The sequence below is a fragment of the Poecile atricapillus genome, chromosome 6, assembly GCF_030490865.1.
Source record: "Poecile atricapillus isolate bPoeAtr1 chromosome 6, bPoeAtr1.hap1, whole genome shotgun sequence".
In the NCBI taxonomy this organism is placed as follows: domain Eukaryota; kingdom Metazoa; phylum Chordata; class Aves; order Passeriformes; family Paridae; genus Poecile; species Poecile atricapillus.
In genome coordinates, this window is record NC_081254.1 from 21,328,951 (window position 1) to 21,470,101 (window position 141,151).

General features: G+C 42.1%; 8 protein-coding genes across 16 annotated transcripts in view; 6 read left to right on the forward strand and 2 right to left on the reverse strand.

The window, feature by feature from the left end:
• Positions 1–8,002: 8,002 nt before the first annotated feature.
• TMEM72 (transmembrane protein 72) lies at positions 8,003–16,876 on the forward strand. Of its 3 annotated transcripts, none has more exons than XM_058842031.1 (6): positions 8,003–8,490; positions 10,089–10,250; positions 12,360–12,426; positions 12,837–12,908; positions 13,598–13,737; positions 13,920–16,876. In XM_058842031.1, exons 2-6 carry the CDS (start codon positions 10,208–10,210, stop codon positions 14,378–14,380), a joined length of 783 nt encoding a protein of 260 aa, XP_058698014.1. In that variant the 5' UTR covers positions 8,003–8,490; positions 10,089–10,207; the 3' UTR covers positions 14,381–16,876. The 3 variants fall into 3 exon arrangements, with proteins under 3 accessions (XP_058698014.1, XP_058698015.1, XP_058698013.1); XM_058842032.1 differs by having other exon boundaries at positions 10,158–10,250; XM_058842030.1 differs by lacking the exon at positions 10,089–10,250 and having other exon boundaries at positions 8,006–8,490.
• Positions 16,877–30,694: 13,818 nt separating this feature from the next.
• On the forward strand, positions 30,695–41,246 carry LOC131580396 (lipase member M-like). The gene is made up of 10 exons (XM_058841555.1): positions 30,695–30,931; positions 32,353–32,464; positions 33,591–33,708; positions 34,389–34,587; positions 35,093–35,202; positions 35,941–36,077; positions 36,584–36,730; positions 37,746–37,817; positions 39,331–39,402; positions 40,510–41,246. The coding sequence occupies exons 1-10, from the start codon at positions 30,804–30,806 to the stop codon at positions 40,741–40,743; spliced, it is 1,329 nt and encodes a 442-aa protein (XP_058697538.1). The 5' UTR covers positions 30,695–30,803; the 3' UTR covers positions 40,744–41,246.
• Positions 41,247–41,380: 134 nt separating this feature from the next.
• LOC131580397 (lysosomal acid lipase/cholesteryl ester hydrolase-like) lies at positions 41,381–58,544 on the forward strand. Of its 2 annotated transcripts, XM_058841556.1 has the most exons (10): positions 41,381–43,803; positions 47,519–47,657; positions 48,951–49,065; positions 50,081–50,279; positions 50,902–51,011; positions 52,518–52,654; positions 53,252–53,392; positions 54,522–54,593; positions 55,508–55,576; positions 56,563–58,520. In XM_058841556.1, the coding sequence occupies exons 2-10, from the start codon at positions 47,526–47,528 to the stop codon at positions 56,791–56,793; spliced, it is 1,206 nt and encodes a 401-aa protein (XP_058697539.1). In that variant the 5' UTR covers positions 41,381–43,803; positions 47,519–47,525; the 3' UTR covers positions 56,794–58,520. The 2 variants fall into 2 exon arrangements, with proteins under 2 accessions (XP_058697539.1, XP_058697540.1); XM_058841557.1 differs by lacking the exons at positions 41,381–43,803; positions 48,951–49,065 and having other exon boundaries at positions 47,520–47,657; positions 56,563–58,544.
• Positions 58,545–58,646: 102 nt separating this feature from the next.
• Positions 58,647–69,069, reverse strand: ANKRD22 (ankyrin repeat domain 22). Of its 2 annotated transcripts, XM_058841560.1 has the most exons (6): positions 68,994–69,069; positions 62,203–62,394; positions 61,341–61,448; positions 60,953–61,030; positions 60,045–60,143; positions 58,651–59,290 (listed from the first exon to the last, which is right to left on the reverse strand). In XM_058841560.1, exons 1-6 carry the CDS (start codon positions 69,012–69,014, stop codon positions 59,213–59,215), a joined length of 576 nt encoding a protein of 191 aa, XP_058697543.1. In that variant the 5' UTR covers positions 69,015–69,069; the 3' UTR covers positions 58,651–59,212. The 2 variants fall into 2 exon arrangements, with proteins under 2 accessions (XP_058697542.1, XP_058697543.1); XM_058841559.1 differs by lacking the exon at positions 68,994–69,069 and having other exon boundaries at positions 58,647–59,290; positions 62,203–62,418.
• A 5,761-nt stretch (positions 69,070–74,830) lies between these two features.
• On the forward strand, positions 74,831–85,057 carry LOC131580294 (lysosomal acid lipase/cholesteryl ester hydrolase-like). The gene is made up of 9 exons (XM_058841347.1): positions 74,831–74,968; positions 76,868–76,982; positions 77,234–77,432; positions 78,218–78,327; positions 79,162–79,298; positions 80,269–80,409; positions 81,169–81,240; positions 82,515–82,583; positions 83,767–85,057. Exons 1-9 carry the CDS (start codon positions 74,837–74,839, stop codon positions 83,998–84,000), a joined length of 1,209 nt encoding a protein of 402 aa, XP_058697330.1. The 5' UTR covers positions 74,831–74,836; the 3' UTR covers positions 84,001–85,057.
• A 2,245-nt stretch (positions 85,058–87,302) lies between these two features.
• On the forward strand, positions 87,303–108,736 carry STAMBPL1 (STAM binding protein like 1). Of its 5 annotated transcripts, none has more exons than XM_058841343.1 (12): positions 87,303–87,620; positions 95,730–95,868; positions 98,089–98,283; positions 99,210–99,427; positions 100,827–100,902; positions 102,335–102,430; positions 103,052–103,406; positions 103,977–104,101; positions 104,967–105,104; positions 105,754–105,866; positions 107,397–107,496; positions 108,434–108,736. In XM_058841343.1, the coding sequence occupies exons 3-12, from the start codon at positions 98,200–98,202 to the stop codon at positions 108,488–108,490; spliced, it is 1,362 nt and encodes a 453-aa protein (XP_058697326.1). In that variant the 5' UTR covers positions 87,303–87,620; positions 95,730–95,868; positions 98,089–98,199; the 3' UTR covers positions 108,491–108,736. The 5 variants fall into 5 exon arrangements, with proteins under 5 accessions (XP_058697326.1, XP_058697327.1, XP_058697324.1 ...); XM_058841344.1 differs by having other exon boundaries at positions 98,122–98,283; XM_058841341.1 differs by lacking the exon at positions 95,730–95,868.
• A 1,585-nt stretch (positions 108,737–110,321) lies between these two features.
• Positions 110,322–119,754, reverse strand: ACTA2 (actin alpha 2, smooth muscle). Its single transcript, XM_058841138.1, has 9 exons — positions 119,692–119,754; positions 116,983–117,154; positions 115,161–115,289; positions 113,753–113,863; positions 113,190–113,274; positions 112,944–113,105; positions 112,505–112,696; positions 111,416–111,597; positions 110,322–110,641 (listed from the first exon to the last, which is right to left on the reverse strand). Exons 2-9 carry the CDS (start codon positions 117,109–117,111, stop codon positions 110,498–110,500), a joined length of 1,134 nt encoding a protein of 377 aa, XP_058697121.1. The 5' UTR covers positions 117,112–117,154; positions 119,692–119,754; the 3' UTR covers positions 110,322–110,497.
• A 14,560-nt stretch (positions 119,755–134,314) lies between these two features.
• The window catches only part of FAS (Fas cell surface death receptor), a 12,962-nt gene continuing 6,125 nt past the window's right edge, over positions 134,315–141,151 (forward strand). Inside the window, exons 1-2 of the mRNA XM_058841137.1 lie at positions 134,315–134,488; positions 140,626–140,773. Of these exons, the coding sequence (XP_058697120.1) occupies positions 134,330–134,488; positions 140,626–140,773 (307 nt within the window). The 5' untranslated portion in view covers positions 134,315–134,329. The remainder of the gene's footprint in view (positions 134,489–140,625; positions 140,774–141,151) is intronic.

A 141,151-nucleotide genomic window follows, 5' to 3' on the forward strand; every position in this document is an offset into this window, starting at 1 on the left:
TTTGCTCCCATGCAGGGAGAAGTTACCAGTCCCCTTTGACAGAAAAGAGGGCAAAGAGTCAAATGGTTTTGATGGATGGATGAACGTCTGTGGGATAAAGCTCATGCAGAGAGCTTGTTTATACTGAGTTACTCCCTCCTCCTACTTACTACTAAAACACTGCTCCACCAGCCTTCCTTATGAAATATATTCCAGACCAAGAGCCTGCACATGAATATTTGATCTCTTTGTGAGCTCCTTTTACACTACTGCATTTCCTCCCATGGTGGCAATTTCTTCTTTACAGGAATAAGTAAAACAACAAATTTTGTGGTGTTAAGGTGGTATTTTTGTCTTGTTACAGACCTGCTCCACACAGAGGTGGATCTCACCCTTCATTTTGGGAGCACAACTTTTTGTTCAGGGAATGAATCATGGGTTTAGGTTAGAGCTTAGCTAAGTAAGTTCCTCAACTGAGAGCTAGCACTGTATTACACAAGGGAAGTGAAGGCTTACAGACAGGTAGGCAAGATTCATCATCCTTTAGTAAGCTATGCTGCTGACAATGCAGTGTGATGCTATCTGGATCGAGGCATCATCCCACCTCAGTTTCCCCATTCAAAATAAAAATTAATCAGTGCAATAGAGCAACTGAGAATATTTACTTTATGTTGACACAGCACTCCTGCTGGCCTCATTGTTGGGTCTCAGTGATGAGAGCCTGCACATATAGAACACTGTAACATGTCACACTGCTCCAGGGAAAGCAGGCCCTTGTGAACACCCTCTGACACCTGCCTGTGGCTCCTGCACTGCTGCTGCAAGTTTCTGTCTCCCAGGGTGATGGCAGATGACAGAAGTTTTTTTGTGGGGTGGAAGTTGAAGGGATGGAGAAGTCAGAAGAGGGGAGATGGAACCTTAGAGCAGCTTGGCCAGCAGTTCAAACACCTACTGTGACAGCCCAACACATCCACTGCCAGCTATTGAGGAAGGAATTGGCTGGCTTTGGGAGCAAGCTACAGTCTTTATTCAGGGGTCCCAGCAGCTGAATGGCAAATTCTGACAGAAGATGTGTGATTGATTTCATATCTTCTTCAGCTCTGTGCAAATCAACTGAGGCTACTCAGGACGATCTCATGTGTCATTTTTCTGCCTCTGCACTTCTGCTGTGTTGTTACCTTTGGTGCCCCCTGGACTCTGGTTTTTTGTGACCTGTGGTGTGGGGCTGGACTTCTTTTACTATGGTCCACTGCCACAAACAACACATTGTTATTTTTAAAGGTGGGGATGGTCTTTCAATCATCATTTACCTCCCTGTTTGATTACTCCAGTCCTATGAGACTTATTTTGGGGTGAAGAATTTTTCAGTGTCAGTGGGAAAAGTAGATGTGTGCTTACTGGATCCAAGTGAGGTGAAACCCATGGCCTTTACTTCCAGATCCCAAGCCATGACCATATTGCAGTAAGTGATCCTAAGCACAGCCTTTTCCATCTGCTCTGTCTGCCTGTGTGTGCCTTATTGATGACTTCTAGCAGCCTCTTAGATAATGCCAACCAACATACCCACCTGCTAAAGGATTTCCATCAAACTAAGGCTCTGGGAATTATTTAGACTTCAGCTCAGACATGGAAAAAGGAGATGGATCTATTTTTAGTGTGATAGTCCATAGAGAGGCACTAATGCCAATTTCAGCATGATGAGTCTCTCCCAAGTTCTGCAGCTGACTGGTTCATGGTAGGGGGTTCCTGTATGTGTGGGCAATATGATCTTTGTGACATGTCATCTTTGAACACGTCTGGAGTTCCCACGGTTACTGCATGGGAGCACTTCACAGCAAGTGAGTCTGATGAAGCCTGTAAGACAGAATGAGAACTGAGGGGCAGCAGGCATAGAGGACATGCAGGGACTTGTGCAGGGTGTAGCTGTGCCTTAAGATCACATAAGTAACTCCATGTTTCCCTTCCCTGTTTACATGCAAGTTGAGATCTCCATTCATCCACCTGAGAGCTAAGATCAGTCTCACAAAGACCAGAGATTCCTAAGGAAGAGGGACAAAGCCCCAAAGTCCCCACTGCCAAGGCCAGTACTGAGCTGTGCTCTTTGCCCTGGGTATACCAGAGCAACCCCATCAGACTGAGGGTTCCCCTCACCCACTCCCTGTCACAGGAGCTGACATCCAGCTCTGTGGCTGTGTTGCTTCACGGCACAGTGGAGACAGTCCCACTGGAGAGGGCTTACCCGCAGCACAGAGCAGCCCCCTGTGCAGCAGGCACATCCTGAGGAGCTCCCTGGCAGCTCCCTGGACAGAAGGCTCATACATCTCGCTGGCTGGCATCCCCTGCCCCTTGTTAATTTAGGGGAGCACCCCAATCCAGGTCAGGCCTCTGCTGCCTTCATGGTATTTTGCAGCTCCCAGCCCCACTCCTGCCTCGGTCCTCACACTGCTGTCAGCAAAGGAACTTCACAGGCAGCTGAGAAGTGCTGAGATCGAAGGTATTTCTTGCCTTGGGGCTTAGATTTGGAATTACTGCCTTGACCTTAATCTCAGCTCTCCTGATGTCCCCTCTCCTTAGTTCCACCGTGACATTCCTAGTTTAGCTTTACTGTAATCCCCCAAAGATCACACATTCAATCATACAATTAGAAATAATGCTATTAATAATAGGAAACAAAGATTTAACTTGGGAGCTTTCTTTCCTCTGGATTTTGAGTCTGTTTCTGCAGTTTTTCTCTGCAGTTTTCTGAGCTAGAAATGTGTTTTCATGGAGAGTCTTGTATAATCACATGGTTCTGGGAGCCGGACACCAATCTCTCGGAGCCCCGCTGTGGAACTAGAGATCAAATGCATAATAAATAAATGTAATTTTGATAGTTTTTGTTATTACAGCTTAGTCTAAGAAAAACACACGGGTTTTCAACACATACACACATACACTTGCCTATGTATGCACACATCCTCATTGCATCTTTCTGCCAAATACTATGTAAAATGTCACAAGCTCAGCACACATCTCTCAGCCCACCCTCTTGGAGAGCAGAGCAGCACTGGGATGGGGACTGATCCCAGCCATACAGAGCTGTACCCCACTCCTGGGAGATGGCCAGCCAGGAGCCACTCACACATGTTGCCACAGGGAACTGGTATTAGTCCACATTTTGGAAAGCCTCTAATGTTAGTGTCAAACAGGTGACCAAATAAGAGAAAGGAAGTTCATGCTGACATGCTGGGAGGTAGCTTTCCTGAGTGAGGGGCTGGGGTGAGGAGGCTTGCAGGTTTCACAGGGAATGCAGAAATCACCAGCAAGTCAGAGTGATAGAGGTGTTGTAGAGGTTGTGAGATCCTCACAAGTGCATCCGATCTGTTGCTACATTCATTTTCTGCTTCAGATTGCCACGGAGGTATCAACCTCAGCCCGTTCCCCAGTCTCATGACCACATGATCCCACACCACCGTGTGTTGTGAGTTTTACTAACGCTGGATGCCTGGATGAGACCTCAGCCCCCAGCCATTGCACAGACACACTGGGCAGACATCAGGCCCGGCCCCGGGATAAATGCAGTGTCTTTCCAAGTATGCCGGCAGCGAGGGGGGTCTCCAGGAGGGGCCGGGAGTCCCAAGGCTCTTCACCAGCCCCTCCAGCTCACCCTCTGCTGGTTCAGCCTGCAGCACTGGAGCTGCACACCAGAGCCGCCTGGGGCCGGCTGCTCGGATGTGGGACCGTCGGGGCACTGTGCTGCTGAGCCTTGGCATTTCTGCTGGGGTGAGAGATCCCTGGAGGAGCAGACAAGCGCTCGGCAGCGTGTTGATCCCTTTGATCGCAGAGCATAAAGCACAACAGGCCAGCTGGTGATTTGTGTTCACTGTGGCTCTGGGCTCTCCCCGGTCCCCTTCAGATCCGTGTTGTGGCTGTCATGCTTTTCTTGTTCAAACAGTAAAACTTAACGATGCCTTTTCATCCCCGCCTTGCAGGGGGCTGGCTGCAGCCTGCCTTGCCCAGGGAGGGCTGTCTGTGCAGTGGTGGGGTCCTGCTGTCCCCTGCCGGGCATCCCCAGCACGGCCTGCGGTGCTGCCCCGCCTTTGGAGACTGCAGAGGGCATAATTTCCTCTTGTAGCAAAGGAAGAGGCGGCACACTTAGGATTTTCTCTTCAGCTCTGCTGGTTATGTGACTTCAGGCAGCCCTCTGCCATGTTTTCCCCTGGCTCAGGAGCAGAGGGAGGTTTGCCAAGCTCACCTCAGGATGCTGTCAGTACATTCAGACTGGTCTGGAAAGCAGTGGACCTCTGGGGATACAAGGCAGAGTGAAACTCTTGCTGACTGCAAGGAGATATTCGTAGCCAGTGAACCCACGGCTGCAGTTCATTGGTGCTTCCAATGGACTGGGTGCATCTGCCATCAGCCTGCTGTTGTGACAGTCCATTGCCTCTCCATGGCAGTGACCTGGTGGATGGAGGGCACAGGGAGGTGGCACTTGGCACCACTGCAAAGGCTCTGGGCAGCTGGCTCCCTGTCCTCTGGCGGACAAGGGAGAGCACTGGTGTCAGGCTGGACACTCTGGTGGGGGCACCTCAGCTGCTGCTGCTTAGAGAGGGGACCAAGGCTACTAGGCAAGGCTACCTGACATAGTGGTTATAGCTGAGGGACGAAGAGAGGAGAGGAGATTAAATATCAGAAACAGATTTCCGGAACATTGTCCAAGGCTGTTTGGGATCTATTTTTGTACCTTGAGCAAGCTAAGTTTAGCATGTTCCCATAGGTTTCTTCCGGAGCATGGTTTGTAGTACCCTATGCCCCAGGATAGGATCTCCACTATCTGCAGCACTCTTGCAGCACCACCATTTTTGCAGAGACAAACATGAGGGGATCCTCATGTGTGCTGCTCCCCTACATCCTTACTGGGGCAGCCAATCCAGATGCTGCCCTGTGGCCTTGGTCACAGAAGAATGGGGTGGTCGTGCTGCAGCAAAACTGACTTGAGCAAAGTGTGAGTAGGGAGAGATGAAGACAGAGACTAACACGACCATGAAGCCATAAGCCTGAGATAAAATCCTCTCAAATCAACCCATACATCATGGGAAGCAGACTGTAAATGTGAATCCTGGCTGGCAGCCAAAGTGCAAATGGTAAGCCTCTGTGCAGGAGGAGTGCTTTAATGTGCTGTGGGGACCACTGTTGTTACGGGTCCCACACCAGCTTGTGCTGGTGCATAGGTTTTGCAATGTTGGTTACAGGCTATTAAACCCCTCTAAGCTCAGCTGTCAGTCCTCTTCTGACTGCATAAACTCATTGCTATAAACCTCACCAAAACACACCTTCATTAAGGGTATCATGTCCCCACTTGAACAGAGACAGAAGGAGAAGGGACTCTTCTACCAAGAAAAATCAAGTTCTTGTGAGGTTGCTTTGTAAGTGCACAAGCCAAAAAAAGTCCTAAATGGAAGGAGCTGCTAAATGGGTATTGATACAAATGAAGTCTGAGGATACCAGCTCACTCCATGCTACCCTGCTGGGCACTGGTGAGAGAAACACTGAGTGAGAGAAATACCTAGTGCACCAGGAAGAGTGAATGAAGGTGTTATGCTGCCCCAGGCTAATGTTCTCCCCACATGGAGGACAAGAACCCTCAGGAAGGCTAATATAGGCCCACTCAGAGGATGGAGGCTGGGTAGTAGCCAAAGGAACATGGGGAGGAGATGGAAAGTTTAAATTGTTAATGTATTAATCTGCCTTTTCCAAATAGATTCTGTTCCTCCATGACCACCATCACTGGCACCCATACATTTACATTTATTTAATACCCTAGGGCACGTTGCTTTCCAAAAGGGAAACATTGCTGTGAAGGGCACTTAGAAAAAGTTATTTACTTTCTGTGTGAGAGCTCAGTAAAGTTTAAGAAGAGTGCCAGAGTAAGAGTCCAGTATGCTCTACTGCCCGTGTTGGCTAAGGGGACCCCCACCTCGGGAGGAGGCAGCAGCTTGCTGCCTTGAGCACTGCTGGGTGCAGCTGAAGGATGGGTGATCATAGCTCAGGGCTGCACTGTTTTCTGCATCTCTTCAAGCCTAAGCTCATGGCTCTAAGTGATTCTCAAAGACTCTTATATCTTCCTTTCCTCTATTTGCTTTTAAAGTACTTTCCTACTTTCCACATTTGTAAAGAGACACCTTCAATTCGATACATCAATGTTAAAAAAAGAACATGACAGCAAGGACAAAAAAAATCCAGACTCTTTTTGCACAACCTGAAAGAACCCGCACAACCTGTACAGCCTGGGAATCCCTGAGATTTACTCAATTGGTTAGAACATGGTGCTAATAACACCAAGATTGTGGGCTCAATCCACATATGGGCCATTTACTTAAGAGTTGGACCCAAAGACCCTTGTGGATCCCTTCCAGCTCAGAATATTCTGTGAATTTGTATTCCGTAACCTCCTGGGCCTTTAGGAAGTTTTGGTGATTACTGGAAGCAGAGGGTGCTCCTGGAGCCTGCAGCAAAGCACCATTAGAGGGTATGGGGATCACCCAGACAATGCCTAGCCATAGCAGGCAGTACAGCAGGTACCCCAGTAGGGTTTTTACTCAGCCTTTGTGTGACCTTCCCTGTTGGCTGCCTCTGATTCCACTCTCTTGAAAAGGAAGGCTCACCACTGAGTCACCAGTTGTGGAAAAACGGGTAGTTCCATCAAACACCTGAGGTGGTGCAGGAGGACAAGAGGAAATGGGAACACCCACCGTGTGACAGTGCCACAAAGCAAAGACACGAGTTGGGTTTGCACCATTCAGCATTGCCCCTCAGGATGCTCTGAAAACCCTTCTCCTTTGGGCCTCTCCATTTTTCACATGGAAAATGTGCACTGTGCTCTAACCTTGTCAGGATTGCCTGCTGCAAAATCTCTGCCACTCACAACTTTTTGAATGTCCAAAAATCCAGTATCAGCAGTTATTTACAGGAATCATGAACCCATTTCATAAGCTCAGGCATTTGGCTGCCCTGGGAAAATACTGGTTTAAAACACAGACCAAGAACCCACAGAGGAGAAGCTGTCACTCTGTCCTTGGTACAAATCATCTCTACCCCCAGGACAAGTCAGTACAGCACATACTGGCCAGTCTCAGCTTTGTGGTGTCAGGCAGGTGAGAAGGGATCACGGGGGGACAGGTTCAGCTGGTTGCTCCCTCCCTGCTAGGCTGGCTCTGAGTTGAGCATGAGTCACACAGTCCCTTGCCCACAGCAGCTTCCCAGCCAGCACAACAAGGGGCAGGGGCTGCAGCGGCTCTCCAGACTCCGGCTGCAGCACAAGGTGAGCTCACTGACCTGTGAACCCAGCGCCCTGCAGGCACCTCACATCTGTGCTGCCCACTGGGACTGTGCTGTGCTCACATGACCCTCCTGCCAGGACTGCCACACTGCTGCCCACACCACCTCTTCCCTGAGTGGCAGCAGATGGGGATTGATAGTGACCTCCAGTGAGATGTACCCTGTTCAAGCACAAAGGACTGTGGGGCTGAGGTCCAGAACAGCGGGTGTTTTTTTGTCTTGTCCTTCAGATATATGTAGGGCTGCCCCTCTCCTGAGGCAGTGTGTCCTGCAGGGACAAGCCAAGGACCCCCAAATCCAAAGCAAAGAGGTCAGAGTACCTGTGCAGCTCATTCCGTATGTTATGACACTTGTGAGACCCTGATGCTGTTCAAATAGCTCTGGTAGCTAGAAAAACAAAAATTTATTTCATTGGGGTTCCCAAAAAGAGAAAATCACATGTCTCTTGCTATGGCTGTCCCAGGTTTGTGGGACCCCTCTTGCTCCTGTGATTGCACATCAGCACAGACACTTCTCAGGCTGTACTAGTTGGAACCTGGATGGTGAGCAGCAGCCATGGCTGGGGACTCAGCTGCAGGAGGCAGTGGGTCTGGGGTGCCCCTCGTGACTTGCCAGAAACGTGCTGCTCTCTTGCCAAGAGCAAACGTCGTCATCCTCACAAATGGTTAACCTGCCGGGAGCTGCACAGCACTAATGACTTCACATTCATTTAATCAGCTTGGGCTTCCAGAGCCTCCACCTCAGGAGCAGGGAAGGCCGTGCACCCAGGCACTTGGGGTACAAATGCTCCCAAAGCTGCACCCCTGCATTACCAATCATTAATCACCCCAGGAGAAGGAGCAAGCGGCAAGCAGGAAAAGGCCGGGTGTCCACAGTCCCCACGGGAGCAGCAGGAAGCAGCGCTGACCGGTTCCCTGGGGTGGCAGCTCATTCTCTGACCACCCTCCCCTGGGAGGCCCTGTGGAGGCAGCCAGTCCTGCACACTGCCCTTTCCTTCAGGAAGGTCACTCAGTCCAGGGAACAAGAGGCTCTGCCTGTTTCTGGGAGCCGCTGGGCTACGTGTGAGGTGAGGGTTTTGAAGAGGAGTTTCTGTCTGGCTGTACCGCAGTCTTCATCTCTTCGCCATGCAGCACAAGGCATTTTGGAGCGCCCTGGAGTATACCTGCCGATTGCTGGGCATCTCCACTGCAGCAGGTAAGAGCAAATTCTCTTTGTCTTTGGCACTAAAAGGCACTGAGTGGGTGCTGGGACCTTCAGGCTGCCTCCCTGCCTTTGGCCAGCTGCAGCCACAGCCCTATCCTATGTGGGGGGCAAGGGAACTTGCTCACTTCTGCTTTGGGACCCAGGATGGGAGAGTGTTGGGTGCCTGGCCAGGCTCTTTCCAAATGCTGTGGGAGGCACAGTGAGACATCAGAAAGGAAGAGCCAACATTTGGAGGGCAAGCTAAAATGTACACAAAAAACAAAAACAAATCAAGAAAACTAAACTGTATTCTTTTAAAGCAGACATAGGCATAGGCAACATGTGAATGCAACTGAAAAGCAAAATACTCATGGCTGTGGAAAACTGCCGGGCTACACTGTGGGATGTGAAGATGAAGGAGGAGCTCCTTGTAGTGTGCACCGTGAGATGTCCTGTGCCAGGCAGGATGGAGAGATTCTGTCCCAGCCATCATGGCATAGTCACCATAAAAGCACTGCTCTGCCTCTCTAGCAGCCTGTCAGGGAGCAGCTCAGAGCAGTCCAGGTTATAGCTGCAGTACAAACACCATAAACTCACCTATCTGGTACCTGGTGAGTTGCATCCTCTCACCCGCTGCCAGGTTGAGCAGACACACCCAAGTGCTTGGTTTCAGATGAAATGCAGGTGTTTTGAGCCAGGTGTCAGATAGTGACTCACTTGGGAGGATGGAACGCCAGCTCACATGGAGCACCTCCAGATGGGACTTGGGGAATGAGCTAAAGCAGAGGGCTCAGGGGTTGCCTCTGGCACTGCTGCTGACTAGCTATTATGAGACAGGACAGGCAGCACTCTCTGCCTCAGTTTCCCCATCAGTAAGCAGAGATCAAAGGGTCTGATTTGTCTAAAAGCTGGAGGGGTGAACCAGAGGTTCCTGGTGAGAGGTGACTTGAGCTGGTGCCTGTGGTTCCTGTTTCAGAACCCCAGGGATTTCAGAGTCAGACACTGCAGAGTAAGTCACAGCAGGCCCTCCTAACTTTGTATTTCCTTTATCAGCTGCAGACAGTCATGAAGAGACACTTTGCTCAAACCAGGGACAAAGTAGAAAGCACACAGGTCAGCTGAAGTGTGCACAGGTTCCCAAGGACACAGCTGGGGTGATGGAGGCTCTGGAATGTGCTTTAAAGGACTGATACTGATAACAAGCAGAGATGTGAGTCTCTGAGTTTATACAAACTCACAGTAGATAAGTGCATGTCATGATGATACTGCAACAGTGGGAGATGGGACACAGCTTTAATCAGAAAATGCAGATCTCTTCATTTCTTCATCCCCATCCCTTTGGGCCCCATGAGCCTCACACTGGTCATATTCTCACTTAAAACTCCAAGGAAACACATGGAGACGTTCCTGGGAGAAAATGTGAGCTTGTTGTCGAGAAAAAAAATAAAACAACAAAATTGAAAGTAGTTTACAATGTAGAAATGTATTAGTGGAATATCATCTTTCTCTCCTGCATGTTTTTTTTGTTGGTTTTTTTTTTTCATCATTTTGCAGCATCTACACATCTTAATTTTTTATTTTATTTTTTTTTTTTTTTAAACTGAGCAGAGCAGTTATCAGTCAGATTAACATCACAGAGCATAGAGAGCTGCCCTACAAGTTGCTGTGCTTTTCCATAGCTCTGGTGCATTCTCAGTATCACCTGACTTTCCCAAAAGGCTTGTGAAGAATGGGATGTGCCTGTGTTTTATTCCTCTGTGTGTTTCAATGGGGTAAGAAATCAGCTTGATGCAGTGTTTAGTGCCTGATGAGGTGTGTGAGGCTTTTGAATGAAATGGAAACCATGCTGAAGAAATTCCCATGGGTTTTGTTTGGAAAAAAATCTATGAAATGGAGAGTGCATCAGCCTCACTAATTGATTCTGAGAAGGCCTGGCCAGTTCCTTAGGCTGCTAGTAAATACAAGTTACCCACATAATATAAACCTCCCCTTCCCCCAAGATCTTGGAGTGTAATGGCTCTCTGCAATGGTGCGGCTACAGGGCTTACTTTGTATCAGAAAATGGCTAGCTTGTCCTATGGCAAGTTAGCAAAGAGTCGTCAAACAGCCCAGTGATTTGCTGCAGTGTTTGCAGCATCTCTAGTTCAGTGAGTCTAGGCCTGTGATTTTTGCATCTAGGATAGAGTTCCTACTTATTTCTTAATTCTCATGCTTTCAACCATTTAATTCCTAATCATGTGCCTTTAGCCACATGGTTTGGACAAGATCCAAATCAAGGCAGTGACTAGTCCAAACAAACACCTCGAAACAGCTCTTTTCTTCTTGCAGATTCTTCATCCAAAGAGCTTTGTGGATAAAGCAGAAGCTGTGCAAAAGGAGGAAATCTCCCCATCCAGAGCAGAGGCTTGAGCTAACAGCCAAGTTGTAGAATTGTGCATTCATCCACAGGGATGAATGAATGAATGAGAATGAATTAATTCCACATTTGTAGGGAAGATTTATACAAAATGGTCTTCAGTCACAAGACAGAAAAAGACAGTACTTTGCACATAGGATTGCACAGCTCTTGCAGCTTCACAGCCTTCTGATGAGACTGATTTTCCTGTGTTCTGCTCAGGGCTGGAAAGGCAGTGTAGAAGAGTGACACTTGGGCCCCATGTTTTCCCTTGGCTGACCAGGACCAGCAGCTGCAGGAAACACAGGGAAAACATAGATATTTTTCTGCCCAGATGGGAAAGCTGACCCTTGGCATTGGCCTACACTGCAGTTGCAATGGACACTAATCCATGTTTTTGTTTGGGAGCCTGGTACCCTTCTCCAGATGGGGAAAACCACAGCTCAGAGAAATGGATCCAGCCTGCACCTCAAACCTTGGCCAGTGTATGTGGGACAGGACCAGTGGTGAACTTCCTGAGCACCAATGGATGGGTGGGGACTGCTCGGTGAGGGGTGGAGACATCAGGTGCAGACAGGAGATTTCCCACGGCAATGCTCTGGCTATGAAACCTGGGCTTCATTCAGCCCCACACTACTGACACTTGTGCCCTATGAATTGGCATGTACTCACCAACTTGCAGCAGCTGGTGTGAGGCATTACATTTCTGCTCCATTTTAGAAATAATCTTGAAGGGAATTGAAGGATGTTGAAGGAAATTTTCTGTCCCCTGAAGCTATTGGCCAATCCATCAAAGATTTTAGCCTTGCTAATACTCTTAATCCCCCTAAAACTGACTCCCTGGTGCTCTGTACTGGCTGAGGCACTGAGAGAATGTTCATTCCCTGTTTATAATCTCCCTGCTCCCATTATATGTTTTTTTGTTTGGCTAGCAAAGGATCCTGATGCTATGGCTACAGCCGTTTTTGAAGGCAGCTGGCACAGTTCCCCTGCTTTGCAGCCACGTGTTGTGGGCAGCAGGCCTGGACAAGCAGGGAGGCCAAGGCAGAGGGGCTGGCAAGCATGGGGAGACCCTGGCAGAGAAGGATGAGGCAGTGGGCCCTGTGGCAGCTGAGATGTGGCACTATGGCAGAGGGTGGAGTGGTCACAGGACGCTGCTGCTCACCGCCCCCAGCAGTCCAAGGCCAGCTGGTATTCCCAGAGCAGCTTTCCCCAGCCCACGCAGTGGCAAGGCTGCCATAACAGGGGTGCAGCAGGGATGGATTTCAGGGCTGTATGTCAAAGGCAGCACTCAGCTCTGACTCTTCTGGGCTGGTGTGTCAGCATGAATCACTGGTGCTGGCAGTCCTAACATGCTGCTCTGCATGGGCAAAGCTGCCTTGCAAGCCCCTGGGGAAATGGGGACATCTATCCTGGGAGCTGGGAACTAACCCAGGGGAATTGAGAATGATCCCTGCAGTCAGCATCGTTCCTTTTCTCTTTCTAGTGCTGATCGGTGTGGGTGTAGAAACTCTGCAGCGAGGACAGTTCAAAAGCCTGGCTTTCTACCTGCTGTGAGTATTTTTGCCCTTGAAATCAGAGCTGGCAGGGGTGACAAGGTCAACCCCTCCACCATATGTAACACCAGACTAGACTGCAACAACAGCAGGGAACAGTGTCCAAGGCTTTGGGTATTTCAGTTCTCCATATTGAGGTTTCAGAAAAATCAGCTATTTCTCTTAGAAAAAGAGATGCTACTGCAGACTTAGGCAGACCAGAGGTGACACTGGCTGCAAGCTGACTCCCCAGGGGCAGAAGGGCTGTGAGTTTTCCTCCACAAACCAGATGAGCAGAGGGTGTTCAGACCCCAGCACACAGACTGTGGTGAGAACTGGATAGTAAATTCTGGCCCTCTGTGTCTTTTCTGCCCACCTGGAGAACATATCAAATACAGCCCTGCTCCCCTGACAGCTCCACCTTTCAGTTTTTCAGGGGTTGCAGTTACTGTCTGTGAAGGCTTCTTCTTTATCAGTTTGTTCCTGGAGATGTGCTTCACGTGAGTAGACCCTGTCCACTACTCTCCAGCCACTGTGGGACCTCCCAAAGGCACCTTGCCCCTTACAGGCATCACCAGATCTGGGGGAGCTGCAAGTGCCAGACCAAAGGTCCTGCCCCTAATGCCAAGGCAAGTGCACTCAGACGGGGGGAGGTAAATGGGTCCATGTACACAGCCATTTAAACCTGTGTTTTAACCCAGGCTTGTGCCTGAATTTCCCGAGCATCAGCACAACAAACCCTGGTCTTCAGCATCTGCTTAACACAGCGGGTAGGCACAAGGCACCAGGGTTGAAGGAAGAGCCAGATCCCCAGGGTGAGGCTCAGCTTCCTCCAGCGACAGCATAGAAGTTAAAGTTAAAATGTAGACAATCTTTATGCCCTTTTCAGCAGCTGAGCACTGCTGCTGTCTTCTAGCATAAACTCAAAAATCCTCACAGCTTTGAGGCAACACTTTACTCCAAGTAATAGGCAATTGATTAGTGAGATGCTGAGATGCTGGTCTCTGGCAAATGTGCTTCTCCCAACAGGAGATGTTCAGGCTCTGCTTACCTTCCGTGAAAAACACACCCATCTCCTGACAAACCAGAGTGAGGATCTGCACATTCTAGACAGGTCATGGTTAGGACCAGATCTTCTTGGCATATGGTTGGTGCCTCATCCCACAAGGACCTGTCTTTCTCTCCCCAGTCACAAGCCTGAATCCCTGGCACAGGCCTGCTGGAAGCGAGCTAGATGCCCAGGGAGCTTCCAGAAATTCCTGGGGTACACGCTGCTCTCAGTGGCTTGCTTCCTGCATCCCGTCCTCGTCTGGCATGTCACCATCCCTGGTGAGAAGCTTGGGTGGGCAGTAATGCAGATGGAAGAGGAGCACAGTCTCTCAAGGGGTGGAGGTGGGGATGTGGAGGGAGCTGGGCTGGTGGCCAATGGCACTGGGCTAGCCAGACCAAGCGCTGCTTGGCAGGATCTTCACACTTGCCAGAACCCTCAGCCAACACAGTCTTGTCCCCAGGCTCCATGCTGGTGCTCACTGCCCTGGCCTACTTCCTGCTGAGCAAGAGGAGTAAGAGCCCAGGGCACAAAGAGACACATCCCCAGGGAGGCCAGTACGTGGACCCTTCAGCAACTGAGGCAGCCCCAACCATCATTGGTGACACTGAGCAGACCTACACCTTCCACGGAGCCCAGAGGGAGCAGCACCGCTCGCTTCTGGGCCATATGAAGAGCATCCTGAAGGGCAGCAAGGACAGGAGCTCAGCCCCAGAAACTCCTGTCCAGCCAGCGGCCGTGCCAGTCCCTCGCAAGCAAGTGCACTTTCAGGAGAAGGTGGTGCAGATCATCCCCTCTGTCAGCGAGAGCTTGGAGGATGTGGAGAGTGAGGCTGAGGAGACCACATCGGACACAACACCCATCCTCACCCCACCTGATGCCCCCATCATCATCGCCCCTCTCAGCTCTGCTGGCCTCTTTTGAGCCCGCAGCAGGAATGAGGACAGGACAGACCTGCCGCCCTGGAACAGATGCTCCAGCAGCCACAGGGCCCCAGGAGGTGGCCCTTTTTGCCTTCCGTACTTTCGGGGTGACTCTCCAAGGGGCTGCCTGCACTCCCTGCTCCCACGCACTGTGGCAGGCCCAGGGGACAGGCGGTGGTTCAGCCAGGGCAGCGCCAGCACAGCGAGCTTTCTGCTGCCACTGCCTCACACGTGTGTCACCCCTGCTGAGCACTGCACACCACTGCGGTGCTCCTGCCCGACTCCACAGCTCTGCTGTGCCCCTCTTCTGGCAGCAACAGGCGGGAGGAGGGGAGACCTCGGTGCCCCGGAGCAGCCTCTGCTGGGGCCCCGTGTGCCTCTGGCCCTCAGAACACATTGCAGGGCTCAGGGCTGGGCCGCATCCAGCGCAGGGCGCTGCAGCCCGCAGCTTCCCTCACAGCGCCGGCACCCGCTGCAGCAGCTTGAGACGTGCAAAACCTGTTTCCGAGCTGGGCTGAGACCAAGCATACCCCTGGCATTAGCACCTATTAGTACCTTAGTACCTCCCCAGGCACTCTCTGAGCCCGGCAGGGAAATCATCTCCGGCCTTGGAGACACCTAATCCGGAGCAGAGGCCTTCCAGGTGTCCCCTGCTTGGACAGCCCTCTTGAATTAGAACTTTGGGATGATATGGCAGCCCGGGACCTGAGGTTCAGCAGCACGCTGGCACAGCAGACTGTGTGTGACTCCAATGTGTGTAATTATGGCCCCCAGAGGGCAAAGGCAATAATAAAATTACCAGACTGTCCCACCGGTTTCTTCCACGCCAGCTCTTCCCTGAACAACTCTGGCTTAATCCTGGCATAATTTCTGCCTTTCAAGGACCATTCAGTCATAATCAAGCATTTTCCTCCTATTCAGCTCCCATCTGAGTACATGTGGGAAGAGCTCAGGTGGCTGGGTTCCCTTGGACATGGGACAAGAAGCCACACTGTCACTGCTGTTGGGATGAAATGCTCAGAGCATTTCCCCTAAATGCTCTGAGCCCAGACACAGAGCACTGGGGGGAAATGATGGTAATTAGAAAAGGTTCCTGGGACCTGCTAGACTATATATAAGGTAGAAGCCAATCAGCTGGGTGTTTTTCCTGTAAATACATTATTTCTTCTATTTAAGATCTCATCTCTTCAAGAGACAATCACCATGTTCATTTAGGAAAGCAGGTCAAAGTGTAATCAGAAGGCAATTGAGATAAGAAACCAGTGCTACTTTCTAATAAGTTCTTTTTAAGTGACTTCTAATTTGTGATATGGATCAGGAAGAAGATGAAAGATATTGACTCACAATGTTTGACTGCCTGTGTTTCATAATGAAACTGTTGACAGGGACAGTTTATGAAGGGTCACACACACTTGTCAGTCCTACTATGAGACAGACAAAAAGTTTTTTTGTTGTATCACCAACATAAAAAGTAGCTGGTATCAATCTGCTCTAAGCGTGATACATGGATTAGAGACCTCCTGTTTCTAGCTACAGAAATTAACCTTCCACCCTGTCATGGAGTGCTGGGGAAGAGTCATGTACACATGTGCCTTTAGGGTGGATTTGCACCTGTAAAAATATCTTCAGAAAATTGCACCCCATTAACACTGCACAACCAATAGCAGCAGGCCCAAGATCCAACCACAGCTTCACCCTCAGCCTGGTGTATTCGTCACATTAGGAGATAAAAAAATAAAACTATTTTCCTCTAAAGCTGGTGACAATCATACCTGCACCAATCAAGGTCCCAACCAGTCATGCTAACAGGATAACCACCCTGGCGTCCTCTGCCCAAAAAGGTAGAGCTGGCTCCCCAGCTTGACCACACATCTGCTTTGCAATTAGACCCACTTTCATTAGCAAAGCCCACTTTGTGCATCATCCAAGGCTCTTCTTTGAACATTGCATAATTAATTGCACACAGGGAAATAAACTTACTTGAAAAGGCACTGCTCCCAATATATTGATCAATCTGCTTACAAGAGAAAGACTGTATTGCTGTAGACTCTTTTCTAGCCCTCAGCAAAGCTCCTGGGCAGTCTAGGTGGGAACAGATGCTCTGTCACAAATTTCATTCTTCAGCCCTTACTTGATCTGCCAGACCCATGATTTGTACCTATGGGACATCAGGGCCAGCTGGCAAGGGGCAAAGCAATGTGGTGACAGCACCTTTGGTACTTTGAAGTGTGTAGGGAGCAAATTTCATTTCTGTGAAGTGCTTAAAATGCATTTGCAGTTGTTAGAATCTGCACAATTTGGTTTCCATTTTTAGGCTCATCTTTTAAAAGTTAGTTGTAGGTTTCCCTTCAGAACCAAGAGTGGAAGAAGCTACAGGTAAGGTGTTCTTTCAGGCTTCGTGGAGCCAGCATTGGACCTGGTTGCTTTTCTGGCATTCTCCCTTCTGTTGGCCTGGTCCTTCTCCAACCCCACAGCTAGCTGGCTCAGGAAATAAAGGCTGGGGAAAAAAACCCAACACTTCTTGTCTTTTCTGTGGTATTAAATTCTGTTTACTGTTCAGTAAAGGTGCATGGCTGACTCACCCTGGAGTCTGCTAAGAGCCTGCATCCATGCTGGGAAAGTGGGTGTTCCTTCAGAGGCAGACAAGCTGCACCTCAGGCAGCACCTGAGCTGCTTCCTGGGTTCTCCCTGCTGAGGAGTCCATTTGTACATCCCCCTCTCTGCTCCTCACCACCCCTCCCATCCCTGGTGCCACCTTTCAGCTCCATCAGCATACAGACCTGTTAGCCCAGAAGAACAATAATTAGGAAAAAGAAAGCAGGTGGCTATCTTCTTGGGTAATGAGCCAAATAAGTTCAGGGAGGGCCAGCCACAAATGAAGGGGATGGGGGATAAAAGAACCTCTTTCAAAGTCAGCAGGCTGTTAGAGCAGCTCAGCTGCTTAAAGAAACAAAGCCTCAGGCTTTCTTTAAAACCCAGTGCAGAGGAAATGTTCAGCCTCAGGGGGTGTCAGATGACTTTACAGAGGCCTCAGAGATTATTCACTCGAGTGTGCACTTCTCTGTTGGCCCCACTCCCTACATCTAGCTGTGAGAGCAATCCTAGGGGCTACTGAAAGCACCAGAGATGCTATAGAGGGTTGAGTGGGGTCTGTATGAGAAAAGCTCTCATATATGCATGGTAATTGCAGAGAAAGAAAAAGAGGGAGAACTTGATGCTATTAACTTTGCAGTGTGCTGTATCTGAATATGAGCTGCCTGAATTTTAAGTCCACACACTACTACATGAACTCTGCTATGTAATTTTTGCCTGCATTGCAAAAATTCATTACTCAGCTGGTCCATTGAGATTAATCCACTGAGTTAGAGTGCATAAAGCTATAAACTCCTGTGGATTCACATACTGAAAGGAAATGAGATGAATCATCCAAAAGAAATACATGTGTAAGGTAAAACTCTGTGAGGTAATCCTGGCAGAAATTGTTTCCTTCAAAATTTCCACCAGATTCCTCTGCATCAGGAAAAATTTTCCTGCTTAACATGTGAAGTGGAAACACTCTATAATGCTACTTGACAGCCCCCATTAAAATGTAGGGAACTGGTACATTGCAAGCAGTATTTCATTTAAGTTTTATATGCAGGAAAACCAGATTTTGGTGCAAGCTTCACTTACAATTCCTTTCTTCTTCCAACGCACAAGTAGTTATTGCAGAGCCCTGGAGACAGGCACACTACCTGTCCCACCACAGTGCTCCCACCTCACACCAGGGACTTGGATAGTCACCCTCCTAACTTGCTAAATCCCCACAGGTACTCTGGTCCAAGTTTCTCTGGGTGCTGCTCCATATTTGAAACATGGAAATGAATGTTTTATTCAAACAACAGCAGTGTTAGGAAAATAAGGCACACTTGGAGAGAAAAGGGTTCCATTTCTGCAGTGTCAGTAATTAAAATCAAACATGCCCTGCTTGAGCCTGTAACTGCAACACTCACATCAGCAAACAGCACTATCAGCATCAGCGGCATTGGTGGCTTCTAATTCAGTATTGAGTCATATCCACATGCAGGAGAGGACCTGTCTCCACTTGATTCCAAGTGCTGAATGCCAACACACCTGCAACCCTACCACTGTTCAGCCCTGCACCTTCTCCTATCCCAGCCAGGAGATTCTCCCATCTGCTGGGACAGAAATGCAGCTTCTGTTTTGGCTGGCCTCCTGCATTTTGTGCTGTGAGGGAAGTTACAGAAACCGAAACTAGATCCCAAACCTGCCTGGGATTGCTTGGAGATGTCAGCTCCCTTGTCTGCTTGCCATGATGCAAAAGCAGGAATATGACTTCCAGCCACCACAGATAAACTGACATAACACTGCTGAAATGGCTGCATAGGTTATATCCTAAAGAATGTTTGAGGTACCACTTGGATTCTAATTCTAGGCAATTATTCACTCAGCATGTGGCTTTATTGAGTTTTGTTTTGAGGATCTAGGAAAACACCAGGAACCAACCCAGATCTTTGGGTCACAGACTAAAGAGGGAATCCATATGTCAGACAGGAAAAAAAAAAGTAAATAAAAAGGAAGTAAAAGGGAAGAGTAATGTTTATTGGCAGCTCCTCCTCATCACATCCTGGACTTCCTGCAGCTCAGGAGGAAGTTGTGAACAGCATCTTAATGCTAATCCCTATTCCACTCTCATCTCTTCCTTCTGCCCAGTCACTTTTTCACTCCAAACTTTTCCCCCTCCAGAGCACTATTTTAAAGGAAATACTGTCCGGATCAAGTAATGCTAAACAAAATTACATGCACTGTGACATAATTTCAGAATTCCTTCCTGTACCTCCCTCTCCAAAACTCCTCTGTTAGAGTAGCTGTGTTTGGTACTCACCCAGATGCCCAACCTTGCCGGTATGCCCCCATCCCCCTGCTGGCACCCAGCTCCCCACTGCCCCCACACTCCCTGCAGAGACACACTTGCAGCTGCAGCTTTGGTGAGGCTTTCAACACTGCAGAGGGGGCTCACATCTTCCAAATTGTGCCTAGAAGGAAAGAAGGAAGAAGACATGGGAATGTGCCCAGAAAAGAGAGACTATATGGCAGCCCTAGCTAATTTGTTATGTTTTCCCAGGGTTTTTTTGGCAAACCTCACCTTCCAGTTCCTGATGCCTGCTGATGCAGTATGTAAAAAAAAAAAATAAATAAACACATTAAAAAAACCCCACACTTTTGTTCTGCTAAAAAGAGCATTTTGGTTTTTCTTAGTAATGTTTTTGCTAGACTGCATTACTTCCTTCAAAAGCATGAGAAAGCAGAAGAACACAAAAACATTCTATTGTGCATAAAACTGAGGGGAGGAAACTCTTCTACACAAGCTACTCTAAGCCACACTCAAGTAAAATTCTCTGGGGGAATTTGGTATAATGATACGACTTTTGAGTAGCACTCCATTTCTCCCTTTCAAGGTGGGGAGACTGGCCCTGGGTTCTTTATTACTTCTTTTACTTTTCTGCCTCTTGAGGAAACAGTCCCCAGCCCTTTTCTGTATATATAACTTCGCAGCAGCATGGCAAGGAAGCTTGATCTGAGAAGTTCTGGGGGGATTGGACTTGAAAAGGAAATTGCACACTTTAGCAGCACCTTTCCCTCAAAAACCCAGGCCCAGGCAGGAAAGTGAACTCTATCTTATTCATCTCTAATTAATGATTATTCCATCTCAGCATCTGTTTCTCATGCAAGCATCTGCAAGCTCAGAAGAAATTATCAGCTGCAGAAATGGATATTCAGTGTCTTCTTCAGCATAGATATGTTATGTGTTTCACATTGGGACTACATGTTGTGACAGTGTAAAAAATATGACAGTCTTACTGTCAACATCTCTCATGGAAGTGCCCTAAGAAGGAAATTGCAAACAAATTCTTGCTGACTGGTTTGGAAATGGAGAAGGCTCTGCTTTTGTCATTACTTTTCCTGGCTCTTATCCAGTACTAAAATACTGAATTTCTATTATAATCATTTTATCAAGCTTATTGTTTCGTGTTTTCTTCACTTCCAACTAGTTATCACAGACACAAACATTTCCTTATTCAAGCTGATTCCTTCTAAATCAAAATTTGACGTCTTTTTGTTTTCTACTTACATAGCACTTTCAACCATAGAAAAACTGGCACAAAATGGCAAAATATTTTTGGCTTTATGTTCCACAGCTATATTTAAGTATGCCCCAAACCAATTCATTTCAGTGCTGCTCATCCTGAAACTGTGGCACAGGTATGAATGACTTCATCAATACTGTGTATCTAGACAAGGTACCATGACAGGTCATGTCAGACAAGCTACCAGAAAAGGCAAAGTAAAAAATACCACATGGAATTATATTGCCATGGAAATTCTATTGCAGCCGCTGTGCTGGCTCTGCTCCAAAGCAATGTCCTGTGTGCCATTCTGAACAGACTCTCTTCTTTCTTGTCACCTGCTTATAGCTGTGAAAATCCTTGTGTGACCTGTGAAATGCTCATGCAGCCACTCTGCACTCTGCACTGCACGGAGCTGCCATGCGTAAGCTGAACTTTGTTACTCAATACCTTTATTGAAAAAGTAATTATTCAAATAACTGCCCTACAACCATCTAAGTCTGTAAAAGAATTGAAAACAAAAGTGAAAGAAAAATCAAGTTGAGCAATGTCTTAAACCTTTTTTGTAGGACTGCAACCCACATGTTACTGGCATTTGGATCAGCCATTCCAATGGGTGTTTTTTCTTATTAAAAATATTTACATCTCAGGCAAGCACAGTCAAAATTATGAGTTGAATGGAATTCAGTCAAAGCTAATTTCAAGTAGAAAATCAGCAATGATAATTGTTAATCAAGTTTTACAGAGCTTTCCCTTAACAGCAATTAGAAATTACAAGTTAAATCATATTTCTGAAAACACTAATCTCTTTTACAATGATTTTAATGCTGTTGTTGCTAAGATGAAAGATAATTTTAGCAGTAGAATTTTGCCCTTGTTCTATCCTTTTAAGGAAAAGTTGGCCATCTATGAAAAGCTTTCTTGTGAAGCTGAGTAGGTGTGTACATGACTCAATACCTGTGCAGAACAGCTGCTAAGAAGAACTGAAGCCAAGTAGAATTTCTGTTTTACTATACTGTGGTTTATATTTCATTTGATCTATTTAATCATGTTTTAAATCTGATTTACTCAAAGTAGTAATGAGAAACTTTAACAGACCTCTGAGCTTACAAGTCTATAAACTCACTCTGCCCTGGATGAATCATTCATAAATGGATGTGCATGAAAAGCAGGAGAGGGCAAATGGAGATTGCTTTTTTCTTCTCCCTGAGCAGAAGTATGGCAACATATAGTTGAATTAAGAACTGAAATTGCCACATATATTAGGAGTGTCTCTTTCCCCTTCAAAGACCAGGAGGCAGACTCAAAAAGCACAAATATATAACAAACATAGGCAAACATGGATACATGATGATTCATTGCCCTGTATAACTTTTCCATCAGCTTTTTAATTCTGAGATGGCTCGAACACTGTGCAATACTCTGCTGTTGCATCATCGCTGTGTTGTTTTGTGGCAGGAGCAGCAGGACAGTGTGCATCACTCCTCGTGCAGAGGGAGGTCAGTGCATGGGACAGTGAGCATGGCACGCCAGGGTGTGTGTGGGAATGGCTTGTCCTTGTAGCACCATGAAAGGAGCTAACCAGCTTCTCCTCAGCTCTTCCAGGAGATACCACACCTTCCCATGCTCTGATTGTATTGAGCAAACCAGGTTCATCTTATATGACCACCCCTATCTATTACTAATAAACAAGACAGTGTGCATTGCATAATAAGAGCCTGGTATTTAATTTTGTTTCACTTTGGTAAATCCACGTTGCTTTGACGGGAAATATGAGGGAGATTGTCTCCAATTAGGTGCAGTGACACTAGTTCTGACTGTGATTTTTCAGACAGAACTGCATGTGTGCCTGCTGGCTAGCTGATGCATCATGCATTTGATGTTTCAAAGGCAGCAAACCCTCTGGGTTCACATGCTAACAGAGCTAACCTCTGCATCGTGATTATACACACACACTGTGTTGGACAGATCTCTGCAGTCAAAGTCTGTTACATGTAAGAAAATATGCCATGGCTAGAAAAGTCATAATGGTGTGAAGTACCCTCACCAACAGACTAAATACTGAAAATAAATATATCAGTAACAGGAAAAGCAAACAAAAAAACAAGCAAACAAACCAAAGCCCTCTAATTGGCACAACATCAAAGAACTGGATAAAAAAATTTGATATTTTCTATCAAGTATTGTGAAGTCCAAGGATAATATCAAACCAGATACAATCATGCTAATAATTCCCAGGCTTGTCACAGCTATGAAAAAACACAAATTAAATTATAATGATGTTATAATTAATGAATTTACTAAGATTTTATTGGAAGGTTGGTTGGCATTTACATAAAGATTGCTACTCCTGGAGTCATGTGAGGATATCAGACACTGAGCTCCTATTCAAAGGGATGCCTCTGTCACAGAGAAAAATCCTGAAAACTGGGAGCACCTGCTGATCCTGGAGAGTTTGTTTGTGGCTTTCAACACACAGAACTGACTAGTCTACATCACCTGGGAAAGGGAAAATGTTTAGAATTCCTCTCATAAATGACCACTTCTTTCATACTTTTTATTCCCTATAATGTTCAGCTACATACAGTGTAAATTTTGCGGACCACTGATATTCAGGATTTTAAACAACTTATGCCCATCAGTCATCACAAATGGAAAGTTTCTTCTACCCCTGAAAATCTGGCTGGTGCTTTGCATAAACCAAGTGAAGTTTACCTGAAAACACAGTCTTCATTATTTACTTACAGTAAATAAAGCAATCTTTAGCAGATTTAGATAAAACACAGTCCAGACATGATCAAGCAAGAAACTGGTTCAGCCAAAATGACTGCATACAAAGTCTGAGTCAAATCCCAGAGGCAGGCAAGGTTCTCAAGAGCATCTGAAATGGCACTAAAGCACATTGGTTACTTCTCGCTGATGGATCCAGGATCTGATTACTGGTGTATTGAGTAACCCTTTATTTTGCTATTCTCCACTCTTTGTCCAGTGCCCCACAGGTAACAGTGACCAAGGACTAAAGAAAAAGGGAAAAAGCAGAGAGGTTAGTGCCTGAAATTCTGTGATTCTGCAAAAAACATTTTCTCCAAAATCCCCTCTGAGGTGAAGTGCCCTGTGAGGGAAAAAGCAGCCATTGTGAGCAGAGGATTGAAAGAGCACACCCTGTGTGCATATACACCCTGTATTTATGATTTTACCCACTGGAAGCTGATGGCTGGTGTACCACGTAGAGAAGTCAGTTTGCCTTAAGCAGTTATCTAGCCCTGGCTTTGATTTAATTTTCTAATAAATAAAGTCCAAGGCTGTAATTCTCTGCAGTCCCAAGTGAAAATTACAGACCAGTGGTCACAGAAGCCATCTCAGAGCTGACCTGCCCCTCATGCTCTCTCCCTCCCCGGCGCCAGTGGCAGCATCATGTGTGGGGAAGGCATCGCTTGTGGGGGAGGCATCATGTGGAAGATCTGCTGATTTTAGCAATCCTGCAGTGGGGAAGGAAAGGCTGTCTCCTTCCACAGATCATCCCAATGGCCCTCCTCAATGTCCTGTGCTAGAACTTGGTGTGGACATGGGGTTACTTCTGCACAATCTGGAACAACCTCCCAGGTGCTGAACATGCCAGGTGAGAATTCAAAGTACCCAAAATGGTAATAATTCTTTCCACATACATGCCAACATCCTTGGAGACTGAGAACTCCCATCCATTTTTGGGTGGATCCCACTTTCTCTGAACTGGTCTAATTTCAAACTCAAAAGTGAACTCAAAAGTTCAAAAAGTTCAAAGTGAACCATGCACAGCCATGAAGAAAACAGTGGCACTAATTTCAGGGTGCCTCCTAATCCAGTGCCTTCTGTGGAAACAAATGATTTCTTATGAAAGTAAAGGCAGATATCCAATACATGCATTACATACAGATCTGGCACTATACATTGCCTGTAAGTTTAAGAGTGAGTCTGATTGAAGAGGGTCCATAATATCAGAATAACTCCTTTATTGAAAGTACTTGTGCATGTCTTCATTATTTGAAAATTATACTAGTCTAAAAAAATAATTCTGTTTTGCAGTGGCACAATTCATTTTCAAAACATGAAGATGAACAATCCAGCAGGACTATAGAAGCATACAGACATTTTATTCAAAGGTTTAAGTGAGGACAGTTCAGCTGCCTTCCTAAGGGAACAAAGTTCAGGAGATTATGCTGCCTGTGTGTTCATCTGCATGTTCCCTGGTTTTCAACATAGTCCTCCACAAAATAATTAAGGCTTTGTTGTTCGATAACAAAAAGTTGAGGAACAAGAAGAGAAAGATTACAAGTGTCCTGACCAGTAAAGACTGCAGCATGATTAGGAAATTAGAAGAGGAAGAAGAATAGCAAGAGAGATACCCTAAATATTTGACTGGAGCCTGCAATCAGCTGTAAGGTACAAACTGACAGGAAACCAGGGTGGCTTCATCTAGTGCTCAGGGAAAAATTTGTTAAACATAAAAGAATTCTGATTGGATCAAATTAAATTTTTTACAGCATTATTAACTGCAAGAATTTATCTGCCTATTAAAATTCTCTTTAAATGTTTCTTTCAAATATTTTCTTTTTCTCAAGGCAAAAAAAGGTGACATTTTTATCTCCAATAATCCATTCTCTAAAATCTCTTTCAGTACAATTTGTAATTAGGGCATGATTTATGATTTATATGAAAAAAAACAATCTGACATCCCTTAGGGAAAAAAGGGAAGGATTTCAGCCACAGTTTGCATATACTTATTTGAATATTCATTCAGGTTAACAAGATTGCAGTTTAGAAGTTGTTCAGACAAGTAGCAGGGGCAGTTTGTGCACAAAATCCTCCAAATTGGTGGTGCCAACTGAAGCACAGGAAGGAAATAAAAGCCCTGGAGATCAGAACTACTTGAGAAGATTAAATAACAGCGATGAGAGGCTCAATGTCCCAGTTGTTAGACATGGACAGCAGACATTTATTTCAAGATGTCAGGATGACCTGAGCAAGACTGTGGATGGAACCAGTGCTGACTGATTTGGCTGGGCAGTGCTGCAGCAGGGAGATGTCAGCCCAGCCGTGCCAGCTGAGGGACAGAGTGCAGTGCAAGGTGTACAGACCCTAAAAGTGATGCTGCCAGGGCCAGCTCTTAGCTGACACCCCCCTGTGCTGCCCTGTAGGGCTGCTGCCAGCTCAGACCAGAACCAGTCTGAGGATCATCACACCACAACTTTTTGGACAGTGAAGACCTGACTAGCTGTCCTGTTGGTTTTCAAAAGGAAAATACAAATTACCAGCTTTTCAGACCTGTTCTCCTCTAATACTGGAGCCTCTCCCCTGCAGATTGACAGTCCCACTAGCCTAGAGGGACACAGTGACCTCTTACACGGACCTTGGGATCTGACTACTTTTCAGATGATCACTACTATCTGCTCCAGGGGAGCAAAACAGCCACGAGACCCCTCTGCAAAGGGATCTTCCTGCCTGAGGACCCTTCACAAATTGCTTCCAAAGCAAAGAGGTCATCCTGATTATCAAAAAGACATGCATTTATTTTGGGATGGTAAGAATTATGCCCTTGCCTGATATTGTTTGCCTTAATGAAAGAATACTCCTTTGTTTAATGAAAACTTCTAGTCTCTAGGGCAACATTCAGTGGATCAGAGCTTGAAATAGGTCCATAAGTTCCATTTATCCTCTGTGCAAGGTTGTGGAACTATGTGTTGGCACTAACATTTTAGAAGTTAACTTCCTTCACGTAACAAGGGTATGAAACATTTTGTTGACATAAGTAAAATAGAACATGTAGGTTCTTCATTTGGTTTGGAAAGTATCACTTTGGGGTCAGCAGGCAAATTTTGTCTTTATAAGGGAAAGCTTCCATTGAAAACAGACTATATTTGATAAGCAGCTTTGCTATTTAAAGTGCATTTCTATAGCTAAGGTTAAAATACTTTGATCATGTTCCTTTTCCCTTATAAAAGATCAAAACAATATTCTAAGCCCTAAGTACAAAGTAATCATGTTAATTTTATAATTAATGTATAATGTAATGTATTTTTCATTGTTTACAGTAGATTATTTCATGTGAGAAAATTCATGTTGATGCCCAGAGCAAACCATTAGTTTTTACTGTTGGCTTCACTTTTTAATGAAAAGGGATCAGATCTTTGAGTCAGCAAAACCTTTGCTGTTTCAAAAGAAATCCCTATTATATATGTAAAGGTACAAGTGAAAAAATAAGTGCTTTACAATTTATAAAGACAGGTCTATGACTATCTAATCTACTGCCATAGCAGAAGTTAGGGGGAAGTTGGTTTTAATGCATGAAAAGAATGAAAAAACCATTATGGAGATGATTAGTAATGGAATTAATATTTGATAAGAATTTTCTAGCAGAAAGAAGGCAAGGAAAAAGGTGTTCATGAGAAGAGGGACAGGGGTCCCAGCCCACTCTGGGGTGCTCAAATGTCTCAGATGTCCCAGCCCCCACTCAACCCAGTTACAGTTATGCAAAAACCCCAGTTAGAATGGAGGACAGAGGTTTTGTGATGCTGTCTCTAACCTCCCCAGCACCCTCTTTCTTTCCCAGGGCAAACTCCTTACTTTAATTCTTAGGATTAAGAAAAACCCAAGCCCCTCTGCCCACAGTCCCTCTGACCCCTAAAAATAGCTGGGGAGGTGCTGCTAATGGCAGCACGAAGCTGACCGGAGAGCTCTTCATCTGCGCTTACAAGTGCTGAATGGCCCATGCTCTCCAGGAGACTGCTGCACACTGAGTGCAAGGTCTGCACAGTGCTTGTACTGGCCCCAGTTCTTCTGCCAGAGGATTTCAATTCGCATTCCCAAGACTTTTATTTAGCAACAAGACAAATAAAGCATATTTCTACACATGTAGGCAGATGTGTAAATTCCTTTCTTCTCTAATGATAGTCAATATTATTGATATCTTGTCACCACGGATGTGAAGAGATACTGTTCTATACATTACTACAAAATTAGCAGAAGGATAAAAAATAATTGTCTGCAGATTGTGAGACCAAACAATTTGAACAATGCAAAGCTCATAAATTGCAACACAGACTTCATCTGCATCCACCCTCAGAGGTGAAGAAATCCTGGCTTGCATACATTTCACAAGCTTCAGCATCAGCCAGAAAGTATGGTGGAAATAATTGTTCTTTTCTCACATTGCATTTCCCTTGGATAAGTTAACAGATAGGTGCTGAGTTTTTCATGTGCAAGCTGCCCCTTCTATGGATGACTGGCACTTGAGCAGCAACGTGCCTGGGACATTTCCAGACAAGGCATCAGCAGTGTGAGCAGCACAGCCAGGCATGCAGCCCTCTCCTTTCGACGCTTCTTACTTTACCTTTGTCACATGAAAGATTCATAATTATCTAAGTGTCAATGCAGAGCTACCCTACTCATAACTTACAAATACTGTTCCACTCAGCCCAGTTGCTGGTAACCCCCAGGCAAGCCCATTGACCTTGATGATGACCACCACAAATATTTTTGCAGGCCTGACAGAGCTGAGAAGAATCTCTCACCCAAGCAGCGCCTGTCCTCGCTAGTGCTTTATGTTTCTGCACTTCTGTCTGTGCATATGGATTCCACTGAGAGCAGTTCCTTTGCTGTTTGGGGGTGTAGGGCCCATTGCTGAATAGGGAGGGTCTGCCTTCACCCCCAAAACGTGCCTGTGCTGGGAGCCAACAGCACTCCAGCCGAGGCAACAGCATGGGGTTGGTGGCTGGAGGCAGTGGTTGCACGCTGCTGGGAGCCAGGTATTATCCCAGGGATTCAGTGCAGAGCACACTAATAGACCCTGGGCTTAGTTCTCAGTGTTTTTCTCACTCTCAGGAAGCAACTGTTTACACCATTATGACACAAAATGTTTTTAAAGCCATATGAGTGCACAAGGGGATCCTTCTGTTTTTGCTGCTATGTGTTCCCTTGGAGACTCCTGGATGGCAACTTCCAGAAAAACAAGTCTGTCTCTCAATAAAGCATACCTCTCCTTAAAGTCCCTCCTTAACATACTTAAAATAGCCAAACATTTCTGATAACAACATTCACTAGCTGCATGAAGAAGCCAAAAGGACATATTTGATCCATGATGAACTGCTATATTGAGCTTTATAAAAATATCTTCCATTCCTAAGTCATTTTCAGAGCCAGGTCCAATTCCTGGAGCAGGAGGGAATGGGGAGAGAAAGAGTTTACAGAAATCATGAAAATGCTAGGAATTATATTCTGTACATTGATGGGGTTTTATCCATAAAAAGCACTGGAAAGAACTGAAGCTTCATAAACTGAGCATGTTGAACAATTTCTATAAAGGCACTTATTTATATAAGGGCACCTAGACTAACCAGTTCAAAGCTCATTTGCATATGACCACACTCGTGAAGATGCAGCCACAACTCTGACAGCAACATCTCAACCTTTAAGCATTTCCACTGAATTCCATACCTAACTATAGTGTGAGTAACTTCCACTGAAACCCAACAACTTACAACAGAGTGTGCATGTCTGGATTTTAAAAAAAATCAGCCCAACCCTCACCCTAGCTCACCTGCTTTGCCCATCTCAAACACTCACTTCAAACATATACTGCCTGCAATGACTTTATCCAGTCATTTGCTCTTTATGGTATTATGCCATCCTTATGCAATGTTTTACTGAGGTTTTTTTGTTATTGGAGCATTGTTTTGCACTAAACAATGAAGCAAGCTTTGCTCACAGTGAGTTAATGGCACATCTTAATCACTTAGAATAGCATGAGATACTCAAAGGCAAGTAACATTTAAACAGTTCACTCATAAAATTCTTGTCAAGCTTCCAAAGACACTGAGACTTTAAAAAGGCAGAAAACTGCTTTTTGTACAGGAAAGATGAAAGGACTTGGAGTATATAAAGGAAATAATGAGAAGATTCAGAAAAATATCCCATATGTGTGTAGAATCAATATTTGAAAACACTCCATGTTCTAAACCATATCTTTGAAAGTCATTTCCTCTCCTAATTTGCTGCCAGAAACTGAACTCAGATGTTTCTGTTTCTCTTTGAAGGCCTGATAACAAGTCTTGTAGGAACAGGTCTTCTGAGATTTTCTTTTGCATTTCTTTCTGATCTGTAAATATTAAAGAAAATAATTTCTGAGGATATATTGGATATTTCTGATCCTAACCACAGGCAGTACTGAAAGAAGAAAGCATGCAAGCTATAGTATAAGTAGAAATATGAAATCCTGATCAAAACCTTGGTCAATGTTCATTTCATTGTTTAAGCTGATCTGTTCTATGTGGATGAACAGTATTTCTGAGATGAAAAGAATATTTGGAGAAGTAAAAATTGGGAACTGAACAAGAAATAATTAGTTTCAAGATTTAAAAATGCCTGGAACATGCAGAATGAAAAACTCACCAGCTTTATACCAGAGTACACAAGTTAAAAATAAAAATAAAATAAATCCTCACTCATACTTCTGCAAAGCTTGTATTGTGGTGAGGACACCACTCATGGTGGAACATGGCTGCACTGGGCCTGTCCTCCACAGAAAGAAGAGACTAAAAAAGGTCACTGTCCTGAATGCCTTAAAAAGGACCTGTCTGGACTCTCTATTCCGGCCTACCTAATTTCCACTGCTGAACAATTCTGGCCCACTCAGAGTATGCTTGAGACCACTGACACATTTGCCCATCTCAGCAATGTCTTCTCAGTCCATACAGATTATGGAAAAGCCTTCTAGTTTCACAGCTATTCACTTAGGGAATATCTATTAAATTCTATGACCATTTAAGAGGTGAAATATAAATGGAGGAAAATCTCCAGAAACTACTCCAGCAACGATGTAGAATTATAGAACAGCAACAAAAGCATTAAAAAAATAGAAGAAAGATATGGGGAGTAACATCTGTAGAGGTATCAGGGTTCCTTCCTTCCTTTCCAGATAACATGAAAAGCTGGAATTGATAGGTTGTTAGTAAAAGAGAAAATTATTGCAGGTCTATTGACAACTTCATTCGGTATGATAAGGTATATCTATGAATATGTTTGTTTTCAAAATTCCTGGTCCTGCTGTGCCACTCTACAGAGGCTGGTATTCTCCTTAAAAATTCAGCCATCTGTGATAGTAGAAGAGCCTTGTTATAGATGTGGTGGCTAAGGAGCTGAAAAGCATGAGTTTGAGAATAAAAGGAGTCACCCCTCTCGGGTGCTGCATTAGAGAAAAGCTGAACTGATAGTAGAAGGAATGAGTAGTGGGAAAGAAACAGAGGCTTATTGTCAAGTTGCTGCATGATTGGGAAAAAAACAGTGCATGACCATCCTTTCACTGCCAGCACCGCTTCCAAACAGCCAGGAATTGAGTTTTCATTCTTCTGCAGCCGCAGCTGCTCAGCCAAACACATGACTTTGGGCACAAGGTCAGTAATGCTTTGATTTATTTATGATCCAAAACTTGTGAAGGCTTCATGGGAACTGCAAAAGGTGGTATGAAACCTGAGCTTGAGGAGTTGCTTCACTATTTGGGAACAAATTTATTTCATTGTGTTGTTTTGCTTGTATGTAGGTGAAAGCATGGCTATTTCCTGCAAGATTCCTTCTGACTAAAGAGATTCAGGGCCGGCTCACCTAGCCTGAATTTAGGTAACTCTGGGATAGCTGAAGAGCATGGGAAGATGGCAAGTGAGAGAATCAGAAAGTGGTAACTTCTAACCAAAAGAAACGGTGCTAGCTCAGTAAAACAAAGATTTCTAAGTGTCCCTTTTAATACAAAAGGAGCTAAGTATTTCCAACACACAGATTGTACCAGAATGTAGTGCCAGGAAGTTGGCATATAAATTCTTGTTCTGAAAGAAGAAAAAAAAAAAAAAGCTATTCATATTATTTGAGCGGGAAAATAGTTTAAAAGTCTTCTCCATTAGGAAAACAATAAATGCAATAGATTTTCTTTGGCTGAATCAGTCTGACTGAAAGATTTATCACTGGGACAAGAGAAGTTTAGGTGTGGACTCTGGGGGATTATATAATGTAGAGAAGATGCTCTTTGAGCAAAGTGTATGTAGGTCTTCACAGACAGTGGAGCTGCTGTGTGTGCATCTAAGCAGGACAGCAACCCCCCCAGGTTGTTATTGTTCCTGTTTTGCTTGACAAAACTGGATGTCCCTGCTCTCAGTATCTACCTAGCATTACATTTAGGAAAGCGTTCTTTTCCTTTACCCATCCTCATCCCATGGAGCAGATAAATTTTGTCATTAGGCAGATTTGTATAAATTTTGCACCTATAAAGAACTGATTTATTTATGTTCTTAAGTTTTTAATTAAATAATAAATAAATTTTTTTTATTTGCAATTGTTTTTATTTTTCCCACTAATTATCCCACAACTTGGTTATCTCCACTTTGAAAGCTTCACTGTGACAATGATTGATTTACTTACAAGTTACCCAACAACTCTGTGTTTCACAGAGTTAGTCAGAAATGTTTCCAAATTCACCTACATATCAAATGCATGGTATGGTAATGCAAGTGACCTCCTTCTCAGACAAATTAGTGAAATTCATTTGTCCAGAAGCTTTGCTTCTTTTCTTGGATTCATTGATATTTTTGCCTTGATCAAGAGCAATATCCCAGTCCAAACCTTAGCAGAGAGTCCAGGTTACTGCCCAAAGCCCTCAGATAGGTGTTTGAAATCAGCTTTGTTCCATTTAATTAACAAGTAGGGAGTATCAGACTAGCTCCATTCATTATTAGACAGCACTTTCCTCACCACAAAATTACAGAACCTGTCGGGATTGCAAGTGCAGAGGAGAACTACTAATAGATTAATATATTGGATTTTGCAGGGAGAAGATATGGCTGTTTGTTGCTGTGACATGTTTGTTTCAGGGAGTTACTTATTCAGAAGAACTGAGAAGAATGAAGAGAGCTGTGGATCCTGAAGCCTTTATGAGTATTGTAAGTTGTTCAATGGAGTGACCTGAGGAGGGATGTTATGCATGACTTACAGCGGAGGTGTTTCTAAGAGTTAGAAATAACAGGGTAGATAAGGTGCCTTTATTTAACCTATCCTCTCTTGTCATTGTATATACTACTGCTTTCTCTTCTATTCTCTTCTGCCTGCATGTGTAACAGCCCATCTTCTCTCTGACAGAAATTAAAGCAAATATTAAGTTTCCAGACTTAATTTCCTTTTAAACATCAGTTACCAGCTTGCTATTGCTGGCACTACCTGCCTATCTGAAAGAATGACTATCTGGACCATCAGCATTTCATCAGCAATGAAGTCTATAAACAACCAGTGGTGACCAGCAGAGACCAGAAATGGCCAGCCTTTCAGAAAAACACCTCTTGCCAAGCAAGCTTGCTTAGGTCTTTCATCATTTGTTAAAATCCTGGGGGTTCCATCCTGCATGGCAAAATATATTGAGTAATTCTCTGAGTACAGGTTATAAAAACCAATCCTCTTTTGTAACAAAACAGAAGGAACGTTACAGGTCAAAAGTAATATTTACTTCAGAGCTTAAGATGGGCTGAGCTCGGGATTTCCCTTGCAACTATGCAAATGCCTGATCTTTTTTTTCATAATGTAATCAGCTTTTCAGCAGTGCTCACTGCATCTATGCTGTTCACCAAACCATAGCTGTGAAGCTGTCTGGATTTCTCTGAAGGTAGTTTAAATAAGCTGGTTCCAGGCTGTATGGAAGCAAATCAGAAGCACTGCACCCAGACAGCTCCTTGTCTCAGCCACACCCCTCATCTCATCTCATCTCATTAAGTCCTGCTATGAGCTTATAGTGATTCTTACAGCTCCAGAATGCAAGGGCTTGTGATGATTGTATGGCAGGAGGGTAATACAGGTTTTATATGACATATTTTAACTTGGCAGTAAACCCCTAGATATAACATAAAGGAAATTTGTTGTTGCTTCAGGGTTACATGCATTCAGATATTTATTATATGTAGGTTAAATCCCCAGCTGTACCTGCTTTCTAACATTTCTTCATTGTGACTACCTTATAATGTATGAAATGGGCTTGTGCAAGCGTGTTTGTTCTCTCAAAATGTGTACCTTCTCTCCTAGAGAGAGCTGATTACTTACAAAGGGTACCCCAGCGAGGAGTATGAAGTGATGACAGAAGATGGTTACACCATTACCCTTAACAGAATCCCTTATGGTACTCAGAATCAAGGAAGCCCAGGTACAGTTATTTAATATGACACAACACCAGCCTAGATTGGGCATATTCCCAAAAGAGATAGCTTGTGTTTTTAAAAGATCCACCAAAGCTTGTATACATGAGTGAAATTTTAGCAGCATTCTGGCTGCCCTGAACAAGCTGCAAGACCTACAGAATTAATGTCAAGCACACCTATTTATAATAAAAAATCCATCATAATATGAAGCATATGCTTCCTAGTAAGAGTTGATGAGTAGAACTTAAAAAAAATTAAAAATAGGGTAATTGGTTGCCTAATCAGCCTGTTTTGTAAAAGCTTTTCCAGCTTCTAATTTTGTTTTGCTTTTGCTTACACTTGGTTAGTATCAGTGTCTGATTCATATTTTGGGTAAAGGAAACCTCTGAAAATAATTGCACACCTTCATTCTCAGTGTTGAGAATCTCAAGCTGATGTATCTGAGCTGTACAGACAATGATCAGAGAGTGCCAAGTTAGTTTGCTCTGGTGTTAAACAGATCTTGCCATAAATTCTTTCAGAATCTTAGAAATTGTCTCTTACAGAAAGAGGGTTTTATTCTTATGATTTGTTGATTCAGGAAAAAATCCCAGTATTGAATATGAGAAAATAATGTCTCTGAACATCCAGGAAATGAAAAGATAAAACCAATTATAAACTGTTTTGGTTTTGCTTTATTTTTCAGCTTCAAGACCTGTTGTGTTTCTCCAGCATGGATTATTGGGAGATGCTAGTAACTGGGTCACAAACCTGCCCAACAACAGCTTGGGCTTCCTACTAGCTGATGCTGGATTTGACGTTTGGATGGGAAATAGCAGAGGGAATCGCTGGTCAAGAAATCATCAAAAGTATTCCATTGATCAAGATGAATTCTGGGCTTTCAGGTAGACAGAACCACTGAAGGGGATATCCACTGCCCATCCTTACATATTTACTTCAGCTGGGTAAATCAGGGATTTACGTATGCTACTTTTTGATAAGCATTCTTTACATTCCCTTCTGCTGAGGTACCGCTATAAAAGCATGTGAAGTGTAATAGTAATGGAGACAACTTTAATTACTGCTTGAACAGGTTTGTCAAACTAGAGGCATAGCAGCAGAACAACTTAGAGGAACCTGCACAGGCCACCTCCAAGCCATTCCTCAGCCCTGGAGCCAGTTTTGGCAGCTACTTAGAAACACCAGTCTGTGTAATACAATAACCCAAAAAATCTTGAGCAGTATCTTCCATATCCAGTGCCAGAAAAACAAAGAACTTGGAACAATTGAGCTATTCACTAAATCAGTCAGACTGTTTCTTTGCTGACAAGCTAATTATAAAAATGTGAATTCAGTTTTAAGTCTGGTTTTTAATTTATGCATGCCTCTCTTTCAACCTCCTGCCTGCAGTTTTGATGAGATGGCAAAGTTTGATCTTCCAGCAGCAATAAATTTCATTTTGGAGGAAACAGGACAAGAAAAGTTGTACTATATTGGCTATTCACAAGGTACTACCATTGGTAAGTTACATACAAGAGAGGGATTCTTCCAGAAAAGAGGAGTAAAATCTGATTTAAAATACTGAGTTACTGAATGTATCTGAAGTTTTCATGAACTCTTTGTAGTTGTGAAATACTGTGTTAGTATAAACAGTTTTCAACATGTAGGCATTTAAAATTTGTTATAAAGATAATGAAGCATAATGGATCAAATGTACTGCTGCTGGAAATGTGTCAACTAAGAATTATACTGGAAATTGTTGTGCGTGGGCCATGCAAATTGTTTCTATTCAAGATGCAAAGGTGTGCCCAACAGCAGCTTGTCAGTTCTCCAAAATAAACAAAACAGGAAGATGAGACTACAGAAAGAGAATTTGGCCAGTTTGGACCAGATGTACACATGAAAAAAGAAAATACAAAATTGGATTGACCAGAATAAAAATGTCTTTTCCTCCCAATAGTATAAGAAATACATGAATGTAATTCAGAAGTGTACACGTTATTTTTAATCAAGTCTGGAAGAAAGCTGCAAAATATAGAAAGAAATTTCTGTGAATAGGGAAAAAAAACTATAAGCTGGTAACTTATGGAGAAGAGAGATTTCATATAAATCTAGGCTGGACCATAGTCTCTGAACAACTAACAAGGTTGCTTATAAATTGAAAATGTAGAATACCATATTTTAATACTGAAAACAGTCTAATGTATAAGTGATCGTTTTTTAATTCCGCTTTTTTTTTTTTTTTCTTTTTTTTTCAGCTTTTATTGCATTTTCAACAATGCCAGAGCTGGCTCAAAAAATCAAACTCTACTTTGCATTGGCACCTGTCACTGCTATTAAGTACGCTAAAGGCCCAGCAACAAAACTCCTCTACCTTCCTGAAAAAATGCTCAGGGTGTGTGATATCTTGGTTTCTAGTGTTGGACTATATCCTTGTGTGTTCAGCTCTTGAAATGGATAAATAGAAAGTGTAGGGTTTTGTGTAGCTGACTCACTTGCATGTGGGCAGGGTTGCCTTGTGGTGAGGCCTTTGAAAGTTCACACAGGGCAATAAGAAAAGCTTTTAGTCCAAGGCAACAGTGCAGCACAGGGACAGGTCACCCAGAGATGTACAAAGATTCAGATCCTAAAAGGTTTCCAAGATTCCTCCAGGCAAAGCCACAACTGATATAAAAGCTTAAACTATGAATTGGAGTTAACATTTAGCATATTGCTTCATTAAAAGTGATGTAACCCAGGCTGAGTAATGCCCAAGCAGGCTGATGCAATGGAAAACCAAGTAATTTTTCACTTATTTGTGGAAACATCATCTGACAAATGGAGAAAGGGCGAGCAAGAGCAACTGAAATTGCTGGGGAAGTGTGTACTTTCCTAAATTAATGTTATCTTTGTATTTCAAAGGGTATGCTTGGCAACAAAGAATTCCTTCCCCAGACTGAGTGTCTAACAAGGATAATAGCCCCTGTCTGCAGCCACCGAGCTTTTGCCAGGCTTTGTAGAAGTGTCTTCTTCAATCTGGGTGGCTGTAACCTGAAAAACATTGATGTGGTACGTATAACTTTTACCAACTCTATTGGGAGCTTAAGCTTATGCTCCCCAAATTCACCTTCTATCCTGTAGTGTGAATGCTGAATTTCTATTAGTATCACATTGCAGGGAACAGTCCTCACTACTGGGCAGTGGTATCTGCTGTTTGCTCTGTCTCTGGCAGGGAACCTCTGCCTCTCCCCTCAGAAGAGCATTTGGCACCAGTTCTACAGTTGACAGCTGCTCACAGCTCCCCAGAATTCTGCAGTCTGCATTCTGACAGACCTCACCCAGGGCACCATACCGTGGTCCATACTGTGGTTACTGGTCTTATCAGAGATATTTCACATGCTGGCACACTGAAGAAGAAATAAAAAACCTACCTGTTTCATGTTTTCTCTTTGCAACAGAGAAAGAAACACACATATTCCTCCTTGTCCTCATTCTCCAAGCCTTGGACCCTCAGGGTAGGAGAGTATTAGGACATACCTGGGCACCTCATGCTATGTCCAGCTGTAGGTGAGGTCACCTGGGAGTCAAAATTTTGCTCAATGATTTTTCAAAAAATGCCTCAGAAAGTGTTCACTGAGGAAGGATCACATAGCAGCTTGTTAAGAAACCCCTGCAGTGCTAGGCTGTGTTTTATTTCAAATATTCGTACATTCATCAGGAAATTGCATTTCCCTTTGTTGTTCTGTCCAACAGTGGTCCTCTCTCACAGAATCTGGTACAGAATTCAGAAAAAACACCACACAGATTGGGATCTAAATTGCTAGCTTTCTATTAATTTCTTCTCACCTGCTAGATTCTTTTAGATTCTCAGTCATCTCGGAAAATGTTCTGGTTGGGGATTGCTCTTTGAGTGCCACTCCTAATCTGACACACTGCCACCTGTGAAGTAAATCTGAGGGAGTCTCCAATCATGCCACTCCAATTTCTATTGGTTTTACTGATACATGACACTGCTGTAGCATATGTTATATGTATATCTGCATAGAAGGGAAGAAGAAAATTCCCACAGAATATTCTCTTTCAGAACCGAATCAACGTGTATATTGCCCAAACCTCTGCTGGAACTTCTGTGCAGAACATAGTCCACTGGAGTCAGGTATGAGCACACCCCTGAAAGATAAAATAGGTACTCACCTTGAGCTGAATAGAGAGATACAGAGATAACCATCTGTGAAGCCATTGCCAACTTCTTGGAAGTACATGCAACTTGTGGATTGCAACTGAAGGCTCAGTTCAGAACACTACTTTTCATTGCTCCTTCTTTTGCCAGCAGGATGGAAATGCCCTATGTGATGCAGGTACATTTGAAGGCAATAATGAAGTGCTGCATTTGAGTAGAAATGCGTAGGCTGGAAGCTGTGCGTGCAGGTGTTCACATCACTCTTCTGGTTGTGTATCCAGTAGCTTTTATAAACGGTGTCCACAGTTCTGTAGGGAGTTTACCTTAATAAATTAGTCATGTTTCCAATATAGTGTCAAGAAACGAGCAGAATCTAGGCTGCCACATAAATTGTCCCATTTTACTATTAAAACCCTTGTAGTTTTCACTTTCAAGGCTGTCAGTGTCTGGACAGCAATAGCACCATAAATAATAAATACTTTAGTAGACTGTTTATATCCCTTCCCTACAAGGTATTGCCATAGTACCTCTTCAGCAGCAGTGCTGATGGGAGCTGCCTTTCTGTCTTTGGGCTCAGAGGATTCAAAGAGCTCCCTCGGAGGAGCCTCTGCAGCGAGGCAGGTTTCCTGGCAGCACCACTGACTCTGGAGCAGTGCAGGAAGCACCGCGAGGACACAGAGTTTGCAGGAGCGTTTGTGCCCTTTTCAGCAAAGCAAACACACAGATATGTTTGAGTGAAATCTGCACAGGCACTTACTCAAAATATAATTCTACTTTTGGCTGTGAGTTTGCACTAGACAGTAGGTTTGAATAAGTCGCTTTTGTAACCATGACCTGGACCTGTAAAGAAAAAGGGTTACAAAAGCAGAGTGAGGGAATTCCACAAATTGACTCTCATGTAATTCAGCATCTAACCACAGACTGCAAGCACAAATATGCAGGAGTAATATTCCTTTGTTGTCCTTACTGTTATTACAACTAAAGGAGCTAACGGAATTTCAATACTAAGATTCTGGTAAGAGTGTCTCTCAGAGTAGTGACAACCCACACTGTAGGTAAAGCCAAGGGGAAGAACTAAAAATGGTAATTTCTGTATTCAAAATAGAGTGGGAAGAGAAAACATAAGATGAAGCCACTCACAGAGCTGAGTGTTGGCAACACAGCCGTAAGAATAGGACAAGGCAGTAGCACTGAGATGGACTTGCTGACAGCAGTTGTTAACAGCAGTTTTACAAACTTGAACAAATTGCCTGTGAGGACATCCTTGGATCTGTCTGCAGAAGATGTGAATTTCTTTCGTTATGACAAAAACATTTAACTCCTTTTCACTTTTTGACCCTTTTAATTAATTTACTATTGGCTCTTTGAAAGCTCTTAGAAGAACTTCTCTTGGGGCTTTAGATTGGAGTCAGAGGATCATCAGGGAAAGAACATACAAACTTCCCAAATTATGGCTTCATTACTACCCTTCTCTTGTTTATCCTCTTAGGAGGCCCGCTCGGGGAAGTTCCAAGCTTATGACTGGGGCAGTTCAAAGAAGAACATGGAAAAATACCAACAGGTATGTTTTGGTGAAGCAACCTTGGACAGCACAGAAACACACAGAAAGAGAGTGAGGATGTTGTAGGAGACACATTTTCAGAACATAAGTAAATGAAAATATTATTGCTTTTCAGTTTGGAAGTCAACAGAGGAAGCATACAAGCATTAGTGGCAATAATAAGTTGAATACATTTTAAAAGAGAGAGATAAAAAGAGAAAAAATTTTCAATTAAATGCTCAATAGGAATGAGAAAGTAAGGGCAGAAAAAATAGAAAATTAATTTTAAAAAAGAAGAGTACACAGAAAATAACAAAAACATCTTGCCTACTAGTGTAACTGAAACAGATGACAATATTAGGAATAGGAAAACTGGAAAACTAACAGCCACTCCTAGATTTTGGCAGCCAGACACAAAAGGACTTTGTCCTCAAGCAGACCCTGAGGAACATCTTTTCCATTTAAGACTCAATCCCATCCTTGACCCTCCTACCCTTTAAGTTTCCACAACAGCCTGTCATGATGAGTTACATGTTTTAATGGTCACTTGCATGAAATGCAGCTTCCTGTGGCTTGCCTTGAATTTGGTTGCTCCTGGAAAGTCACGGGATGCCTTCTAGGTTTTGTGTTTGGGGCTATTACTTCCAGTACTCTTTCTTCATACCATTTGTGGTTGTATAAACCTGTTCCTGTCCTTGTTCTGACATCTCTTTCCCAGAATAGGAGTCCTAAGCTGCTTTCCCTCTCCTCCTATAGAATCCTTGTCACATTTGTTTTCTCTCTAGCCTATGTCTTCTGGGGCTGACCAATACTTCAAAAGGACCATGATGGGGGTTTATCCAGAGGCATCCTGACATGTCTGTCTAGTTTCAGGCTCCTGCCCTTAGATTGCCACTTGAGAGGGCAGAGACCCAACAATAACTCTTTGTCAACCCAGGAGGTGCTTTACTCTTGACTGTGCTATCAGTTGAGTAATCCCTGTGAGCACAGACAGAAAAGGCAAACAAGGGAACTTCCTTCCTCTTTGGTTTAAACACCTCTACTTTGAGCAGTGACAGAAGAAAGCCCCAAATGAATGTTTAAAGTTGCTGTGCTCTCCTGGACATTCATTCCTGTACTGTTTTCCAGACTGTTCCTCCTCTCTACAACATAGAAGAGATGACTGTACCAACTGCTGTGTGGACTGGGGGACAAGACCTGCTTGCAGATCCCAAGGATGCAGCCATTTTATTGTCTAAAATTAAGAAGCTTATCTATCACAAGAAGATTCCTGAATGGGCACACCTGGATTTCATCTGGGGATTGGATGCACCTTTGCATGTGTACAATGAAATTATTGACCTGATGCAGAAGTATCCTTAACCCACAACCAGATACCTTACCTGACCCATTCAACAGCACTTAGATTCACTGGGTACAAAAACCCCCTTCTGTTGCACCTGGAGTCAGGGACAGGGGTCCTCCTGCACACTGCATGTCACTCCAATGCCTTTTGCATCCTGATAGTGCACTTCATGTTTTCTGGCAACCTTGTGGAGCTGTAATACTTTTCCAATTGATATATCTTCAAATCTGCAATAACTATACTTTGCAAACAGAGGACAGGGTTTGCTACCAGCCTACTCTCTTCTCTAGACTATAACAGTAGTGAAAGCTCTTCATTTCTCTGGATGCATTCTGTGCTCCATAGATGTTTTCCATTCTTCATATTATTGCTCAGTTAATTGGGCTGGCAGTTATTTAAAGGCATAGTGTAATCAAAATCTTATTCTAACAATTGTGGTATTGTATAATTTTATTATTAAATGAGATTATTAAACAAGAAGGTGAGTTAATACAAAAAAACACCTCACTCCTGAGAAGAAGATGGTTTGTCTTTGTTTGAAACAGGAATGCTCCCTGTTTTCATGAGGAAGAGCAAGGGACACAGGGTAGGCCCAACAGAAAACAGTAACCAGTATCATGGTTCAAGCATGCACCTGGAAACTGGGAAGCTTGGCTTCAAGATCCACCTCGAGAAAGAAATCCTGACTGATTCAATCTTAATCATTTTGGCAATGGCAGCCACTTCCATGGGACCATTTATTTCAAAGTTACACTCTGAACCCAGCAGAAACCTCACACCTCCTGCTGTTTCACATGTAAGCTACTGGCTATCACAGGGCTGAGATGATCTAACCTTTGTCAAGGCTCTGAGCAGCCTCTTTGGAGTTTAAACACTGAAGTGAGAAGTACCTAAACCTTGTTAGAAAGAATCCATTATCTTCATCCCATGTAAATTTAGAGCACTTTGACCACTAGTGGAAAGAGCTGCTTTCAAGACACTGCTAAAGAATTATTCATCCTATTAATTTCCTGAGGTAATTATGACTCTACCAACCTTGTTTCAAATAGGTAGTTACTGCACAAAACCACTCAGCTGATGGGTAACCTCTGTGGTTATTAGTTTGCAGCATTATAGGTCACCATTCCCCCCAAACAAGGTGTGCCATTAGCTTCACTGTGAAAAGAAACACAGTGCATTTAGGGGTTTCCTTTCAGCCTGACACCCTCATTCCCTATTTCAATGAAATGTGACTGTGGGCCAAGTCTGGGACACTAGCCAGCACAGTGCAGCTGTTGCACTGGGACAGTTCACTGGTGACACTGTATGACCAAAGGGCCAGTGTCTCACTCTGAGTAATGGTAAATTATCCAAACAAATTAACCATGGCTGTTACCACTTCTGCACCTTTCCCTTCCAAGAGAAACAACAGGCCTTTCTCATCTCCTGGGCCCACTGCTGAAGGCTGTCTTGTTTCCTTCTGTTTCACAAATGTAGCTAGAGTTTGATCCAAACAAAACAGTTCCCCTCCAGACAAGGACATTCTTTCCATCAAATACAAATTTCTGGAGAAAAATACCCTTCAGACAGTCAATCTTTCAACTAACTTGCTGCTTGTAGGGAAAATGTATGAGGACATGAGACCTACTTTATAAGTTTTCAATGCTTTCCATGCTAAATGCAACAGCATCATACCTGAGAGTAGGCAGAGTATTCCATAAAGTCACCTAGAAAAGAGATTGCAATTGTGCAGCTATCTTGCAACCTAAGATGCCATAGAGGAGTCAGAGATTGGAATTTTCTGGAAAATCAGGAAAAGCAGGTTGAGCAAACAGCATTGGACAGATCATGGGAACTATCGATCCCACCTTGGAAGGGATGAGGCATGTTGCAGAAGTCCTTCTGAGTGATCAATTTATGGTTTGATGATAGTTATTGTCACTTACAGATATCAGAGAAGCCAAGTTATAATGTTTTTCACTGAAAAATTATTGAACTACCTTTCCCACTATCCCAAACAATGTTCTCTACTTCATATGTAAAGCAGAACTGTCACTGTTACTGTGCTGTCACCCACAACCGTTCGTGATGAAACAGCAGTTTCACTAAACCTTTCCTTCCCCCTCTAGTCAAAGGCATCATACTATTTGCAATGGTGTTCCCAAGAATACATCCTTCTTAGCTGGTGTTCTTCTAAACGCCCTTCAGCCCATGATGAAATTCAAGTTCTTCTGAAGATATTTGTGAGTTAATTGGCTGAACAGGCTGATCCTCATGTATAAGGATTCTATTTAGTTTATAGCCCAGCTGCCCAAGAACGTGTCCTTCTGCCCATGTTCACTGAGCCAATCTCAGTGAGGACTGAGCCCTCAGGCTGACTACAGCTAATTCAGCTGTTAAGCAAAGATCTCCAGATACCGTGTTTTCAGAGGTGATGAAAATGGCTAAGGATAAACAAGAACCCTTGCTTGTTCCCTCACTGGGAAAAAGGTTACATGTAGTGTTCAAGCCTTCTTTGGCACTGAAGTGTGATTAATACAAAATAAGGTGGGTTTCATGAGTTGTGCTGCTCACTGGAAAACAGATTTAGGTCACTTTCCAGTGTTAAAGTTAACATAAACCAAATGAAAAGCAATAGCAGAGACAGCATTCTTGAGACACTATGTTGAGAAAAGCTGGACACTTCCTCCCTTTCATCTTAAAAGATTACAGTTGAAGCAGCCCCTCAGTTGGGCAACAGTACAGATCAAGGTCTGCCACAGCCCCAGAGAACTGCAACACCCAGGTCCCAGCTAAACATACTAACCACTGATTTATAGGTTCTCTCTACACTCTCCTGCCCCATGGGGCATTTTGGGATGGTGAATTAAACCAGATCATCTTTTTCATCACAAATATTTCCCCACTTCTGAAACACTGCCAAATCAGTACTTAAACATGCTCTGCAATACGTGCTGCCTACACAGCTGCTTCCCTGAAGTGCTCATTTTGTTTTGACTTCCTTTTATCCGCGCAGGTTCCTGCCAGTGAATCAGTCTGCTGGCGGAGACGGACCAGAGACCGTGGCAGAAGACAGAAGCAAGGCAGTCAAAGCAGAGGTAAGTTGCTTGTACATACATGCTTATGGTCTCTTTCTCTTTTCTGTCTTAAAGATATGCTGCCTTGCTTTTGTGCAGCTGGTTGTAAAAATAAGCAATATTTATAATAAAGTGTTTTTCCTCTCTCATCTGTAAGCCTATTGCTGTGCACAGAAGTGCTTCTCTGCTTAAACTAGAAGTTTGACCTGCACAAAAGGGAGAAAAAGAGCAACAATTTAATTTTTTCCTACTTGTTTTCTTCCCTCTGAGAACAAGGGAATGAATATGCAAGTATTGCAACAATGTGGACCTCCTGTTCGTTCCATATAATGCATGAGTATGTTCTCTTAGTAAGGCAGCAAATTCTCATGCGTGTTTAGTCACAGTTGCTCTTCTGGTTGGTGTGCATATGCCTTACGCTTCTATGAAGTAAATTTTAGACTGCTTAATGCACAAGGATAGAGGGACAAATTTCAGAATGGCTTGCGTCTTAGCTTCACTAAATTGTAAAAGTGTGTAGAGGAACTTTCAAGGGCATTTCTCTCTCTGATCATTTTTCCATCTATGCATATTATTTTATGATAGTTTACCATGCTCAGTCATTTCTTATGACTTCATCTCACTAGACGAAAACAGCTTCATCTCCTGTCTTTATTGCTAGAATTTAAGAGAGCAGTGGCCTGCCAAGATTGATGGTACTTGGCCCCCTGCATCTGAGTAAAAGGTGAATACCTGGAAGTCCATAAACCATGTCAGCTAAGCCAGGTGATCACAACGTGCATTGATGAAAGCCTCTGCATTGCCTCGACTAATCCTGGTAGTGATTTGAAAACAAGTTGAGATATTAACAGAACCTCTTCCTGCCAAATCGAGATTCCCAGAACAGGGAGAGGCAAGCTTATTTTACTCCCACTAGAGCAGAGTAAAACAGCAGAAAGCAAAACAGTGTTGCACTGCCTGAGTATATAGTTGTGAGGCTTCCTGTTCTCACAAAAAAAAAAAAAAAAAAAAAGAAATATTTGATAAACAAAAGGAATCTAATGAAGTGTGTTTTGTTGCCAGATTTAAAGATTTGGGTGTTTCCAAATGCTGCTTAATTTCAAGTGTTTGATGACTCATGAGGTTTGACTTCTTTAAATTTGTTCAGTCAAATTTAAAGGTCAAATTGAAGATCACTGGAAGTCAAAACATATTTTCTTTGTTTACCTCTCTCTCATCCCACAAATTCTGTTCTTCTTCCCCACTACTTGATGGGGAATACATTCTTATTTTCTCCTGATCTTCATATTGAACATTCTTGAGTACAAATAAACTTCACAGAGTACCCTATCTCATCATAGCAGATATGCTAGAAGCAGACTCAAGAAACATGTGGCTACATGAGAACCTCTGTTCATCATTAAAAATTGCATTCTCCATGCCTAATGGCTGGTTCCCAAAAGACTTGTCTCCTGAGTCTCCTTAACTTCTAACAAAAACTGTAAGACAGGCAGGTCTGCTATGAAATTCACTCACAAACCCTCTATGCTATGGCTACTGCAAAGCTGCATGGACTCTGAAATGCTGACAATCTCACTCTTGCTGGCTGCTGCTGAACATAACACCAGCTGTCTTTGTCTGCCTTCCCTCCAGCAAGGCTGAACCCTCTGGAGCAGTCCTTCCCTGACAAACAGTCCTCAGGAGCTGCTGCGACCCCCATCACTGTAGAGGCTTGTGTCTCAGTGCTTGACTTGGTAGATATTTAACACATCAAAAGTCAGTTACAGGATGGACAGAGGGTGAGCTCACACAAACACACTACAGTCATGGAAATGTGTCCTCTTCTTCTGAGGAAGCCCAGCTTGCAAGAGCAGTGGTGTCCCCAGCCATTACGAGTGACAAATCTTACAAGACTACAATCCGCTGTGATGAGCTGAAGCCTTACACTGCATTAAATCCCATAGATTCTACTGTCAAACGTTTAGGTCTCCTGCCTGATCATTATGGTCTTTATACACATGCAGAATGACTACTCTTCACGGCATCATTCTCTCCTCACACATTAAAGCACAGCATAAAACAAAAATTTGCTGTATGATGTATGATGTGGCTTTTCCTGAATATGTAAGTGCAGTACTGATGTCACACTATATTAGGAATGGCAAAGCAATATGACATGACTTCCTTAGCTGCATTGTACAAGAGAACAAAATTTATTACTCTTAATCTTCTTTTATACACGTTTGAGAAGGTCCCAAAACTCTCACTAGTCGTTAAAGGTACACATCACCATCATTGGTTAAGTGGAACACCATCCCTTGACTAAACAACACCTGCAGATCGTTGTCCTTTACCAAGGACTGTTTGGATTCCTTCTTATGCTTTCCCAGGCCAGAGTGAGAAGCTTGTGTGACTTAGTTTCACACAGACTTTGTTCCCTGCTTGCTTTTTGCATTTAGTATCCACATACTGAGCTTCATGGATCAATCTTTTTGTGCAGGTCTTCAGAAAGAAGAAGCAAGGAGCACTGAATTTGTGAGCACTTGCTCTCCACACAGTTTCAACCTTTAATCCCACACTCAGTAACTATCTGGGTCACAGAATCTGTTCTTCTCTTTTCTAAAAGATGTTTGTGTCAAAATTATATTGTTGAAAAAAAAGCCTGGGAATCTCAATGAAAGCACTGTTCCTGCACTCACTAACCTGGGTTCTAGAAAATAAAGACTAAAACCTGGAAGCATATCTATTCTACATGCAGTTGGCATAAACTTGTACTAGATCAACTGCACTCTGCAATTTCTGTTCAGAAATGCTAATCTGGAGCCATCCATCATCCCAGAAAAGGTCAAGGTCTCACTTCCCCATGACCAATACATGATTTGCACTATGGACAACCATTTCTAAGAGGTAATGGAGACAGGTCCTTGACAGCACAAAGGCAGTCTCAGGATCTATTGCTCACTCCTCATGGCTGCTCGCCTGCTGGCCAAAAGGTAAGGCTGACTAGGAAATGACTCATGGGGATTTTGGGGAGTCATGCATGGTCACCTTGTTTGCTCCATATTGTCAGAGGAGCTGATTTCAAACAGAACTTGATCATGTTCTGGGGCACATCATCCTTTGAGGAAAGCACTGAACGTACAAGCATGTTGCCCAACGTCCATTAAATCTCCTCACAGAGTGCCTGAATTACTCCTGGCCTCTCCATGAGCCTCATTATGTGGTCCCTCACCCCAGCACACCACTGACAGACACAAGAGTAGCATTCAGTCCCAGAGGAAGAGAAGGGAGGTTTAAAGAGAGCCCATCCTGAACCTCTTTCACCTCATTCTGGAGGAGACAGGAAACAAACAGTGCTTTCTTCTCCCTCCACCTCTCCTGCTGGCAGAAGGGTGGAGACAGATAAAGGCAGACAAGTTAGGTGATGGTCATCTCAAGTGCTCACACTTCTTTGTCAAGCTTCTGCTAGGCTTGTGCCAAGAGCTGGCCCTGTGTACCAATCCCAGTTCCCCTGCAACCTGCAGAGTGCTCAGGCATATTCTCGCATGGAATCCATAGGCGCTTTCCTCTCCTGTTCTTCAACCCTACCTGTTAAACAGGGTGAGCTGTAGACAGCCTGTCCTCACACAGGTTCTTATTCTGGCAGCCCTTGGGGAACAACTCTTGGGCAACCTTCAGGACACTCTCTTCTCGGGTCTTCCTGGGAATTCCACTCTCTTCCTAACACAAACACCCCTGCCTGTGCTCTTCCACACAGCCCCAGGATGTGGTGCCTCCTCGTACTGCTCTGCTCCCAAGGAATTGCCTTTTCAGCAGGATTCACAGCAGCCCCCACTGCAGGTGCTGACACAAACCGCTGCAAGAAGAGTCGCAACCCCGAATGCTTCATGAATGTTGTGAGTTGGGTCACCTTCTCTCCCCTTCTGAAGCTTCTCTTCCAGTTGCATAGCTGACAGTCCTTGTCAGGAAAGCTAAGAAGGGCCCCTTCTGCAACTCCTGTTTTCCCAGCCTGCTGTTTCCAAAACCACTGCCTTGGGGTCCTTCCTATGATGAGGGCTGGCTCTGAATGTGCCAGGGACTGATGTGCCTCTTGCACATTGCTGTGGGGACTGCTGAATGCTACCTTTGCTTCCAAGGCTAGGAAACTCCCCAGAACCTCCTGAGGGCCACTGGAGATCCAGACTATGTAATTTGGATCCCAGTGGCCAGACTCAGCACTGGACTGTGGAAAGAGCACAGACTACATGCTCCAGTCCATACCAAACTGAACAACAAACTTTGCTGCCTGCATTTATGGTGAAGCCCATCAGATAGATGGGCTTCATGGATTCACTTCACTTATGGATAAATGTGGAGCTGTGTCACAGCTCATGATACTGTTTGCAGTCAGCTTTCCCAGCGCACGTCGGTATTACAGGCCACTGCATAAGGGGAGGAGTGTAAACCTGTCAAGAGAACAAAGAACCTTCCAGCACTATCCTGGAAGAAACTTTGATTCTCCCATCCAGTCTGGCTGCCACAGAGAATTCCTTTGCAGTGGAAGCAAAGGCTGGTTTTTATTATCAGGTGAAGAAAAGGCCTGCCCTTCCGTGACAAACTGTTTGCTCAGAGCAGTGGTAAGGGAGGTTGAACCCCTTCTTCAGATTCCCACAATGCAAACTAATCAAAGACGCCTTGCCCTGAGTCACCAAAGATTTCCTCAGAGTACGTGCAAAATTAGGTGTAGGTGGTCCCATCAGTTCCTTTGACAAGATCTCCACCCTTGTTTGCTTTGCCTGCATGGCTTGCCTAACCACATTTTGGTAAGAAAGGATTTATCATGGACCATCCCCACAGCTATTGGCATTGTCTTATACAGATACGGCTGCATATTTAATCTGTAGAAAGGTACAACCTGTACTAGCCTGGCATAACATGACAATCTATCTCTTGGAAGGGTGTTGGTCACTCAGTACAGTTCTGCTTTGTCCCATAATAGAGGGCTAAATACCAGACAACCACCATCTAAACAGATCTGAGGAGGACTTTGCTTCATCTTTTTACAAGACCTGTAATGTTTATTCTCAGCCATGGTCTCTGTGGCCAGGGCCTTGCACTACCCACAGCACATCCCACACCTGCACTGCTCGTCTTGGTTAGGCTCCAGAATAGGACAACTGGCACATTAACTCTCCTTTGGCTTTCCACAGAGTGAAATTATCAGATATCATGGATTTCCCAGTGAGGAATATGAAGTTACAACAGAGGATGGATACATTCTTGCTGTTTACAGAATTCCTGCTGGGAGGAATGACCGAAGTTCAGGTGTGACACAGTTACAAGCACACAAGGAAGCTCTGAGAGCCAACTCCTACACAGATTTCCCATCTTTCCCCTTTTCACCTGCAATGGCATGTTCCATTCCTTTCCATGTCCACAAGAGCACCTGGTCAGAAGTGTGACTCGAATATTGAATCTATCTGAACTCCACACATTCAGTGTCTCTGTCCTTATTTCAGACTTTTCTAATATTTTTGTTACAACCAAGAGCTGAAGGTTTTTTCCCCTCAAATGGTCTGGCAGGTAGGCTGATAAAAAGGACTTGAGGAGGTTTTGACTTAACAATCTAAACAATATACATTAGGCATTTGAGTTAATTCCCTGGCTTCTGAAGGACAGAGATATTCTCAAGGAAGAAGGAAAGAAATCAGGTTGTCAGTGAAAAGTAAATGCATTTCTTTGGTTTCATCACATTTGCTGAACTGCGTAAAAATTTCAAGCTGGAATTTGAGGTACACTGAGTACTGCTACTTTAATTATTAGTCCTTGTTAGTATTATAGAATGATTTCTTTGGATGCCTTCCCCTAAGTGGATCTCCTTTGGAGATCATTCGAACCAACCTGGCTCTCAAAGTAAGGCTAGCCAGGTTAGATCAGGGGTCTCTCAGCCCTGCTCAGTGGTTACTGAAGTGTGGATTTCATTCTCTGGACTCTTTTTTCCTTCTCTTCCATACACTGCTCTGCCTTCAGCAGTTTTCAGCTTTGGGTAGATGGCTTCAGCATAGGGGCTGTAAGCTGGCTTTTCAGTGCAAGAGGAGGTAGAACAGGAATCCTCAGTAAATTCTTTATTTGCCAGACCTGTCATAGAATGGTTATGAAATGTCATTAAATGGTTGCTGCTTGCACAGGAAAAAATCCTTCAGGTTTCTCAAATCAATATCTATGTATAGTTCTCCTGGGAGCTTCTAAAAAGAAACCTCTCAAAAATTGAACTCTGCACTCCAATATTAAATGCACATTAATTGCTGTTCCAAGGAAATAATATTTGAATCTTTTTCAGGGCAAAGGCCTGCAGTGTTCCTACAGCATGCTTTCCTAGGAGATGCTACTCACTGGATTTCCAACCTGCCCAACAACAGCTTGGGCTTTGTGCTCGCAGATGCCGGCTATGATGTCTGGTTGGGAAACAGCAGAGGGAACACCTGGTCTTTAAAACACAAGACCCTTAAACCCTCCCAGAAGGAGTTCTGGCAGTTCAGGTACTCAGTAGAGAGAGAAAGACTCAACACAGAAACTCCAAGGGGACTAGATAGCTTCAGCCTGATGGCTTTCACCTAAACCAGCATCAGATCAGGATCTACACCAACCCAGGAGGTTAAAGAACCAGACAAAGATGGATGGATGCTCACTACTACTCAGAGTTGGGAGCATTGGCTGAGGAAGAGATTTCAAAGATTGGGAAATGAAACAGGATGCTAAGGAAAAGGGAGACCGTACTATGAGAGGGAGAGCAAGAACCTCAGCTGGAGCACACTGGGCAGCCTTGTCTAGAAATCTGATCTCTCACAGTTCACTCCAACCAAGAGATAAATGTACTTTGTAACCCACGCAGTTGAAAGCACTGATTAAATCCAGTTCCCCAAGGGCTGCAGCTGTCAGGTGAAACTGGCACTTCATCCACACAGAGCCCAAAGCATCAGGCAGCCGGGCTGCACAGCTGCACTCCTCTGCCCACCTCCCCAGCTCAAGCAAGGCTGCAGACTCAGTGTGCAACCTCCTCCTTCTGGGGGTCCTGCTTGGTGCAATGAACAAAACTGACAGTCAGTAACTCACACCGTGATAGACAAATTGTCTGCCAGCTTTTTGTGTTTCTCCCCACAGCTTCAATGAAATGGGTAAATACGATATTCCTGCAGAGCTGAACTTCATCATGAATAAAACTGGACAGAAGGAGGTTTACTATGTTGGTCACTCTGAAGGGTCAACTGTAGGTAATGTCAGGAGAATTATTAACATCCGTTTGTGCTATTTGATCAGTAGGTGACTCTCCCCACTGATTCTGTTGTTTTTCTTGTTTGTAGAGAGCTAGGAAAACATAAAATTTTTTTTGGGTTGAGATTTGGAAAATATGCAAAACATTTCTAAAATCAGCTTTGGTTACCCTTAAGAAGCAAATAAACTTAATAGAAGATGCAGGGATAGTTCAACTTTTTAAATAATTACAGACTAATTAAGGGTCATTTACTGGGTAATTCTGGTACTGCTATAGGGTATTTTTCTCAGCAACAGGAATTTACATGAAGTTCTTTTGTATTAAGACAGACAATTAGAATTATAGAGTCATAGAATATCCTGAGCTGGAAGGGACATAGGATCACTGAAGTCCAGCTCCTGGCCCTGACCAGGCCAGCCACAGTGTTCACACCATGTGCCTGAGAGCATTTTTCAAACACTTCTTGAACTCTGGCAGGATTGGTGCTGTCACCACTGCCCTGGGGACCCTGTTCTTGTGAACAGGATGGAAAAACTAAAAAGATCAAAAAGCCCATGTAACACATAATTTGAATTAATAAATCTATTTAAATTAAATTGCTTGAAGGCAAGGAAAAATAACCTCAACATTACTAAGTTGTGACTTGGTGTCAATCTTACAATTTAAGTTGTGGTTCATGAATGGATATAACTGGCCACATTTCTGTTTAAAAACATAGTGACAGGGACAAAAAATCAGGAAAAAAAACCATTAATAGTTTATTTTCTCTTAGGTTCAGCATTTGTCATTCATTTCATGGCCTCTAAATGCAGCTAACTTTCTTTTAGCATGAGTAGAAAGTTCTTGAGGGTTATGGTTTATGTGTAAGATCCATGAATGGACAATGATTAGAAAGGAGCCAATGCCAGTTATTAGTGTAAACAACCCAGAAAAAAAAGAGAAGAAAGTGTGGAAAAATCATATATTGACACAAATTCTGACTTTTCTTTCTTTGCTTCCCATAAGAGTATTTAAGGACCCTCATGGCAAAACAAACCAAGCATCTAGGCTTTCTTATCTGCCTGTGATGCAAGCAATCAGTTGAAAACACTCAAAGCTCCTAGAATTCAGCTAATTATTCTATAGTTTCATGAAAGTATAAACATGCATAGATCTTTAGAGACTCTAATTTGAAAAACTTTTTTTGTGGGAGTTTCATAAACTTTAGAGGGAATTCATGTTATCTTCAAAACCTCACTGACATGTTGCCTACAAAAACGCTTCTGATAAAGACAATGCCCATACATGCTTTAAACCTTAAAATGAACTTTGCCTCCCAAATAAAATTAGTTTCAGGACTTTGCTTCAAGACTTTCCTTGAGTAAAACATGAACCACAAACATGAACAACAGACAATGAGCTGCCAACCTACTATGAAGTCTTGTTTGCTATCTGCTGTTTATGTATTTAATTAGTTTGTGGAGGATATCTTCACTAACTCAGGCTGTCTCTTCTGTGTTTGCAGGCTTCATAGCATTTTATACATATCCTGAGCTGGCTAAACGGGTGAAAATCTTCTTTGCTCTGGGCCCAGTAACTGTGTGTTCACATGCTACAAGCCCTCTGGTTAAGATGACAAATCTTCCTGAACCACTGCTCAGGGTATGTCATTTTTCCCTTCTAAGAGGTCTAATGCCTGACTGATCTTCATGGGGCTCCCTCAGTCTGAGGTAAAATGTTCACAAACAAGTGACATGCTGACACTGAGATCTTGTCACACAAGACAATTCATCTTTGGATGAATTGAGTGCTCTCAAAACACTGTGCCCAAACCCTGTGGTGAAAATAGTTAGGATATAGAGCTCATAGCAGTAGCTCCCAATGAAGTAGGAGACTTGTGAAACTCTGTCCTGTTTTAGTATTCCTGCTGCTTGTCCAAAATGTTGCTGGTCTCATGCAGGAGGAGTTAAACCAGAACTGCAATAACAGACATAATTTCTAGGACTTTAAAAATGAGTAGGCATTAAAGTCAGCACACTAGAAATGTTAGCTTCCTCTAGGATTGCTAATAATAATATGAAGGAGGAAGAATAAATGATGTGCTGTGGGGAAGAGAGTGTTTTAAGGGGTAGTGTGAGGGTAAGCTCTTCCAGCACTACTTGAATGCTGTCTTATGAAGGCTAAGCTATGAGCAACAATTTTCTGCATAAAATTCTTCTGTAACTAGGAAAAAAATGTTGCACTTTTCCTTTCCCTCAGTTATTACTTGGCTGCAAAGGAGCTATGCACCAGATCAAATTTCTGAAAGGACCCGTGACACAGTTCTGTACAAGCCTGGATAAGTTTTGTGCCCATGTTCTCTGTTACATAGCTGGAGGCAGTATAAAAAATATCAACACGGTAAGTATATGCAAGAACACCTACTCAGAGCAAAACTAAAGGAATTTTGGCAGTTGCACTTGTGCACTATATCCTTGTCTAGTTACCATCACGCATGTAAATGTACAAAAACCACAGTGTAGCTCTCAGCAGACTGAGGGAATGCCAGGACATTTTGTACTGTCAACAGCGGCAACACAGGCCTAGTGATGGGTGGGGGCAACAGCTGGGCACATTGCAATGCCAGAAGAATGAACTGGGTTCAAGCTGGAGCTATATTGCTTATGTCAGGATGCACCCTCTTTTGGGGCTAAGCCAACCGGATTTTTGTCACACACAGATGTTCTTTAAAAAGAGACAAGGAGTGATGGAGTCAGACTTCTTGGCAATACACTTGCCTGTTTCCTTCCTCAGCGTATAGACACTGGGGTCCTCTGAACACTGGAAGAGCTAAAAGGCAGGAGAAAAACCTCTTCTTCTTCCCAATTTTCAGACTATTTGCACCAAAACTTGGTCACAAAGAGCTATTGTAAGGGGCATTTTCCTGGTTTTGTTGACCTTAGAGCTGGGCCCAACGGCTCAGTCCACAGGGTGTAGAGCTACAGAAAGCCCTTCCACTGTGCCACCTACAGTCAGATCCACAAACAACTGTGCATCAGTCAGAGCAGACGGGAGAGACAGCAGAGTTTTTCCTCTGCTTGCCAATATATGGATGCTGTGGTGCCAATCCCCTTTACAGGGGCCAAAGTATGCAGAAGCTGGCCTGTATAATGTTTGTTACTGCAGTGTGTCTAACAGCTGGGCCCATTTTTTCATCCATAATCTTTGTTAAAAGCACACATGGGAAAGCAGTTAGACTCAAATGCAATAGCAAATAGACTCAATTCAAAACCAATTGCAGTTTTGAGTTGCAGAGCTAAACCATTAAGGACATTTCCTGCCTTTCTTAAGTCCCTAATGTGGTTCTCAGAGCAAGGTAACATAGCTGAGGAAGAATCCAGGGAAATGGAATTGGAACATCTCCTTAGCAGAACTATAAAAAATGTTTTTTAAGCTGACTTCTTTAATATTAGAAACTTACTTTCTTCACAGTTTTATTCTGTCACAGCACTGGATCTCTATCTTTATAAAATTTCTGCTTTCTCTCCAGAGTCGAATAGATACATATGTAGGACATTCCCCAGCTGGAACATCGGTACAGAACATTCTTCATTGGCGACAGGTATAACTGTGCACTGACATGTAAACAATCTCTTAATACTGCTTTTTATGCAACTGACAGCCTACAGGAAAATCCAGGGTCTTTGGATTTGGGAAACTGACCACCATACCTTCTCACCTACCACCATGAGCACCTGCATGTTTAATATGGTCTAGAATATAGTTGGGCTCCTGAAGACAAAGATTCCCAGCAGTCAGTCCCACAGGATACAACTGGCCAGGAAATGGACACAAACCATGAGCAGCCGATGACTCTATGGTCTGTTTTGCCAGCCTCTAAAAAAGTCAAGTGGATGCAAAGCAAACACAGATACAGGAAGACAGAACAGCAAAGACAATGCACCAGACAGATTTTTAGCCCATACCCAGCTACTTAAATCCTGGAAGAAATGTTTTCTAAATTAACAGACACTGGGTTTCTCTCACCCTTTTTTACACACCACTCACAAGTGAAATTACTTGTCATCTTTGTTCAAAAAATTAAATTACCAAAACAAACAAATAACTCCAGGTATTTGCTCACCAGTCCTGCAAGGCACATTGCACAAGACTTGTAGTAGCCCTGACACATTATAGACATTCAGTTCTCTTTCCATGTGACAGCTGGACCCAACTCTGCATGACAATCAGGGACCTCAACTTTAGTTACATAAGGTAAGGTAGCAAAACAAATTTTAAGTTAAAAAAAATACCGAGGGTAGAAGATAAGGACAGAAAGTTAGCAAGAAAAAAGGCAAGGATGCCACTTACCCTGTGATCTGTCCTCAGCACCCTGGAAACCTGCAACCAGAGAAAGGTGTGGGAGTAACTACAGTCCACTACCTGAGCCTTGACTTAACCCACAGGCAGGAATACGCCTCCTGCACTCTACTCCTTCACCTTTCATCTCTTTTATTTTGTCTGTTCTTTTAACAGCTACTACATACAGACCAGTTTCAAGCCTATGACTATGGCTCTAAGGAAAACATGAAGAAATACAACCAGGTAAGGCAAAACCGCTTCCCTCAGAACTTATCCTTGGGTCTTGGTAAAACTAGTAATCAAAAAAATTCAAATTTTAGCACCTGTGAGTACTAACAAGGAAGAGTGGTCTCAGATAGTGATTCAGCTGAATCACACATAAGTGTAAAAGTCTATTCACAAACCAGGCAGAGATAGACCATTACAGACAATTAAGAGAACTTCATTTTGCCTCCCCTACTGATGCTGGGATATGCTCAATGCCATGTCAACTTACATACCATTCCAGAAATGCATAAGAACCACACCCAAGTCCTAGTACTGGGTGACTACAGAGCTCTTCACTTGCCCAAAAATCCTCAAAGCCTGACTTTCATTTAAGAGAGGAAAGGGATCTCACAGCTACAGTGATCCCTCCAGTGGACTGGCAATCATTTCACTTTTGACCAGCACATTGGACTTGCAGTGTTCTGTGCTCTACCAAAATGTTGTTTTCCAAAAACAGAAAGGCACCAGAGCTACAATCAGTCACTTTTATCTCACACACTCAGCAATTTTCTATGTGAAATCATAAACAACTTAATTATTTCAGTCCCACTTCAGTTCCAAACATGAAAACTAAGACCAAAAGCTGCACTCTGTGCATCCCAAAAAACTTATAGATCTCCTCACCCTGAATACACACAGGAGAAATCTCCACAGTCCTTGACTGATGAATACTGACTTTGCTCTTTCCATGCCCACACCTCTGAAGAGCACAAGCCAGGGCCCAAATGCGAAACAACTCTTAGCCATGCTTTATAGAAAGAAAAGGAATAGGATGGGTCATTCTATAGACAGGGAGTGGGGTTAGGGCAATGAACAATAAGAGAGTGGCCTTCATCCTTATGGTTTTACTGTAGGCAGTGCAGAAGCAAAAGACAAAGAGAGGTGCTTCCTCAGAAACCTTTCTCTAAACACAGCTTTGATACAGCAGCAGCATTCACTCAGGTCTCCTCCCTGTCTTACAGACTGCTCCTCCTGTGTACAAGATTGAGGAGATAAAGACACCAACTGCTGTTTGGAGTGGTGGACAGGACACATTCGCAGATCCAAAAGACATGGCAAGGCTACTTCCTCGCATTACTAATCTCATTTACCATGAGCATTTTCCTCCTTGGGGACATCTCGATTTCATCTGGGGCCTTGATGCAACCGAGAAAATTTATCTGAAAATCATTGAATTAATAAGAAAATATTAATGAAACCATGAGAAGAGTGTTGATTGTAAAAACCTCCAAAATTTCTATTTGGCAATAAGGGTATCAGGGGAAGAGGTAAACACACAGGCACACAAAATGGATACATCTATAGGTATTTATTTGTTCTTATTTATTTATTGCTTTCCTCATAATTTGAGCTTTTCCATGGTGTTACTGTTACTGCTGTCTTTCTGAGAAGTCTGAGGTATTTAAGAAGGAAAGCTGAAAACATGAATATATTTGAGTACATACTGCAGGGATCACTGAATTTCAACAGTCTTTATTTTTACAAGACTAATTTTCCTACACCTGAATTCATTGTTGTTCTCAGATAGATCTTACCCAAGTGAGGCATTCTCGTGCCCAATTTTTTTCTTATGGAGATCCAAAAGTGTGATTTGATCATTTCTCTGTTGGAATGAACAATTTTGTTTAAATTAAATTATTACAACCCTTGACAGAGAAGCAGTCTTTTATTTTCCCTCCTCAAATAACCCTTTAATGTCAACAGAACCAAGAGATCTTCTTGAAACAGAAAGATAATTCTGAAAGAAAAGATAATTCAGAAAGATCTTCATGAAACAGAGCAGATAATAGATGACTACAAAACATCAAGGAATACAACCTCAAAAAAAAATCATAGAAGTATTCCTTTGCCCTCCATGCCTACAAATCACCCAAATGTTTGTTCACACACCCTGAACACCTCGCAGTTTCAAAGACCACGGATGGCAGCTGTGGAATAAGGAGATGTAGACCCATCCAGCAAGGTGCACCCCAGGCAATACAGCTTCCACCCTATGAATTATTCTCCACACTGGCAATGAAGCTGTTGCAAGCACTCTGAGCTGTCAGCATTCACTTTTACACAGCTCTGTGTCTGAGCCATTCTTCATTCAAGCAGTTCCTAAAACATGGGAAAGCAGTTGGATGTTTTCCCTTTCCAGCCCTTTGCCATAAGAGATGGTGTACTCATAATCCATGGCAAGTGCCTCCCCTCTTCTCACCTACAAGCTGATCTGGAGTCTGTCCCCAGATTGCACAAAAAATGCTCATTATTACAGGTTCCAACGAGAAGCTTTGTTTCATGGGGTCTTCCTGGCTGCAGCTTCAAGCTCATCTTGTCCAGCCAAGACCCTTTGTAGCTGGAGTTGACATCCAATGCAACAGTTACACTGAAAAATATACCTGTCTTTGCAACACAGGAAAAGTGCACTAGCTTGTCTGTGCACCTACTGTGGCACCCATTAGCAATGCTGCACTGCATTTGCATAAGCTTTTGACAGCTTACAGGAAAAGGCAAAAAATATCAACAAAAATAAAGATCCAACAGATCAAGGAGGCACAACACAGCAGTGTATAAAATGAGTTTCCCTTCTATTGCTGCATTGTTAAATCACAAAGCACTGGGCCACTTTCATACATTGCTTATCACTGCAGGTTTTCTTCTGCTTTCACCTATGCAAGAGAAGACTCATGGATATATTATTATTATGATTGGTATTATCCCCTGCTGCATGTACCACTCTGTACAGCATGCTATCCTGTCTAGTCCCAGGGCAATGATACATCTGGTTTCCATCAACAGCATTTCATTTATTGACTCGTTTTTTCCCTTCAGTACACTGTTTATATTGGAAAAGTAGTCAAGAGACCTGTTTCTCTACTGAGCCAAACACATTTTCTTTACTATTTCTTAATGCATTAAAGTGGTCTGGAAATTGACTTACTTTATGGTCTCCAGCAAGGCATTGAATCTCTTTTTGCTGTTTCTAGATGGAGAAAAAAAAAAAAAAAAAAAAAAAAAAAAGCAAAAAAAAAAGCTAGTTCTACCCTTGTAGCAACACAGTGAGAATTAAGGTGTGTGAAAATTGTTGGAAGGATGGAAGGAGGAGGGGCTCAACTGAGAGATCTCTTTTCCCAGCCCCTCCCATTGTAGGAAGAGAAATAAAAAAAAGAGAAGAAGGGTACCAGACCTTTTATAACTGCTGTAGCATATTGTTTAGTTCCCCTATGGAACAAGTAACACACACTCTAAAGGATATTTTATTTTTGCATTGGCTGCCAACCATCATATGCAATGTTTAGGCTTCTAGATATTTTATAGCTAGCTTTCAAAATCCACAGTCTGCAGAAGTCAAGCAATGAAATTGATGAAACAGATGGAAAGGGCAATATTTTGAACACTATTGAAGTAATTCATGGTTTAGAAAATAAAATTAACTTCTTTCAGCCCAGTCATGGCCTTGGGGTACTGACAAATCTCACAGAAAATTGTCCAAGTCTGCAGCAGGGAATGGGTGGATATAGACTGAGTCTTTATCAAGTATCAGCCCTCATCCTCTGCAGGACTTCTGCTGTTGTGAAAGGTGGATTGTCAGATGAGGTAATTTTCTTCATGTTTGAGAGTCCTTGATAGCTAAGAATCTTTTCTTATCATGCTTTCAATGTTGCGGAACTGTAATCTTCTTGCTATATCTAAGGGAGTCTCCCCATCCTGAAAGAAACACATGAAATACATTGCAATATGATAGATATGGGTCAAATACAAAGAGATTTCCCAACTTTGTCACCTGGGTAAGGTGCCCTGTCACTTCTGCCCCAAAATAAAGGTTTCAGGACATGCTGGGCCTAATACTGCTCTGGCTGAAGAAAGGAACAGAGACCTCCCCTGCAATAGGGAAAGCCTTTCCACTGTTTCCTGGGAGTAATATCCAAATGTACAGAGCTCAGCTAAGATTTGGTTTCAAGAGCAGCATAGGTAATACACTTCTCACCTCAACTCAGTGTTGCAGATACTCCCAGGTCAGTACTGATTTGGGCAACACTTGAGCTGTTCTGGTGACAGAAGCAGCTTGACTTAGCCTTTCAGCAGAAGGGTGCTCAGCAGCACAAAAACCACCTAGGAAGACTTTTATCCGTGCCCTGCAGCCCTCATCTTAGGAACAACTACAGAGTAGCTCTGAGCTAAGAAGAGGCAACATAAATATAGCTAAGAGATGTGCTAAGCCAGGGGACATGCAGGCAGCTTTTACTGGTAGAAATCCAGCAGTGAAGGATTCATACTTTAAAGTTGCTCTTGTCAATAAAAGCAATGGAGCAAATGTTTCATATCAAACAGGAAAAAAATTAGCTTCCAGGAAGCTGTGCACCCTTTTCTTTAAACTGCTGTGCACCAGCTAAGGCCTACAATGAACTTACTGGTCAACCACCATGATAAGTAAATACATTTATCAACCTCGCCTTCTTACCTGATTCTTTACAGAAGTGTCTGCATGAGCCTCAAGCAGTAGAGGAATGACTGCCTGGTTTTTCATTTCACAAGCATAGTGAAGGGCTGTGCTGCCAGACTGAAGGGGAACATAAGCAGATTAATTTTATTTCTGCAACTTCTTTAGTAGGCCTTAGGTAAGCAGAACTACCTATGCAAAACACACATACCATTCCCTGTCACAATATATCCCACAGTAAAACAAATAATGTTACCATGAGAAAAACTAGAACAAAAAAAATAATTCCTTCCCTGGAATGCAACTGCTAAAGCAGGTTTGATACATTAGCAGGAAGCCAATCATTTCAGAGGATCACACGAGCTTGATCTCAGAAACTACATCTTAAATGATACTGTTTGCTCGCACTTCAGTGTTCTAGAATTTCATTGCTGATTAAATTGGTGTTTCTCCTTTCCTGCCTTAGAGGAGAGGAGCTCTTTACCTCACCCAAGTGGGCTAGTGGATTCATAACTCTGTATTATGGCAGATAGCACACTCTGAAGACCAAGAGAAGACACGGGGTCTTGTCCTGTAGCCCACAAATCTGTTCCAGTTCAAAATCTTGTAAATGCTGATAAACTCAGATGCTTATATCACTAGAATCTTTACAGAATTGGGTATTTAATACATAAGTACGTCAGCCCAGCTTGCTGGATTCTCTTATTGAGGGCATTGTTCAGAAAGGGTGGATTAGTTGATCAGTGGGTAATTATTTCTGCATACATTATAATCTGTTGCCTAAGTGTCAAGGAGAAACATTGAATCCTTCTTGTACATTCAGTCCCTGATGCTCCTACTCCAACAATGCTGCTAGAAGATTCTATACTCTGTTTTCAGTATTGTTTCCTGCATGTGAGCCACGTTTGCATTTGTATAAACCCACTTACAGAGTCTGTAGCATTCACATCGACTCCAGCTCTAAGCAACATCTTAACCAGGTGTTCATTCTGTTTTGTCTTTGAGACCTGTTTAGAGCAAGGAAAAGAGTAACAAAGTAGAACAGTTCATCTGCATATAGTCTTAAGTATATTTGTGCTAAATACTGTGGTTTTTTCCAAAAAGAGGCATGGAAATGTCAGACTGATATAGTAATACAAATCTGTTCCTTCACCAGCTACAGTCACAGCAAAATTCCTGCTCCTTCTGCTGTACACATTCAGTCTTGCTTTAAGGAAGCAGTCCATATTCTATAGAGGTTCCTGGCCTGAAACACTGCCATGTAGAATATGTTCAAGGGAAAGATACAGGGTCATTCTTGCTTCCATCCAGACTCACCATGAGAAGGTATCCAATAAGCATAACTGGCATGAGGATTATGATGAGCACATAGTCCAGGAAGGTGAACCGTTTTCTCACAGCATAATGGAGGCAAGTGCGATCCTTCTAAACACAAAATAACTCTGGTTAATACCAGATTCAGCGATCTCACCTTGTTTAATACTGAAAAGAGCAGATCATTTTAAATTCCACAAGCTTTCTTTTAGACTAATAGAAAATCCCCTGTGATTTTCAAGCATAAATAGACACATGAATCTTGCTTCCTTCAAGCAGAAGCACATTTAACACATAGAGGGTCATGAAAATGGGACTATGCCTGCAAGGAGGATGTGGGATCCAAAGGATTCCATGTGTATGCTGGAAAACTTGGACCTGGCTGCAGAAATTCGAAGGAGAGAGCAGGTATCTCATGTGGCTACTGGTGCCACACAGCAAGGTAAATCAGCAGGAGGAATCACCACAGCCCCCCCTTCTTATGGAGGTGCTGGCTACTGAAGCAAGGACATGTGAAATTTCTCTTTTGGGACACCAGAGGAAAACAGGAAAGTAGCAATAACCACCACAGGCTCCTACTGAGAACAGAATTTTAAAAATTCTTTGAATACTGAATATACCAAAGCAACTAAAGGGCATGTCTGTAAAGTTTTGTGCTACAGTGTTAAACTTGCTACAGGTTGGCAAAATGGACTTGGACACAGGGCACCAAAATAAGCAGAGAAGCCCTTTTGCTCCACCTGTTTCTGCACATATCCTCAGTAGGAAGCAAACTTAAAGTTTGTCTGTGTTTGCCAGTGTCCCCACTGGCACTCCAAGAATCTGAAAGAACAGTCCCACAAAGTGAGAGTCAGTGGCCACTTACCTTATTTCTGAGGTTGACATTAGCATGTTTTCTAAGAAGATAGTTAACTATCCTGTTGTTTCCTTGTCTGCATGCACAAATTAAGGGGGTGTCTCCACTGAAGCTGTCCTGGACATTCAGAGAGTTGCTGTTGTGCTCCAAAAGCAGATGAACTTTATTGAAATCGTTGTTATAAGCTGCCTGACAGATGGGCTGAAGTGAGAAGATAATATTCATCAGCACGTGTTTTACTAAGACGTCCATACTTCCCATTCTGGCTTACTACTCACACACCCTGAAATACTTGGCAGAGGCTGTAGTTCTTGGTGCCTTCCAGAAGATGGTGGTAGGAGACACTCCTGCAGCTGCTACACGGCTCTCAGCCCCAAAGTCACAGCCTTTGCACAGTGGAATGGATTTTCTGTTAATTTTGGACGCTATTGCTATAATCCAGGAAATAAATCCTATTTATTTGCAGCCATTAGGGAAAAAAAACCACACCAAACCAACAAAACTGGCTTCCATTCTCACAGGAGCTGGTCACTGTATTAAGCAGCAAGCAGGGACAAGCCCACATACCTGGCTTTACATCAGGCTTTCCCTTTGGCTGAGCACTGCTGAACAGAAGGAACCACTCCTGACTCATCTGTTCCCAGAAGAGAACTGCAATTCAGGTGAAAGGTGAAAAACCAAACCCCCACCAATTCTTCTTTTCTAGACCTTGAAATAACTAAAAAAATACCTGTCAGTGTGCCCATAGGTCAGATCCTGCTTGGCTTTTGAGAGCTGCTTGCTGGTCAGCTTTTCATTCAGTATTTCTGCACATCCTTGAGCTAAAATTCCTTCCCTCTCCAGTGGCAAGAATTCAGACTAAGAGAAACCAAGAAAGGCAGGAGATCTGCAAGTTTCTAACAGCCTAATACAGGCAGAAACTAATATTTCGAGGCAGGGCAGAGAGGTAGCATTTGAGTTCTCCAGTCAAAAGCAGAATAAGTCTTTCTTTTCTTTGATACTGAGAATTTTACCCAACATTTTCCAAAACAGAAATTTTCTTTAAATATTAGCTGTATTTTTTTCCTTTCCATTCTCTTTTTTTTCACATCCTAAATACTCTAACTGAAAAATATCTAGTCCTAAACTCTGAGCTCTTTCCTCACTCCTCCAGTTAGTTCCCTCCCTTTTGTCCTCCCCTCTACCCCCATGCCTTCCTGCCTAAAATTATTAATCTTATTTACACTTTTTCAGCTGACCTTTGATCTACAACATGTTTATCTCCAGAATAATTGCTGCTTAATTTTACGGGGACAGCTGCGTAAGAGAAGTAATTTGTTTCCAAATAAAGAATTTACATGCTTACCAGACCTTGCACCACTTCTTGTTTTGTTTTTATTATGTCAGACAAAAATCTACAAAGAACACATGCCATATTTTAAATTTGCACACCTGTCTGTATTTCTACAGAGGCCTACATATACCATTTGGTATTTTGCATTTCACTAGACTGTTTTAATGATTTTGAGGAGAAAAGCCTCTTTTAAGCCCCTTTTGGTGTGATTTACACACAGGTGCCATCTAAAAGATCAGTTTTCTCTAGAAATTTGCTCTCTGTCATGTTGGTGTCAAGTACTGTATCTTCATGTCCTGGAAAGAGAAGATCCTGTGGAGTCTGCACCTCCAATTTCCCTACTACTCTTGTTCTCTGGTACTGCTTTGCTTATTTAAAGATGCAGGAGATTTGCTCTTTGGTTGAACATCTGCTCAAATCCCAGTCACCATATAAATTTACTCCTTTCTAGGCTGGTTTTGCTCATTCAGCAGCTCCAGGTTATGCCTTTTTGCTTTTCTTTCTGTACTGCCTCCAAGACTTTTACTTGTTACGTGTTTAAACCCAAGGCATTTCTGACTGATACTCTGATTGATCCATGGGATCTTTTTTCTAAACCTCACTACTGCTGAACTCAGTGCTAGAGCCATGAACAATGATGGTGCACAGACCACTCCCCAAGAAACCACATTATTTGGGGCTGAAGTCATGCACAGAGACCAGCACACACAAGTCACACGTGCTCTTTCACCTTCTGAAACCAGCTGTTCTCAGAAAACATCCAGGGCACAGAGAATGTGAGGAAGAAGTTCTCATCCATTCCAACAACTAATACCTGGGTAACTGATGTATTTAATTTTATTTATTTTTGAATCATTATTATTCCCCTGGAATGGGGATTCTTTGCAGAAATTATACTGTCTGCATTAACGTGTTCCATTTATGTTTAAATAAAAAAAACAACAAAACAACACAACCTTTTTTTCCCATTTGTATGGGATTTTTGTTTGAGGCCCATTCCACTGGTTTGTATTATTGAAAAAACCTTCTAGTCAAAGAAAAGTGAAAAGCCACACAGCCCAAACTTGTAACATGCCTCCCAAATTGGCAAACATGACTCCATGCCTGGCAGAGCAAACATACTAGCAGAATATTTAAGTAAAGGAACAAAGCAGTACCAACAACTATAAGTTCATTATATTGATATCAATAACAATAAGGATTCAGAAAAAATTGTGTTAGGAAAGTATAAAGATAAGAACAATTACAAAGAGGTAGCACTCGGTCACTTGTCCAAGACAGGCAAATGTTATATTCGACAGTGTCTCTCACAGAAAGAGATGTTATAGAAGACACTTCACTGGGATAGTGTATAGAGTTCTTGTCATTTGGGTCCTAAAATGAGATCAGACCATGGCAGGAGCATGAAACATCTCTACAACTGAGGAATATGGAGAGCCTGAAGAAAGGTTGATTTGCTTAGCTAGGGTAGGGAGAGACAGTGCTGTCGGTGTTCCAAAATAAATTAAAGGGTCAATATTAAAGAAGACAGGGAACTTGGTAAAAAAAGTTGATACATCTGACCAAGAAATTTCGCATAAAAATTAGAGAGAGATTTATATTCATAAGCAGAGCAAAGTAACAAAACAGGCTTCCAGTAGCAATGGATTGGATATGAAACCTGCCTGGCCCCAGGCTGGGGCTTGAGCATGTGCCAGGATTTCTGTGGTTGTGAAGCCTCAGCTACAAATCTCTTTTCCACCTCTCACTTGTTTTGGATTGTCACTCTGGCAACCCTATCTAAAGGAGGACTAACTGTGCTTAAGACTGTTTGAAACTATTCTCCGAAGTTTGCTCATAAGACAATAATAGAATTTCTTACAAACAGATAGACAACATCTATCTGGAGTATCAGCAGGGAGGCCAAGTATGAAGTTAGAACAGTGTTAGGTACAAACAGCAGGTTCCACCTAAAACCCAAGAAAACATATTTCCTTTAAGTCTATAGAAAAACCTGGAGGATAAGACACTAAAAAATCTAACTCAGTTTTCTACAGTGTTAGAAGATTGCCGCAGTAGTGATACAGCTTAACAATCAGGTTCATATTTGTGTTATGGTTATGACTATTGCTGTGTTATTGTTATTCATCCGTCATACACAGGAGAGAAATAAACCAATGGGATAGTGCTCAGAATACCTGAGTTTCACATGCAAGATGCAAGCCATACCCGAAACATCCAAAGTTGATATCTTGGGCTCATGCTCAGCTGTGGTGAGGAGCAGGACTATGAGGCAGAGGTGTGATGGAAGTGGAGGACAGCCAGGAGATCCCTCTTGTTCCCAGAGCTGCACTGACAGCTTGAGCACAGACAGGTCTATGGAGTCTCCTTTAGGGATGTGTGAGAAGAAAAGTGCCCCCACAACAACAAACTCTAAAGCAAGCACCAGTGGGAGCCCAGTTCTCAGCTTCTGGAGGAGGGATTTGCAGTCCAAGACACAGAGTGGCTACTTGTTACATATAGGTAAAACCTTACAAAACAAAGGCCTTGTAAAATTATGTTTCAGGCCTTGTTACTTCAACAAGCCTTGTTACTAAGTGTAACTAACAGCTAGCCTGATAAGTTCCCATGAGAAAATAATTATAACAATGAGAATCAGCTTGCATATCAGTGTGTTCCTGTGGGAACTGATTGCACTTGTGAGGAGAAAGGTTCTACCCATGTGAAACATCCACTTCCCAGGAGACAAGAATGCAAACATACCTAGAAAGAAAGTTTTTGACTTACACATACACTAGCAAATTCTAGCCAATGAACTGAGTTACAGTAAGTTGCTAACCAATTAGAATTAAATACGCTGCCTTCTGATAACTACGTAAATACAAGCTGTGAAGAATAAAGATTGGTTATGGTGGAATGTTGTAGTTTAAGGCCTGGCGATCTGAAGATTTCGGGATGTTACAGAAAGTTAGCAGACCCCCCTCTCTGTTAGGATAGTAAAGTCTTCTGCAATTAGCCAATAGCATCTAGATGTGATGTAAGCAGATGGGAGTTACACAGTGACCCCAGGCTATAAAATGTTAAGTTTCCCTGCAATAAATCGCCATATTTGCCATCCATCACATTGATGCAGTGGGATATGGACCGAGCAGCTGGGGATAGCTGCCGTGCTGGTTCCAGCCAGGGTACCAGCCTTGCTTGAACCCCAGCAGTGGAAGAAGAAACAGGTGTCTCTGTCCATCTCTACTGCCACAGCTACTCTTGCTCACACCACATCATTTATTAATCCCAGTGTCCTGACTGCCCCAGAGAACTCACAGCAGGCCTGGCCCAACTCCATAAAGCAGCAGGGCAGACCCAGCACAGGCATAACAACACTGCACCCAACACAGACACGGGCTCAGCTCTGAGGGGAGGGGGAGCAGGTAAAGGTAAAGAGGAAGAGAAGGCTTCTCTCAAGTGTCTGGCAGCAAAGCCCTTCACTTCTCTCATTCACACTTCTGCAGCACCACCCAGCACTCAGACAAGGTGCACGGGATGAACCTGACAGTGGGACTTTGCACAAATCCTGCAGTGGAAGGGAGGGAAGAAAAGAGAACCACAGCATCAAACACTCATTTAACCCTCACCAGAGGTGCATTTTCCCAGCCATAGCATCAGGGCTAATCATGAACTAGAGCACAGTCAGCCCAGCTGAATAAAATGCAGCAGGCAGACACTGGAGAATGGAAAGTAGAGTTTGAAGATTAGATACGCCAATGACTGAGTGTTTAAAATCTCTCTTTCTACAATATTCCTTCTGCAAGACTTTCAGACCAGGATTTAATTGTTCAGTATATAAGGTCTCAGGAAAAGTGAGAAGTACTCACAGGACATGCAAAGTTTTTCATGGTTGAGAGCACTCAGTGCAAGACCACCAAATAAGGGGTGCAAGAAAAGCAATAACACTTTCACTATGAGGAAGGACAATTATAGAACCGATTTATTTTTTTTTAATCAATTGTGGAACATGATTGATGTCAGCTCCTAGTACTTTATTCAGATCCAGATGAACCACCACATCTGAAGCTGTCTGATGTTTTCAGAATTTCTTGCATCAGTCTCTGCTTAGCTTTGCTGGGCTAGTGATAAATCTTCAGCTATTTAGCAAGTTCTACCACACATGAAGTAAAGGCACAGTATGAAGGACAAAGCATTCACTTAAAAGAGAGGAGGTGAAGGTAAAGCCTGTCTTGCAACTTGGAGAGCAATTTCAGTTTAAAATTGCTTCCTCCTTTAGAACTCCAGGGGATTGCCTAAATTACATCAACTCTTTTGCAATCATTTAGAAAAAAGGAAGACACTTTGTAATATCAAAATATTCTGAACCAATCCATAGCCTCTTCCTTTGCACTAAAATTATTCCAAAAGCATGCTATGAGCTTAACAGGAAAGTCTAAATTACGTTTAGGATGCTGAGGAATACACCAATATCAAACACATACTTCTTAGAAAAGGCAACTTACAGTTCTTTATCATTAGTTTCCTAGCTTTCTACCCTGTATAAATGAACCATAATTTACCAGCAAAACTGGATCTCAAAATGTTTAGAGAGGAAATGAATGTATATGAAAAGATTAACTAATAAGCATGGAAAACATGGACAGCATTTGAACACCTGTGAAATTAAGCTAGACACTGCAACACTATCCCAGAGTAGTAGGTCTGGAGAGAGGCAAGAAATCCTTTCAGAATAAGCTACAGTCTGTTCTGCCAGTCACCTTGTGAATGCACAGATTCAAGCTCCTTGCAATACTGAAAGAGGAGAAGATACTTGATTTCATTGAATAGCTTTTTAAAAATAAAAGGCTGGCTTTCAGCACAGAAATGTAACCTTTAAAAACAACAGCTATGTAATGCTATCTCCAGAAAAAGAAACACAGTGCAACGCACTCTTTTCACAGTCACAAAGGGCCAAAATCCTCATTTGTTCCCACACGTACAAATGGGAAATTTATAACAGAATATTTTTAGGTAGAATTTATGCTAAAGTACAGGAAAATGTTAAATGAACCATAGTTTGGAAAAAAACCCATAAAGATAAAAAAAAATTACCTTCCTAAAACAATATGGGGGGGAGGGGGAGCAGGAGGTTTTCTTAGGCATTAACTTTATTTTCTGTATTCAGTGTAAGCCAAGGAACTGTCTGCTTTTTGCAAAGTTGTTCATTGCTTGCACCATGTACAGAATCATTCTGATCTCAACACAGAACAACAGAAAATGTTGAACACATATTTTGTGAAGCCACACTAATTATGCCGCTTATTGCGTTTTCTTTGCTTCTATTAACAATACTGGCAGCTTGTAATAGACAAAGGAAAACATTTCCAAAGGGAAAAAAACTTCCAGATCTCTCTACAAGCTTGTGTATGGGAGGCTGTGAAGGGAACAAACCAAGCCCAGTGAATATCCATACCCTCAGTAGCAACTGCAGAAAATGGTTACCTACCTCTGAATAGAGTATCCCCATGCCTATTCTTCACTCTGGAGTTCCTCCTTGTTCAACAGCCCAACTAGTTACCCTCGCTTGACATGTGCTGGAGCTTGTTTGAATCTGGTTAATAGTTAACTTAAAAGTACCACTTTTTCTTAAGCTACCTTTCCTCTCTGTGCTTTCTACTCAGTAGCATAAAACAATTGTCTTCAGAAACCCAGCCCAGGGAGGTAAACGTGAGAACAGCAGCTTATGGGAGCCTGACGGAACAAGTTACAACACAGAAGCATTTTCCTTTGTCATTTCTGCAATAACATCCTTCAGTTACCGAAAAAGGAAAGTAGCAAAACAGGTCAAGAGACCTTGAGGGAAAGAGAAGGGAAGAAAGTTTCACAAATACAGAAATGGAGGAGTGAAAAGAATAAAGAGAATGAAATCTAAAACTTAAAATCATGAACAATTGTAACTACTTTGCCACCCAAGCTACTGTTGACTAAAACACATTCCAAACCTTCTGCAAGAACACCTCAAATGTCAGGAAAAGGGAAGCAACTCAATCCCATGTGTTAAATGAAAGCTCCCAGTATAATTAGCCTCTTAGTCTTTAATCAAACAGGCCAGCCATTTCCATTACTTTTGCTCAGTCTTCTCTTTCTAGCCCAGCCCAACCAATGAATATGATTCATGTCTAACCTGATAGTTTATATGCTAATTGGGAAGAGAAGTATTGCTGAAGATAAGATGCTGATGCATTCTCTACTACACTCAGTCTTTCCGAGCAAGGCAAGTGTATTTCAAATGCCTGCATGCACCTCAAAAATATCTTTTCCCTTTATAGTTTAAATCACATTTTACATATTTCAAGCAAATTTTTATAAGAGTCTTAAAACATAAACATGTAAGCATGCATCTTAAATCCAAGCCCTGTGCCTTACATTTGAGAATTTCTGTTTCCAAATAATTTCCATATTTATTCTCAGCGAGGTGGAGGACCGTATAAAATTACTTATTCTATCTCCAGCCTTCTCTAATTTAAGTAGTACAACATCACCGGCTGTAGTGTTAGTTTCTGACACCAGTTCTCACCCTTTCAGTGGCAGTTAATCTGAAGAAAATTAGGCTGGCATGTAAGAGACAGAGACATAAAACCTACCTGTGACAGACTCACTGGGATCCTCACAACAGAGTTATCTTTTTGTCTTTCAGCAAGTGGTGAATATGCTGTTGGACTAAGCACATGAAACAGTGAGTAACATCTCAAAGGTGAAAAGGTCTTCCTCACCAATATTTCTTCACATCAGGATCCTAAGATATTCACTTCCTCCAGCATCAACTGACCAGCTTGATGGAATTTATAAACTACAACTTGTTGAAAGAAATATTGAATCATTAAGATGCTACATAAAACAACTTAGTAGTTTAATTAATCCTTTCCTAACAAAAATAAATAAATGTATGGTAATCTGAAAAAGTATTAAAGAAAAACAACAAACAAACCAACAAGAAAGAAAGAAAGAAAGAAAGAAAGAAAGAAAGAAAGAAAGAAAGAAAGAAAGAAAGAAAGAAAGAAAGAAAGAAAGAAAGAAAGAAAGAAAGAAAGAAAGAAAGAAAGAAAGAAAGAAAGAAAGAAAGAAAGAAAGAAAGAAAGAAAGAAAGAAAGAAAGAAAGAAAGAAAGAAAGAAAGAAAGAAAGAAAGAAAGAAAGAAAGAAAGAAAGAAAGAAAGAAAGAAAGAAAGAAAGAAAGAAAGGAAAGAAACCCCATCCTCTCCAAAACAGAGGAGCTTCAGGCAACAATTTTCCCAAAACAGCGTAAATTACCATCTAATCCAGCATCACATCCCAGGTCCTCTTGAAAAGCACTGAAGTGATTACTCTGGTTAGAGTTTCAACTGAAGAACAATTAAGCAGCCCAGCCATGATGAAGTATGAGCCTCATGCAAATGTACATAGTCACAGGTTCACTTCTGCTTAACCTATTGCTTCAGTGCTCTTTGCCATGCTTGTAAATGAAGACTAGAGTCCTGAAAATTTTTAATTCTTTTTATGAATAAGGGGTTTTTTTCTCCAAAAGGTGCCAAGACTCAGTGCATAGACAATCTGTCACCTACCCAGTCTGTGTAGGAAACATGATTCTTATGTCCTGACAAAATTTGACAACATTTCAAATGTTTCATGTGAGCCAGAAGGGAACTAAATATTTTTCAGAAGGGCCTTCACCAGGCAAATTATAAGGTAAACTAATTTTTTTAGCTAGACACCAATAGCTTAAGAACAGTACATTCAATAAAAGTCACAGAAGATCACTTGTCTCTTTAAATTCCAAGCACTGGAGTCTGTATTGCTACAAATCACATGAGTTAAACTACTGTCAGGAGAGCAATCTGTGGCTTGTTGAAGTCATGTGTGCAGAACAGTCCTCTGAAACATTTCCAAGAAATGCAGTCCTGGAGTGGCCAGTGTCTGGGCAAGAGGGACACTAACACCCTACAATTTCCCTCAGAAGACTGTTAACTACTTGTACAACATCCTTGTAGCAACACAAGGGTTCCTTGCACCTCTGCTGCAGCACAGGATTAACCCAACAAGCACAAAGAAACCCCTCCATGGCATTGAGCAGAGCCTGTGTTTTATAACACTAAACTGAGTTCATGCTATGTCCAGCTCCAGGCCAGACCACCTGGGCTTCAGTCTTGCCACAGCATTTTAAAACACCACACTTACTATCTCAGCTGTCCTGGTTCTCTCAGTAAGGACAGCCCATCCTGGGAAGTTTCTGTTTCTAGGTTTTGTGTTTTCTATTCTCTTTTTCTATGCATTACTTTCACTCTCTTTTCCATTTTCTGATGGGCTAACATACCTTTTGCTTTTCACTTGGTTTCCATCAACAATATCAGAAAACATATCATAAATCCCATGTGCCACCACAAAGTAATATAGGTAAAGTGTTGCAGATAATTCCCAGCTGGCAATCCTACAAAACAAAGAAATGTAGGATGGTGTAAGCTAAGAAGAGAGCAGAGAAAAGTCTTCAATATTTCTCACTAAGCAGGGGCATCATCTGAGCTGTGATGCTTCTCATTGAGAAACCACCTGTTTGGCTTTTCCACAGACTGTGCCCTTCTTCATAAATCAGGATTGTTTCTGTGGTGACTCTCAGGTTCTGTTTACTAACAAGTACTTCATAAATTTTCCCAGGCAAGGCAGCATATCATTAGCACCCACGTGTCAAAGAATTTGCTGCATCAAGAAACAAGGCCAGTTTCAGTGAGAATCAAGCCCCCCAAGGCTGGCTACAATTAATTCAGTAGTTAGGCAGGGGTCTTCAATATATTGTGTTCAGAGAGTTCATGGAGATGGCTTGGAAATAATAAGAATTAGTGTTAGCACCCTCTCTTGATTCCAATTTTAAACAATGTTTTCAAACTTAATTCTGTTCCTGAGAATCCCTACAGAAGCAGAGTAACTCAGAACAAACACTTTTTTGTGTGCAGTGGTGTTCACACCTTTCAAATCACTTTTGTTTTTATTCTAAGATTATCTAACAATGAAGGTTTGTGCCCAAGCAATCAGCAATCCAGAAAACAAGCAATTGGTGTGGAACCAGTGACCAAAACACTTTGTACTACGCACAGCAGCAGAGATCACATTCACAGCTAGAAAGCTTTGAGAAAAGCTGAATTCTTCCTTTTTATCCCAAAATATGGTAGTTACAGCACTTACTAAGACAGGTAGCAGTGCAGATGAAGATCTGTCACAGCCTCAGGGAACAAGAATAACCCAGCTCTTATAAGTGCTCTAATGACAGGTTAGATTCCTCTTTACCTCACCAGGTCCATGGTGCAATTTGGTCTTTCAGAATATCATGCAACGGTGTTATTTATCATAGAATAACCCCACTCCTTAAATACTGCCAAACAAGCAGCACTTTAACATGCTCTCCTATACATGCAGATCTCACACAGAACTCAGCTGCTGCTCCCTTTATTGGCACAAGCTTCTGGCAGTGAATCAGCAGGAGACAGACCAGGAGCTGCAGCAGGAGGCGCAAGCAAGGGAGTCACAACAGAGGTAAGCTGCTTGCTCAAATGCATCCATGGTCTCTTTCTCCCTTGCCTGTCTCCATACAGATGTGCTGTCCTGGTTCTGTGCAGCTGGTTCTCAGAGCAGCCAGCCTGCTGTCCTTTCTGACTGCTGTGCATCAAGGGCAGGGTTGCCAGAGGCAGAGAAGAAAAAGCCTTTGACCCACGCAAATGGGAAAAAGGAGTAACTGATGGTTTCATTTTGCTCTCCTTGGTTTTCTCCCCTAGAGATGTCACTGTGGATGCGTGGAAATCTCAGCGCTGAAAGCATGTACATAAATTAAATTAATCTTGTTCTTATAGTTCCAAAAGCATTTGAGTTTTCCCTGTAAGTTAACCCAGAGATTCTGACACCTGCTAGCCTGTCCCATTTATAGTGTATGTGAAAGCCATTATGACTCAAGAATACAAGGTTTGTTTTCATTTCATCAAGGTTTGTTTTCATTAATCTCAGAAACCTCCAGAAATGGCATTTTTGAATGTATCTTTCAGGCACCTTCCTCTACCTTTTTCTCTTTTTTAAATATTTCAGCTATTTCTAGTTTGCCATTATAAATGTCACTCTTAGGCATTGTTTCATTGCATAAAAAGACTAGATTATTGTTCAAGGCTCCTACAGTCATGACTTGGACATTGAAATTAATGAGACAGTTGTGTGCCAAGCCTTGGAGTTAGTTGGCATATTATGTCTGATTTACAAAGCTTTCATGTTCAGTACAGTACATAGAAAATTGTACATAAAAAAAGATAATAATTTAGCTATCCCATAGCTTCATCTTTAGTACAAACTGACTTATGCAGAACTTTTCCAGTTTTTTCCCAAAGAATGTTCCACATGAAGAAAAAGAGGAATGTGATTTTTACTTTTGTTTGAAATAAATATAATAGCAGAAAGAAGTGGAATATTTACTCTGAAACTGTGCTTTCAGAGCACACAGGTAGGAGGATTTCTGTTGTAATGACAGGTGAATCGGAGTGTTCTTTTACAAAGTGGTAAGACTACAGTGAGTTTGGATTGCAATATTAAAAGTATAATATTATACTATATATATAAATAATAATAATATATAACTTTTATATTATAGCTGTCTATCAATCTATATATAATATTCCAGTTGTGTCTTAATCCAAATGTTGTAGTGACTCAAGGGATATAACAGATTTAATAAAAAATGAAAATAATTGATAACTCACTCTCTCCCTCCGGAAGAAATTCAGAGGAAATAAATAAATATTTACCTATCCTTTCTACACTCTCTAAATCTTAATGATCTTTCCCATGGAGTTTCAGATAAAACCCTTTGGGTTTATCATCTGTTTCATCCATGCTAATCACAAAGATGGCTACAGCCAAAAAGCAGGGCATTAACTACACAGGGAGCACTATGATTTCTGTTCAGACAAGCTTTGCTGTGACCACCAGGCAATGCCTAAAATCCAGGAAGATTCAGCCTTTTCTCCAAGAAAGACAGATTTACAATAGAAGAGACATATGTAAAGAGAAAGAAAGGTACTCTTCACAAATTAGCACTGATATCATGTAAACACAGGGACCCAGGTTGGTTCCTTCTCATCCTGGAGCCTTTGACTCATTCATGGTCCATATTAAACAGGAAAAGCTGTAGATAATCCCTCCTTTACACAGGTACTTATTTTGACAGCCCTTGGGGAACAACTCTTGGGCAACCTTCAGGACACTCTCTTCTTGGGTCTTTCTGGGAATTCCACTCTCTTCCTAACACAAACACCCCTGCCTGTGCTCTTCCACACAGCCCCAGGATGTGGTGCCTCCTCGTGCTGCTCTGCTCCCAAGGAATTGCCTTTTCATCAGGATTCACAGCAGCCCCCACTGCAGGTGCTGACACAAACCGCTGCAAGAAGAGTCGCAACCCCGAATGCTTCATGAATGTTGTGAGTTGGGTCACCTTCTCTCCCTTTTTTCTAAAGCTTCTCTCCCACTACCACTAACAGTGCCTATCAGGAGGCTAAAGTAAGTTCCCTTCAGAGGGACACCTCCTGCACCATGGACCTAGAGGAAATGTTGGTGCTCCTATCCAAACAGTCTGAACTAGAGAGAAGAATTCCTTTGCAGTGAAAATGACGGCTGGCTTCTCATGGCCTGTCCTTCTGTAATAACCTGTTTGCCAAGTGCAGTGATAGGGGTGCTTGAACCCCTTCTTCAAGCAGCAGATTCCCACAAGAAAAACCCCTTGCTCTGAATCATAGAAGATTTCCTCACCATGGCAGAAGTGCAGTAGGTGGTGCTGTGAGTGACTCTGTAATAGGACATCCACCCTACATGGCTTGCTTAACCACACTTCAGCAAGAAAGGGTTCACTGGGCACCAGATAGAGATACTGCTGCATGTTTACTCTCTGGAAAGGTACAGCTTTGCTGCGGGGGAGAGTGGGAGCTTCTGAAAAAGTTCATTAGAGAAGTCCTTCTGCTGAGTCAGGATGTTCTGAAAGGATCCTCTAGATTTCTAAACTCCTTCTCAAAGAGGAGCTTGGGTGCAGCTGAATCCAGTCTTAGCCTCCAACTCTCACTGCTGAAGCCTAAGGAATTATAAAGGTGTGATTGAACCATTCTACAACTTTGTCCTGCAGGACTAACCATGGAAAACCAGATATATTTATATAAAAAAACTATTTATTCAAATTAATGATTAGAAAAAAATACCCTAATCAGATTTTTTTACTACACAAAACAGTAGCCCATTAGAATAAGATAATACAGGACAGTGCATTATATCAAAGCAATCATATAAAAACTATTGTTTTAAGCTAGCAAAAAGAAACAATTATTAAAGTAGAGATTGATGTAACTCACTCTCACCCACACCAAAAACCATGGTGGGCAAAATCTCTTTTGCACAGCCTCAAGGAGTAACTTTGAGGGGGGTCCCAACCCAAAGGAGAAGTCTTCATACATACTCCAAGAAGGGATATGTTAGGAGAACCTAACCATACTAAAGTGGACTGGACTTCGATAGTATAAAGTGATCGACTGCCAATATTATGTCTCCAGGTTGTCTTAGCAATTTAACTTTTCCAGATCTTTGCCTCATTATCAGTATGTTAATTTGGGGTTGATGTGTCAGACCTGTTTTAGCATAATTCAACACCAACAGGAACACGTGACAGGAACAACACCACACAACAGTAACACTTCTCAGCCCACCACCCATAGCTTGCAAAATAGGATATTATTTGAGTGGTTTGACCACATTCCAAAGCAGAATATCATATTACAGACCCATGTGAGCCTTGCAAAACAAGATAAACTATCTCCCAAAAGGTTAGTCACTCACTTTGTCCCATAATAGGGAATCAAACACCAGACAACTACAGTCTAAGCAGGTCTGCTTGTAAAGTAAGACTTTACTGCATCCTGCTACTCTTATAAGTCAGTGTAGTGCTTGAGTGCCACATCTACAGCAATTACCACAATTTGAGTGATACAACATTAACTAGAATACACAAACCACTTCACAGAAACACATCCAAACTCCTCTTGCTGCTGTTTGCATCCTCCAGCCTCCATGGCTACAGCATGGCAGCTATAGGATCATCCATCAAAAGAGAGACCAGGGGTTTGTTTTCCTGCAGGACTCCCTTTTCATGTCCCTCCCTACCAGCACAACACGGAGAAGCAGGGAAAGGCTAGCAATACGCTATCTTTTATCTTACATTTATCTTCCTGGCATGTTCTTGGCTAGCTTCACAGTCCTGGGCAGAAGCAGCCTCAGTTCTAACACCAATATCCACACTGTAAATGCATGATAACAAAATTTCCTTTGGCTTCCCACAGAGTGAAATTATCAGATATCATGGATTCCCCAGCGAGGAATATGAAGTTACAACAGAGGATGGATACATTCTTGGTGTTTTCAGAATTCCTGCTGGAAGGAACAGCCAAAATACAGGTATGACTAATAGGATATAAGGAAGGTCTGAAAGCCAACTCTCACATGGATTCCCCATCTTTCCCCTTTGCATATGCAATGGCAAGTTCCATACCTTTCCATTTCAGGAAGGGCACCCAGTCATTCAGCCTAGAATGCAACCTGAATTCTGTATATTTGTTAAAACACTCCTGCAAAACCAAATTCTGCATCCCAGTTTTAACTACACATTCATTACCTATTACAGCCTAGGAAAATCTTTTCTGTTTCAGGGAAGAAGCCTGCAGTCTTGCTACATCATGGTATTTTATCAGATTCTATCCACTGGATTGCCAACCTGCCCAACAACAGCTTGGGCTTCATCCTTGCGGATGCTGGCTATGATGTCTGGTTGGGAAACAGCCGAGGAGACACCTGGTCTTTAAAACACAGGACCCTTAAGCCTTGCCAGAAAGAGTTCTGGCAGTTCAGGTACTCTGTGGAGAAAGAATTTCTGAAGAAGGCAACTTTCAGGGAACTAGCAAGATTAGGAGGTTGCTACTAGAATGCAGAACCTTTCCTCTTCTGGCTATATGAAAAAAATTCCCTTCTAAATTATATGAAAACCCTACATGTTTTCATATAATCTGATTTCGAGTAGGACATGCAACTTTTAAGGAGACTAGACAAACTCTTTTCCACAGATGCAGCCACTCCTGGGCAAATCAGGGAAGTTATTAAGAAGGAATTGGCTTCATGATCTTGACAGGCTCTTCTGGAAGCAGCACATACAGAAGCAAAGCTGGAAGTACACAGGTCGCCTTTGTCCATCCACCATGCTGGTTTCTTTAGGAAAATGCTTCCAGAACTGGGAGGCATCTGTAACCTTGAAGTCTCCCACCAGACACCATGTCCCAAGTGCAAAAAGAACAGGAGACTGCTCAGCTCAGTCTAGAAATCTGTTTACTACAACTGATGTTATCTGAGGGAAAAGTATTTCTTGTAACCACGTGGGTGAAAGCACTGATTAAATCCCCAAGGGCTGCAGCTGTCAGGTGAAACTGGCACTTCATCCACACAGAGCCCAAAGCATCAGGCAGCCGGGCTGCACAGCTGCACTCCTCTGCCCACCTCCCCAGCTCAAGCAAGGCTGCAGACTCAGTGTGCAACCTCCTCCTTCTGGGGGTCCTGCTTGGTGCAATGAACAAAACTGACAGTGAGTAACTCACACCATGATAGACAAATTGTCTGCCAGCTTTTTGTGTTTCTCTCCACAGCTTTGATGAAATAGGTAAATATGATATTCCTGCAGAGCTGAACTTCATCATGAATAAAACTGGACAGAAGGAGGTTTACTATATTGGTCACTCTGAAGGGTCAGCAGCAGGTAATGTCAGAACTGTCTGGGTACCAAAGAGCCAGTGTTAGTGTTTATAATTTACAGATAAGATCTGTGAGCAGACTCTGGGGTTTATGTCACAGGGTACCATTGTCCTTTTACAAAAACAAACTCAGAAGCAGAGGAGTAAATGGGAGGAAGTAACATTATTAGAAAATTATTTTCCTATCTTCCCATATGTGCATTCTGAGTCTTTTTGCATAATGAATAACTCAGACTAAGCCATCACCTTCTATGTCATTAGATAATTATGTCAGCCAGTCAAATCCATCAGTGGAGAAATTTAAACACATTCAGAAAACAGGATGGGACAACCCCTTTTTAGCTTTAATGATTTTCTTATACTCTTCCTTTATGTGTGAATTAATTTTCATAGAAGTATGTGCTTAGTTACAAGCAAAAATTATATTCTTAATCTTCAGATAATTATTTTATTGTTGAATGCCAGCATACAAACATACAGTCTTTCTGAGACTGCAAGCTGAGAAAATTAATTTTGAGTTTAAGGAACTTTAGAGACAATTTGAATTTCAAAAATCTGATTAATATACCTTTTCAACCAAAACTGGCCTTAACGTAAAACTGTCAGTTCTGACAAAAGCAGTATCAGTACATGCTCTAATGAGCTTGTATCCTTAGAATGAACTTTATCTCCCAAATAAGTTTTAAGCAAGAATCATTTTCTTTACATTTGCAGCACAGAAATGGAAAACAGCCAATGGGGTGCTAATCTAGTCTCACTCCTTTGCTGCCTACTGCTTTTTTATTTATTTGGTCTTGGAGATCTCTTGATCAACTTGATTTCTTTTTCTGAGCTTGCAGGCTTCATAGCATTTTCTACTTACCCTGATTTGTCTCAGAAGATTAAAGCATTCTTTGCTTTGGCACCAGTGGCCACCATCACACATGCCACCAGTCCCCTGGTCAGTCTTACAAATATTCCCAAGCCACTGATTAGGGTAAGTCATTTCTCCTTCTAATTAGAAAGACATAATTGTCTGCTTTGTCTCTGCTGGACTGTCAACCTGAACTTTTAAGGGGTGATCTGTTAGAATTTTATTCAGTGTATCAGACTGCTGGCAGTGCCTGTAGACTTCAGACTTCCCCAAAAGCTAAACTGCAAGGTTGCACATGGCATCTCTTTTGCAATTTCTTTAAGGTAGCAGACATATTTTCACCATTATTTATTTAAGTCAAATTTATTTATTTATTTATTTAATAAATTTAAATTTATTTATTTCTGAAGAAAACTTTCAGATACCAAAACAAAAGAAATATAATATAGTCTACTAAATGTAGCCTTAAGTGCTAATAAAAACCACAAATAAGATATTTCACATCTTAATTTTATCAGACATGAAAACCATTTATGCTTGCAAAATATTTACTTTTAAAGTGATAAATTCAACTGAAACACCAGAAGGTGTCAACTTAATAGAATTTGCAGGGAATGTGGAAATCATGCATGTTATACTTTATGTCAAACCACAGAAGCACATCCTCATTCTTTCCAAGTTGCACCCATTCAGCTCTACGCCCTCCTCATTTGTCTCATTTGTCTGATCCCTCTTTACTTAGTAGTGGTACCCACAGTACAGTTTGCACCTGCCAGGAAAAAATATTAGGGCAAAAAGGGAATTCCTATATTCTGCAGCCAGCAGTGCAGCCAACTTCCTTTCTCACTGAGATCAGCACACTAGAAAGTGGATAGTGATCTCCAGCACTCATCTCAAGGAGAAGGAGGAACGTGTGGTCTGCCCTTGGGAAGAACACACTATAAAGGAGAGTGGGATGGCAAGCAGCTTCAGCAATCCTGCCTCTTGTGAAGAGGCAAGGCTATTAAAGATAGTGACTTAAAGAAGCAGGAGTTTTCTGCATGAAATAACCTTGCAACAACTAAGAAAAGTTTTTCACTTTTCCTCCCCTCAGTTACTACTTGGCTGCAAAGGAGCTCTTCACTACAATGAGTTGTTGAAAGGACCTGTAACACAGTTCTGTGCATGTCAGGGAAAAGTTTGTGGCAGTTTCTTCTGCTACCTAGTCGGGGGCATGATACAAAATATGAACACGGTAAGCACATCCAAGAAAAGCTTAATACAAATAAATCTGAAATAGCTTTGAAGGGCAATTGGATGGAGAAAAATTGTTTTCTCTTTTGCACAATTCATTTACTTTCCTTCCTAAACAACAGACATTTGACTCCTCAGAATATAAGAGATGGTTTCTTTTTGCTTGCTATACATTAAAACATTTCCAGCCAAAACTCAAAGCTGTTTCTTCACATTAATCCCGACAAAGATTGCATTCCTTTACTGTGGCTGCTTTTCTTACAGAAAGTTCCTTCTACTCTGTTCTGTTTTTCCTACAGACCTTTCACATGTCTGCTCTCCAGTTGCCTTTCATCTCTCAGACTATTTAAAAAGTGTGCCCGTAAAAAGCTCTCACACATGCAGCTTCATTATGCTCAAGAGAACTGTATATTAACAATCTTTCTCTACTGATTATGCACAGCACTATTTAAAAGTATCATACAAATCACAGAAACAGGGGAAAAAAAGGCCATACATGCTTCTCAAATTATTTTTTCTCTATGGCTAAGGACTACTGTTGAAAAGATTATCCCAAAGGTATAAAATCCTATTTAATCATTCCTACTGTAAACTAGCATAGTTATAAATCTTCCCTCAACTTCCTTTTTTATACCTGAAGAATATCCTATAAAAATGGGGTTTTATACACAGCAGCAGTATGTTGCTCAAGGGCCTTCACAGTTTTACTCTGTCACATCACTGGATCTCTGCCTTCACAACATTTTTGCTTTGTCTCCAGAGCCGAACAGATTCATACTCAGGACATTACCCAGCTGGAACATCAGTACAGAATGTCATTCATTGGCATCAGGTATAACAGTGCTGACATATAAACACTCTTAGTATGGCTTTTTATGCAACTGACAGCCAACAGAGGTGACAGATCTGGAAATCTGCCCCTCACATCTTCTCCAGTCACAGAGGGAGCCCCGTTTCCCGTGGCTCACCAGATCATTCCCTGAATTTCCCCTTTGGCACCAGGCTGTGAGATCTCCCCAGGGCACCTCACACCTCTCCATGGTCAGTTCTAATGGCATCCAGCCTCCATCCTTGTTTATGATGCATGTCTTAAAAGCTGCAGAAGTGAACACATGCATGGTCTAGGCACTTGGCAGGTGGCATAAGTGAGAACTTTACAGTCAGGGATGAACCAGACAAAGAAGTGATCTAGGTCAAAGCTTGTCTCTCAGAAGGTTAATTGCAGCCTTTATTGCCTCCAAAAGCCAGTTTACTGCACAAATTCTTCTGGCACAATGGCAAAATGGGGAACTGCCTCTTCTGCTTGTACCTCATGCCACTTTCAGACCTGAGTTTGTTCTGCCTAGGCTCCAAATCAGACCAGGGCAAGATGGTATTTGCTCAGAAACACATAACTCTATGTGAACTGTGAACTTAAGTGAACTCTAAATGAGCTGTGCCACTTAAACCAGCCCTTAAATACATGCATTCTGTACACCCCCTGCCTAAAATTCCTGGTACCCAGACCAGATACCCAGCACCCAGAGCCTGAAAACAGAGATGAGCTATCAGATTTCTATCATATCTTCAGTTACTTAGAGGTTTGGATAAAAAAATGTGCACACATTATCAGTAAGACAGGTTAATCCTTTATTGTTTTGATTTTCCTTTCAGACAAATCACAGAAGACAAAAGTTAAGTGTCAAGGTAATCACACCCTGTTCCCAACACTCTTGAGTGCAGTACAAAGGCTCTGATATCGATAGGCCAGACCAGACCAAGCAGGCACACAAAAGTCGAGGACTGTGAGGAGGTATCCCAGGCTAGTGAGAGCCCTGACATGCTCCTGCATCACAAAGAGCCATGTTAGCGAACTAAAGAGCCAATTAAGATAGGGCAGCAAGGTTTTAATAACTAAACATAACAAGGGTGGTGGTTGAAGATCAGGAGAGAATGTCAGCAAGGGGAAAGGTGGTGAAATCACTTATCCCACAATCCCTCTTCAGGGATTTCCTATCCCTGAAATTCTGTCTACTGACTGAGACTTCAATCATATGCAAGAAAACAACTCCTGCAATCTGTCTCTTAACACTTTCATTTTATCTGTCCTCATTACAATATTCATAGATCATACGTGCAGACCAGTTTCAAGCTTATGACTACGGCTGTAAGGAAAACATGAAGAAATACAACCAGGTAAGGCAATTCATTTTTCTGAGAACTCATCCTTGGTTCCTGGCAAAACAAAGAAGAGAAAAATTCATATATTAGCACCTTGAGTGCTACTAAAACAGGAGGAAGGTGACCTTAGGTAAAGTTTCACCTGAATCTAATACTCATAATTGTCAGTCTATTCACAAACACAGCATATATAGATTCTTGCAGCCTCCCCTACTGATGGAGGGATGTGTCAGCTTACCTGCCATTCCCAAAAGGCTAAGAGCCGCACCCGGGTCTTAGCACTGGGTGAGTACAGAGCTCTTTACTTTCCCAAAAATCCTCAAGGTCTTTCAGTTAAACACTAAAATGGAGAGAAAGGAAAAAAAAAAAAAAAAAAAAAAGAAAAAAAAAAGTGGAAATGCATAACTTGGTTTTCAGAGCTTACTTGTTGTAAAAATTAAACTTAAGGGATGGTTCAATATGTCACAGTGGGGACTGCTGTGGAGAACTAAAGTATCCTGTATAGAAAAAAGGAAACAGGTAAAATTAGGTCTGTAGGAACTTTAGTTACTGTGTAGTCAACACTCAAAAATGCTCTGCTCCTCTTGCAACACTTACAATTTGTCTGATAATATTTTGAGGTTTGATCAGATCAATGGACTTGTAGTGTGCTTTGTGAGTCAGTGCAGATTATTTTATGAGTGGCACATTGTTTTACAGGTGGATAAAGATTCCCAAGACACCTTCCTTCTCAGACACCTTTCATACACACATGGCCTTTAAATACCTAAAGTTTAAATTTTGAAATGGGCAGTGTTTTATTCCCAAAGCTGTGGAAGGTTAGGAAATTGCCCAAAAAGCAGACAAGAAGAAAGATAACTGAACCACCCTTTGATAACAGAGGTCAGTTTAAAAACATCTTGTGCACAGTCCCTTACCATACTGACAAATAAACATCCTGCATTAAGTCATTTGGTGGAGATCTCAGATGATCTCCATTTTAATCTTCTGTGTTTCTTTAACAACTTCTGTGATGACAAGCAAGGCAGGGAGTGGGGTTAGGGCAATGAACAATAAGAGAGTGGCCTTCATCCTTATGGTTTTACTGTAGGCAGTGCAGAAGCAAAAGACAAAGAGAGGTGCTTCCTCAGAAACCTTTCTCTAAACACAGCTTTGATACAGCAGCAGCATTCACTCAGGTCTCCTCCCTGTCTTACAGACTGCTCCTCCTGTGTACAAGATTGAGGAGATAAAGACACCAACTGCTGTTTGGAGTGGTGGACAGGACAAATTTGCAGATCCAAAAGACATGGCAAGGCTACTTCCTCGCATTACTAATCTCATTTACCATGAGCATTTTCCTGCTTGGGGACATCTCGATTTCCTCTGGGGCCTTGATGCACCTCAGAAAATGTATCTGAAAATCATTCAACTACTAAAAAAGTATGCTTAAAGTACCACAGAAGGATTTAACTCATGCAACAGAAACCCCAGAAATTTATATTTAGCAGCTGATTATTGGGATAGGGATAGGCATAGAGGTTTACAAACTACTGAGAATTGGTTTGGAATTTTTTACATTGCTTCCTATGGTGTTACACTATTTTGGTGACTGCAGTCTTTCTGAAGACACTAAGGTAGATGTGAATGACCACTGAAAGTACAAATATATTAGATAGAATACTTCAGGGATCCCTTACTTTGGAAGATTTTGGTTTTTATGTGACTGATTTTGCTGAGATTTCATTTTCTGTTTCCTTGTTTATCTGTACTACATATTTCACTTGAGAAATATCCCATGAAAACCCAAAATGGGAGATAATTTCTCTGTTAACTGAACTTGGCTGAAGTTGAATTGTCTGTCATCCTGATAGTGTTACACCTGTTTTCCTCTCCTCACACTATCAACAGCCGCGAGGAAGACCCAAAAGATTTTCACTTGTGAAACTATCCTAGCATCTAAGCAGACAGGATTGGCTATACTGGCCCAAATGCCAAGAAATCCAACACAAAAACATTTATGTCAGAGAGAAAACATGTGACTGTTGGACAGATGCAGATACTCTCTTACCCTCACACTAACTGATGGCTTGTTACCCCTCTTACTACAAAGACTATAATTGTCTTCATGCTCATAACCTGGCAGCTGGGGATTGAGAAGATCAGGCATAGCAACAAACTGCACATAAAAGACAACTGCATCCATCTCAATAAATATTCCTGCCACAATCAGTAAAGAAGTTGTAGTTCTTCTGGGTCCTCAGTCGATCATGCCAGTGCTTGGCTATAAGACTGTTCCAGGGGGTAAAGATCACACCAAAGGGTTCATCATTACAGGGCAAGTCGGGAGAGTCAGGCACTGTGGGTGTTCTGGGTGGGGGCATAAACCCAGATTCCTCAGTCAAGACTTGTGGAAAGTGAAACCCATTTGATAATAATCTGGGAGATAGAGAGTAATATAAACAAAACATGTTTGTCTCTTGTAATATAGAAAACACATGCAAAGGATACCTTCATGCAAACATATGCAAATGACACACCTCCTCTAGCAACCTGTGGTACCACTGGGAACTGAGGTCTCAGCTTCTGGAGACGTTTGCAGTCCAACACACCGAGTGGCTACTCCTGCTCACACCACATCATTTATCAATCCCACTGTCCTGACTGCCCCAGAGAACTCACAGCAGGCCTGGCCCAACTCCATAAAGCAGCAGGGCAGACCCAGCACAGGCATAACAACACTGCACCCAACACAGACACGGGCTCAGCTCTGAGGGGAGGGGGAGCAGGTAAAGGTAAAGAGGAAGAGAAGGCTTCTCTCAAGTGTCTGGCAGCAAAGCCCTTCACTTCTGCTCTCATTCACACTTCTGCAGCACCACCCAGCACTCAGACAAGGTGCATGGGATGAACCTGACAGTGGGACTGCACAAATCCTACAGTGGAAGGGAGGGAAGAAAAGAGAACCACAGAACTAAACTCCATCCACCCTCACCAGCGGTGCATTTTCCCTGCTGTAGAATCAGGGCTAACTGTGAACTAGAACTGATTCTCCATGAACCAGAGCATGTAGCTCTGCCCAACTGAAGAAAGAAGTGGGCACACACTGGGGAATGCCCTTTCAGGGAGGTAAAGGAAGGTGGATCTAGCTGTTCCTCAAAATCTGGTTGTGTGGATACAGGTCTGAAATTAAGTTTACTCATCCTGGAAACAGCCACCAAGGGCTGCCCCAGAACATCAAGTTCAAACTTTTCTAGGGCATCTTTCCATGCTGTACAAGAAGAACCAGCCACAGACACACCCTGCAAGAGGTTACAGGGAAACATTCAGGTCAGTGACCAACAGCTCTTGGGAAAGAACACCATGTGCAGTGTCTGCAATACTGAACCCCTAAATCAGCCTAATGTTCAGCCTAACTTCACCTCTGACATAACTGAGTTTTACAAAGGATTGCTAGTTTTTTTATCAGAAGACAATTTTCAAATACCCATCTGATAGGCTCTCAATTTACCGAAGTTTCCTGCAGCCAAACTTTATCTTCTTATTGGTATTGATCAGAAATGCAGTCCTGGAATGCACAGGGTCTGGACAACAGGAATACCCATTCTTTACATTCCCCCTTGGAAAACCATTACTGTCCAGATAAGAATCCTTCCAGCACTGAAAGTGTCCCTTCCATGTGTGCTTCAGGATGGGATTAACTCAACAGTTCCACTGAAAACCTTCCATGGCATAGGCTGGAGCCTCTATCTCATAACTCTCTCAGCCAAATCCAAGATAACAAGGTAAGTGTTTGAACATACTGGATTTTTGTTGCTTGCCCAAATCAGTCCCTCCTGTTCTTAAAGTCAGGACCAAGATCTGCTGTCTCACTCCACAGCCATCAGCACCAGGAGCGGTACTTCAAGGCCGGGATGCCAGACCAGCCTCACACACAATGAAAGGAAGGAAGGAAAATGACATTACTGTTTGGGGGTGCCGGATGAGCTAAATACAAGTATCTCAGACCATGTCTAGACTTCCATGTCCAGGTTTGGGGTCCAGGAAAGGCATCAATATGATCAATACCTGCTGAGAAAGTTCAGCAGAACGACAACAAGAAGGTCAGCCAAACTTATCACAGAGTGAGTAACTGCTGCATTGGCTGAACATTCCCAGTAGAGATCTAGGCCAGCCCAGAGCACTGCCCGGCCTCCTCAGAAACCCAGGCTACCTCCTCTGCTTTAGAGGAAGGCCCTCCTGTCCAGCATGCCTCTTCCCAGGTTCCACAGCCCCACACTGACAACCACACCTCCAGTTTAATTTTCATCCTTTTCCTCCTTACCCACAACTTCGCTCGCAAGGGAGTTAACATTGTTTCCCCTCACTTAGCCCTTCCCAAATTTCAGGGGAGTCCAGGTGAGGTGTGCGTACCCTCCGGTACCCAAGCAGATAAGGACTGGCTTAAGGATGGCCGGGCTGACACCGGTTCCGCGGGAAGAGCGTAGGGGACGCTCGCAGGTGCTCACGGACCATGCTGTACCCCAGCACCGGCGTCCTGGCCCGCCGCCACCCGCGCACGGCACCCCCGGCTGTGCCCGGCCCGCGGTGGCGGTGGCGGAGCGGTGGCGGGGAGGCGGCGGTGGCGGTGGCAGTGGCGGTGGTGCTGGCAGTGTCGGTGGCGGTGGCGGTGGCGGGGCGGTGGCGGTGGCGGGGGTTCTGGCGGTGGCTGTGGTGCTGGCGGTGGCGGTGGTGCTGGTGGCGGGGCAGTGGCGGTGGTGCTGGCGGTGGCGGCCGGAGCCCGCAGCGCGGAGCGGGACGCGGGCACGCCGCTCTCTCTCCCAGCGCTGCGCAGGCTCCTCCCTTCGCCCGCACTGTGACACGGCCCGGCTGCGGCGGCGCACGGCGCTCGCTGCCCGCCGCCACCTGCCCGCCCGGGGCCGCTCCCGCCGCTCCGCGTCCCGGCGGGGCCAGGCGAGGCGAGACGGGAGGAGGAGGAGAGAGAGAGAGAGAGAAGCGGGAGGAGGCCCAGGCCGCCCCGGCGCTCCTGCCTCCCCCCGCCCCGCGCTTTGTCCGCTCGCACGGATGCGAGACCCGGTAAGCAGCATCGCCCTTCCCGCTGAGGGGAGCGCGGGGCCGGCCGGGCGCTGCCTGTCTCTCCTCCCGCTGCCCGGAGCCGGCGGCCCCGGCGGGCACAGCAGAAGGGGCCGGTGTCCTTTCCGGGGCCCGCGCCCTGGCAGCAGGGGCCGGCACCAGCCCCATCCGCTCCCCGGCCCCGGCCCCGCCCCGGCGGCAGGTGCGGCGACCCTTGGAGGCCTCGGAACAGCCTCCTCCGGGCAGGGCAGGGCGGAACGCGGAGCAGCGGGGGCTCGGGCCGGCTGAACCTGCTGACTCCACTGTCTGCACGCAAAGAGGTGGTGGCGGTGTGCTGGGCAGTTCGGAACGCTACCGTGTGCCAAATCAAACTGATAACAGTGCTCTGTCTTGACATGATTTCCATATATATGTGAAAGAGATCATCGGAACAGGAAGTGAAAGAATCTAAAACAGTAGAAATTGTGTCTACTGAGCATCTGTAGCTCTCTGATGAGCTTTTTCTGTTCACATACTTGGTTTTGTACCTGCCTGCTTTTGACCTCTGTAGGATCTCAGGTGTCCTTCTGAAGTGCACTGAGCAGTGTAACTCGCTCTTGCACATGCTGCCCTGTTTCAGAAGGATGCCATAAAAGTATCTTCTGGGGGAATTCCTTTTGGTCTGGAATTATTTGTATTTAATATGCGCATGGTTCTGAGTGATCTGAGAAGTCATGGGCAGGAAAACCCCCACCTTCTACTGAGAATGGGAAGTAGTGAGATTATGAGATCTTGAAGGCACCGTACTTCCCAGGATATTAATTCCCCAGGTAAAGACCGGCTTTGAGAAAGTTCTGTCTTCACAGAAGTGGGGCTTCTTCTTGTTGCAGGCTAAAGTGGATTACTATCCAAAAGTGTAGTTAGAATATATTGGTGACTTGCCTTAGACAACCAAGTCCTAGAAAATAGGATATAGACCCAGAACTTAATTGAATATTCCCAGGAGAATGGAGTCCAGGTTTGTCGTTGTGAGTTCTGCTCAGGCAGTATACTCTGAAACAGATGAGTTTTCTCATGTACTAAATGCATTACAGCTGGTATATTGCTTGTCTAAGTGCTAAATGTTTGGATAACTAAACCAAAGGCCAGTGTTGACAAGTCTGGAGTTTCATAGATCACAGGATACTGTAGGAATGCAGCAAGCATTCATCCCAAATTCTGTATAATTCCGTAGGTACCAGTTTCATACTTGGGGTTCTTTGTGTGTGTGTGCACAGTATTTTAAATGGCTTTAAGTGCAGGGGGTTATTTAGTAGCATTGTGTTTAAAAATTGTCTTGATCAATCCTGCAGTCATTTGTATTACTTGATACGGCTCTGCAGACACTGTGAAGGCATTTCTCATGTGGTTTTCTTTATGTGCATTAAAGGTTAGGCCTAGAGGCTTTTCCTGAAAGTTAATCACCAAGATCAGGAAGAGTATAGCTCAAGGTGAGGGATGTTGTAAAATCTTCAGCTGCTGAGGGAATGGCAAGGTGACTTGTGCACGAAGGCACTAAACAACTACTGCTTAAAACTAAGTATTTGATCTCTGTTTGCTGGACATGTATGAATAATGGTTTTTTTCTGGTTTTATCAGACTCCTGAAATTTTATTTCTGCACCAAAGGTTACACTTCTAATTTGTGTTCTGAAAATTAGTTTGCTGCCATGTAAAGGAAGTCTTTGTCTATAAAATTTTAATAAAATTAGAACATTCAGATTGTCATGCCGGGAAACATTTTCTGGTCATGCTTTCCATTATAAATAGAAGAATGAAAGAAAATGATCTTGCTTGTGCAGCTCCTGAACAGTCTGTGTGCAGTGGCTTAGTGCTGTTGTTGCAAAGAAAGTCTTATTATAAAAATCCATCCTTTTGAGTCTTGCCTGGCTGCTGGTGCCTCTCAGTAATGCTGTGAGTCAGGCAGCTCCTCAGACACAACCCGTTGCCTACCACTTCCTACTGGCAGCTCTGGATGAGTCACAGCTCAGCACACAACATACGGAATTGCGTTATGGAAGCTGTGGGCTCTCCACATAATCAACGTAGGAAGTATCTTCCTCTTTTAGCAGCTCTGAACCGCAGTCAAAAAGCCTTCAGAGACATCTATTGCTCTATGTTGATATGAAAAGGAGCTTGTATAGGCTGCAGAGATCAATGAGCTCATCCTGAGGGGAAAAGCAAATAATTTGAAAGGCTCGGAGGTAGACTGTGCATAACTTCACTGGGATGAAGAGCCTGTTGGCCTGCAAGGGTACAAAATGTTAACCAGAAATCACTGTGCTCAGCTTTGATATTCTGGATAATTCAGCTGACTGTCAAGCAGCCCTGTGAGCTGACTGTGTTACAGCCAGTGCTGCTATAAAACGTGTGCTTACCACGGTCAATCTTAGAAACTTAAGAGAAATTAAATATTGTAACTATCTAAGTAGAACAAGCAGTCTAAAGCTCACAGAATTCTTCTCATAGAGCCAAACATTCCTCTTGTTTTTCCTAGGCTTTTTTTTTTTGCTCATAGCATGTTACATCCTGAATCATCTAGAACAGGGGAGGAGGTCAAAGATTTCCCTTATGAATCAACTAACTGTGTTATTTTAATATAAGCATTGTACTGCAGAAACATGCCAGATTAAATGGTAGTTATTCATACTGATTGATCACACCTCATCCTGCAGGTAATATCACCATCCATTTCTTGCCTGACCTTTCCTTACTTAACCATTTGTGTACAAAACAGTCAGAATCCTTTAACCTAATGCCTCAATTAATTTTTTCTGGATTTGAGGCCAAAAAAAAAAAACAACAAAAAACAAGCTTCATTCTTTATAGGCACTTTAATAGTCTTCAAATAAACTGTGAATTTTTGTGGCAGAAATATCAAGTAAATTTGACTCTCTTAATAAGTGTCCTTATTAGATGCAATGGAGCCTCAAAGTGTTCTAAAATTAGGTAGGATATATTTTGCCAGAAAAAATAATTGCATTTTATAGGAAGAGCCAGAAGATTCTTAACCCCTCTAGCCTAGTGAGACCTTGCCCCTGAGAGAAATAGGGATACAGACAGAAAAAAATCTGTGAAATCTAAGGCTTTGCAAGGAATCATGCTTTCTTTGTTTCTCAGAAGTCTATGAAGTTGCAGGCCTCTGTGCTGATTTTAACCTCTCATTTGTTTCCCTTAGCAACACAGCTTCTTGTCTTCATGGTGGAAGTTAGTTTTATCAATGATGTAATGGATTGCAAGTATCCCTTATTTTTCAGTATTTCAGTTGAATAATCAAAGAACAAATTGTATAAAAACATCTCTTTCTTGTACTTCTGTCCTCTTCTGGGTTACTGTGCCCTGATGCAATTTTCTTGGGGGACTGTTGTGGATTTCCCAGAGGAAGAAATGGCACTGTTTTTCTACACCATGTCTCAAACATCCTTTTAGTGGGTCAGTGGAAAGATGCTGTTCTGTGTTGCATAAGTATATTTCACTGACTGCCTGCAAAAGCTTTTGCTTGTAATCCAAGATGTTCTACCATGGTGGATATTTATCCATTATGTTAAAAATACTGCTTTTCTGAAACTGAATGGTGCCACTAAAGAAAGGAGGGGGGAGGAGGGATTGTTCTTTGTTTTAACACAAGAATCCACAAGAGAAAGAACTGTCAGTTCGCCAAAGGAATGTTTGAATGTTCAATATTTCCAGTCCATTTTTCAGGACATTCTCTTAAAAGTCACTAATATTTTTGTAGACAGAGCATAATAATAAATCTGGTAGTGAGCCATCATCTGTGTGTACAGCTCAAACATGTTATGTTATAGCAGTACAACCATATTAGATGTTGATTTCAAAACAGCCTGCTTAAAAATGAATGGGAAAATAGTTGACAGAGGTGTCTTGTGTGCTTTGAAGCAAAAGGAAACAGAAGCCTATAGGTTCTACATTCACATATTCTAGGGAGTAAAATTCAGGTTCTTGCCATGTTGGACATTATCTGCATATTGGTTTATCAGAGTCTTAGCAGACCCAGTAGCAATCTAATTTTGTTAACAAAGCTTCTTGATGCAGTAATGTTTTTATCTGTGCCAAGAGGAATGCTGTCCTTAGAAAACAGGTAGTCAATGATATTCAAGTAACTACATTGACTAATTGCAGTAGTCCAGATATTTGCAGAACAATAATTCAAACTTCATTCTGAAGTGGGAAAACAGACCCTTGTGTCACCCATTCTTTTTTTAGATGAGAATAAAGCTCAGTTTTGTGCTGCAAGGTACAGCACTGAGTGGCCTAAGCATATAAGCAAGGCTTGGGTTTGGCAGACCTGTGCATGGAGGGTCCTCCCTGCCCATGATTCCTCCCTCTCAGCACCCAAGCAGGTGAAGGTGCTGCTGCCTGCCACTGGCACAGTTTGCAGAGAGGCTGCAGGCAGTGTGCTGGGACATGGGAGGCACTGGTCCTTCACCAGTGACAAAGAGGAAATGTTCCTGACACACTTCTAGGAGAGATGGTTGGATCCCTCAGCAGCTGCTTCTGGGAGTCAGTGGAGCTTTGGAGGAGGCCTTGGAACTACTGTTTAAATGGAGCTGTGAAGCTAAGGAGCAGTGCCAAAAAATGAACTGTTAGTGAGGTGGGCTTTTCTAGAGCTGAGCTCAGTAGTAGCTGTGAAGAGCAGCTTCTCCACTGAAAGGCACAGGGTTTTCAGGAACGGACTCCTCGCAGTGATTTCTTTCATTGAAAGGCCGTTCTGTTGAGTTTTGTTGGTTGGGTATTTCCTCTGCACAAGAGAATGATCTTGCCATGACATTCAGTGCTTTGTTGGCTTTTTTTCCAGAAGAGACAACTTACTATACTAGCTGAATCACTTGCTGTGATGATGAATGCTTGTTACAAAAAGCATGTTGACAGATGAACATGCTGTTTCTTTTTGGAGAGAACCAACAGAAAGCAGTTTGCTATTTAGGCTGGTATTTCGCATATTTATATATCAAACCTAAGTGTGTGTGTATAAATGATTATGTGCTGTGCCAATACATGGCTTCGCATTTCAAAAAGAGCTGAATGAGACAGGTGCCTGTATTTCTAACCTGTTTTTCACCAAATTCATTTGAACATCCACTTCCAAGTAAAGATTTTTAAGTATCTGCTTCATGGGTGACTTATTGGCATGAAATAGTCCTTTACCTTCATCTGGCAATTGCTGGTGTGACCTATTTAAAGTTTGCTAAGACAACTTAGTTCCATTTTGGGTAATTGAAAGGAGTTATTTGCACTTGCTAGTTTGGCTATTTTAATATGGACTGACCTCCTTATGGTTTGAGATGCATCTTTATTCTCAGATTCTGTAATCATCACACTTCCTAGTATAGTAACATGGTGTATGGCTGTGTTAACTTCTCATGGCAATATTAAAGTAAGCTTTTCCTTGCCACAGGATGGCTGCAGAACACTTCTCTCAAGAATAGTTTCAAAAAGTAGAACTATACCACATTTTACCTTCTGTATTAGCAAATGCTTCTAGATACACTTTAAGAATCCTAATCCCAATGGAATGAAATGAATTATTTTGGTGAGAACCTCATCTAGGCTTTACATTCCACAAAAATATCAAACTAAATGATTAATATTTATGGAATGATCCACTATTAAAAATATTCAGAGAATAAATCATTGCATAGGTTATTTTTGAATTAAGAAAGTGCTTTTGAAAATTTTTCCAGTGATCTCTTTAATGAAGATTTTTTCCTAAGACCAGTGGTCAAAATATTGATAAATGTTTGCTGACAGCAAAGTCAGCATTATGATTAATTCCCTTGAAATTTAAAAATATATTACAAAGAGGAAACTAATGTTACAAAGCGAAATCTATGTATTTCACTAATATGGATTGAAGTTACTCAGTTACTTGTTTAAAAATTAAAAAAGCTTGTTCGACTTTTTAAAACCTCTTCTGAAGAACTGAAGAGGTAATAGCGGCCTTCAGATGATGGTAAGGAGTTGAGATTCAGTGCTTGTCCTCTGCAGTCAGTTTCTGGGAGGTGGTGACACCCTGAGCTCCTCCTTGTGTCCTCTCCATGCGGCACAGCTCCCACTGGGGTGCCACTGTGAGCATCCTTGGGCAGAGCATGCTCCTGCTTGGTGGCCCTGGCTTGGCCAGGACCATCATCTCCCAGAGGCAGGGGATATCTGGGAAGGACAATTTGCAGTCTGTCCCAGCAGGGGATATCTGGGAAGGACAATTTGAGTCTGTCCCAGCAGGGGATATCTGGGAAGGACACTTTGGAGTCTGTCCCAGCAAGGCAGGAGACACGCTCTGTGTGCCCAGCTGTGCCCTGGCTGCACTGGAGGCATTGCAAGCACCAGCCATGCAACTCCAGCAGCACTGGAGCCAGCACAGCCTCGCTGTGCAGCCATGGGTGTCACCTCTCACTGTCACCCCACACTTCTGTAAATGGAAGGTCAGCAGGGCCATGCCTGCTGGGCTCTGAGCACAGGCAGGGTGCCTCGTGCAGGGTGCCACACGCAGCCAGCCTGGCGGCTGTGTGAAATGCCAGCGTGCAGCAAACCGTGAGGGTGCTGGAGAATTTGTGGTGAACTGTGATATTGCAGCTCTCAGAAGGGTTTGTCTGTGCATGCATTCCCCAGATCTCACACCACCTCTGTCTCATGAGCCAACTCCTGAGGTACTTGATATGATTCTATCTTCACGTACTGCTCTTGGCACATATTTTCACTTAAATTGCTCTCTCTGCTTTTCATTTCCCTCCATTTCATTTCATTTCATACTTGGTACAATGCTTGTTAGCCTGAACAGAAATAATAACTTTCAATGCCACTTAAAATGCTGATTTTCTCAGTTTGCTCTGTTTCCTGTGGCTGAAGGGCTTTGATTTAATGAATCTGGTTTTTCAAGGATTAATATCTATGATAATAAGATGGGACATATAGGAAAACAAATGCTTGTTGAGGATTTGGTAAGAAGTGCTATTTCCAATGAAATCAAGAAAGGTTTCTTAACCATTGAATAGATGTTAGATTATTATGGTCTGATAATGACTATCAGAAAACTCATAATTAGTAAAAAACTTAATTTGAATGCTAAATATCCTGGCATTTGTCCTCAAGAAAATATTATCTAAGTCCATCTAAGTTCATTGGAAGGCCTGAAATATTTTCTGCCTGAAAGCAGAAAAATGCATCTTTACTCTTAGAATTCTGATGACTTTAAAGTCTAATAGACTAAGACAGCTCCAAGCTAGCATTGGTATTTATCCCCTGTGATTGAAGTTGGAATGTAGTTCACTGTATTAGCATAAGTATTTTGTATATTTGAGTATAATTAGTTTCAGCTATACAGAGAGATTTGGTGTTTGAATTTATCTTTACTCTTTTAAAGCAAAATATAAGTTTATTTCCAGAAAACAGAGTCACTTGCCAGAACTGGGCAATTTTTGTAGGCACTGTACAAGCTCTTAGGGTGCCCTTTTAAAGCCAGCTCCTATCACTCTAGGACAGCACTGCCTCAGAAAGTGACAAATCTGTGCTTTGCTGCCTTCATGGTTCTGCCTGCTCCTTTGCATTTTGATTTTGAGAAGGAAGTAAAAGTCCATTTAATTTTGATTTGGATTAGCTCCAACTTGCCTTGAAGTCATTGGAGCCAACAAAGTGAGAGTACAAAGAAGGATGGTGAGGGTGAGGGGAGCCCCTTGGCTGTGTGGTGCCCTCTGAGCAGCTGAAGGTGACTGTGAAGCTGTGCCATCAGGAACATTATGCACAGAGGCGTTCCAGGCAGCTGGCACACACGCCTCTGGTTGTGTTTTTAGTAAAGCTTAACGTTCTGCATTTTAATAATTCATAATTCTGCCAGTGGGTCCACGTGTTAAGGATAATATATTGGAGTGCAGTCATAAGTCAGCCCACATTCTTTATAGCATTTCTGTTTTCTTAAGTTACACTGCCACCTGTAATAGTGAATATATTTGAGTCTTATATGACATTTTTGTAAAAGGGATACAAATTCATCTTAGTATTTCTTCTTTATTTACAGTGTCTCGTTTTTAGTGTGTTCCTGAAACTAAATTTAAAAAAAACCAGTTTCTTCCTTTATTTGCAGGCATTCTTCTGCTAAGCTCTTGCACTGTGGCACATCTTATGTTTTTTGCAGAGCTTCTTCATCCTTTCCAGGCTCTGACACGATTTTGAGGAAGTGTGAATTTCTGCTATTACCAGATGTCTCCTCTTTAAACTACCTGGTATTACACTTTAAAAAATCATTGTAACTAATGCTTCTTTAGGCTAAAAGTTCACTGAATTATGTTTATAACGTTATTATTCTTAGAGCCAGTCAAGTTGAGAAATATTTGGAAGTAAAGGGGTCCACAATGTCTTCCTGTGGCATTTCCAAAGAGATTCTGACTGGGGAATACTATAGGCTTCTTTAAAGACCTCTTAGGGAGTGCTGGCCCCAAAAAACCAAACCAAACCCCTAATTAGTGGCTCTTGTGTTTGCCACTTGCTGCAGTTTTTTGCTCTTGCCTACCAGCCAGATTGAAAGGTCTCCAAGGAGTAGTGACAGTTGAAATAAGCATTTGATCCATATTCCATGTCTGCAGTGGGAAACATCTCACAAGCATTGTCCTAAATGTCCATTCCCCCTCTAGGCTTTGCAGAAGGACTGTTAAGGGAGAAAGCCTTGAAAAGCAGAATGAAAAACTGCTACAGAAGAGCTTTCTTGCCAGAAGCTGCAAAATGAAATAAGAAATTGGAGAGAAATGCATTTCTGCACCTTTACTTTTGAACAAATTTATTTTTATATACATGAGTGACTAGAACATTTTGCAGTTTGTTGTACTTGGATGCATACTTTACACTAAATCCATTCTTCCATTCAAGTAATTTAGCTGCCCCAGATGCTTCTAGGGGAAATAAAATAAAAAGTGATGGATAAGTGAATGGATAAATGCTTTTTAGGTCCTTTTTTGTTTAGTTTTTGGTTTTTGTTCCTCAGTTCCACAAAGCATATGAATGCAGAGTCTCTCATTGAAGATTTTATTTCTGCTTGGAATCTGGGCTGCAGGGCCAGAAGTCTGACACAAACTGTGCAAACTGGCCGAGCTTTTAACTCTCTCCTTCCACATCTACAGTGCTTCAGTGGAGAAGGGTTTCAGGTGGAACAAGCCCTAAAGCAGAATGTTTCTTGGAGTAGGCTAAAGCAAAAATATTTCATTATTGTTGTCCCATGGGGCCTTTCTACAGTTTGTGAATAGGCAGTGAATAGGCTCTCCTGCCAAGCTGATCATTTACACCAGAGCTCCATGCACATAAAATTAAATTGTTTAGATAACTGGTTCTTTTAGCACTGCAACCACAACTAAGGTTGTTTTCTCAGATGTATAAGCCTTGCTCATTTTTTTTGTTTTTGGTAACAAATTGTGCAAGCAGTTTGAATACTTTCATTAGCAAAAATTCTTGAATTTGAATTGTACTAATGGTTCAAATTAAGGACTGATCTAATAGATAGTATTGCTTTTTGGATGAAAAATGAGGAAGACACAAACACAAAAATCAATACTTGAGAAATACAGCCATCTAAAAACACATTAGGGTTTTCTTTAACCCAGAGTCCTCTGGCCTCTAGAGAGAGATGTGCTGAGAAAATATCTTTGCTGAAAGCACTCTATGCTTTTACAAAAGCATAAGCATGTTTATTGCAACATATAAAGAGCCTTCGACATGCAGGATCAAATCTGTTTAGATTGAGCACACCAAAGTGAAAAAACACATTAAAAATGTGAAACTTAATGTAATTTAAGTATTTCATTCCTCTCTCAGAGTTAGGTTTTCTGGTTTTGATTTAAGTTTCCTTTTATTGTTTTTTTTTTTTTTATGACCACAACATCTACATTTTTGTCTTCACTTGTTCAAAGCTGTGCAAGGAGGAATTTTTATCAGTTGACTCAGAGTTCATTGTATTTTGAGTTTTGAGCTGTGCAGGTGGAACACATGGTATTTGAAGTATTTTTTCTGCTTTATATTACTGATACAAGTTTATGTGTAAATTTTTATTTCCCATTATAAGTTTAGCAGAAAATAAAGATACCAAGTTCATACTTTCTATAAATATGTTTGTCCCAACATATGCTCAAGGAAGCACAGGTTCTGTGATCAGTCCTCAAACTTTTGTGTTTTTTACTTAATACTTGAAAGTTAGGGGGTTTTTAAGTTGCTATAAAAATTGCAAAAATAATTTATTGTCTTCAATTCCACTGAATTAACCTTAGTACAAGTCAGCTAGTCCACAACTGAGCTGTAAGCCTTTATGCATTCCCAATTTAAATTCTAGAGACCTGCTAAGTTTTAAATTATTATGAAATGTGTAAGTACTGTGCCACCAAAGTAATGAGTGGGTGCTGGCATGCAAAGTTACGTGACATTTGAATATATTTCTAATCTGAATGACTTATTTTTTCCAGCACATGACCACAATCAACGTATCTATATTCCAGTTTCCCTTGGGCTATTAAACCCTGAGACAACTGGTGGCAAATACTGAGCTCAGGATTGATCCTGCCCTTTTCAGTCAGATGGAGACTTTGGAAGAAAAGAGCAATCTCCTTGGTTTGCAGGCAGACAGCAGCATGGAGCAACCATTCACTGTCAGCTCACTGGTATGTATTACAAAGAAATGCTTCAGTGGCCAAACAACTTCTCTTTCAATTAGGAAACATTTCAGGAGAGCTGTTCAGCAGTGGTGGCTCTCAGCTCCATGGGTCTCCTCCTGCATGCTGCCACGTTCCTCCTGTGTTCTGCCTGATGGTTTTGTTGGAATTTATTATATATCTGTATGTGTGATTTATGGGGTCTCAGCAGTCAGGTTTTCAAGAAGTTGAAATGAGCATTTTGAATAGAAGGAGTAAAAAATTTCATCAAAGTAAGAGGAAACAACTTGCAGTCGACATTTATTTATTTATTTATTTATTTATTTATTTATTTATTTATTAGCAGGAAGGTAATGACCATAATAATCAGCTATGGTACTTCTTCAGTAATTTCTTCTGACTTCTTAGTCTTCAACTGTTTCATTTAAAACTGGAAATGAAGATTTGAAATTAACTGTTGTCTGACCAGAGGAGCTTATTGCTCTTTGTTTCCTGAACTATTTCTAGCAGTCAAATGCTATACATCATATAATAGGAGTCTGAGTATTCAGGACATCCATCAAATTATTTCAGTAATTTAAGACAGAGCCTTGTAGAATTCATGTGTGGAAGCTTTTAAAGAAGACACACTTTATATTGCCTTTGGTAATTTCTACATCAATTTACTTTTTTTGTTTTCCCTACAGTTATTTCCCTAATTTTATCCTTTTTTGTTGTTGTTTTTGGAGGGAATAAGATCACTTTTCTTTTTGATCACAATTTACTTGCAATTGAGAAATATGTTGGAATGTTTCAACCGTGGCTGGAGGTGAGGAAACCAATGCCTATTTTCAGAAAAAAACTAGCTGAAGATTTCACTTGAGCTTCCTGACTGAGACCACTTACTGAAAGTGAAACAGAATATTCTCTTTGCTAATCAGACTGCTCTTTTTCAGAAAAAGCTGGTAGCTATTCCTGACCACACAGACATCTCTGTGACCCCAGAGGAGAGAGTACGTGCCTTAAGCAAGCTTGGCAGCAATATCACAATCAATGAGGACATCACTCCACGGCGTTACTTCAGATCTGGAGTAGAGATGGAGCGAATGGCCTCGGTGTACATGGAGGAGGGAAACCTGGAGAACGCGTTTGTGTTTTATAATAAGTTCATAACGTAAGAAACCACTTGTAACTAAAACAGCTTATAATTCCGAGTAAACTGAAATGGAGAGCTGTACTGAGAACCCCTTTAGATAAGGAGAAACTTGTTTAATGTCTTCTTGCAGAACCCTTTTGTTCTCTGGGGATCTTTAACACTGAGCATGGGCTTTGTTAAAATTTCCTCTCACCTTTTCATATGGTTGTCCTATCCATGTCCAAACTGCCAGGCATTAATTAACCTAACATACAGAGGTTTGAGTTTACTCTGCAGGGCCATACCATGAGCACTGCTGCCCCCAGATTATTCTTTACATGCCAGCATGTTGGTTAAATAGAATTTTTTACTTTAAAAGCAATATTTAAATAAGATTTCTGAGCCTTTAGTTATGTCCTATGAGCATTTGCTGATCTTAAGGATGGTAATATTGTACAACACTTAAAAAGAATGAGAAAAATGTTTTCTTTTTTCCTTTTTTTTCCCTCAAAAGGATTAAGTATAATTTATTGTTTCTTACAGGAATAAATGCAATATCTACAATATATGTTCATTGTATGATTATTCTCACTACAAAAGAACAAATCTGGCCGGCTTTCCTTATAACTCTCAGAATAGACAGATGAAAAATATATCATGGCAGATTTAAACTTTTAACCTAGCTAGTTTTGCTGTAGGATTGATTGGTTGGTTTTATTACTTCTGAAAGATTGTTTTTCTTTTTAATGTGCATATTTTAAAATTTTTATAAAGGAGACATTCTTCCTCCCTCCTTATTTTCCTCATACTCTGAAAACTAGATCAAACCTTTCTTAGCCCACCTGTTTTTTAAATCTATCTATCTCTATAAAAAGAGGGTCTGGAGGTGAATATTGTGCAAATTGCTGAAAGAATGATAGCAGCTGTGCTTTACAAACTCTTTGCAGCTGAGTGTTGCCATAATTTAGCTGTTGGGTAGGTTACTCATTCTGCAGTTAGCTGTGCAGCTTGGTCTGGTAAAAATACCTGCTTTAATGATAGTCATTGCTGCATTCTTGTCTTCCAGTCAGCATTTTGGCTAAGAACAGGTAAGAGAGTAGTAATAGCATTTATTAACACTGACTAGAGTGGAGGGTGTTTTTGAGTGATATTTTTAGATGCTGGCTGATAGTTAGCCCTTTTTTTTAAACCTAATCCAGTACTAATGGAAACCAAAATCTATCAGATGTGGAAAATAATCTCCTATCTTTATTCTGTGTGTCCCATACACGTCCATACCATACTGTGTTAGTTTAAACATGTGTGTAGAACCCTGCTCCAAGTCATCTGGAATTCAGTGTTTAACAGTTATGTGAAACTGATTTTTCTGCCAACATGAAAGCTATTATGGATATTCCTCTGACTACTAAGGCAAACACATGCGTGTTTAATTTTCTAGGTTGTTTGTAGAAAAGCTGCCCAGTCACCGAGACTATCACCAATGTGCAGTACCAGAAAAACAAGATATTATTAAGGTAAGGTTATGGTTTCCTGGTCTTTATGAAATGTTTTGCTCAGAACCTCTGTTTTTCCCAGCACATATAGGCCATAGCTTCTTTTTCCCCAGAGCACCCATAGCAGCCATCACAGCTTCAAATTCTGATACTTTTCTCCACTATTCATACGTGTTTTATTTTGGAAATTAAATTATTTACCTAAAATGTGAATGAGGATGGTCTCTGAGTGAGTTGGTAAGTTGTTGGGAACTCAGGTACATCTACATCTGAAAGTTTGCATATTAAAAATTAACATGTTAACAGTACTTAGTTTGATTCTGGTTCCAATTATGTGGATGGATAATGGTCCAAACCAACTATTGCAAACAGAAGGAGAAATGTGTGGCATTGCTGATGCCTGTGCAGTATTTGCTTACTCTGCCAAATAAGTGTATTTTTTCTTTCTTTATTACCAAATATGTATTTACTTAGTTTTTACCAGATTTTTTCCCCTCCATTTCTATACAAAATAGTTTTACTTTTGTTTTTTTCCCTGCTAGAAAATAAATCCTAAATAAATTTTATGTATAGTCTTACACTGAACTTAAAACAGCTGGAACTGCCTAGTGAGAATTGCTAGTAGGACCATGAGTTTCCCTTGCTCCACGCCCTCATTTTCTCTTGCTTTCCCTACTGTTAAACTGGATATTTTGCTCAAAACCAAAACACTTCATGCCAAAGTCCCGACTATGGTCCACAATATAGGAGAACATCCCTACCGAGAAAGGGCATCAAACATTGCTTTCTCCTATGGCACTCAGTAGGATTAAGCACATGGTCTCTTTCTCCCCCTTGTCTACAGACTCTGAATTATTTTGTAGCAGCCTTCACATGAGTAAAAAGAATTGGGTATTTGTTTTGTTTTATAAGAAATGTTGTTTTGCCAGGTCTGTTACAGAAAGCTACAGGTATAACTATCTCTTCAAAAAAAATTATTTTTTTTCCCCCCCCCACTTGGAAATGGGCATATTCAGACATATTTCTGACTGGGAAGTTCCAGAGAAAAAAGCAAAGATCCTACCTGAAACTCTCTAAGTTTGTCTTAGCGCTTCTTTACAAATTACACCTACAACAAAAACGTTAGTCATCACACACCTATTAAACAAGACAGAGAAAACAGACTCCTCGTAAAAGGACTAATCTTTCCTTGAGATAAGAAGTAGCCACATCACACGTTTCACTAATATAAATCAATATTTTTATTGAAACCAATGTACTATAAAAGTTTCATATACTGATGATTTAGTGTGTATTTAATATTTTGCTTTTTTTTCCTGTGAGAAGAGCAGGTTGTTTTTCCTGTTTTGTATTTTTTAAAAATCTGTGTTACAGCTGAGTTTGTTTTCCAGGTGGCTCTTTTAAAAAGTGAAAAATAAATTTACGTATCTTTTTTCTCCATCCCACCTCAAAGAAATTGAAGGAGGTTGCATTTCCACGGACAGATGAACTGAAAAGAGATCTTTTAAAAAAATATAACTTAGAATATCAAGAATACATGCAGCACAAAGTAAGTTTTATATGATTATTAATGTTGACATAAATATTCTTCTGTCATATAAAACTTAAAAATTAAGCAATAAAATGCCACCTTTAGAGGAACTGAATAATTTCCTGAGCTGCTTAGGAGTGACTTTTCATTTCTTCTTTAGAATCAGCTGGTCATTTAAAAATAATTAATGCAAGCATGTTCTAGGAAATACATTTGCTGCCATATTTACTTAATACTTGTCTACAAAGATCCAAATAATTTTTTTGTATGCTCTCATTCTTCTGTGTAAAGAAAATTAAATTGATATTTGTGTCAGTAAGTGGAAAAGGTCCCTCGCCTCCAAATGTTCTTCAATTTGAATTGAGATTGAAATCACTGTAAATAGGATCTATAGCTAAAATCTTGTCTTGGAAAAAGCATCTGAGAAACATCATTGTTCTGTCCATCAATACTGTATTTTCCATCCTACTTTTGGGGATACAGTTGTATTTTCCTGTTCAGTACACCAGGTTCCAAAAGAGTTCATTTTTAATGACAAGGTTTTATGGTTTTATTGAACTGTTAGACTGCTCCTGTCCTTCCATTTTTCCATAGCATTTTTGGTGTTCTGAGAACGTCGCTGTGTTGTGTATGTTTCAGAACAAATGTAAAACTGAATTTCTGAAGAAATTAGAGCACCAAAAGCTAATAGAGGCAGAGAAGAAACGAATCGCGCATATGCGGCAGCAGCAGCTCGAATCCGAGCAGTTCCAATTCTTTGAGGATCAACTTAAGAAGCAAGAGCTAGCTCGAGATCAGAAAATCAAAGAGAGTGTGGTAATGTCTGAACAGATAGATGGAAGTATGCTGTCTTGTATTTCTGTACCGGAGAACAGTTCCTTATCTGCGGCGCTGCTGGAGAAAAAAGAGAGGAGCGGCACCTCTGGCTGTGCTGGACACTCACCGCCCGTAGAACGGGTCCTAAAGCCAGCAGCTACTCTAAGTGCTGTTCAGAGTAAGTGCAGACATTTCTTTTTTTCTCTATTTTATTTTATCTACCTGCATATGTCTTTGTTCACTGTGAGGGTGTCCATACTGAAATAACCATGAGCAGGTTTGTGCAAACGCAGCAGTTCCTTATCGTTCCTTCATTTTAAGAGGGAGAGTTGCACAGTTTCTCATTTTCCAGTTGAGTACCAATGGATGGATGTAGAGATTGAGATTTATTGTTCCTGTGAAATGAAGTCTGCATCTTGCCATGGACTTCAAGGGAACAGACACAGAACCTGTAGTGGTTCCCCCTGGAAAGCCCTGGCTTGGGAGATGGTCCCAGCTCATTGTCACCTCAAGGGCAGGCTAGTGAGTGTATCTTGTGGGCTGGTGACTTCAATTTAGAAGTGCTTGTGCTGTAGATTTACTCTCATTAGAAGCCTATGATGTGGTAAGTACAATTCTTCCACTTGTAGTAATATTGTATAATATACTGTGTATATTTTCTTATTTTAGGGATCTTCATTGTGTTAGCTGTAAATGCCTTTTTATCTCTCTTTCTCTCTTTTTTTCTTTTTTTTTTATTCTTGGTTAGCTCAATTGGCCGAAGCACTCAGAGGTGTCATTTTGCCCAGGGATCTCTGTTACAAATTTCTGCTGCTGGCAGAGGCAAATACAGTAAGAGGAATAGAGACATGTGGAATACTCTGTGGAAAACTGGTACAGTTTAACCCTCACATTTGTATGGGGAAGACATACTTGATAGTGCTGTATTATCCTGTGATGTATTGATTTTGGAGCAAAAGCGGATATAAATGGTTAGCCTTCCATATAATGAACTTCATATTATAACCTGAGTGCTCACCTCAGCACTATGGGCTTGCTTTACTGGGGAAACATCTGCTCAAAGTACACTGCTATTGTTATAAAGCTTAGCAAGTTTTTCAGCATGCTGTACAATACAGGCTTTTTCGAGTACTTTCTCTTGCATTCATCTAAGGTAAGTGAGGTTTAGTTACAGGACAATGAAATATAAAGACTGCCAGAATCCACTGTAGTCATCAAATTAATAATGGCACAACAAAACAGAAATCCCCCCCATCAAGCTGTAGAACATTTGATTTTCAGGCAGTTTTTTTTTCCTTTAACCTAGATAACACTTAATGTCCTTTGAGAGCAGGGAAAGATGTCATGGCTGATGCTGACACAAAGAATTTTAAAGATGATCCCAAGTGTATTTGAAGTGCACGAAGAGAAAAAATAGCAGTATTAGTCTTGTTCCAAGACTAATGGCATTTCAGCATGCCAGGGCAGTCTTGTCACACTGATTTTTGAGAGCATTTCAATACAGCAATCCTGTGTTGTGATTAATAGTACCCTGTATGTTTTTATGATAAAATGCTAAGGCATATTTTTAGGTACAGTATGTTGGTAGAGCTGCACTGGAATCAGTGGTGCTGGAATCAGTGGAGCTGTACTTTTTAGCTGTACAGTTTTAGCTGATAGGCTGACATATTTCAGATTTTGATTTGGCATTTATACCTTAGTTAGTCTGTTCCACCTTAAGTCAATGCTTGTTTTGCAGACTCATAATGAATTTACTATTACACATGTAATAGTGCCAAAGCAAACTGCAGGACCAGACTACTGTGACATGGAGAACGTGGAGGAATTGTTTGGTATTCAGGATCAGTATGATCTCCTCACTTTGGGTTGGATCCATGTACGTATGACTCATAGATTCTGATTTTCCTATATTGGCTCTACATACTGTATGGGGGAAAAAAAAGAAACTAAAGAAACAATACAGAGTAATACAGATTTGCTTACTTAATTCAAATTGTGGTGATCTAAATAAGCACTCATGTTTTCCACAGAGAACTCCTTAATGCAGTTGAGGCATCCTGTTGACACAATGGGCTTGCTTTTGCTGGTGCAACTTTTTTTTGGTGTTTATTTAGGGGTATTTTATTACTTTCTAATGCTATATTCAAAAAACAGAGAGGGGAGTCCTGTGTTGTTTAAACTTAATATTATTTTTTATCATAGGGATTTTGGACAATTAAGTCATTTCCATTTGTCTTGTGCTCCTTCATTCCACCTTTTCCCCCCATGATCAGCAAATTTCTTGTATATCTGATTGAACATGCCTCCATGAATCTCATCCTGAAAAGCCTTCTTTTCTCCAGGCTGAACAAGACAGAACAATGTAGAATCTGGGCTAAGATGAACTTTAGAAACCAGCCTGGGGAAGTACTGATGCTTTCACTTGTAACTTGTTCACTTGTAAATTAGTTTTCCTTCTCAAATATATGTTGACCTTTATCAGAAGAAATATTTCATGATGTTGAGCTTTCCCTTTCTTTTTGTAGACACATCCAACACAAACTGCATTCTTATCCAGTGTTGATCTTCATACTCATTGTTCTTATCAGCTAATGTTGCCAGAGGCCATTGCAATTGTTTGTTCACCAAAGCATAATGAGTAAGTTCTGATGTTTTAAGTAATATTTCAGTATTTCTCTCTGCTTCTTGTCATAAAATTTGATCACATGCAAAGGGTTCATGTCAACTCAGATGAATGGCATGAACATTATGTTGTGACTTTGTTTTCTATAAGTTGCCTAGACTTGCAGTTCAGTCAGTCTCTATGCACAGCATTGTTTCTGGCTTCTCTCTCCTCCTCCCTTCACAGACCCTGGTTTTCAATATTATTTTTTTTGTATATTCCGCCCAACAAAGTAATAATTACAGGAGCTGTTCTTCTGAAGTACTCTTTGCCCATGCCTTACCACACATCTATCTTCATTCTGTCTGCTTAAGAATGTGGAGGGAGGTTAAGTTTATTTCTCTAGAAAGATACGAAAATTGCAGTTTGCAAAGCAGAATGGTAAAAATCACTTTTTTGACAATAAGGATCTGTTCTAGTATTTCATACATGACAAACTGCATATCTCCAAAAAACTAGAATAGTGCAAATATTAATGTGAAGGTTTGTAATGGAACAGGTTTCCCAGAGATATCATGAAGTCTGCATCCTTGGAGATATGCAAAACCTGACTGGACATGGTCCTGGAAACCTGCTCAGGGTGATTCTGCCTGAGCAGGGGGATTGGACCAGACAGTCTTCAGAAGCTCCTTCCAACCTCAACTAGTCTGTGATTCTCCTTTGGTGTGCCTGGCATTTCAGGGTGCTAGGGCTAAACTCCACCGTTTAGGGTGGGTGTGTATTTCCTCAGCCTTTCCTTCTGGCCTTCTGCCTCAGTAGATGTGAGTCCTGTCCTGGATGCCTGACTTCCTAAATGGGCCTCTCAGCTAGCAGAGCTGTGAACACAGATTGAGAGGCAAGGACACAAGCACTAGGCTTTCTAACCCTGAGCAAGCCTGCACACCTTTGCAAACTTCTGCTCTTACAAACCTCTCTCACAGTTGATGCTGAGACCCTGTAACCAGCCCTAACCCATAACATTTATGTTGTCAGGCACTGCCCTGTAGTTAATAGGTATCAATCTTTACAGAAGGATGGCTTTGTAATGTTTTATTCAATACTTAAAGAGTTGTAGCAGTGCATTTTCTAATGCTTTGTATTATGTGATTACCTAAAAGACTGGGGAGGATGTATTCCTACTAATCATTTACACAGCTGGTTTAAAGGCTGTTGTCTTTTAAATTGCCTTGGATGAATGGCAGTCCAGAACACTTAAGTTTCTGGTTTGCATCTGTTCCTGTGTGAACCAGCCTTATCCCTCAGTGGCCTAACCTGCCTAACAAGAACAGCACCACTACTGTAATCCTTTTTATCCCCTTCCCCTCATCATTTCTTCCTTTACAGGAATACAACTCCCCTTGATTTAAAATACCTTTAAAAGTCCAACTTAGCTGGGGCTCCTGTGTATTGGAGGTCACCAAGCACCTTTCAGTGGTCCTTCTTTTAAGCTAAGCAATTTGTATGTGAAACCTTGGATGTGTACTATGAGAGCAGTGTGTAACAGGAGCGTCATGTTCTGCTTTTCAGCACTGGCATCTTCAGACTTACTAATGCTGGCATGCTGGAAGTTTCTGCTTGTAGAAAGAAGGGATTCCATCCACATACAAAGGACCCTAGGTTATTCAATGTAAGTATATAATTCAACACAGTTTTTACTATTCAAACTCCTGACCATGGTTCTGCTGCAAACAGAAACTTGAGATTAGATTTCTTAATAATTTGCCCCGTTTTATTAGCTCATACCTTAGTTCACTGACCAAGGTAGGCATCAGGAGACTACTTAAGCAGTCTTTAGCAGCCATGAGGTGAGTGTTACAAGCTGCCATTCAAATGGTGGTTAACCAGAGGTAGTTACTATGAGTCACCACCCTTATTTCCTTTCAGAAGGAGCAAGACCCACATTTTCAAATGGGAGTTGTTACTCTTGAGCTCTTCAGTTTTTAAGCAATGAATCAGTTAATCTCTCCAATTTTAATGTCCCATCAAGACATCACAGCTGCTTAAAAGTGAAGCTATAAGTAGGTTAAGCCCTGTTTCCTTCACTGCCAAAAGTTTGCCCTGGCTTCTCTAAGCATTTCTCTGTAGTGCTATATATTTTGATGTTTTAATAGCATAATGGTGTATGTATGGTTGAGCAGTACAGTCAGTCAGAACTGTCTTCCAACCAACATTTCTGTTAAGAGTCTTTGCCTTTGAATAATTATGGGTTTGGGTTTTTTCAGTGGGGTTCACTTCTAATACAGAAGCATCTCCTATAGCTTAAAATAAAATGATTGAATACAGAGAAGTCATGCTGAGGGACATTGAAAATTCTGTGTTGTCAGGTTCTCTGAATGTTAGCATTAGTCCTCAAAAAGAAGGAGAGGTTGGAGTTCTTTGTTTTGTTCTGTTCTTTCATCATTGAGTGTAGGGATAATGAGAAGGTAGTCCAGCATTGAAAACAGTTAAGATTTTTTGTTCCAGGTAGGCTCTTTTCAGTGGTCTTTTACAGATGTAGTTCATGGATGAAATTAGTGGGTATTTTACTGAGATTTCTGAGAGTAATGGGTTGACTCCTTCTGCAGCCATGTACCCATGTGGTTGGAAAAGACATAAAGATAATTGTGCTGGATCTGAGGTGATACGGATGAACCACATCAATGTTACTCTACAAAAGGCCAAAACAGAAAACTGGATTCCTGTTTTTTCCTACATTTTCAGAAATTACTTTTATATTTATACATTTTAGATTGAATGGTTTGATATTTATTGCTCTAGCCTGTTTTGGAGTTATTTTGTTGCTCTGTCAAGATGGAGTTCAGTGGCATTAACCCTGAATCTGTAATCAAATCTCACCCATAAAACAACAATAAAATGAACTTCAAACTACAGTAGCTGTGTTGAAATAAGTAATGTTTCTTTTGTCACTTGTTTGCATTAGTTACCTTCTGAAAACTAGATATTTTTAACAGTGGTTGGCTTTTTGTGTCTTCCAGCTACGTACATCTCTTACAGCTTCGGTAAATTTAAATTGTATGTAGTAGCGGCAAATCCATCAGTTTTTCTGATTTTTTTTTTTCATCCTTTTCTCCAGTCCAACTTCTATAGCTCAAGTTTCAGCTATTAAGCAGAAAATACTTAGAAATACCCAAATACTTTACCTGAGAGCTGATCCTCACCATTTTGGGATAGCAGGGATGCAACAGAGTCCCTTGGAGAACTGTGTCTTCTCCAGCAACCTACCAGAAGAGACTTTAAATTGAAAGACATTTCTTATTCTGAAAAGTATTCCCTGGATCTATATAGAGATAGATAAAAAGATCTAGACAGAGTTAGAAGGAAGAACCATACAAAGTTATCTGCTTTTACAAGAGTTTATTTAGTAACTGTTCCAAGAACCTAGATGACCTATACTTTAAATAATAAGGTTAGTACAAAGAGGTTTGCAACATGTGCTAACAGTCAGAAGCTGGACAAGATCTGGAACCCCAGGGTTATGAAGACATGGCAAATAATAGGTGCTGTTGCAAAAAGCTTACAGTTTGAAAGATAACAAGTAACAGGCAAGTGAGGTAAACTATTGAGTTGAGAGAGGAAAATAGGTTAATGAAAATAAATAGCATCCTTTATCCTGAACTCTAATGAATACAGATTGCAGCAAGTTCCTTAGAAGTGACCTTTTCCAGGTCTGTCTCAGTGAAGTCTTTATTCATCTATATATATACTTCTAAGACAGTATTACTGGCTTCAGCTTCTATGCATATACTTCTAGCTGATGTGTTGAAGATTATAAATGGAATCAGAAAAATCACAGAAAAAGAAAATTGTCTATATTATTTTAGCTGCTTTGAACACATTGGTCCCCCCCTTAAAAAAAAAGTTCTGAAGAGAAAGTATATTAAGCCAGCTTAATTACCCTTTAGATTTTGCTAGAAATTACAAAATAAAAACAATAGGCTGCACTCATCCTGAGGGCATACAATAGGAAAGTCATATGTTTGACCTACTATTAGTGTTTAGATATGCTCCCAAAGGAACAGGTTTTATTTCTTTAAAGAAAACACAGAATTGTTGTGGTACACATCATACACCCCTGGGCCATGCACTGTAAGAAATTAGCTTTTCCAGCTCAACAGCTGTGAAGTGGAAGTGATGTGGATAGATAATATTTTTGGATAGAGCAGATGCAAAGCAGTGTGCTCATGCTCATCCTGATATTGAACAGATGCTGTGCTCCTTTGGTACTGCCTAGAACTTTGTAAGAACCAGAGCTGGTTCTCTCTGCAGATTAAATTTTTTTTCTTTAAACTTTGAGAACATGCAGCCTGACAGGTGAGCATCTTCTGGCATTGGTATCATCAAGCTAAAGGTACCACCATTTCTGTTAAGCTCAGTACAGTGTAATAATAAATTCATGTCACAAGATGGAGCTTCAAGCCAGCTGTAATGGCATCTCCACACGCACAGCTCGGCTTTTGTTTTAAATAGGAGCAGCAATTTCATAGCATATTTAAAATTTATTTTAAGAAATACACAGTATCCAATTAGTTAGATTAATTACGATGAAGGATTTATGGAATGAAATTATATATAAGAATGCATTTCCCTGAATACATTCACACTAAGGAGACATATAAAGAAAAAGCAATTTAAAAGCATTTGCGGTGAACAATGGATGGGCCAGCTTCATCGTATTCCTGTTTGCTGATCCACATCTGCTGGAAAGTGGAGAGGGAAGCAAGGATAGAACCTCCAATCCAGACTGAGTACTTGCGTTCAGGAGGAGCAATGATCTGTTTAAGAAATAAAAGCGTTAAGTACAACTGTCTACTGTCAACAAAATACATTTTGATACAAAAATACTAAAGCAGTGATATGTGATTTTAACAAAAACACTGCATCTGTGTGCTAGTGCTATCCATTGCTGCAAGCAGGAAAGTTTAAAATTTGTTGTATAAATCTATTCCCTCAAATTCTCTGCCTGACTCAGCCTTCTCAATGACCCCTATCCCTGGTGCATCGGTGTACTCCCAGGCACATATGAGGAAAGGGGAGATAATTGCTTTGGAAACACATAATGACAGTCCAGGTGGGCTTGAAAAATTCATCAACTATGGAGTACCTCTTTTGGTATAGCTGATAAAAGGCTTGTGAAGCAAAGAACAGAACATTTGAAGCAGCAGAACAAAGATTAGTTTGTCAGGGTCTCTTTCAAACTTGTAAGCCAAAGACAAAACCAGCATTTCTTCTCTCCCATGTCCATCAGACTAGAAGGGCTCAAGAAGGTCACATACAGCCCCAGAAGAAAATTTATGCTTCTGGGTTCATGCTGTTCTTTGGCCACATTAGGACATTTGACAGAATTCAACATGAACAAGGAAATGGGAGAAAGCTCTCTTCTTCCAGCACCAAAGTTACCAGCTGGTGATTATTTGCTAGATAATCCAGATGTGGTTCAAAACATGTTAAAAGCACTTACTTTGTAAAGTGTTGCATGTTTGACTAGATCTTTGAGGACTTTGTAAATGCCAGCTCATATAGTCTACAAATGATTGCACCACACATACCTTGATCTTCATGGTGCTAGGAGCCAGAGCAGTTATTTCCTTCTGCATCCTGTCTGCAATACCGGGGTACATTGTGGTGCCTCCAGACAGCACGTTGTTGGCATAAAGATCCTTTCTGATGTCTATGTCACATTTCATGATGCTGTTGTAAGTGGTTTCATGAATGCCAGCAGACTCCATGCCTGGGGAAGGTACAGAAAAAAACCGAGGAAGCAACTCCACACAGAGGCTTAAAATTGTTAATGCAGAACTGGCGTGCTGTTTAGTGACTCTTTTGAAGACATCAGGCTCAGAGCTTTGGAAATCAGGAAAGTCGTTCTGCAGTTACCTACATTATTTGCTTAAGAGTTCCTTGGTGTACAGCCCTCCTCTCCCCTTTACACACAACAATTCCTCCTTAAAAAAAAAAAGTTGGGGGTGTGCAACAGTAAAGTTTCCACTAGGCTTTCACAGGCAATCTCAGTTGTCCTAAGAATTCCATATATGGTCTTGGAATAATTTGTTTTCTTTTTTTTCTCTTTTGGTTTTTTTTTTCTTTTCAAATTAAGAACACTCAAAATATGTCCTAATACCTCTAGGTATGCAACTACTTTATCTCTGAGTTGAAATTCTGCCTATTGGCAGAACTGACACTGGATTTCTGTGTGACCTAGTTGCAAATCTGCCTTCATGGATGTTGATTAGCATGGCATCATCTTGGCTTTGGTCCGAAAAGGCGATGAACTGTGGATTCAGGATTTGGAGCAGTCTTTTGGAAAAATAAAAGTAGGTCTTGCTCCCTGCCTGCCCCTCCCACCTCTTCCCACTCCTGGCAAACACATTCAAACATACAAAGTGGCACAGGCCCAATGCCAGAAGGCAGGAATAAACATTGCAGGGTTATTTTGGGAAAGCATTTTGGCTAATTGTTTAACATGAAGTTCTTCCCACCACATTAATAGTCCTGTTCTAAAAGATTGTTTTATAATGGGTGCTAGAACACACTCATGGTCTGGGTCTGGGTGAGTCAGTAATGGAGCACAAGCAAAAAGAAGTAGGGACTTGGTATTTCTGTGCAGTTTACCAAGGCAGAACAGCCACTGAACCTACCAATGAAAGATGGCTGGAAGAGGGTCTCTGGGCACCGAAAGCGTTCATTTCCAATAGTGATCACCTGACCATCAGGAAGCTCATAGCTTTTTTCCAGAGAGGAGGAAGATGCAGCAGTGGCCATCTCATTTTCAAAGTCCAGGGCCACGTAACAGAGCTTTTCCTTGATGTCACGGACAATTTCACGCTCCGCTGTAAAGAGGATTCAATCTTTAAAATGGCATTCAGGAAGGACCCAGACATGTTGACTGGTTGTTCCCTTTCCTCCTCCAACACCCTCCCCATATTTAAAAAAAAAATCCTCTGCTAGTCTTTCAAGGGATTTTCATGTTGGAGACCTTCTTGTGGCTATTCAACTGCAGAACCACTGGTAGTCCTTCTGAGGCCAGTGGAAACACTGCACATGAGCAACTCTCCCCAGCCAGCAGCGTGTCCTTACCGGTGGTCACGAAGGAGTAGCCGCGCTCCGTCAGGATTTTCATGAGGTAGTCTGTCAGGTCCCGGCCAGCCAGGTCCAGACGCATGATGGCGTGTGGCAGGGCGTAGCCTTCATAGATCGGCACGTTGTGGGTGACACCATCCCCCGAGTCAAGCACGATGCCTTCCAGAGGATAACACACGGTTCATTCCCATCATACCCACGGAACTATTTCAAACATCTTTGCCACGTTCCCCTGAGGCTTACCTGTGGTACGCCCAGAGGCATAGAGGGACAGAACGGCTTGGATAGCTACATACATGGCTGGCACATTGAATGTCTCAAACATAATCTGAAATGCAATTTAAAAAGTTGTCTGAACACTAGAGGGTTTAGCTTAGTTGAAGAAATTTACTGAAATTTTCATATTTCTCTACAGTTGGTAAAAGCAAGAAAGGAAAATACAAAGTCTAAATCCAAAAATAATTGTCCTGTAAGATATCTCCCTGTATTTGGCCTATATCTTTACCATATTAATGTAGACACATGCACATATTAAAGACAATTTTGTAATTGGCCTGGGCATAAAAACAGATGAAGATGACAAAGTTTGGACAGACTGGAATACTCACATTCAAAGCAGATACAATGGTTTTCTAAACTATATGTAATAACATGTAAATATGACAGGTGGTCACCATGTACTTTCCATCTTCTATAACTGAGAGAGACAGACTTCTGGACAGACAGCATGACTAGCTGGAATGATGACATTCACATCCTGTTGAATGAAAAGGCTGGATTATTCCATAGCTTTAGTGTGAGCTTACCTGTGTCATTTTCTCACGGTTGGCTTTGGGATTCAGCGGCGCTTCAGTCAGCAGAGTCGGGTGTTCTTCAGGCGCAACCCGGAGCTCATTATAGAAAGAATGATGCCAGATCTGAGGATAATGAGAGAAGCCAAGGGAAAGGAACACCATCAGTCAGCAGCTCAACATCACTCCCAGACAGGTACTGTGCTCCAGCACTCTGCTTACAGCTCCAGATACAGGCTGGTGATGTTTCTCATGCAATCATTCTTAGGGCCTCCGCTTCCAAAGAAAAGCACTGTCCTCAGGCTGTACTACCAGCAGTAAATATAGGACTTACTTTAAGGACACACAAGTTAAGGAGAACAAATATGGTACTCTTACAGTAGAAAAGACAGAACAGGACACACTTGGCTCCAGCAATGCTATTTCAATAATGACTGAAAGAGAAAGTTCCGGGACAACTCAGAGAGCATATACAGAGTTTAGTAGATAATGGGTCTCTTGACAGTTTCATCTTTTGGTTTGTACAGGCCAGCCATGTACATTTCATGGAAAGAAATGAAGACAAATGATTTGTGAGGTTGAAATATCACTTCCACACAACTTGTTCCTACAAGCTGTAAAAATCTGAGGCCAAGTGGACTACAGTGAGGAGGTTCATACTCTGGTAAGAAGTAAAACAACCAGAGATTTTAGTTTGAAGGCCAAGAAGTTTTTGCTAAGCTTGTTTTCAAGCTGGTGGTGATTAGGGACTGGTTGATATGTTTGGCATCTAAAAGATTTTGCTTTCAAGCAAATTCTACAATACTGAGACTCATTAAGTGCTGGGTGACTCCACACAGTGTGTTGGGATGCCCAGACTGTTCCAAATGTTCCATTTTCATGGAACAACATTAAGTGGAGATACCATTTTAGAATCTTAGAAATTATACTATCTGTACAGACTATGATAATAAACACAGTTCTGGAAGCCTTTCAGTCAAATACTGGCTCTGAAATGGATGCATTGCACTGCAATATTGCTAATCTTCCAAGCATTAAAGTGTATAAACACTGTCCTTCACATCAGAATCACATACATGCTTTGCATTTTTGCAGAAAGAGATTAACTTAAATTCCATCTTTTACTAGCAAATTGATCTATTCCTTTTCTTTCTTCCCTCCCTTCTCTCTCCTCCTGCCCCCTTCTCAGTAACTAGCAAAGATCAGGCTGGAGTAAAAGAACTCCTAATTACAATTTTGATATGGCCCTACTGATACTCAAGCTTTTAGATGCATGTTAACCTTGGCTGTTGATAAACTTCTCCTTGAACCATACTGGATAGCATGACACTTTCATCAAAAATCTGATGGATATTCTGTGAATATTTGGTTCAAGTAGTTCTGTTTACCAGTAGTACACATCAGCTTTCCAAAGGTGAAATACCTTCTCCATGTCGTCCCAGTTTGTAATGATGCCATGCTCAATGGGGTATTTCAGGGTCAGGATTCCTCTCTTGCTTTGAGCCTCATCACCCACATAGCTGTCTTTTTGACCCATACCAACCATCACACCCTATAAAATAATACAAATTGTGTTAGTCTCTCAGAGAAAAGTGTCATAAAGTAGACAGATTATTAGCTATGAAATAAATCCCGTTTTCACTTATACTAGTTACAACATAGTTCACTAATAGTAACAAATGGAGAATTATGTATTGCTCTTAAATTGCCAGTATTAAATGTTTGGTTATTAAATCTTTGGAGTACATATTTCCATTACAGTTAAATAAACAGAACAAGTACAATATTAAATGCATCAAGATAAAGTGGAAAAATAGAATTGTTTTAATGTTTGTTATTATTTAGGGATGAACAGTCTGCTAAATGATAATAAAGTGGAGTAAAAGCAGAAAGTGGTATTATGCCATCTAAGGGTCAAGATGGAGTGATACCCACTTTACATTTCCCAAAGCTTAAGTTTCAACGTTCTTTAACCCTCTATTTGAATGCCATAATAATGTAATTAGGGATGGACAGTTTAAATCTACTGTGTGGACTTCTTTACAGATATTTTCATGGATCCTGTAGAAATTATTAAAGGACCAGAAGCTGGAAACTAGTCTGGATATACACCAGTCTCTATTAAATATCTATTAAAGTCAGAAATAATGAAAAGAAAATAGCATCGAGTAGGATCCTTTAAGTGCATATTACTCCTATCAGAACTTAAGTCATTACAGATTCCAAAACTTAGCATCTCTAAATCTATGTCTTAAAAACAGGCATCCCAGATTTGCAGTTTTTAATGGGATGATCCATCCTACATGATCAGGAAAGAAACGTTCTAGAAATCTGTATTTGTTTCCACTGTAACTATATGTCTTGGTTCCATATAGTTCCATTTAACTATATTGGTTAAATTATGGTAGTTCCCAGAGGCCTCAATTAGCCCTCCAGTCCTGGTTTCTATACTGAAAAGCTGGTATTTCTCTAATCCTGGAGAACTTAAAATGCATTTTCTGGGTATATAAAGTGCTGCATCTTACAAAGAGCTTGTCTCTTTCCACCAGGGCTTTGGGTGACACAGAAGCAATTAGGTAGATCTGCTAATTACTTGGATTAGTGTGTTGTGACCTAGACAAGCTTCTCTAGTTCATGCTAATGGTGAGCTGTCTCATAAACTCCCTATATTTAACAGCTTGGATAATAAATGTATTTTTCAAATTATTAAAATATAGTGGAATGCATCATATACTCAAATGTAAACCTTTAAGCTAAAGAAACTCAAGGCTAGACAGGCACCCATTTCTGATACAGCTAAATGAATAAAATTAGAAAGGTTAGGAGGAAACTAACTGAAAACTTCTGCTTCCTCCTTTAGTCTTCCACACATTACCTATTATCAGCTTCAAGGGCAGTCAGAATTTCCAGATGTTCCTGGTTTGGGCTTATTTGGATTTTGGGTTGGGTTTCTTTAAACTAGTTTTGCTCACCAAGTTCTCTGGGTGATTCAAAATTAAGGGGCAGAGAAAAGATGGCATAGAAGGAAGTGAAAATTTTTAAAAGGATTCCTTTCACAAGGCAAGAGACTTCCTTTGATTCAGGTGAGTGCATTGCTGGACTCATTTTGCCTGGAAATACCGTCTTATACAGATCATCCTAAGCTGGACTAGCGCCAGACACAGATGGCCTTGGCTGAAGAGCTGGGGACAGGGCAGCAAAGCCTTCTACGAGCCCAGTAAGGAACAACCAAAGCAGTTCATCACCTGGTGCCTAGGACGACCCACAATGGATGGGAAAACTGCTCTTGGAGCATCATCTCCAGCGAAGCCGGCTTTACAGAGCCCTGACCCGTTGTCACAAACAAGGGCAGTGCTGTCCTCTTCCTCACACATCTTCTACAGCAGTGTCTGCTGGCCTTCCAGACAGAAAACAGCCCTATGGAAACAGCAGGGAAGAATTAAATCAAAACCAAGAATCACACTCGGGTGGCAGAGCCACCCTGGCTCTACTAAAGCCATGAGAACAGGTAAGGAGGGGAAGGGCCCGCTCTGGGAATCACGAGGACCGCGGGGCTATGGGAGGGAACAGGCTTCTTTCTGAAAGTGTGAGAGGTTTCAGTCATGTCTGCCAAAGGGCTGTGTGCACTAGAGATTATCCAGGGAATTCCAGAGGAGACTTCCAGCCCTGCAGCACGGGCAGAGAGATCAGGGAGCAGCAAATGTTTATCTAAATTTGGTCACAGAAATCCACAGTTCAGGGAGAGAGATAAAAGAGAACACTGGGCTGGCAGCTGCAAAAACAAAGCTTCATTTGCATTGAACTCAGCACAACTTCTCCTGCTTTTCTACTACCCTGACAAAATCTTGACACATGTGGATAGCTGTTAAAGGTAAGACCACTTCAGCTTCCCCTTCTAGTCTTGGCCTTTCCAAAAACTAACTACATTAAATGCTATGCATGTACCAGAGGTGTTTTCCTGATACAGATATTAATCCACTGGTGAAGATGGTCAATTAAGTTTACATTTAACCTTTTAAAAAGGTAGAAATTTTCCAAATAAAAAAAAAAGGCGGGGGGGGGGGGGAAGAGAAGCAAGTCTTTTCCAGTTCTCCACTGATCACTCAGAAAAATAAACCCACCTTTAAAATTAAGCCAGAGACAGTATATTTTAAAAACAGGCCATAACATCTTCTCTATCATCGTTTCAAAGCAGCTAATAAACTACATTTGTAGAGTGACAGGACAATTTATGTTGGCTCCTTGGCTCAGTAAAAAGAAACTGTTTTCTTCCTCTGGCAACAGGAAGATAATATGGGTAATAAAAATGCTTTGAAGGCTTTGTATTAAAGTCAATTACAGAAACAAGCACTGAATACCAGGACTCAAGAAGAACTATTTGCACACAATTTATAGCGTGGTAGGGAATCACTTGGCCCACTCCAAGCCCAGGCTTCCATGCAGAGTTCAACAGATTGCAATGTGTTAACAGCTAAGGGAGACAGCTGTCATCCATGGACCAGCTGGCTCCACATGCAGTCTCCAAAACCTTCTGATGCAGGAATCAGAAATGCAGGCAGAAATGAGAATGGGGTCAGCAAGAGCCATGACCAGTGAGAAAGGGAAGCCACAATCTGTTTAGCCTCTACAGTGGATGGAACAAGCACAGACAGTTCTCCCAAATGCTTCATTTGAGATCCTCTGTCTCTCCCCAGCCAGGCAGCCACGAGACATGGCTGCAGCCCTGCATGGGCAGAGCTCCCAGGAGAAGACAAAGATAGGGAAATCCCAACTTTGTATTCCAGATATTCTGTCATTATAACTGTGGAAGGAACGTAAGTTGCAATTTTTTCATCTGTTAAACTCCTGGGGAAACAGGCTCTTTATATTAAAATATTTACTGAATGGAGTACAACTATTATCTAACATGAATGAACAGACTGGTTTGGACAAACTATTTCCTAATTAGGAAATATGCTTTTCAGCCGTCTGTATTTGGAACAGCGTTTGAGGTCAGGGGGGTTGCTCAAACTAATGCAGCTAATGCAATGCCAAAAATCACTTGGGGGAGGGGAAGAAGAGGGCAGGAAAGGCTACATTTCTGAGCTTAGTGGACTCTAAATGAAAACCATATTTAGTAATAAAGCACAAAAAGTTGAAAAATCAGACAGAGGGCTCTGCTACCAACCACTGAGTTACAACTCAGAACTGCCACGGCAGGCAGTAGCAAGATCTTAGAGCGGCAAATGTCACTGAGTACTGTGGAAGAAAGGCAATTTTTGTCCCAAGTAAACAGTCTTTAGCCTCTTTCTTCTCCCTGTTTTACAAGCAAATATAATCAATCACCTCACCAATCTTCACAATAAATTATATAGAGAGCTCAGCTCCACAGGTGCTTCGTATAGCCTGTTCGTTAATGAAGGTTTGGCATTTTACAGAACAGTAGTTTCATATACATAGAGACAGGGATGAATACACATGCATCCTCATTTTATCCTATTAGACACTGCTGATTTGCAAACTTCCAGCTCTGTTTGCAGTCACATTCCACAAAACACTCTTTCACCTCACACTCAATCAAAAGCTCTGAAGCAAATCCACTAAGAAACACTACTACATGCCCCATCAGGAACTCTGTCCCAAACTAACTCCCCAACGTCACACAGGTTCATTTAAACCAGAGCATATCTGCAATTCCAGCAGTGGCATTACACAAAACATTTCTTTATACAGCTGCTGAAGTGCTGATAGTATCAGCAAAATTATTAGGGTAGAACTTTCCTTTCAGTTCAGAATACAGAATAAAGACAACTCAGTATAGATACTACTAGTATTTTATCAGCTCAATTCTAATAAGTCTCTTAAGTAAATTACAGCACAGCAGTACATCCTCCTGAATAGCTTCCACTTGGACATTATTTAATTGAAATCCTCCAGCAACCTGTAAATCATTCCATTGGTTCCGTGCCACTTACCCTGACAGCGCTTGGCTGGGGATGGCTGCTCTAGGGTGGTACACTCTGTATCTGAAACCTCAGAGGTTATATAGCCCCTTCAGCTCTTCTCCTCCCACTAGCCTCCCAAACAAGGAGCAGAGACAGACAGAGACAGAGCTGAAGTCTTGAACAAAACCATATAGGGACCTTCATACAAAAAACTCTAATCTGGGTGGCCACAGGCCCTGGGTCTCTTCCACTGCATTCCAGTGCAGAGCTCATGAAACAGGAGGAGACTTTCAGCTGTGTAAGATAAACACTTTAAAACTTCAGGAGAGTTGCTAAAATACAGAGAGAGTGTGCCCACAATAGACATCCTCTGGCAGGAGGATCATGTGTTCAAACAAGAGAGGTCCAGGACTTCACAGTAACATCCAAGAAGCAGAATGAGAAACTGGAAGAGCAGTCATTTATAACAGGGAAGTTCTTTTTAAACAAACACCTTGCTGTCATTAAAGATTTTGATAAAAACAATTAATAAATGTTTTTGGCCAGCTAAACAGCTGCTCAATTTTTCTAAAAAGTCTCTTTAAAAGCTTAGCATTTTGCTTGTATAATAAATATTGCCCACAGACTTCAGGGTAGTAAAAAAGGTATTGGCTGTTGTACAAGATTCACAGAGAAGTCTTTGAAGGTTGTGAAAATGTTCAGTTAAAAGATTGTTATGATCCCCTCTGGTCTGTGATGGGTTAGAATCCATTCTGTTTCTCTGAAAGCTTATTTTCCAGCTCCAGGACCTGTGGGCCAAATTTGCCCTAGAGCCAAACTAATAGCCACAGGTCTGGACTGCCATAAACTCACATCCCAAATTGCTCATAATAAAGTTGTTGAATTTTATAAACACAGCTATCTTTTTCACTGAACACATTTTTAGCAAATAAAGGAACAGTTCTCACTGTGCAAGTTATTTTCAGCACAGGCCTGGATTTCTACAGCTGTAGCCAACTGTTCTCTGGACATACTAATTCTAGTGAAGCAGCCCTCCCACAGCCAACAGTGTTTTGGAATTAAGTTTGCACAACAGACAAGAAACAGCATCTCTTAACTCCTATACTAAACCTTACAAATTCAGAAGTTCTCCAAGGACATAAGCCAAGAGAGATGTGATAATCCAAGTGAGATCCTTGCTTTGCAAGTCTTGTTACAACAGGGAGAGGAACTGTGCATTTTCTTATGGAGTGCTTGCTGCCTAACTTTTTCATGAAAGAAAACCTCCCAGAAAGCCACAGTGAAAGTTTTTCTAATGTGAAAACTTAAGGAATGAGCTACTAGCAGAGATAGAAAATAGACAGAATTATGGATTGAACACTAAAAGGAATTTAACTTTTAAGGAAAGGAACTTTTAAGGAATGTAACTGCCTTGGAGAGTCAGAAACAGAAGCTAACAAGTGTTGGAACATGAGCTATGCAAAAGCTATTTATTATTTCACTTCCATCAGGGCAAAAGACAGAGGTATTAAAAAAAAAGGGGGGGGGGGGCGGGGAGGAGAAAGAAAAATAAAAATAAAATACCCACTGAGGTAAGTAACCCAAAAGTGGACTTGGATCCTGGAGGATCTAAACAAACCCTTTTTCGCGTATCTCCAACTGCCATTCAAAGGACAGCCAAAACCAAATTCTTTGTTTTCAAACAACACTCAACAACATAGCTGAGAAAACTTGCATACCTCATATAGAACATATGGTATTAAATCAGTGAGCCTTGGTCAAGGAGAAGAGGAATTTCACACAGCAGAACCCTTCAATGCAGTATCATGTCTGATTTCAATACAAGCATCAATTACCTTCTAGATCAGAAGAAACACACTCCAAGGTTTTCAGAAACATCATCCTTGAAATACCTTGAAAATACCTGGACTGGAACAAAGATTCAACAGAATCCAATCTTTCTGCCTTACTGAGCAGAAATTCATATTCCCAAAAAAACTTAAGTGGTGACTGCACTATGGTGGACATAGCTCATGGGAGATTGCAAAGCCAAGCAAACAACCCTTCAGTAGGGCTGGTACAGCATCCACACTGCTGCTTGGATAGCAAGAAATGTAGGCAACAGTTTTCTACAAGAGGCCTTCATAAACATAAAGGAGACAGGGGAAACACAGATACCAGAGACTGGACCTCTTTAAGTTTCATCATGATTCCTGTAACCTTGTCCTGGTGCATACCACAGTTAGTGCTGGTGGCAAAGGAGGCAGCAGCAGCCCCTTGGCTGCTTTGGGGTATGGTTACTTGGGTGGGGATCACACATCACCTTCCCTCTCATGGGCACCGAAGATTTCAGGGTGCTCATGAAAAAGACACAGCACAGGGTCTCACTCAGAGCAGGCAGTTGTTGATGTGGTGATACAGGGTAAACACCTTTGGAAGGAGCTGCCATATGAAGGATATTTGTTAGAGACAGGCACAGGCAGACTAGAAGGAGGAAGTATGCCCAGAGGCTGCCTGAGCAGTAGGGAATGGATACACAGCAACAGCAAAGGATAAATGCAGAGGTGCTGCCCAGCCACCACTCCAGAGCACAATGAAGAGCAGTGCTCAGCAAGCAGCTTGTCTCTGCAGTGGGACATTATGGAAAATGCCAGGGCAGGCAGGAAGGAAGGCAAACAGGTGAACTATACAAGGAAATTAGGTCAGTCCAGCTCCAGGGACATTGTAGAATAAAGGAATTTCTTTTCTTTTTAGTGACTCCATGCTGAAGGTATGATCATACAAATATTTCTATACATAAAAGCTCATGTGAAAAAAAAAATTACATTAGTAGCTTACACCTTTTTTCTCAGTAACTTAGGTCATTGCCAGAGGGGCAGGGGGAGAGGGAAGAATGAACTTGGCGTGAGACATGAATGAGAACCTAAAGAGACCTGCATAGGAAAAGTCTGAGAATCAAGCCTAGATTCTCTCTGCAGCTATGGACAAATAAGAGTTCATACATATATATATAGTGCGGGGCTTTGGGTTTTCTGGATTTTTTTGTTTGTTTTGTTTTCAAAGGAAAGAACAAAACACTACTCCTGAAAGTAGTTTAGCTTTCCCTCTGGAGGCCACTTCCAAAATCAGCTCCTGCTGCCTTTCAGTCCTTATCCCACTCATTTATACAGAAACTACACAGCACAATGTGCCTGGTGTGTCTATATCCCAAGGTTCTTGTTCTTTCTTTGTAACCATAGCCAAAACCTATGGTTTTTATTTAATTCTCCCTGAGAACTTCTTCAGTTTGCCATGCTAAACCCTTCTGCAGTCTGCATTACAGGAGTATGTCTGGAGTACACCGAAAGAAAAAGAAGAGGAAAATCTAATTTTGCCTCTCTCTCCAGTATCTTTTCCTCTGATCTCTTAATAGAGATACTAGCAAATCTCCAGTGCACACTGGGAATTCTCCTACTGACTTCAAGCATCTTTCAATACATCAGTGGAAATTTAGCTACACCTTCCTTAATCTCTTTCAGCAACTCGTGTGGATTGCCATATGGACACAAAGTGTGCCTGGGACTCCACAGCAGCAGGGGCTGTGGAGCCACCCATGCCTAGGAAATGGGCCCCAGCTGGCCTGAAGAATGCCAGCTCAGGGGCCCAGCACCAGTGGGTAGATGCCATACTTTTTTGGTAAAGGAGGACAGAAGCTGCAGGCTTATCCCAGTCTGTAGAAGACTGTGAGTAAAGTAATCCTTTTGCTTTACTTTATAAGGGAAAACAACTTCTGAGATGTGCATGGAGACCTTCCTGCCTCCATCCAATTGGCTGTTTAGGAATGAAGCTCTGCTAAATATGTCTCTGGCTTCTTTTTATTTGGGGATTCCTTTCATCTTCGTAACATTAGCAGAATCTCTAAATGTTTTGGTTTGTCTGGCTTCAAGCCCTCTCCTCTATCTCATTGATAGGCTTTACACATCCCCACCCCCTATTTTGAGAAAGACAGGAATAAATAAGCTTTAGGGAGCAGAAAGTCACTCTAACAACCTGATTCATTGCAGCTGTCACACAGTAAGCATCTGTAAAGTGTCAGATTAACCATAAACTGTCGGACCCATAGATTAGTTTTCTGTGATTGTCAGGCTCCTGCACTGGTCTCTCTCTAACAACTAAGAAAAAATTGCTCTAATAATTTTCAAATACGGCAGTTTTCAACCTACAAAGTTTGGAAAATAGTTTTTTCTGTGCTCTTCAAGAGCTAGAGAAGACAGTGTTTGCCATCTGGGCCTCTTAAGTGGGCTGATAAAGAATATTAATTCACAACCTTCCTTCATCTTCTTAACAAGGTATCTTCCTCTATGGTAATGTGGTAAAATTATCCTTCATTTAAAATCAAAGGAATATGTTCAAAGTAAAAATGAGATAATGTCTCCCCCATCACCCCTCTTAGATAAATAAACAGCACATAAGCACAAGTCCTGCTGGGTCAGGCTGATACCCACACAGCTCAGTATCCTCTGTCTGAGATTTCCTGATAGCAGATACTTGGAAAGAAATGGGACACCTACAATGGTAATTTTCTTCCTACATCCTTTCTCCTTCCTTAAGTACTGCAGAAAGATTTCTTGAGACAGGAGTATGTACCCATTTCCTCATGTATAATAGACACAGATATATTTCATATTTTTGAATGCCCTTCATGATTTTTTTAAATTTTATTTTTGGTAGAAATAAGCTCTACATTTTGTCTGCAAGGCACCTCCCATAGCTCACACTCCAACTGGTGTAGACGTGTGTGATGTTAGAAGGAAAACAATAAACATATCAGAAAGATAGTCAAAGAGCTGCAAATCCAGCACAGGCCATGGATAAGCCCTCGGGCCACTGGCCAGAGCAGAGCTCTGACCATTGTGCAAACCATTAGCAGCACCTCAGTAGCTTGGTCACAGCTCATACTGACATATCTGTCCAAAATTACACTGTAGGTAAGGCCTCACAATATGCTACACTGGAACATCTCTCAAGAGCCAGATTCCCCAGCATTATTAGAACCTCTGCAGAAACAAGCTATCCAAGCTTGTCAAAATGTAAGTGACCTCTTCCTACCACATCACTGTGGAAAACAAGTGCTGTACTGCTAAGGGAAGTCAGACCCACAGAGCTCGTGTGTGGGACAGGGAGAGCACAGGGGTCCTTCCTCCACAAAACTTCCCAGCTCCACAACCAGCACATTCCCAGACTGACAGCAACAAGGATGCCAGTTCCACCCACATTTTTGCAAGTGGTTGTCCTGTTATTATCTCACCAAGAGCAAGATTTCAAGGGGAGCTTGCAAATTATAAGAAATCAGATGGTTCCCATGAGAGAAACTTGCTGGAAGTGAGTCTCATGGAGCTATTACTTACAGATTAAACCTTTGGGCTCTGAAAGGTTATATCATAGCTCAACTCCTGCATGAGCCAATATGCCTGGCTCTCCAGCAAACCAGGAGGAAAAGGACCTCTACAAGGTAATTTCTTTCACTTGCAAATTTAATAATTTGCTGTAGTGCCAGGGTTTCACTTTTTGGCTCTAGATGACAGCAAATTGTGGAGTCGCTTTCACCACAAATGTCACCAAGCCAGTACCTTCCTCTCCCAAAGGCCGAGCCATCCCTTTCTCCTGGCACTGGGTTTAGAGCACCCAGAGGCTCTTGGGTGCTGGGCAGGACAAGATGTGGCCACACTGCAACTTCCTTGGCTTCTGTATGAGTCACTCAGCACAAGCTACAAACAGCTGAGAGCACAGCTGAACTTGTTTTATCTTTTAAACCTACACAAGAACCACTAAATAACAGTGAAGGAATGAGCAGTAAACCAAAGAATGTACAAGATATACAAGGGGAAATATACCACCTTTGTGACTAAAGCAAACATATACTTTTAGAAATATCTTTGGATAAAAAGGAAACCTACTTTTGGAACTGGCATGCCATTATATGAAGGTGTATGTTGTTATATGCAAAAGTACAAAATAATGTGGCAAATGCAAACATATTTAATACATGTACATCTTCTGTACCAGAAAAAAGAAGTCAGAAGTCAATTTGAAATGTTGCAATTTGAATTGGGACATTTTTGATTTCAACTCCACTGCAAGAGGATGTTAAAAGAGCCATCAATAAAGCTGGGCATGGACATTGCAGCAGGCATGCATAGTCTGCATCCACACAGGTGTTAAAAATAAGCAAAAGTGCCTCCAGAAAAATCAACACTTACTTTCATTAGCCTTTAAAAATGCTTGAGGGGTTTTCCCCAGGAAGAAAGGCAGTCTTTTTAACAAAAATTTCAAGCATGTAATGACAAGAAGTAGCTAATTACAAACATGACAGATGAACACACCACTCTAAGTCAACCTATCACAGCTGCCAATACAGAATTCAAGAAATAAAAAAAGGAGATAATATTATAAACATTGAGAATAAGACTGTATAAAAATGATTAATTGTAAATTTATTTTGAGGAATATAATAAACATAGATGTAAAAGCCCACTAAACCGCTTTACATTCTAAAGCATTAAAAAAATGCCACAGCTCCAAATCCAACATATGCAGAGTATGAGAACAGAAGCTGGATCCTTACAGCACAACAGTGCAGGGAAATCACTGCTGAGTGGGTGGAATGCTGTACTGGCTATACACCTTAATGCCTTTATCAGTGATCTGAACAATAACAAGTTACAGAAAATGTCACAGATGAAATGTGCACGAGTGTGTATGTATTTCTGCAACCTGCCACAACCTACATTACAGATCTAAGACAAAACAGAGTCCTCTCTAACAGAATCCTCTTTCTAACAGGAAGCCTTGAGAAGGCTCTTTGCACGTGCAGAAGGATTCCTACCCCATGTCCCCAGGGCACTTTTGCAGACTGTCATTTCAGTTGATGAAAACACACCCAGGAACGTGGTGCCTAAGTCACTGCAGTGTGCAGAAAGGACAGGACTTCACTGGTGCTCTCCTGTGCCCCACATGCAGTGCCAACCTGCACTCACCCTGGCTGCTCTCTGGCCCTGGAAGATCCTCCTGTTACAAAGTGTGGGCCCCAGGAGACAGACAGCTGGTGATGGTCCATCATTGAGCACACAGCTGTGTCTGTGTTCTAGCACATTCAGTTATAAACTGCCCCAAGCAATGCTAAAGCCTCACAAGAAAACTAAAACAGGCAGGCTTTTGGTTCTTGCTTTGCAGATGCATCTTAGTTACATAAGGTTGTTTCTTCTTCCTCTTTCTTAGAGGCAGCCATAAGAACTATGGAAAAGTAAGAAAACATGATGTTTTTGTTCAATAATTTGGTTGGTTTTCTGAAAGTATAAAAGCATTTTCCAATCAAACTTAGGGTTTTCTTTTCTTCTTCCATTAAATGTGTTTTACATGCCCAGCTTTATCTGCTTCCTCAAATTTCCCTTTCAGGCTGAAGAATAAAATTTTGCTCCTTTCCTTTATGACTGTAAGGAAGACTTAGATACATAATTCTGAAACAAACATTACTATCATCCTGAAACATGAAAAAACTCAGAATTCTCTAAAGCTTTTCCTCATTCCAGCCCATTTCAGGACCAATTATTGTACCACTGGTCTCAAGGGGGATGAAAGCTGTCAGGACTCAGGTCTAACCTGCCAGCGGGAGATTTCTGCAAACTCAACTTCTTTTTGATCCATTTCTGTTCTTCTTGCAAGCCAGTAACATCACTAAAAAAAAAAAAAAGTGTCTCAGAATTATAGTTTCTACCATGTTGTCAATCCTGTAAATACTTCCCGAGTTTCCCTTTCTTTCAGTTCCTTGCTAGCAACTTGTTGAAGGCATACTAACTCCTTTCACTGCTGCAAAACACTGCTGTACAAGGATTCTGAAAATGCCTGGATAGTTTCCACATCAGGATACCAGAACTATGTACAACCCTTCCAGCTTCCTAATTAGAGCCTGTTACTGCATTGTATTTAGCTGTCTCTGGGAATTCGTTTACAAGGTCAAATGCTCAGACCTCTTCAATATAATATAAATCATTTCCCTGCACACTGATTACTCTGCACTGCACAGCATGAACACATTGTTTAATACAAGGAGAAAAAGATGCAATTAGCAGATCTTCAGCACAAACGTGTCCCCCTTTCCGAATCTCATTTAAATAAAACAGTGTTGCTATAGTGTTTTATTGCATTAGAAACTGAACACCACTCACCCTGCAAATGGCCAGGCCTTCTCAGGAAAAGGGGCTGGAAGCAACAGGGGACAAGCACACTTGGGAAAAAAAGCTAACATCTGTGTTTTTTAACTCTGCATACAAGCTACTGTTCATGAAGGCTAAACCTTCCCTATCACCTTGCTTTTAATAACTTACAGTTATCCTTTTGTAATTTGTTTTTGTCAGATCCTGTTTTTCAGGTGGCCCCCTGAAAAGAGAACGTGGGGTTTGTATCAGGTGACTCAGGAATAGTGGGGCAGTAGCTGCAGAGGCAAAGAAAAAGCTCCATGTACCAACAGCCTTTCACTGCACCAAGCTGTGACACTCCAGGCTCTGCCATGTGCCCAGTGCAGGGAAGACCACGCTGCCTCTCAGGGAGCTGATGGAGAAGGGCTTGGTGGCCAGCCCTGCCTCCCAGAGACAGGGAAATCCCCAGATATTGGCATAACGTATTTTTACATACACTTTATGCATAGCTAGTGAAATCTCAGCTTCAATCAAGGCAATATCAAAATTAACACTGATCTAAAAAAAAAAAAAAAATATCATAACTCTGAAGTGAATAAATGAAAGATGAGAATTCAGTCCAAAACCTCTAATTCCAGAAGGTAAGACTTACAGCATGTGAGTTCCTCTTCATTTTCCATATGAAACTGAGGAATTGCTCTCCTCTAAGCTGGCTGCCTCCAGGCAGGGAGGTTTCTGAGTATCCCCAAGCTGGGAGAAACCTATGGGAATATGGGAAACCTGTGGCTTTAAGAGCCATGGCCTGCACTACCACTAGCCTCTGCTGCCCATCCCAGGCAGCCAGAAACGCATGTTCTGCTGTCCATCCCTCTGCAGTCCCTCATCCCGTCTCCCATTCCTGCAACTGAGCTGGCTGACAGCAGGAGGGGCAGCTACTGTGCAGTGTGGAAAGGATGCCTCTTTCAAAATACTGGCTTTTAAGAAGTATTTGAGAAATTATTCAGCTGAAAAATAACACTCATGTCTTATCTGGGAATTTAACAGACTGCTTCAGACAATAACATCACTGCATTCCTCCTTGTTATGACCACCCTTAGAGATGTACAGCTATCTGAGCGCATCATTTAATTGCTGATGAGACCCAAAACAATCCACTGCATTTTGACAGAAATATTAATCAGTCTGTACTACATATTCAATTCATCTGCTACAGCTCATAAAACCTTACAATGCAGTGGCCTGTGCAGCTGAATAGAGAAGATATGACTCACTCCTGTAGCTGCAGCAGCTACCTAGGCCTCTCTTCTGTTGGTGCAAATTTGTGGTAGAAGTGGGGGAGTAGGTGAAGGTAGGGAATGGTGATCATTCCCTGACCTCCAAACTTTGTTCCTACCACAACAGACCCCCTCTACCAGGATTTAGCTGTTGAACATGTACCTGTAGCACAAGTCCTGCTTACAAGCACACAGCCGTGCCCAGGAGACAAATGCTCACAGTAAGATCACTGCATCCTGTTCTGGCTCTGAAGAACGTTTGATGTCACGGCGGATGCCAAACTGCATCTGAGATGTTAGTGGGAGGGATCAGACTTTTCACATCACTGATGTGTCTTCCCCACCCCCAAAGAATTTCAAAGGTTAAGTGATATCAAAAGAAACCAAAACAAGAGCATTCGGAGTCTCAGCCACAAGGCACTGCTTTTATCTAAGCCTGCTAGTCTCACTTCAGATGATACCCCAAAAGAGAAGCATGACAGAGCAAAGCAAAACAGTGGAACTGAATTCCAAAGATGTAATATTTATTACAATATCAGAATATACAACATGCTAAGACCCTTTAAAATGTTTCCTTTAGCTTCTCCTCCTCATTACCACATTTAATAAAATTTGTCTCCTTTAATATTATAATGAAAACTTCTTTGAAGGATGGATCTTTGAGCATCACTTACTCAACATGGAAAATTAAACCATCTGGTGCACCTGTTAAGGCCATCTTCAGATTAAAGGTCAAAAGCAGAACTAAAGATCTCCTTTTATTCACATTTACCTTTTAATTCCAGACATTTCTCACAGATCCTTTGTCTTGCATCCTCAGCACAAGGACTCACCTTGGATTTATCTCACAAATGCAAGAAACCCACAAATTAAATCAGCAGTGCTCTGTCCAGGCAGTACCTGAAGGGAAAAGGTTTGAACACTTTCTCACTTATCTCTGAAGAACAGCTAGCATCCCTAGCCCATTATCTCAAAAGCTTTTACAGTTGTTCTGTTACACAGTTAGCACTTGCTGTACACCAAGCTTTGAAAGTAATAAAGCACAATCTGAGTAATAGCATCTGCAAAAAACAACAAAGACAAATTTGCTTGAAAAAAAGAGAAAAGATCACCAGCCAGCCTCTGAAGCAAAGCTGCCTGCTGCAAGATCTGGATGGATACAGAGTTCTGCAAAACAATTAAAACAGATGCATTTACAGTCTATCAAGTCACAAAGTCAAATTTTATGGCAGCCAATGTAATGTGCAAAATATTTGGTAAATAATGCAGCGTTGAAAATCTCAGCACTCCCTTGTACAGTGCACACACAGAGGACTGGGACAGGATGGTCCCATGTCTAAAATAAAGTCAATAATCAACCCAAGACAGAAACACATCTACATTTATGGTAAGGTTATAGTGATTGGCCGTAGGAGCCACCAGGCATCCAGCCAATATGCTTTTCCAGTCTAAGGAAATGCTCAGTTTGTTTGAAAAATGTTGGGGTTTTTGTTTTGTTTTGTTTTCCCTGCTGTGAAGAATGCATTGACGTCATCAAACTGGGTCTGTTGAACAAAAGCATCGATCCAGGGTTGTGTCAGGAAGTTGAATTATGAGAAAAAGGACACAAGTCTCTTTCAATTTTATTTCAGAGTGACAGGGTCTATGCCCAGTTCTCCTTTATCGCCTTCTCCAGAGGAGAACTGCTAGAGGGGACAAGTGACTTGCTATGAGTTTCAGTTTCCACTCTCTTCTGTTCTAGCCTGTTTTTTTGTTTCCATTCTGTTTTCTTGCTAGTGTGGGATGTTTCTCAGATAAACAGTAGCATCTCTGGCACCACAGGTGGGTATATCAGATCACTGTTACTTCTAAAAGAAATACACTTGCATGCCAGAACACTCTGATCTGTGATTTGATGCATCACCAGGCAGCGCCCTTATGAAAAAACCCCACAGGGTCTTCATAAAGCTCTCTGCTCACACCCTACTTTCCCCCTCATTTCAGCTTCTCCACATGCAGAACATGGTGTTAGGGCCAACAAAGCACTTCGCTACCACATCATCTGACAAAGAACCTTGCACTACTCCACAAACCCAGGTGACTGTAAGTAGTACACAGTGGTTTACGAAAACAGGGGGAAGGACAACCTTCACCTGTGAGAATCTGCCCATACCACACTGCAAAAACAGACAATAGTTACAGTGGCTACAGATCTTCTCTGGTCCACCAGACCATAATGCAAAGCACAGAGCAAGGTCACAGTTCTAATGATTCACAGAAGATCCGGAAAACAATACAACCATCATAAAACTGTACTGAGTAGGTCCAGTAGGTATAGCTGATTATTTCAAGACTGATGCCACTCTGATCATTTCCCAATGGTGTTAGCTGATGCTTGTGACAAGAGTCACGTCACTGAAGAGGTTTGAATCACAAAGGAGATGCAATCGAGCTGTATGAGTAATGGATCGCTCACTCTAGTACTCGAACAAAAAGTCAAAAGTAGATTGGTTGTTCTTGGACATACATGAGGGAGGAGAGAGGCAAAACAGAAAAGCAAAAGGAAACAAAAGACAGAAACTGAAATAAACAAACCAAAAAGCCAACCAACAATGGTCTTCTAATGTATACTTTAGGTCAAAGGAGAATTTAAGTTTGATGGAACTACTTTGGTTAAGTTATACTGCACATTTAATCTAATTGCCCAATCTTAGTATAAAAGAACTGCTGAAGACTACCAATATGCCAAAATAAATCTAAAACAAACATTTTCTAAAAAAATTAAAATCTCTAATAATTTACAAGAGAAAAATGTAGTAGAAAGCAAGTCAGATCTTATGCTTCCTTCCCCATTATTTTCCTTCTGGAATATAAATATGGATTCAATATTCTGAGGTGAGACCAATACATTGCACTGGGCTGTGGGCCCTGAATTACATTTTATTGCACCTTGACAAATTTTTCTTCACCTGGAGAGGCTAGCTAAGTTAACCATCTCAGAAAATTAGCAATCCGTAACGTCATAATACACCAACAGCATCAGCTTCTTTAGGTGCAAGCAGCTTTCTAGACAGGGAAGAAAATGTTTCATGCCATTTAAGGTGTGAATAATGATTCCAACTCAGAAACACTGAATGCAAGAACACTGTGACCATGTATGTCCAAAATTATTCTTTGTGTGGTTTTGCACAGAACAGAATTTCCTATGACCAATGTACACGTGTAGATACAGGAGAACAATGACAAGGGGAAAAATGAAACTAAACACACACATACAAATCAAATCATCACAATAAAAAAATAATAATATAAATAAATAAATACATAAAAATCCCTTTAATTCCAGAACCTTACATTTTTAAAGGTGAAAATGCAAAGGAGCTCAAAAGTGTGTGTTAACTGTTCCTCGAGTTCCATCCTGCTCCAGTCTGATCCCTGTTTCCACATTAGGCGAGGCACAAGGCCATCTGCTGGCAGAGACACACCGCAGAGCCTGCACTGCTTAGCAGGCCCCTGCTCACAGCTGAATTTAGCTTTAGATGAAGGGTGAGAAAAGAAAAGAGTCAAAGCTGCCACTTCTACCAACCAAAAAGAAGCTGCTGCAACACAAAGAACGGAGCAAAGATGAAAACACTGGCCTTATAGTCCTCACTGATACCAACTCAGAATGGTCAAACAACAAAAAGTCCTCCAAACACATTTCTCTTTCTTCATTATACATATAAAACCCCACACAACTACAGTTATTAACTACATAAGATATGGCTTCAAGTCACGTGCAAACACTGGTGTTTTGACATGAATCTGGTGGCTTCTCAAACGTCTCTCAAAGCTCTCTAAGACAAAAACACTTCACTGCAAAGCAGCTACATGCACACGTAGTCATCCACACCCGGGGGGGCAGGGAGGAGTTCAAACCACATGCACCTAATAGACTCAAGCAATATCAGATAAACAGTGCAAGAGGCACCCCGAGGTATCACTGGACCCTGAGCAATGCCTGCTGAGGGCCCAGTCACATAAGGTTCTGCTTTTAGGACAAAACACAATCCCCCTCGAGTGATGGATTTGGAAACAATTCTAACAAGCTTTCTGCTGCAGCAACGATCCAGATCCGGATCGCTTGCAGGCCCTACCCCACCCCTACCCGCACGCAAATTTCCGCTAAAATTAGCAGCCTCACAGACGGGCTGATTTGGGTTTGTCCAGTAGGAGCTAGAGACGTGTAACCCAGGCAATGCACCCAGGAGAGATGCCCCTCGTTCTTTATATTCCATACTGCCACTGGGAAGGCAAAAAGTTGATTGTTCAAGGGTATTCCAAAGGCAGCATCTCTAAAAATGTGTCAGCAGTACATTTTAGTTTATCCGGAAGTGGTTAAAAAGGCTGAAATATTTAAAACAGTAGCTACTTTTTGTTGATGTTATGTATTGCAGCTAAGAACCATACCAGCAGAAAAGCTGAAGGGTTTTTGAAAATCTGAGTCATAAACCACTGAAAAATGGTGTTTAAAATGAAAATGTCAGCTCGATTGCAACCATGGTCCTCCCAGGGCAGTGGAATCATGTCAAAACCTGAAAGATCGAAACAGATATCGGTAACTAACGCCATCACGTCATTTCTAACTCTACAAAGGAGGCCAGACTACGAGCACTTCAAACCACTGAAAGCTTGTAGGAAAAACACAAGAAGTGACTGGAAACAGGTAGAAAATAGAAGTCACGGGTTTGAGCAACCCTTTCAACAAGACAGCAAAGGGCAGTACTGCCTGCTGTAGTGAGCTGAGCCTGCTCTGAGTGCCCGTTCCATTCTACCCCTACGGGACTGCCTGCCCCAAGCCTATCCTCGGCAGTACAACAAAAGCGGACTTTCTGCCCTCGGTGGGGAGGCAATTGCTCCGCCCAGCACCTGAAGCACAGGAATGGAACGCCTCATTCCCAGCACTAAGGCTGTTGGCTTGTCACCTCGGGGCCATGCCTGGCATTCAGGAGCTGCCGAGTGGGTGACCCCGCCACGCCCGGGACGCCCGAGCGGAAGCTCCGTGCGCTCGCTCGCTGTCACCGCGGGGCGCAGAGCACGGGGCTGTCCCGCCGGTGCCCGCGGCTCTCCCGGCGGCCGGAGCCGCTGTCCGGGGCCGCAGCACCGCGCCCGGGCTCCCGCGGGGCAGCGGCGGCGCTCCCGGGACCGCGCCCGCCCGCCGGGCCTCAGCCGCGCCGAGCCGTGCCGGGGCGGGCCGGGGGCGGGCCGGCCGTGTTTGCCAACATGGGAGGAGCCGGCCGGGCCGGCCGCGGGGACGGGACATGGGACACGGCCCGCCGGAAGGTGCCGGGCAGCGGCATGGGCACGGTGCGGGGCACTGGCGGCACGGCCCCGGTGCGGGACAGCGGCGGCGTGGCCCGGGGGCTCCTTCCCCTGCTCCTCGTAAGTGTCCGCCCGAGCGGGGCAGCGGGCGGGCGGCGGGACCGGCACCGCCGGGGTAGCGGGGCCGGGCGGGGACCAGGAGCGCTGCCCGGTTGCTGCTCGCCACCGGCGGTGACAAAGTCGCTAGCGACATTTCAGTCAATTCGTTAGGCGATGTTTGGAGTGGAAAAAACTCGCCTTGAAGTTCAGGCACTTCTGAAGGCTGCTGAGAGAAGTGCGTGTCGTGCAAAAGCGGACAGAAGGAAAGGGAGATGGGTGCGGGGGGCTGTCGGAAGGTGAGCTGTAGGTGTGGGACCCGGCACAGCTGGCACCGGCCCCGGGCGCAGCCGCGGGCGGGACAGGGGAGTCCCCGCCGTGGCAGCACGGTGCGGGACCTGCCCGGGCTAGAACCGGCTCGCTGGGAAACCTGCTCTATCTACACCGCAGCGGGTCCCTAACACAGAGGGCTGGGGAAGCAACATAAAAAGCAAATACCTGTGGGGGAGGAGTTTGAACCGCTGTGACAGTGACCCAGGAGTAGCTGGAGGAATAGTCCAAGCCTTGCGTCAGTGCGCAGCATTTACTGGAAGCAATAGGGCAGGGCCTTTCCTTCTTGCCTGCGCACAGAGTGAGTCCCTGCAGCTTCTGAGCTTCGTGTCTCACTCTCATCACTAGTTACCTTCACAAAGGTCCATTTCGAGTGCCTGCCGTCAACAGGAGAAGTAAGGAAATGTGTCAGTGGCTAGCACAGGGTCTCCACTGGTACAGGTGCATTACGCCGAAGAGCTGCAGTGCCAGGAGGCTCCAGGGCAGCAGGTCTAGGCACGTGTGGATGCTCCGGCTCAGGCTGCGCTCTGGCACAGCCCTGCTCCCCGAGGCCGGGGCTGGGCAGGGGGCATGAGGCGGGTGGCACTGAGCCCTGCTGTGGGACAGAGCCACCACCTGCCTGGAAGTGTGGATGCAGCCGCCCCGAATCTCCCATTTCAGAGACAACTCACCGGAGCTGACCTTCCAGTCTCTTCACAATGTGGTTTTATTGCTAGCAAACGCAATTTGTTTTGTGGTTTGTCAGGTTGAAATTAAGCCTTAATGTATAAACCACTAAAATTGCGATCTGATTAACTGCATAACAGGTAGTAAATTATTTGAAGTATTTCAGAGAGCTCTATCCATGCCCCTGTACAAATCATCAAAGCGTGATTAAATACAAAGAAGGATTTTCATCTGCTGACGTGTGTATTACCTGTTCCTGTATAGGAGCAGCTAACTAGTGACAGAAATGTCAGTGCAGCTCAGTATGTTGGAACTATTCAGAATATAAGGATTAAAAATACCTTAATTTATAACACTGCTCCAGAGAATATATAATTTCTGTTCTTATTTTCCAATTGTTTCCAAATTTCAGTATACCTTAGAAAGACTGTATCATTCCTACATAATTCCTATTTTTAAAAAGTTATTTGTTTTAATTAGCATGTTATTTCACTACTTTTAAAATAGTAAACCTGGTCAGAGTTTGGCATATTATTTGGTTAAACCAGAACATGAGAACAGTTTGTTGAATGACACCTCAGTTTTGTGAGGAACTCCATGCTGCACTCAAGTAAAAGAAAATTTAGGCATAGTCATGCAAAAATACAAATTGTCTATGAAGTTAGAAAACATCTGAGTTCTTTGTGTAGAAAAAGCTACAAAACTGTGTACCACTGAGAGGCACACTTGTCTCAGTTTAGAGACAAAGTTTAGGAGACACTCTGGAATGAATGTTTCCTCTAAAGAGAAGGGCTTCAATAATCCCTTTTTGCCAGTGAGAAAACTAAACATAGGGGGTCAAGGTGAAAAAAACAACTGTTTATTAACAAAGCAAGATACCCCCAAGACATGGGAAAGAAAAAAAAAAAATTAAACTTTATACCCCACACCCTCCAGCTGGCTGCATGACCAGGAGACAAGGATTGTGGCTGCTCCCTTTTTCTCAGGGAAGGGAGGAAAAAAATCCACACAGCAGCTCAGGCAAAAAGTACCTGCTGAGTTTCTGGTATTGGTGTGCTCCTCACAGCAGGCAACACTGGTGGGTTTTAGTGTCCCTTCTTTTAGTGACCTGGGTCTTTCCCACCGCCCCTGTAGGCTCCCTGCTTTGCAAGCTGAAACAGTTCAAGTGGAAAAAAAGCCAAAACAAAATTAAACAACTGAAGGATCTCTGCTGGAGTCCAGGGGAAAATGTGGGGAAAGATTAAGTTTCTTGCCTAAGCATGCAAGAATACAAATTGAAGAAAGGCAGCGAGTTAACAATCGGAGTCGCAACCCAAAGCATGACAGAGAGAGAGTTTGAACTGAGCCCAGGATTCCCAGGCTCCAGCCTCATCTCCTGGTTCATCTTTAACCATTTTGGGGCATACAGTAACCAATTCGGGAATAAAGTATCATCGTAAAATCACCTCAAGACAACACTCTAAAGGAACAGGCCGGAGAGTGAACTGCCATGTAAATATTTTTTAATTATGATACGACTACAGAGCAGGCAGTTTTCTGGAAGTTCAGAAGACATACCTTTGAAAACTGGGCTCCTACATTACTGCATTGACCTTTCTTCCTCATATAATGGAAATCTAATTCACACATTTACATGTACATGCATAAACAGCCATAAAATGATGGGATGACCCAAGACTCAAGTGAAAAGTGCAAGGGCCCCAGTTCCGGAAACGTGTCTGTGCATGTTTCCACAGTAACCACCTTTATATTTGCAGTAACTCACTGAACGAAGAGAAAGTCATAAGAAAACCATTTTGTGTTACAGACTCAGAAAGGGGAGAGTTGCTCTGTTTCTATCTGCCAAGCTCTAATTCATGCTTATCCTCAACAAAGTGAGGTGAGAGTTGTTAATATCACTCCCAGCTCTCCAAATAGTGTAGTATTTACCAGGTGCTCATTACCACAGTGCTTCTAAAAAGTAAAACCCAACAAAATAACCAATCATACAATTCCCAGCCCCAATATGTTGTTGCAATGTGAGTCAGCTGAGATATGAAAGGGTGGTGGATTGAATTTGGACAGTGAGTGTTTTAAGGTGCTGGACAGTCTGAGGCTATTTGCTGTCACAGACACTAAACACACACATTTCCCTTGGAATTTGAGAAGCTCAGGATGCTTCTAGTTGTGGGGAAATACCAACTCTCATTACTGGGCTTTAAAAAATGGAGTAGGATTCTTTTTTTCTTTCTATAAAAGATATTAAAATATGAAATACTGTTTTTAGAGCTTATTTTAGTGCTAACTATGAGATTCAGCCTTGGTGGGAGAAAAAAAAAAAAAAGTTGGAGGAAAAATGATACTGGAGGTTTTGAAAGCATAAATTTCTTGTCATAGTGAAAGAATTGGAGTAGAGAATCCTTTTAAAATTACTCTTTGAGTGAAATTACTCTTTGAAAAGGCCATCCTGACAGAGTTAATACAAGGGAGATTAATTACAGAGAAAAGCATACTGAAATGGAGCTAGTTCTAGCAACCCAACTTCCACAAGGCAAAAAAAGCAAGAAAAATCCCCTCTCCTCCTTTTTTAACACTTAGAAAGCCCCTGATGATGCACCTTGGTCCATGTAACAAATCTGGACTGAAAAAAAAGGGCACATTCTGTGGCCATCAGTTTTCTCATTCATCAACGTTTATAGATTAGAAATGGGAGAAGTGGCTTGCTAAAGTAAAATGTATTATAAATAAAACAACAGAAAAGAGAGATATTTTTTTTTTTTTCCTCAGGGTTAACATTGTAAAGTTTTAAGAACTCCCGCATGCAAATTACACACTTCCAAAGCTGAGATTACATTTCTAGAAGATGTGTCTTGCAGAAGCTTTTCAGTTGAAATAGATTGATATGTTATGAAGAATACCTTGATAGAGGAGGAACTGGAGGCCTGAGAATCCCAAAATGACACAAGTGTTCAAAGAAATTGAAGTTCTTGTCACTGTGTCCTGGAAATGCAGATGAAAACAGGTTTCATCAAAGTGTCCCTAGAAAATACCTGTTGGTGAAAGCATTTTGGAGGACTCTGTTGGAATGAAGAGAGGGAGCAGGTAGAAAACTCTTTTCATTGTCTGGGCAGTGCAAATGCAGAGAAACCAGAAAATTTGGGCTCATATGATAATTTATATGGGCTCTGCTAGGGGCAAATGTCCCCAGCTGATTGATCTTGTTCCCATTAACTGCTTAGTGCAATCTAAGTCTTCAGTTTAGATACAAAAACTATTTTCTTTTTAAGTTGAGAAAGTTAAAAGAGTCTCTGTGAGTCATTTTAGGCTGAAAACATAAAACCATTGTTTGAGTGTACACGTCATGAAAAAGCACCTATCATCCCTGCCTGTATAAAAGCCCCTAAACTGCTTCCTTTCCAATATTAGTGTTTATTGCTCAGTGACAACAGAAAAAGCAACTGAGGTGTGTACAGGAAGCTAAATAACTACTGACTCTTTTCTGATTTGTTTTTCTTTTTTTCCTATAAGACACACACATAAATAACAAATGGATTGCTTTTAAGAGGGTACAAATCCAGGAGGAAAAAAAAAGTTTGAAAAAATTAGGGTGTTGCTTTGAAAAAAAGTCTTCACAGTTTTATTATTATTCCTCCTACAGGAAGATGTTGTAAGACATCCCTGCAAGCAGAACCAATGTAGGTATTTGGTGCTGCTTAAGTGCCAAATTCTGAGAAGTGACCCCCACTTCTTGTAAGTGTACCAGGAAGTTCATCTCCGTGAGCAGGAGCAGAGGGCATCCCTCTAAAAATGTTCTGTTTCTGTAGCCCCTCATACCAGCATAGCTTGTTTGTATAAAAGCATTAACAAGAGGCAGAGCTTTGTTCATCTGAGAGGACACATGCCTCTGCACACATTTGCATTCGGTAAAATCAGCAAAGTTTTACTGGTATTAGTAATTTAGAAATACGTTTCCTTCTTTGATTATATCCTATTTTCTGCATCACTCTCTGGACATTTCCTTCATACTTCTTTAGGAAAAACCAAACCAGACTGGTTGTACATCCCTGACTATATTTTAGTAATTATTTTTTAATTGGACTTTCTAATCCAGTGTTTAGTGAGACAGTTCTCCTAGGCAAAAGGAAAACAAATCACACTAATTTGACACATCCATTTGAAAGCTTCTGTGGAGACTTTAATTTTTTAACATCATTACACTGGGATTCAGAGGAAAGCACCTTGAAAGCTGTGGCAGCAAAGGAAGAGAGAGCACCAAACAGGGGAAGTGATGGGCTGAGCAGCCATACCCAGAGTTCCTCCGGTGCTAATTATGCTCTTTCAGCTGCTGGAGCTTCACCTCCAGCTGCAAAGAAAGGCCTTCTGAATTTCAGTCCAGTAACTAATATTATACACATGTTAAACAGAGAGATGCTAATAAAATAAAATTAAATTCTTTTCACCTTCTCACTTATGAATAGAATAGAGGATCAAAATAAGTGGCTACCTGTAGAACACAATGGTCTTATTGGTTACATCAGTTAGTTAGCAAGAGATAACACTTCCTTCACTTCAGAGCCAGTTTGATATCCAAAATGATTTTTCAGTAGTTTAACATAAAGAGTTTTCTGCATCTAACTGAAATTATGGTCAGCATCCATAGCTCCATTATATAGACATCTCATATTTAGAACGTGCAGAGTAAATATAGAATTGTCCAGAAAATACTGCTGAGACGAAGGCAAACTATACCATATTTATCCTTATCTTTCTTTCTCCTTCTTCCAAATTAATTAAAAGAACATGGTTTGAGCTCTGGGCCACTGTGCTTTATTATTATCATGAAAAGAGACAGGGCAGGGACTACTAGTAGAGCTCTGCTGCTTAATGACAGAAATAAAAACAAACAACCCCAAGCACTATGCAATTTAACTTGACAGTGCAAAAAATTGAAATAAATGGATCTGTTGTAAATTAATTTGAAAGGAGAGCATCTTTAGCAGTACGGTTCATGGCTTTCATATGGGCCTTCATTGTCCAATAAATCTAAAGTAATGAACAGGTTTAGTAGGTGAATGAATATCAATATGTTTAGTTATAGAATAACACTATTAATGTGACTCTGCTAGTACTAAAACACACCTACAGTCCTAAGCAGTATCTTTGTCTAATTTTCTGTTCTCTCCTAGGTGTCTGTCTTAATTATTGAAACACAATGCAAAAATGATACTGAAGCTCTAATAACGTACAATAGGAAGATCATTTCCAGGAGGGAAGTTAAGTGCAACAAGGATGAATACCCTTTAGATACTCAGTGTTGCAAGAAATGTAACAGTGGTGAGTATGATTGTAAGACTGTATTGAGAAGTCATTAACAGCGGACCCCACAGTGTGCACAATTGCTTTGTGCTGGGATACTGAAGTGGCATGAGGTGGTTTCCTGGATGCAGTGCTTCATTCCAGCTGTATCTTTTTTTTTACAGGACATAAGCCACTTCCAAGATATTTCTTGAGCTCAGTGCACCAAAAACTTCTCACTACGAGAGTGGTTCTCTCATAACATGCTCATTACAAAAGAGGCAGGCATTAACATACATGTATTTGAAAGGGGTTGAAAAAGTGAAAACACATGCTTTTGCCTACTAGATTCCATACATTCACAGGTTTTCCAATTTTTCATGTTTTGTTTGTTTGGCATGTTGTCCTTCAATATTA

Excerpts from the sequence above, each read along its gene's own strand:
- STAMBPL1 (XM_058841343.1), top strand. The coding sequence starts at position 98,200 with ATGGAGACTTTGGAAGAAAAGAGCAATCTCCTTGGTTTGCAGGCAGAC. Across the intron at positions 103,407-103,976 it reads TACTCTAAGTGCTGTTCAGA|CTCAATTGGCCGAAGCACTC; the intron begins GTAAGTGCAGAC and ends ATTCTTGGTTAG. Across the intron at positions 105,105-105,753 it reads TCACTTTGGGTTGGATCCAT|ACACATCCAACACAAACTGC; the intron begins GTACGTATGACT and ends TTCTTTTTGTAG.
- ACTA2 (XM_058841138.1), bottom strand. The coding sequence starts at position 117,111 with ATGTGTGAGGAAGAGGACAGCACTGCCCTTGTTTGTGACAACGGGTCA. Across the intron at positions 115,290-116,982 it reads TGGGTCGTCCTAGGCACCAG|GGTGTGATGGTTGGTATGGG; the intron begins GTGATGAACTGC and ends ATTATTTTATAG. Across the intron at positions 113,864-115,160 it reads ACTGGGACGACATGGAGAAG|ATCTGGCATCATTCTTTCTA; the intron begins GTATTTCACCTT and ends CATTATCCTCAG.
- ANKRD22 (XM_058841559.1), bottom strand. The coding sequence starts at position 62,418 with ATGAATATTATCTTCTCACTTCAGCCCATCTGTCAGGCAGCTTATAAC. Across the intron at positions 61,449-62,202 it reads ATGTCAACCTCAGAAATAAG|AAGGATCGCACTTGCCTCCA; the intron begins GTAAGTGGCCAC and ends TTTTGTGTTTAG. Across the intron at positions 61,031-61,340 it reads TTATTGGATACCTTCTCATG|GTCTCAAAGACAAAACAGAA; the intron begins GTGAGTCTGGAT and ends TGCTCTAAACAG.
- TMEM72 (XM_058842030.1), top strand. The coding sequence starts at position 8,421 with ATGCAGCACAAGGCATTTTGGAGCGCCCTGGAGTATACCTGCCGATTG. Across the intron at positions 12,427-12,836 it reads AGCCTGGCTTTCTACCTGCT|TTTTTCAGGGGTTGCAGTTA; the intron begins GTGAGTATTTTT and ends TCCACCTTTCAG. Across the intron at positions 13,738-13,919 it reads CTGGCATGTCACCATCCCTG|GCTCCATGCTGGTGCTCACT; the intron begins GTGAGAAGCTTG and ends TCTTGTCCCCAG.
- LOC131580397 (XM_058841556.1), top strand. The coding sequence starts at position 47,526 with ATGTGGTGCCTCCTCGTACTGCTCTGCTCCCAAGGAATTGCCTTTTCA. Across the intron at positions 52,655-53,251 it reads TTCCTGAACCACTGCTCAGG|TTATTACTTGGCTGCAAAGG; the intron begins GTATGTCATTTT and ends CCTTTCCCTCAG. Across the intron at positions 54,594-55,507 it reads ACATTCTTCATTGGCGACAG|CTACTACATACAGACCAGTT; the intron begins GTATAACTGTGC and ends TTCTTTTAACAG.
- LOC131580396 (XM_058841555.1), top strand. The coding sequence starts at position 30,804 with ATGATTGGGAAAAAAACAGTGCATGACCATCCTTTCACTGCCAGCACC. Across the intron at positions 33,709-34,388 it reads TCAGAATCAAGGAAGCCCAG|CTTCAAGACCTGTTGTGTTT; the intron begins GTACAGTTATTT and ends TTTATTTTTCAG. Across the intron at positions 36,078-36,583 it reads TTCCTGAAAAAATGCTCAGG|GGTATGCTTGGCAACAAAGA; the intron begins GTGTGTGATATC and ends TGTATTTCAAAG.
- LOC131580294 (XM_058841347.1), top strand. The coding sequence starts at position 74,837 with ATGTGGTGCCTCCTCGTGCTGCTCTGCTCCCAAGGAATTGCCTTTTCA. Across the intron at positions 81,241-82,514 it reads ATGTCATTCATTGGCATCAG|ATCATACGTGCAGACCAGTT; the intron begins GTATAACAGTGC and ends CAATATTCATAG. Across the intron at positions 82,584-83,766 it reads ACATGAAGAAATACAACCAG|ACTGCTCCTCCTGTGTACAA; the intron begins GTAAGGCAATTC and ends CCTGTCTTACAG.